The sequence below is a fragment of the Cannabis sativa genome, chromosome 5 (assembly GCF_029168945.1).
Source record: "Cannabis sativa cultivar Pink pepper isolate KNU-18-1 chromosome 5, ASM2916894v1, whole genome shotgun sequence".
NCBI classification, from domain to species: domain Eukaryota; kingdom Viridiplantae; phylum Streptophyta; class Magnoliopsida; order Rosales; family Cannabaceae; genus Cannabis; species Cannabis sativa.
This window is the reverse complement of record NC_083605.1, coordinates 6,363,192-6,507,370: the sequence shown is the minus strand read 5'-3', so window position 1 is coordinate 6,507,370 and position 144,179 is coordinate 6,363,192. Positions and strand designations below refer to the sequence as shown.

The following is a 144,179-nucleotide window of genomic DNA, read 5'->3' as shown; positions in this document are numbered from 1 at the left end:
AATAAAAAAAAATATCAAAAAATACATATTTTTAGACTATATCAAAAATAAGTTTATATGAAAAATATTTAAGTAAAACTCAATATTTTTTTATCATTTTTTTGCCAATTTTTTTTTTTTATTATTTTCTTTTTAGCCCAGAAAACAACCTCAGTCCATATAATTGAAAAATGAGAGATTTTTCTAATTAAATAGAAAAATTAAGCATAAAAACTTAAATTTTTTTAATATTACCCATTTATGGGTAATACCATTAAAAGTTCACCCATATCTATTCTATATAAAGTGTGCCTATATAACCGAATTCTTGGTTTACGAGAAATTCATGGGTGATTTTTTATTATATTAAAAATAAAATGATTTATTATTAAAAATAAAATAGTTTATGAGAAATTCATGGGTCACTTTTTATTTATATATAATAAAATAAATAAAATAAATCTCATTAAATCTAAAAAAATACGATTGGGTTTTTGCTGTTGTACATCAACGATTTTTCTCTTCTTCTTCTCTTCTTCTCTTCTAGAATTACCATTTTCCTATAAAAAACACTCATTAAAAGAAAAAGTTATATTTAGCACATACAGTATAATTAAGAAGCCATAAAATTTATAATTTCGTCTTCTGTTGAATAAAAATAATAGCAACTTAAAGCATTATTATAATTATGTTGCTTTGTACATGCTGCGACAAAAAGAAATGGCCAATCTTATTAATTTCTCCATGTTCTAGCTATTAATGCAAACCAAAAAAAGAAAAGCATTTACTAAAACCCACCAAAACTTATCATAATTAAACCTGAGGCATTAGATGCAAAAAAAAAAAAAAACAAATCAGAGAGTACATTACAGCACTGTTTTTGATCACGTGCTCATAAATTAGAAGCACAATTAAATATATTAGCGAAATAGTGACTAACGTCTAAATTTTAGAGTTGATGAAAAATCTGCAACTGAATGAGGTAAAGACTACTACAATATTTACTTTATAAAACTTTTGTTTCAATATCTTACTATTATTAACACCATTTGATTTGGATGTAGAAAAAATATTTTTGGATTGAGGCGGCAATAAAAATAACTGACACTGTCCAGATTTTTTATTACATGTCATGTGACGCATGTCATAGAAAAATAGATTTGTACAATCGCAATGAAAAAATTATATGTTACAAGCTATCATGCGGCCAGGAAGGATTTCCTACACCACGGTATATTACAAAAACATATGATGTTATTGAAATTAAGTTAAAATAATAATAAAAAAAAAAGATACTAACAATCTTATTATGCATTTTACAATGCTATAGCACATGTTGAACTTGATGACAATACAAAGAGCCTATCTGCTGTCATGTTCGCAGATATTGTGGAAAAAATATTTTCGTGTACTGCTGCCCAACTAATGAAATATACTGCAAAGGTGTAATTTTTAAAAAAATAAAATAGTTTTACATGCCTTTCATAAGTTGATTTTTTTAATTAAATAAGCTATGCACACCATGTCTAATCATTTTAAATGAAAATACATCACGGTTTGCAGGAATACCGCCGCTTTGTCGACACTACCATATTTAATTTATCAATAAAAAAATGGACAATCCAGATATATGCGGACCCGGCTAGAATGAAAAGTGCAAAATACAAAAATTACACTATTGTCTTTATCGAAGCAAATGAAGATTGAAATCCACCAATGACTATCATTAGTTTTCTTATCTACAATTTTTAGACAAATGCTATCTTCAATTATCAATAATTTAGAGATTGATTTTTAATTTTCTTTTTATCTTACACCCATTTAAGTAATGTTTCTTTAAGTATTGGAACATCAATTTTTAATTTATTTTTAGATTAACTTAAAAACATATTTAAATCATCAAGCTTTCTTAAATAATAATATATTGCATTCGATATTCACTTTTAATTGACAACATTATAAACTATAATATTTAGATATACATAATAATAATCTCATCTAATAACTAATAATATTTTTTCTTTAATTTTTAATTGAATCACTTTCAACTATCATAGAAAAAAATTAGCATAAAATTTAGTATATGTGTCTTGCACGTAATTTTCTGTTAATATATATATATATATATATTCTTTTTCGTGGTGGTTGACACCTTAAAATTTAGTATATATCATATATCAAAATACAAATTAAGTTCTTTTACTCGTTTTTTACTTTCTAAAGAAAAAGCAAACAATATATAATAAAACATGATATATAATTGTGGTTGTTGACATGTTTTTGTTTCTTTTACACATTAATACATATTCATACGATCCAGACTTAAGGTTTTGCTCAGATTTTGGAGTTTGCTAAAGAAATATTTTTAATGAGAAAAAAAACAAGTAATTACAATTTTATAAGATGCATTATTTATTAGGAAAGTACAAAGCAAACACGTTATAATTCATGTTTTTCATCAGTTAATTAGAAATCTATTATAGTAACTAAAAAATTAGGACTCTAATCAATAAGGCTAACAACTCTTTTATAAAATCTCCACAGTAAACCCAATAAAAAGAACATTACAGTCTGATTGATCAACTCCTTAACTTTGTGTCTTACCTAACTTTATTATCCGGCTCAAGTTTCCTACATATCATTCGATTATAGCAAATAATCTAATTAATTATATAATATATATAAATATATATATATTCAGCTGAATTGAACTAGTACCGGATCTATGTAATATACTCTTGTAGAGTTGTACATAAATTTTTGTAAACCATCCAACTTGAACAACCCGCCCAAACCAAACAGAGATAACCCGACGAAAAATGCAAACTGAAAAACCCAACAAAAATATAACTCGCCCAATCTTTATATTAGGCGGGTTGAAAATAGTATCAACCTGCCCAATCAACCCGAACTAACACGACCAACCCGATTAAGAGAGTTTTTTTCATGTATATCTGTTTTTTATTATATATAATCTATACATTATATAATTTATATACATATTTATAAAAAATAAAAAGTTCAAACTACTATATTTTTTTATGACGGATGATTTGAACTTTAAATTCAATTTTTATATTTATCTCATTATAACAATAACTAAAATATAACCACTAAATGTGAAAAAAAAAAATAAACATTAGTGTCAGTTTAGACGGGTTAACCTGAGACTAAACTCACGAATTCATTGGGCGGGTTGAAATTTTTTTTTCTTAATTGGGCAGGTTACACTTAGATTTTTGTAACGCGATCTTTACATTGAGTTAAATAAAATGTAACGTAAATCGACCGAACCGACCGACGTACACCCCTACTTTCTTGTACAATTTGCATACCAAAATTACAGTACCACAACAGTCACAAATTCTATACATAAGCATAATACAAATTAAACAAACAGAAAAGCAGATTATAAAAATCACATCTCCCACCAAAATCAGAACTCAAAATCATATAAGCCAGATAAAACAAGCCTTTTCATTAGGCATTTCTCTATTAAAAATATATTAAGACCATTGATATTGGATACGAGTGTTCATCTAATCCAATCCGCACTATTTTGTTTATAGTGTATCCGATCCGCACTAAGTGCAAATTTTATATTTTGGATCCAATCCAATTCGCACAGTAGCTCAAATCTAATCTAATCCAATATGTAAAATTGCGAATTGGATCGGTTATTTTAGATTAGTTATTTTTTAATATTAAATTATTTAATATTTCTGAAAAAAAAAATCACATAAATAACAACAAAATAAAATTAATTATTGTTATTTTATGTCTCCAACAACAAATTAAAATAAATAAAATAATAAATAACAAATTTCAAGGAAGAAAAAAAATGTATATATAAAAAAATGTTTAATTTAGTCTTAAATTGTATGTAGAAACAAATTATATATAACAATGAAATATACATTTGATATATTAAGTTTTGAAATATAATTGTACTATATATATTAGACTTTTAAATAACTATTCTCTTTTCACTAAAATATTATTTGTATATATAATTTTTTTTAATAAATATATGTGGATTGGATTTGATCGGTTACTTTTACATGTCATTCAACATTCAATTCGCACAAATGCAGATTTTGATTTTTTATATCCAATCCAATCCGTACAAGTGTAGATATCCGCACTTTGCAGATTGAATTGGATTGGATGGGTTATGTATTGAGCACCCCTATTAAATAGTTTAAGTGTTAAACACTATATGGTAGTACTTTGTGAGTAATTAGTAATTTTTTTTATATATTTACTAAATTAAAATATTTAAAAGGTAATCCTAAATTATATCAATAGCCATATATATACATATCATTTTTTTTTAGTAGTTGATACCTTAAAATATAGTATATATCATATATCAAAATACAAATTAAGTTCTTCTACTCGTTTTTTACTTTTTAAAGAGAAAGCAAACAATATATAATAAAACATGACATATAATTGTGGTTGTTGACATGTTTTTGTTTCTTTTACACATTAATACATATTCATGCGATCCAGACTTAAGGTTTTGCTCAGATTTTGGAGTTTGCTAAAGAAATTTTTTTAATGAGAAAAAATCAAGTTTATAATAATTTTATAAGATGCATTATTTATTAGGAAAGTACAAAGCAAACACGTTATAATTGATGTTTTTCATTAGTTAAGAAATCTATTATAGTAACTAAAAAATTAGGACTCTAATCAATAAGGCTAACAACTCTTTTTTAAAATCTCCACAGTAAACCCAATAAAAAGAACCTTAAAGTATGATTGATCAACACCTTAATTTTGTGTCTTACCTAACTTTATTATACGGCTCAAGTTTCCAACATATCATTCGATTATAGCAAATAATCTAATTAGTTATATAACATATATAAATATAGAGTAAAATTATGGTAGGACCTAGCAAAATTTACCATCGGTAGAAAACTTTTTTTTTTTTAACCATTAATTTTAGATCTTGTGGTCGTTATTGTGATGTAAGGTGTATACTCTTAATATAGGACTGCTTGTATACAATTAAAACTTTTAAACATATTATAATAATATTTAATAATATATTTATTTTAAAAAATAAAATGATAATAATAATTAAAAAAAATATTAACTTTTAATTTTAATTATTATTTTTTTTTCTAAAGTTAATTTAAATTATTTTTATATAGGTATTTATTTTTTAAAATAATTTTACTTACAAATTTTATTATCAATTTTTTTTCATGCTAATAGTTAACTATAACAAAATTTATTACTTAAGTATTTTTACCATCAATTTGTTTACATACATAGTTCTATCATAATTATATTTTAAATTAATTTATTTAATATTTTTATAAAATTATGTATTAATATTTTTATACATAGTTGTACCATAATTACAAATCGAATCCAAAATTACAATAACCATTTCTCAATCAGCATTGTTCTAAGATCTGTTGTACCAAATCATGTCCATGAACTTTTTTGGCCGTTAAAACTCTCCCTGAACTATTGAGATTGTTAGATTTAAGGACTTTTGTCTAATTTTAGTAAAAAAAAAATCTAACATGGATGAAAGTTCAGGGGGCATGATTTAGTACATGTAAGGACCGTCAGACACCATCTATTTCTCCATTGGAATAATATTGTCCGCTTTGGGCCAAGCCCTCACGGATTTGTTTTTGGGCACCTTCCCAAAAAGCCTCATTCCAATGGAGACAGTGTTCATCCTTATATACCCAAGATCCTTCCCATTTTTAGCCAATGTGGGACTTTGGATGTGCACCCAACAATCCTCCCCTCAAACTAAGGACCACTTTGCCTCCCCTCAGACGATTACAAATCTAAACTTGAATCCCTCGATTCCAACACTCAAGATCCCCTTGAGTAAGCTAGATGAATCCCTTCACCAGCAAGATTTGAAATCCCTTCGAATACAAGAATCCCTCGATTCAACCACTCAAGATCCCCTTGAGTAAGCTAGATGAATCCCTTCACTAGCAAGATTCGAAATCCCTTCGAACCAGATCTAAACCTCCGACGGCTCTAGCAAGCTTCACCTTCTTTTTGTTTGGCAATCCGGGGATACATTCATATGGCTAATTTTGAGATTTGGCTCTGATACCACTTGTAAGGACCGTCGGACACCATCTATTTCTCCGTTGGAATAATATTGTCCGCTTTGGGCCAAGCCCTCACGGATTTGTTTTTGAGCACCTTCCCAAAAGGCCTCATTCTAATGGAGATAGTGTTCATCCTTATATACCCAAGATCCTTCCCATTTCTAGCCAATGTGGGACTTTGGATGTGCACCCAACAGTACATATGAAAGTTTGAGGGGCATGATTTAGTAGATATCGAAGTCTTGGGAACATGGTTTAGTACATAAACAATCACTAAAACAGTAAAATTTAATGAAATTAGACAAAAGTCCTTAAATCTAACAATCGCAATAGTTCAAGAGAATTTTTAACGGCCAAAAAAGTTCAGGGGGCATGATTTGATACATGTCAAAGTTCGGCAACAAAAAATCCTAATTAACCTAATTTTAATACCTTATCCCTGTTATTTTTTCATAAATATAAATTCAAGAGAAAATCCACAATCGAAACAAACAATCACTAGAGTAGGTAATGGGTAGTTACTATTGTCACGTGCGTATTCTAAAACAACTATAATTGCGTGAAATTTATTACTGTTATTTACTTATAAACTACATGCAAGGGATGTTATATTTTAATTTTTTAATTTTTTTAATTGTTCATTATTTTTGTATATTACAATATAAAGATAGTTTTGTGATATTTTTAAATTAACTTTTATTATTGTATTTTAATGCATAATAAATGTATTTAATACAATTATGACATGTTAAAGTATTAAAATAGTTTTAAAAGGTCACTAACAAATCAATTTCGTATTAGTTGTCTCAACAGGAACATAGCCCGTTTATTAAACAAGTTAGACCAGTAAATATTGAAAATTATTGTGCTCTAATAGAATTACCAAACCAACATAATTACAACTCTATAACAAATAATACTAATATTAAAAACATGGATTAGATAATGTTACAACACTGAACGAAATATATACATAAAATATATAAATAGCATATATATAAGAGATGCGAGATCAATCTCAATACAATATACACCACAATTGTAAAATAGGAGAACCACCAAACTTCAAGGTCTTACATCCAAAAGCTTATTTTTCTCTACCACAAACACTTAAGGAAAAGAGAAGAATAGGAATAGCTTTATGGATTTATCAAGCCTAAAATATTTCTAGCAATGTGCTCTCTTGATCAAAACTAGTTGTTCAAAAGTGAACCCAAATACCTCCATTTATAGTGTTTTGAGGGTTCACATATGAAAATTAAAATCCCTTCACCACATGGGTGTTATCTGCACTTTAATTGGCGTTTAATATTAGGATAAAAATATTGGACAAGAGAGCTAGAAACATGCTGAATAATAAATTCATGTACGTTTATGGACGTGATTTCAAAACTTGCTCCAGAGGAAGGAGAACAACTGTAAAATAACATGTCAACAACCATAAACAACAGTTTTCAAAAAATTCAATTCAGTTTTTGTAACTCCTCTCCGAGCTAAATTTTTCTCCAACGTCTCAACACCTATTTTAATGATATAAATGAGTATTGTAATAATTTCTAATAGCTAGAAACTTATGTTAGACTGTAATATAATATGAACGATAAAGCATATATAAACGATATGTAATGCAGAATAAACTGTAAACATATCGAAACTGTATATGCAATAAAAGGATTGAAATACCTCCAGCCATTGATCTTTGAGCTTCAACCCTCACGATAGCTTCAGTATTGGAGTTCAGGCTTTCTCGCTCTCTCAACTCTCTCTAGATGGAATTTTACTGCTTTGAACAGAATGAGTGAAAAGCTCGGGGACCGAGACCCTATATTTATAGGTGAGATACTCCATCAGTATCTGCGCCACATTAATTGTCAAATTTTTTAACAATAAATTTAAGAAATCAAATTAGGTAATGAATATTGAAATCTGACCATACATAGAATATTGCGTAATTAATTTTGTTCAAATTTGATGAACATAAAATATTCATTTATCATAAAATCAATTCTTTATTTTATTCCTCAATTAGAAATACTCTAATAACTTATCTTATTGATTTCATGACCTCGATATGTAAAATTTCACTTAATTACATATACTCAAATATGATCTTTAAGTTACAAAACTATTTTCAAATTTTGTAACCACTCTTCTGTTACAAATCATGTGTATGATTAAACTATAAATTATATAATTTCATCATTAAACATATTTTTTTTTTTTATAAATCAGCAAGTTTATTATTAATCCACAAATCTTTTACAATGAAAGAGCATCTTTTTTTAGCAAAAGATCTCAAGTATTTCTTTTTTTACAATTTTTGAAACCACTCTCTATCTTGTTGACCAATCTTATTTGGCCAATACAATTCTACTCTATGTTTGATACTATTTTTAATTCTTTGACAGTTACATCTCTATTTTCTGTATGATTGTTCCAAACTTGATCATTTCTCACATGCCAAATAGAATAAATAAGGTGAGCAATGACAGCTGCCATAGTCTTCTTTTTAAACTTGCTGATTTTAGCTTTATGTATCCATTTGAGTAGATCAAATAGGTTTGATGATCTGGCACCGCAGGACAACCACACTCTGATCTTCAAAAGACCGTATTGAGAGTGAGGGCACCTGAAAAAAAAAAAAGGTGCTCAATTGACTCATCCTGTTGTGAGCAGAGGCTGCATACCGCATCATTTACAAGGTTGAATCTTTGTAATCTATCTCTGGTTTTAAGTCGATTTTGCATTGCTAACCAGAGAGTGAAACTGTGTTTGGGGATGTTGTACCTCCCCCAAACCTCATTGCACCATGGAACTCTGTAATGGGTGGGGCAAAGCATGTTATAGCCATCAAAAATAGTGTACCTAGTTTGGGAGAATTGTGTTGAGCATCTGTTAAGTTCTTGACTTGATTCTTGGCTGGAACAATTTGTTTCCAATACCAGCTTCTATGACTAGGAGCTTTGTTATCCCACCATTCTTCATCTTTGAGATATACATTGTGAATCTATTTTACCCAAAGGTTATCCTTCTTGTTTGCTAAAGCCCAAACATATTTAAAAAGTGCTGCTGTGTTCCATTCAACAGTCTTTTTGATACCTTACCCCCTGCTGCCCTTGCTTGACAAATACTATCCCAAGCCAATAAACCAGCTCCCTGTATTACATGTTGGCTCTTCCATAGAAAAGCCCTACAAATGGCTTCAATCTCATGGATCACCTTTTTTTGGTAGCTTGAGAATTCGGCACCAATAGGAATGTATTGCTGTGAGAACAGAATTGATGAGCACTGCCCTACTAGCAAAGGAGATATTTCTGGTGCTCCAAGATCGATTTTCTTTGTCAGGATGGTGCATACCTGTCTAGAAATTTTTTTAGTGTAGATGGGACACCTAGGTTTTTAAAAGGTGTCTGCTGCCTTGTAAAACCAGATGCCTCCAGGATCCTCTCAACATCTCAATCTGCCATGTTACTGCAGAAAATTGCAGATTTTGTCTTGTTGGGTTGTAGACCTGATGTGGCTGAGAAAAGCTTCAATCCTTGAAACATAAGGATTATGCTTTTATAATCACCTTTACAAAAGAGTAAAACATCATTCGTAAAGCTAAGGTGATTGAGTTTAATAGCTTCACATCTCTCATGATATGCAAAATCTTTTTTGCGCCCTACTCTGTTCATAATTTGAGTCAAGTACTCCATACCAATGACAAAAAGAAGAGGTCATAAGGGATCACCTTATCGTAATCCTCTCTTAGATTCAAAAAAACCATGTAAAGTTCCATCGAAAAAAAGAGAGAATTTTGGAGTTCGTACACAGTTCATTACAAGGGTGATGAACTTATCTAGAAAAAGTAATCCCCTAAGAACTTCTTCAATGAAATCTCACTCAATTGTGTCATAAGATTTTTGCAGATCAAGTTTGATCATGCAATTAGCCTTAGATGACTTCCTCCCATAATGTCTGACCAAGTCTTGATAGATCATTATGTTATGAGCAATGAACCTTCCTTTGACAAAGCTGCCTTGGTTTTGAGCCACTATATCTGGAAGGATGCCTTTAAGTCTGGAGCAAATGACCTTTGTGGCTGCTTTGTAAATCACATTGCAGCATGCAATTGGTCTAAAATCACATGGAGTATTAGGACATCTGACTTTTGGAATGATAATTAGTGATGTAGAGTTAATTTCCTTAAGTATCTTCCGAGTGTGAAGAAAGGACCTCACTGCATCACAAACATCACCCCCAATTAGGTCCCAATTTTCTTGAAAAAAGTAACTTGAATAGCCATCTGGCCTTGGGGCTTTAGCTCCAAGAATAGCAAGCAATGCTTTCTTAATCTCATCATTTGTAACAGGTGCCAAGAGGGCAGCAGCCTGCTGATTGGAAATAGTAGGCCTTTATTAAGCACATTTGAGATTATTCTCCTTCTATCTATCATTTTTGTTCCAAGTAGTTGCTTATAACAGTCAAGAAATACCTCAATAATCTTGGATGGATCATCAACTCTATTCCCTTGTGTATCCGGAATGGAGAGGATCCTGTTTTGTATCCTTCTGGTTTTGATACTAAAGTGAAAGATTGTAATATTATCATCACCATCCCAAGTCCAATTAGTTTTTGCTTTCTGGTGTAGAAACATTTGATAATTCTTATGCGCCTAGGTAAAACTGTTCCTAGCCTCCAGCTCATCTTTCTATAATTTATGATTAAAATGCTCAAGAAGCAACCTATCTTGACAGATATCTAAAGCTCCCCTTGCATGGATTATTGCTCATTGTAAATCAGAGAATCCTCCACTGTTAATCTTCTTAAAAATATTCTTTAGAGCTTTGAGTTTGGCAATTACCTGGTACATCTTTGTGCCAGGATAATGTTGGTGCCATATGTGCTGCACTTTTTCTGCATAATCTGGATGTGAAATCCACATTTTGAAGTATCAAAATGGCTTTTTCCCATTATGTGAGAAATGATGAAAAGTTAAGAGAGCTGGGGAATGATCAAAGACTCCTTCATTTAAAAATATGGCTTCAGCTCCAAGGAAGCTATCCACCCATTTGGCATTTGCTAGGACTCTATCCAATTACGAATAAATTCAATCTCCACCATGTTGTTTATTGCACCATGTGAAGAATTCGCCACTGAATTTTATGTCTTCCAGTTGACTAAAAAGACACAATCCTTAAAGGCATGAGAATTGTGCTCTTTAATTGAAGTCTCCCATTACTACCCAAGCATCTTGTACAACAATGGATCTTAAATCTTGCCATAATTTCTTCCTACCATCTTCATCATTAAAAGCATAAACAAATGTAACAAGAAAACTCTTACCATCCAAAGTGGAAGCTTGGAGATGTATCCAGTCATTTGATTATGTTGATGAAGAAAGTATTGGGATTCCAAGCTACTACTATTCTCCCTCCTTTATGCCATGAAATATTACTAGTGAAACACCAACCAGGAAAAATATTAGAGTACAAGGCTCTAAGTTTTGAAACCTTGACTCTTGTCTCAAGAAGCCCAACAAGACCAACATTTTGAGAATGAATCAATTGCTTGATCAAACTTTGCTTATGTTGGTTGTTGGCTCCTCAGACATTCTAGGATAAAAGCCTATCCATATTTTAGAGGAGGCTCTCCCGGTCTCCCCCTCCTCCTGTTTTAACATCTTCTGGATTAGTAATCTCCATTTCTTCCCTTTTATCAATAACCTCACTTTTCTCAGGCTGCTCTATCAGGGCTTGGAAGAAATCCCTATGCTGGTGCCCTCTTATTCTTTAGCTTTAGGTTTCCAACCTTTGTTGACTGGTTAAGAACCATCATTACTCACAGTGGTTGTTTCAGTTATCTCTTCTTTCTTGCCTTTAACTATCCACTGTTGTTTTTGTTGTCCTTGTTTCTTCCTGCAATCATCAGTTAAATGTCCCAGCCCATTGCAATTTTTGCAAATGGTGGGCTTCCATTCATACTTGACTCCCACAGTTACAATACAACCATGTTCATCCTCAAAGTCGATATTTCCTGGTAAATCCTGTTGCATAGAGACTTCAATGAGGATTCTAAAGAAATTGAGTTTCTATCGTTGTTTGGTGACTTCATCCACCATTATAAGGTCACCCAACTGACCAACAATCTTAAACAGAGTATTTCAGCCCCAATATTTCAGATCAAGGTTTTCAAGTTGGATCCAAATAGGAACCACTCGAATATCTTCTTTTTTGAAATTTATATCAAGGTCCCATGCCTTCATAATGAGTGGTCTCTTATTGAAGAAGGTATAACCTCCATTAAGAACATTATCCCTATCTTTCATAGTTGAGAACCTAATTAAGAATATACATTAAGAGATTAGGCCAACCTTATCCACTTTCTCTTTCCAAATTCGCCGTGCAAATGCTTCGAGAATCTCCAAAGGTCGATTGGCACCCAAAACGTAACATACAATCGATGAATTCCAATAAGAAACTTCCTCCTCAATATCATCCATTGTTATCTTCACATTTTCTTTTCCAGCATTTTTAAAAGATGAATTCAAACTTCGAACCAAAAATCCAGATCTTAGTATAGGAGGAACAGAGGTATTACCTTGAGAGATGTCCCTACTACACTGCTTATTAGCTTCCAAGAAGTGAGCAAAATCAGATCGTACATCATCCTGGTGTTGCAATTTGTGAAGAGATGAATGAGGTGATAGATCTTGAAATTGTCCAGTATCAAGTTGTGGATCAATTGAGCTATCCTCCTCATCCATGAAATCGATAGGCTCAATTCCAAGGACAACATCCATCGATTTTATTTTCTTGACACCTCCAGAAGAAGATGGACCACACTTCTTTGAAGGCTTGGGATTCTTGGTTACAGATTGCTGCTTCCCATGGATCTTGGACCTCGTTTTTGCCATGGCACCAGCTCGAGCGCTGAGAGAGCAAGAAACAAAGGAAACAGAACTAATCATTAAACACATTAAATATATTAATATCATATTAATCTATAATATGTCTCAACTTGATATTTTAATCTATATTATATTGTAACAAATAATATAATAGTAAACTCGAACACGACCCGAACCCATTTAAGGTAAATCTAAACCTGCTAACTCTCGTGCAGATTTCGAGTTGTGTTATTGAAATCTGTGTTAACTCAAACTTTTAGGTCTCCTTGTTTTGATGATTAATAAATATTTGATTGTTATTTGTTACTAATAATTTGTTGATTTTGTAGCAAAATTAAAAGATTAAATAAATTTTTCCAAGACAAATTAGTATTTTTACCAAACTTCTTAAAGTGACCCAAAATGTATTTAACAAGCATATCAAGAGCAAAATATTCATCAAGGATCAACAACTAAAGACCCTATTCAAAAGAGGTCTTCAAAAGCCCAAAGTCAACAGTCAACCCGAAAGTCAAAGTCAAAGTCAACTCTCAGGAAAAGTCAGCTTTGGATCAAAACATACAAATCAAGCTAGGAAGCTCATCTACATCAAGACTACACACAATCAAATGGTATAAATTTATTTTAGTCTTGTTAAAGTAATTTGCATAGTACACTAGGGTTTATAAGTACAAATTTTGGCTCACTCACTAACTTGTGCGACAAGTTTTCTCACCCGATAGTTCAAAAAAAAAAAATTGATTGACTTTTTGAATCACAATTCATTTAACTAAGAGGAAGAAATTGGAATTTTCAAAATCGAGTAATCGAGTAAAAAGTTGTGCACGTTTTAGTCTAAAGAATTGCATTATTGGCCACTGTTAGCCATCCAGTATTCCGGTTGGAATCTGGAATTCCAGTTGTCATTAATCCAGAATTCCAGTTCACATTCGAAATTCTAGTTCACAACAGATTTCTTCTTGGGATGCGCTAACCGCTATTTTTCACCCCAACACTAAATAAACTCGATTTTCACTCAAAAATTTAAGTTGGCTGAGCATTTATGTCATACACCTAACCTATTCAAGTACGATTAATGAGCTTCCAAGTGTAAAATCCAATAAACATTTTTCGCACACTTTGAGCCAAAATATGTGTTTATTCATCTTTCGTGTGCTTTCTTATCACTTTCCAACCATGGACAACAATAACAGAGCAGGCTTTAGCATATTTTGTAGTCGAATACACAGGAAAAGAAAAAGAAATTTTAGAAGAGATTCCTAAGCCAGAAAAAGAACATGCGCCTAAGGAAAAAATGCCCATTTGGAGGCTTCATGCAGACAGATCATCCACAGATTAACTATCTAGAGCAGGGATAGCCTTGATCACACTTGGGGGCAATAAAGTTTGGTTTTACAACATCAAATAATGAAGCTGAATATAAAGCACTAATTGTTGGATTAAAATTAGCACGAGAAGTAAATGCTGAATACATAGAAATTTGGAGCGACTCCAGTTGGTTGTGAATCATACTCTAGGTGAATACATGGTTCAGGGAGAAAAAATGATGGCTTACTTAAGTAGAATACAATACCTTCTCGCACACTTCAAAGGGTACACCATCAGGCAAATTTTAAGAAAGGAAAATGCAGGTGTAGATGTTCTTGCACGATTAGTAAGCAGTACAGTGACAGATAAATTAAATATAGTACTAATCCAGTTCGTGAAGAACCCAAGCATTACCTGCACAGAAAAAATTGAAATGCTAAATAATACTCTAAACTAGATGGCCCTTATTGCAACCTACCTTAGCAAAGGTGAACTATTGTGTGACAGAAATGAAGCTCTTGTAATTGATGTAGTACTTTATAATTAATTAGCGATTTTTTATATTATTTATTAAATTAAAATATGTAAAATTTTAAGTAAAATTGAACCAATAAAAATATATCAGCTCTTCTGGTGGAGACGTTAAGATATTGCTTAGCTTTTTTTCATTGAAATAACATATTATGTCCATTATTTCAAAAAAAAAAAAAAAAAAAAAGACATCTATGTCCATTATCCAAGCCATACTTATGCATGGTAACAAGCTCAAATCTTATGTTCATGATTTTCGCACAAAGTATGAAAGAAAATATCTCATGATTGATTGATTTTCTTTATTAAATTAAGAAAATTAATAAATAAATAAACAATGCACATGTCTCAAGCTCCCTTCATCTGCATATACATATACATAAGAAATCTAAGTTTACTACCTAATCTAATAAAATTAATGTGTTATTATGATTAATATATTTTAATATATTAACAATTATTAAAGTTAAGAAAATATTATTAGGCATCTTTACATGTCACATAAGAGGTGGTATATTATTATAAGATATTTTAATTTGCTGAAGTTTCTCTGAATTCTTTTTTTATTGAATTAGGAAAACAGATATTAATCAACAAGCAACCATAAAAGAAATATCAAATCTCACACAATTTGATAATTTAAAAGAAATCGAATAAAAAGCTGTTTAAATTGCTCCCGAATTTTATCACTTATATAATTCTACCCCTTATAATATTAGTGTTGTCAAAAATACCCTCTTAACTTTATCAGATAATAAAAATAAGATTTTTGTTAAAGAATAAAATTATTTTGTCCTTTCAACTTTGTCACTTATATGATTATTGGGCTCCTTGCAATACTAGTGTTGTTTATCAATTAATAAAAATTAAGACTTGAATTTTTTTATAAATTGAATTGACAAGGTGACATGCAGTGGACAATAAATTAATTTGTTCATCCATGTAATTACTTATGTGGCTAAAAAATAAAAACGTAATTAAATTTTAAAAGGAAACTTAATAAAAAATGTAATGAAACTAATTTCAAAATAATTTATAGTGAAAATTCTATTTTGATGTAAAAATTATATTTGTAAATTAATCTTTCTAAAAAAGAAAAAAGAAGAAGAATAACTTGAAACTTAAAATTAACTTCATTACAAAAAAAAAAAAAAAAAGGATAATAAAACATAGAACATATATTAGAAATTAAATTAAAATAATTTTTTGTAAATTTTATTTTATTTTAGTTTGCTTAAGAAACTAAATTAAATAATATTATGCTACATCAACAAGATGATTGAGAATTATTACAATATAATATAGGGCCAAGATGCAAAATGGCCCTAAATCTAACAATTAAGTTAATAAATGTCACTTTTTATAAAAAATTAACGACATGTCCATTCTGTTAAAAGTTTGATGATGAAACTACAATTATAACCTTAAATAATTAAGTGTTTAGTATAGTTATTTTGCACAATAGTATATCGTTTTTATGTGCAATAGTATATTAAAAAAAATTGAAAGGTAGTATATTAGTTTAAGACTGTAGTATATTATTTTAATGTGCTACTGTATATAATGAACAAACGACGGAAATTAAAAACTGTGGAATATTAGTTTAAGTTTGATGTATAGTTACATTTTACTAGGAAATATTGTCTTTATGTTCATTAGTATATCATGAAGGAAAGAAAAAGAAAAAAAAAACATGTGGAATATTAAATTAAGTTTTTGGTACATATATTTTTTCCACTATACTGGTGGTATATTAATTTTTTACTATAGTTTATGCTTATGATTGCAGAATATGGTTTTTATATGCTATTGTATATCGTGGAAAAAAAAATTATGTAACAGTGTATTAATTTAAGTTTATGGTATATTCGTATTGGTCTAAGGTATATCGTTTGAATGTGATATGGTACATCGTGAAAGATAAAAAGAAAAAAAAAACTATTAAATATTTTTTTTTTGAATAAAAAAAAACTATTAAATATTTTTTTTTTGAATAAAAAAAAAACTATTAAATATTAGTTTAAGTTTTTAGTATTTTTTTTTATTTTGTACAGTATATCTTTATTATGTACTATGTTATATTAATAAATAAATAGAGTGGTATATTATTTTTATTTGCTATGGTATATCATGAAAGAAAGAGAAAAAAAATTGTGGAAGTTTATTTAAGTTTTTTTTTATATATTTATTTGACTATAAAATTGTTTTAATATATTCATATTACTCTAAGGTATAGTATTTGTATGTTATATTATATAATATGAAGGAAAGAAATAAAAATAAAATTAAAAGAATTGAATACTAGTTTAATGTTCGGTATAGTTATTTTGCACTATGATATATTGTTTTTATGTGTAATAATATACTAAGAAAAATAAAATTGAAAGAAAATATATTAGTTTAATATTGTGGTATATTGTTTTAATGTACTATGGTATATAATGAACATAAGAGAGACAAAACATGAAATATTAGTTTAAGTATGAGGTATAGTTATATTTGATTGAGGTTTATTGAATTTTATGTTCATGGGAAGTATATTGTTTTTTTACCGCGCAAACAGTAGACTAAAATAAAAAAAAAAATGGAATTGAGCTTCATCTATATTACTAAGGGCATTTTAGGAATTTATATTTATAAAAGGCCAATTATTTCATTTCTTTAAAAAAAGGGCATTAACCTTCATCTGTGAGATCTAAGGTCATTTGTTACAATTTCCCTATAATATATGTCTAAAGTTTAGGGGTAACCCTCATATAAATAGTAGGGGATTATTTTTTAGTGGGCAAAATAGTAGGGGTAACCCTCTATTATTATTTCAAATTGAGATGATTACAAGGAATGGTATGGGTCATTTGTTGTTGTTGCACTTAGAAGAAAAAATAAGATAGTATAATAATTACTCCTATCATTTGAGTACAATATTATTATTATTATTATTATTATATAAATGTGTGTTTATGACTCCATTTTTCATAAACAAGCTAGCTAACACAATTGAAGTTGATAACATCATGGATCTCCAACTACCCTCTTTCCCAGTCCTCTTGTCCCTTCTTTTTTCTCTGCTTATTATGGCAGTGACCATACTCATGAAAAGAGCTCGAAACTCAAAACTACCCCCAGGGCCATGGAGACTTCCCTTAGTAGGAAATCTCCACCAGCTTTTATTAGGGTCTTCATCATCATCTTACGAGGTCCTCAGTGACTTAGCCAAAAAACATGGACCCTTCATGTACCTCGAAATCGGACAAGTTCCAACCGTAATAGTGTCATCACCAGAGTACGCTAAAGAGATCATGAGAACCCACGACGTCGTTTTTGCGTCTAGGCCACGGACTCTTGCCGCTCAAATCATTGGATACGATTGTACGGACATCGCATTTGCTCCCTATGGTGATTACTGGAGACAGCTCAGAAAGATTTGTATGCAAGCTCTTTTTAGTCCCAAAAGAGTTCAATCTTTGGAACCCATTAGAGAGAAAGAGGTGTTTAATACGTTACAACATATCATTGCTAATTCCAAACTCAATTTTACTCAAATGGTCACAAATTTGTCTTATAGCATCATATCTCGAGCAGCGTTTGGGGAAAAAAGCAGTGATCATGATGAGTTCATATCGATTGTGGAAGAAGATATAAAGGTAGCTGGAGGGTTTGAATTTGGGGAGTTGTTTCCTTCTTTGAGATTTCTTGATTGGACCAGTAGGCCTAAATATGAAAGCCTCAAACAGAGGTCTTCTAGGATATTGGAAAAGATCATCAAACAACATATGATTAATCAGAATAATGAGAAAAGTGAAGAAGAGCAAGACTTGGTTGATGTTCTTCTCAAGTATCATAACAAAGGAAATCTTGGGTTAACCCTCGACAATATCAAAGGAGTAATCTGGGTAAGTTCATTTTTTTTCTTGGTGGAAAATGGAAATCATATCATATTATTATTATATTATCATATCATATTATTATTATCGGTTTTAAATTTTACTCTTTAAATTATTTTATTTATAAAAGTACTTTTTCAATAAAAATAATAACACTTTTTTTTTTGGTTGTTTTTATGATTTTTTTATAGTTATTAAGGGATTAATTTTTCTTTATTTTTTAGTTATTTTCTTAGCAAAGTATATTTTTGTAATAATATAATATATTTTTAGTACAGTATCTATTTATACAATTATTAGATAAAAGATAAATTATAAATATTAGTATTTGTGTGCAACCTGTTATTAAATAAAGAAATTAGCTTATATATTATTTTTTTAATTTTTTTTTTTTTGAATTTACAGTTTGGGTTTCTAAAGTGGCTGCAGCGCTAATTGCAATAGGAGTTTCTATACGATTTTTTATTGCAATTTAGGTTGCAGCGCTAGTTGCAATAGGGATTTCTATGTAGAATTTCGTAAAAATACAAAAAAAAAACTGTTTTGAAGCGTAAAAATAAAAAAACTCCTTACAAAATTTAGTATTTTTGCGACAAATAATTATTATTTTTTTATATAAGAATGAATAATAAGTTGTGATGTGTTTTAATTTTACAGGACATCTTTGAAGCTGGAAGTGAAACATCAGCTGTAACAGAGGATTGGGCTATGGTAGAATTAATGAGAAATCCAATAATGATGAAAAAGGCTCAAGATGAAGTTAGGGAAGTTTTTGGAAGAAAAGGGTTATTTGAAACATCAATTCATGAGATGAAATACTTAAAATTAATTATTAAAGAAACTCTAAGGTTGCATCCTCCTGCTCCCTTTTTACTTCCAAGGGAAAGTAGTGAAAAATGTGAAATTAATGGCTATGAGATACCTAATGGAACAAGAGTATTGGTAAATGTTTGGGGAATTGGAAGAGATGCTAAGTATTGGAATGAACCTGAAAGTTTTATACCAGAACGGTTTGATGATAGCTCTATTGACTTCAAAGGTAATAATTTTGAGTATATTCCATTTGGTGCTGGAAGGAGAATATGTCCTGGCATAACATTTGGTGTTGTTAGTCTTGAGTATTCTCTTGCTTTAATGTTATACCACTTTGATTGGAAACTTCCTAATGGAATGAAACCTCAAGATTTAGACATGAGTGAGTTATTTGGCATTGCAGTGAGGAGAAAGGATGACTTGTACTTGATTCCTACCATTTATGATCAGTCACCTCTTGCAAACTGAATTACAAAACGGTATAATATGAAAGACTTTATTATGAGAAAATAATAATTTACTTATGTTGGCTTGGCTTGATTACCTTTTAACTTTCACTTGAAGGTTAATTTGAATAAAGAGAAAGTGAAAAATAAAAGAAATGTATTAGTAAGATCATTTTTATTTTATTTTAGGGTTCGTTTAGTGCGTTGTATTACACTGTATTGTATTGTATTGTATTCAATTGTATTTTATGCAATATTTTTTATATAAAACTATAAGTCGTATTAACTTTTATGGGTACCTAAATATATAATATTTTAGTATAAATTATAGTTTAACATAGTACCACTACAAAAAACAACTGTTTTTAGTGACAATTTTTTAGTCGCAACATAAATTTTTTGTGACTAAATGTGACTTTTAGTCACAACAAAATGTTACTCGTGACTAAAATATAGCATTCAATTACAAGTTGTCACTAATTTAGTTTTAGTTACAACAAGTATTGTGACTAAAAATACATTTAGTCACAACAAATTGTAATTTTTGTGACTAATACCTTTAGCCACGAACCTTTTAGTCACAACATAAGAATGATATTTTATCATTAGTCACAATATTTTTACTTTTAGTCACAAATTTTATTGTGACTAAAAGTAATAATTTTTGTAGCATTATATAAAAAAAATGTTGTATAATCCAATTCAATATAATACAATACAATACAATACGACCTAATACGGCGTTCCGAACCCTTAGTGTCAAGCATTTAATTTTCAATTTTATTTTTTCACTCATATGGTAGTAAATTATTTGTAGTCTCCTTTTTCCTTTCTTCCCACCCTCACTTTTTATCAATGATCAAAGGTGTGTAAAGCTACCGTGTACATACGGGAAGGGAGATGTGTCTTCTACTATTCTCTCTATGCATCCAACTTTTATTCTCTTCTTGCTTTTGCTGATCTTTGTTTTGTCCTTCTCCGATCCCCATTCTGTTTCTTTCTCTTGTGTTTGCCCTTCTTTCTATCTGTCTTGTCTCTCGTTTTGTCAGCTTGTGGGGTTTGTTTCTTTTGCTTTGTCTCCCCTGGTGTGGGGACTTGTTTGTTTTATGGTTAGTGCGACTTTTTGTTCCCTTTTTTAGGCCTAGTCATCTACGTTTGTTCTCTTCGTGGTTGGTAGGTTGGTGTGTGTCCGTGAGGATTTTGTCTTTACTGTTATGGTATTTATGTCGATGGATGGGGTTGTTGGCTCTTCGGGTGGTAAGCAGGGTAGATGCCTTCCCATTAATGAGGTTTCTATTTCTCTTGCCCCTGGTGTGGTAACTACTAAGGTCCTCTCAAGGCTTTGCCTTTATGGTAAGATTTTCTCGTACAGATTTTTCACTGCGAAGGATGTGGAGCAAGTTTGCTCTAATTTATTGAAAGTTCGAATTAAAGTAGAGCCAACCGTTAGTACTTCAGCTGGCTATAACACTTTTCGCTTCATTTTGAGAATGGCTTGGCTACTAAACGGGTTTTGGAACATGGTCCGTGGTGCATCAAAGGAGATATGTTGGTGCTCCTATCGTGGTCCTCTTGTTTTGGGGTTAAAGAGTTGTCTTTTAACTCCATACGGTTCTGGGTCCAAATCCATTTTTTACCTCATGACTATTTCTCAAGGACTAATGCCTATAAACCTATTAACTGATTAGTTAGTTAAACGGTTATGTTAGTTAGTAGTTAAATGTAGTTTGTTAAAAATCTGTTAGGCATTTCTTTTGTATCTTGATTTGTACTAAACACTATAAATAAAGAGGTAAAAGCCAACTGGTTTGGTTGAGCTTTCTTGGCATTATTTTCTCTCTTTCTCTTTACTTTTCCTCTGTTTTTCTGGTTTTTACCATCTGGTATGTACCAATTCAACAAGCTTCCATTGCAAAGCTTTACATGGTATTAATCGCCTCTGACCTATGTCTCCCATGGCTTCCCAAGACAACAACTCATCTACTGCTGCTCAACATGATCCTGCTACCGCTACTTCCACTGCTACCGTTGCCCCCCCTCTGCCTCAACAAGTTCAGACATGGATCGCACAAATTTTTTGGCATAAAAATCCCAGGTTGTTCCGACCGTAATCGGACATGATCTTGATGATGTTCTTTTTTTTGGTATTCCACCTCCAAGAACTCTTATCAATGGAGCTCCTAGCCCACAATATCTTCAATGGAACAAACGTGATCAACTTCTCCTCTCTTGGCTCAGATCCTACATGACTGAAGGAATTCTTGCTGCTGTTGCCTCCTACACAACTTCATCTTAGCTATGGTGTGCACTTGAACAATGTTTCACAAGCCAATCTTGTGCCCGATTACTCCAACTAAAAGGTCAATTATCTCATGTTCGTAAGGGCTCTTTATCCATTTCTGATTATGTGGACAAAGTCCAATCACTTTCTGATTGTATTATCACTGCTGCTTCCTCCAATTCTAATCAAGACTTAATACTACAATTGTTGAATGGTTTGGATCCTGAATATGATTCTGTCGTCTCGGGTATCACTTCTCGAAGTGATGATCTAACTATTCAAGAAGTGCAGGCCCTTCTAATGGCTCATGAGAGTCGTCTTGCTCATCAAAACACCCTTACTGATCTGACCTTAAATGTAACGCCCTTACCCTTAGGGACGCCACGTGTGTGCTTTTATAAACTTATTATCACTAATCTATAAATTTTAGAAAAGTGTGGTTTAATTTAAATCTTTAATTAAATTCAAAATAAAGACTTCCATTTTAAAAAGTATTAGGGATCCCTTGTTTATATATAAAAAAAAAAAATTACAATAGATTACATTTCCAAACATAGAAAGGAATTCGATCTTGCTTCCCAGAAGCCAAGACCCCACGGTTGATATGTACATTGCTGGGAGACCTCTGACTCATGACCGAACACAGCTTCTAACTTCCTTACCTGCACCACGAAGTACCCGTGAGTCACAATGACTCAACAAGAAAAGCTACTATATAAAATCATAGAAAGTGCCAGCAAATTTCATTACAATGTAATATATATACCAATAGGTCATACATACTCAAGGCGCATAAATAACTTAATGTCTATGAGAGCACACTTATTACGTAATCAAGTATATTCATAGTTATTTATAATCAACAATCTCTGTGTTTCATACAACCTCCTAAACATTTATCATTATAAATACTCACCTTCAGTGCTTCATAAAACACTCTAATTCACACATTAACCTAACTCCATCATCTTTGTGCTTCATAAAGCACTCTTAATTCACGCATTACCATAATTCCATAATCTCAGTGCTTCATAAAGCACTCTAATTCACGCATTACCATAATTCCATAATCTCAGTGCTTCATAAAGCACTCTAATCTTACATCTCTATAAGCACGAATTCTTACATTTCGTGAGTCACTAAGATTCTACAAGAAAAGAAACTAATTTCTTAAGCAATATAAAAATCCATTCATTCACATTATAACAAAGATATATCCAGTTACAAATCATCACATAATAACATGCTTAAGTCATTTCACAACTTCGTAATCACACAATACTGGTACTTTATAAAGTACCCTTACCACTCGTTAACCACGAGCTACTTATGTCAGTATCGTTGCCCGATACAGCAAACGATAAGTAAGAAACCTATCAGCAGTTTCAGGAGTAATTACTCATAACGGTAATGACCGTATCTTTTACTCGATCATAATCGAGTCACAACGATAATAATCGGTTTATATCATTACCCTCGATTATAATAGAGTCTCAACGATGATAATCGTTTCCTATTATTTCCCTCGATCATAATCGAGTCACAACCAATACATAACGTTAACCTCGATTAAGATTAAATCACAACAACATATACCAAGATTTCAATCTTAATTGATATTGTAACAAACATAATATTTACCTTATACAGTATTTAATACTTTTCTTACCTTAGTTCAGAACTCAAGCGTACGGGCCGACTTGAGTGGAAAATAAGCTAGGCAATCCCGGTCCTATGTCACAACAACCAAAACTTAATAAAAACCTTAATCAAATTTCTGATAATCGACTCGAATTCTCACAATCGAACACACCCTACTTTCCCCCGGATCAAACTAGCTTAACCATCTCTAAAACACCCTGAATTTCACTCCGAAAGACACCCCGAATGAGATCGGACTTGAGGAGAAAAATCCAAAATTTCCCCGAACTGTGAAAAACGGTCGGCTGTTTTTCTGGGTGTCAGAAAAACGGCCTACCTTTATTTCTTGGCAGCCATGAAATTTTCAGGTTTTTCACAACAAAAACCAATCAAACCTCCACCAAACCTGCTCAAACCTTCCAAAACAGTATAATATAGTAAACATGACGTAGCCCAACAACCAATTCATTGCAATATATCAATTTGCTCAAAATCACACTTCAAAGTGAAGAAAACTCAACTTTGGTTTCAACAAACCAAAACCAATTCAAGCAGCCATGGAGACCACTTATAACCATTCCTAACATGCTCAAAAACCTACCCTAAACACACCCCAAACCTAGTTTAAGTCCTGCACCAACAAAGAAGTAAAACCCTACTTCAAAACTAACTAAAAACTAGGATTTTCAATCCAAAAATTGTTGAGAACTTACCTTGATTGCTTCTAGGTTGGACTAAGTTCTACAAGCTGCTTCAATTCAAGTGAAATGGTGAACTTTCAATCCTCTTGCTGGCTGGTCTTGGTTCACACGAAGGGGAGAAGAAGAAGAAACTTAGTTTCTTGCCTTGGAAGCTGTTCCCTTTAAATAAGGTTTCATGCATTTCATTTCATTTCATTTTTTTTTCTTTTCTTACCAGTCCAAAAATAAAAGGGACACTAAAACCGAAAAGCAAAAAGACTAATTTACCCCCAATGAAAAAAATAAATTAACTTTAAAATAACCTAGGGCATTTTTGTAATTTTGCTAATTCCATTAAACCAACATTCTAAAATTTCTAACCTAGTCCGGAATATTCCCAAAATAATTCTTCCATTAACGTCGTGATATTTCTGACAACATCACTAAATTTTCACAATTTTCGGGCCTAAAAAATATTTTATTTCAAAACTGATATCCTCAGTACTCTTATATCCCAATATAATCTCCGTAATTAATAAATTACGCTATTTATTTCATTGAGTAAATTCTCAATAATTACCCTAAGCAAGATCATAATCTTACTTCATTATCAAAATAATTACATATTTAATAAAATATGTCTATTTAAATATTATTTATTTTTCGGGATATGACATTAATGATGCAAGCCAACCTTGCTTATGGATCACAAAAGAATGGTCCATCTTGGCCATTTCAACTTGCTGCCAAAGGCTTTGCACCAGATAATTCCTCTCGATCTTTTGGCCGAGGTAATGGCAGAGGATTCACTTCCAACTCGCGTCTCATTTGTCAACTTTGTTTAAAAAGTGGCCATACAGCAGCTGTATGTCACTATAGATTTGACAAGAATTGGGTTAGTCTTGGTTCACACAAAGGGGAGAAGAAGAAGAAACTTAGTTTCTTGCCTTGGAAGCTATTCCCTTTAAATAAGGTTTCATGCATTTCATTTCATTTCATTTTTTTTTCTTTTCTTACCAGCCCAAAAATAAAAGGGACACTAAAACCTAAAAGCAAAAATACTAATTTACCCCCAATGAAAAAAAAAATAAACTTTAAAATAACCTAGGGCATTTTTGTAATTTTGGTAATTCCATTAAACCGACATTCTAAAATTTCTAACCTAGTCCAGAATATTCCCAAAATAATTCTTCCATTAACGTCATGACATTTCTGACCACATCGCTAAATTTCCATAATTGCTGGGCCTAAAAAATATTTTATTTCGAAATTGATATCCTCGGTACTCACATATCCCAATATAATCTCCGTAATTAATAAATTACGCTATTTATTTCATCGAGTAAATTCTCAATAATTACCCTAAGCAAGATCATAATCTTACTTCCTTACCAAAATAATTACATATTTAATAACATATGTCTATTTAAATATTATTTATTTTTCGGGATATTACAACTATCCCCCCCCCCCTTATAAGAATTTCGTCCTCGAAATTTACCTGAAAAGCTCGGGATACCACTCCCGCATCTGCGACTCTAACTCCCAAGTCGCTTTTTCAACCTTGTTGTTCCACCACAGCACTTCAACTAGTGGAATAATCTTAATCCGCATCACCTTTTCCTTCCTGTACAAAATCTGCACTAGTTGCTCTTCATATGACAGGTCGGTCTGAAGCTCAATGTCTTCATAACTTAAGACAGGAGTTGCATCTGATACATATTTTCGAAGCATCAAGACATGGAATATGTTATGAACCCCAGATAAAGCACGAAGTAGAGCCAACCGATAAGCTACTTGACCTACTTTCTCAAGAATCTCAAACGGACCAATGAACTTGGGACACAACTTTCCTTTCTTCCCGAATCTTTGAATTCCTTTCATTGGAGTCACCCAAAGAAAAACAAAATCCCCAACTTGGAATTCAACATCTCATTGCTTTGGATCTGCGTAGTTTTTTTTTTTTTTGTCTACTTTGTGAAGCAAGTATATGAGCTTGAACCTTTTCAATAGCCTCACTCGCCCTTTGGACAGCCTCAGGTCGAAGATACCTACGTTCACCAGTTTCATCCCAATGAATAGGTGATCGACATTTCCTTCCATAAAGCATCCCATACGGAGCCATGCCAATGGTACTCTGATAATTATTGTTATAAGAAAACTCAATCCGAGGTAGGTACTTGTTTCGAGAACCTTTAAAATCCATTACACATGCCCTCAGCATATCCTCAAGTATCTGGATAGTCCTCTCAGATTGACCATCGGTTTGAGGATGAAAAGCTGTACTAAATTATACCAAACTGGATATGATTAAAATGCCCCTAGATAGAATCATAGAAACTTACTGTTCCTTGACTTGCTGATAAGTTGGTCATCTAATTCATACTTCATAATATCGTCTTTCATACTTAGCAAAAGGGTTTTAACATCGTAATATATATCTCAGTTACTCCCATATGTAAAAAAAAATGACATGATATAAGACTCATTCAAAACCTTCTATTCAATATCCTTATCTCACTGGTACGGTACACAAACTTTATCTTTATATCATAAAATTTCTTTAGACGTAATCAAAAGTCCATTACCGAACCTGTTCCCGAATCATTCTTTGTACCCCTGTAATTCGGAGTCACCCTACTAGACCATTTTTTATTCTTTCCAATAGAGCAAACTACAACGTGATACCAACAAGTTCTCCTATCACGAACTCAATCCGTGCTCTGTTTATATTTCCAGCAAACTTTGGTAAAATCTCTTTCTTGTTATATCTAAACCTCTTCGACCTAAAGCATCCACTATCAATTACTTTCCAAGGGTGCAAGAAAATCTTACATTTATCATCTTCAAATAACCCTGACCATTATTGCGGCTTCATGCTTAAATCCTTCCAAGTGAAGATATGTTTGAGGCCCTTGTGATCAGTATAAATTTTACACTTTTCACCATATAGGTAAGGACACCAAACTTTCAGTGCATGAATAACCACTGTCAATTAATATCATGATTAGAACACTACTATTCACACTCCTTCAACTGTCCGGGTGCGCAACCCTCTTGAACTGTATCAAAACATAATCTAATCCTTATTTATTGGTGTCGCAATAATTCACAATCTTCTCCTCACGGACTGGCAACGTTAGCACTGGTGCAATAGGTAACTTTTATTTCAATTCTTTTCATTTAATTCCACTAAAGACATAGATATCTCTCAACAACTATTCCACGGCATCCTGTTAATTCCAGAAAACCTCTAACATCACTGTAAATTTGAGATTAGCAAAACTCGTATTTCTTATATTTAGCATAAAGCTTATGGTTCCAAGAACATTGCAACACCATCAAAAGATGCATATCATATACCTCCTTTAAGTCGAAAGAAATCACAATATCATTAATAAAGACAGCTACGAAGTCATTGAATATGAAAAGTTATTTTAAAAATGTCCTTCCTTCGAGCCTTCAACTGGTAATAACCAGATCGAAGATCGATCTTAGAGAAGATGGTTCTTTCTTAAAATTAATCAACATAACATCTATCCTTGACAAAGGATACTCGCTCATCACCGTTAATTGGTTTAATCTCCCAGCAGTCAATACTCACTCATATGGTGTCATCCTTCTTCCTCATAAATAAAACCTACTCAAACTAGAAATTTCAAACCTAATATTTCCTGTAACGGAATATTTACCCTTTTCAATCCTACAGTTACCATCCAATTCAGAACTTTGGATACCGATTTTACTCCTAGTATCAATTCAATTCAAAATTAATTTCCCATTTCATCAATAATCTTGGTATCTCTTCCGAAAAGGCATCCAGAAGCCCTTGAGCCACAAAATTGTGTCTCAGTTCCACCTATGTTTCCTTTGCAATATTTGCCACACTAACTGAAAGGTTGGTACATCCATCCCATAATAAACCTTCAGCCTTAAACACCATGATCAATGGATTCTGAGACCTTTGATCCTTGCCTAAGAACACGAAGGTCCTCACCTTCTGATTCCAATGCTACCATCTTTCCTTCCTAATCGACATTTGTACTATATTTTACCAGTCAATCCAATCCTCAATATTACCTCAAATCACCTCAATTTAACTCAACTAAAACAACCAACCACATCCTTTAGCCAATCCAACACTGGACATTTACTTTCATGAATCTCTCTCTTCACATTATTTCCTTTGTGATCTAATCCTTGTACCCTCAACATTAAGGTGGCGTTTGGTTGGAGGTAATGAAATGGAATGGAATGGAAAGGAAACAATTTTCATTCTATTCTTTTGTTTGGTTGCATTTTAAAGTATTGGAATGGCATTCTAATGGAATGCTCTTTCCACCATTTTGGTGGAATGGCTATTCTATTTTAAAAAGAAAGGAATGACCATTCCAATGTAACAAGAAAAAAAAATTAATTATTTTTTTATCAATTTTTTTTATACATTTTAAATTTTATTCCATTCCATTCCTATTCCTATTCCCATTCCTATTCCTATTCTTATATTTTCATTCCTCCCAACCAAACGCCTCCTAAGGGTTAGCTCAATCACCTGAGCATAAAACTAGAAAACTCCTAGGTATTTAGTCATAATATCTACATTCTGAACAATATACCCGTTCCACCTTAAAGCCTTCCTAGCGGCCTTAGTAGCCGCTGCATTTTAACAAAACTTTGCTAATCGGTTCAGCCTAGTGTCATTCTCCATCACTATGCTGCCCGAAATTAACCACACATGTTCTACTACCTTATTACTCAAGTACTCTCTTACTTCATAGCATGCATTTACTCTCGGTCTTATGGTAGTGGAAAATTCATACCCACAACACCTATCCCGAGCTTAGCAGGCTCGCCAGTATTCTTACAGGATCGCTTCAAGTACACCTTCTAGTACACTCGCGACCATTCCTTGTCAAAGTTAGAATCTTTATAACTAAAACTAATTCTAATAAGCATTACCGCACACGCATAAATATACTCAGCAACTTTATATCATATCAAAACTTATCATGCTTCTCTAACAATTTACACATTTCAAATAAGCAGACAATTCAAATAATCAATAAATAATTCACTAATCAGCGAATAATTAGCACTTACTAAACCATGAGTCGAACGAGTCTTCGCAGCCAATGTACATATCAAACCAGTCTTCAGGATCTTTAAACCTTGGTTGCTCTGATACCATGTTGTAATGCCCTGACCCTCAGGGACGCCACGTGTGTGCTTTTATAAACTTATTATCACTAATCTATAAATTTTGGAAAAGTGTGGTTTAATTTAAATCTTTAATTAAATTCAAAATAAAGACTTCCATTTTAAAAACTATTAGGGATCCCCTGTTTATATAAAAAAAAATATTTTTACAATAGATTACATTTCCAAACATAGAAAGGAATTCGATCCTGCTTCCAAGAAGCCAAGACCCCACGGCTGATATGTACATTGCTGGGAGACCTCTGACTCATGGCTGACACGAAGCACCCGTAAGTCACAATGACTCAGCAAGAAAAGCTACTATATAAAATCATAGAAAGTGCCAGCAAATTTCATTACAATGTAATATATATACCAATAGGTCATACATACTCAAGGCGCATAAATAACTTAATGTCTATGAGAGCACACTTATTACGTAATCAAGTATATTCATAGTTATTTATAATCAACAATCTCTGTGTTTCATACAACCTCCTAAACATTTATCATTATAAATACTCACCTTCAGTGCTTCATAAAACACTCTAATTCACACATTAACATAACTCCATAATCTTTGTGCTTCATAAAGCACTCTAATTCATGCATTACCATAATTCCATAATCTCAGTGCTTCATAAAGCACTCTAATCTTACATCTCTATGAGCACGAATTCTTACATTTCGTGAGTCACTAAGATTCTACAAGAAAAGAAACTAATTTCTTAAGCAATATAAAAATCCATTCATTAACATTATAACAAAGATATATCCAGTTACAAATCATCACATAATAACATGCTTAAGTAAGAAACCTATCCGCGGTTTCAGGAGTAATTACTCATAACGGTAATGACCGTATCTTTTACTCGATCATAATCGAGTCACAACGATAATAATCGGTTCATATCATTACCCTCGATTATAATAAAGTCTCAACGATGATAATCGTTTCCTATTATTTCCCTCGATCATAATCGAGTCACAACCAATACATAACGTTAACCTCGATTAAGATTAAATCACAACAACATATACCAAGATTTCAATCTTAATCGATATTGTAACAATCATAATATTAACCTTATACAGTATTTAATACTTTTCTTACCTTTATTCAGAACTCAAGCGTACGGGCCGACTTGAGTGGAAAATAAGCTAGGCAATCCCGGTCCTATGTCACAACAACTAATCAAACCTCCACCAAACCTGCTTAAACCTTCCAAAACAGTATAATATAGTAAACATGACATAGCCCAACAACCAATTCATTGCAATATATCAATTTGCTCAAAATCACACTTCAAAGTGAAGAAAACTCAACTTTGGTTTCAACAAACCAAAACCAATTCAAGCAGCCATGGAGACCACTTAAAACCATTCCCAACATGCTCAAAAACCTACCCTAAACACACCCCAAACCTAGTTTAAGTCCTGCACCAACAAAGAAGTAAAACCCTACTTCAAAACTAACTCAAAACTAGGATTTTCAATCCAAAAATTGTTGAGAACTTACCTTGATTGCTTCAAGGTTGGACTTAAGTTCTACAAGCTGCTTCAGTTCAAGTGAAATGGTGAACTTTCAATCCTCTTGCTGGCTGGTCTTGGTTCACACGAAGGGGAGAAGAAGAAGAAACTTAGTTTCTTGCCTTGGAAGCTGTTCCCTTTAAATAAGGTTTCATGCATTTCATTTCATTTCATTTTTTTTTCTTTTCTTACCAGTCCAAAAATAAAAGGGACACTAAAACCGAAAAGCAAAAAGACTAATTTACCCCCAATGAAAAAAATAAATTAACTTTAAAATAACCTAGGGCATTTTTGTAATTTTGCTAATTCCATTAAACCAACATTCTAAAATTTCTAACCTAGTCCGAAATATTCCCAAAATAATTCTTCCATTAACGTCGTGATATTTCTGACAACATCACTAAATTTCCACAATTTTCGTGCCTAAAAAATATTTTATTTCGAAACTGATATCCTCAGTACTCTTATATCCCAATATAATCTCCGTAATTAATAAATTACGCTATTTATTTCATTGAGTAAATTCTCAATAATTACCCTAAGCAAGATCATAATCTTACTTCATTATCAAAATAATTACATATTTAATAAAATATGTCTATTTAAATATTATTTATTTTTCGGGATATGACATTAATGATGCAAGCCAATCTTGCTTATGGATCACAAAAGAATGGTCCATCTTGGCCATTTCAACCTGCTGCCAAAGGCTTTGCACCAGATAATTCCTCTCGATCTTTTGGCCGAGGTAATGGCAGAGGATTCACTTCGAACTCGCGTCTCATTTGTCAACTTTGTTTAAAAAGTGGCCATACAGCAGCTGTATGTCACTATAGATTTGACAAGAATTGGGTTACCCCCAAACCCAATGCCAACAATCCTCGGGCTCATCTTATTGAAATGGAAACTGATGAAGATTCCACCAGCTACTCACCTCAAGTTCTTCCAGATTTTGGTGATGACTTTGGGTGGTTTGTTGACACCGGAGCTACAAATCATGTCACCAATACTCAAGACAACCTTGACACTGCTATAGTCTATACTGGAAATAACACATTGGCTGTAGGTAATGGTAAGAAATTGGCTATTTCTCATATAGGCTCTACCTCCTTACCCTCTTCCTCTCATGCATCTCTTAATCTAAATTTGGTTCTCACAGTTCCCTCTATTACAAAAAATTTGATAAGTGTTTCTCAATTGACTAACGACAATAAAGTTTTCTTGAATTTCATAAAAATTCTTGTTTTGTCAAGGACAAGACCACTGGCCAGGTTCTGCTGAGAGGGAGGCTTAAAGAAGGTCTATACTTACTTGGAGAGGGTTCTTCAACCTCAAACCTAGCCTTGCAATGCAACCTTGCCTATATGCCATCTGATATGACTAATAATTCTTGTACTTTTTCTACTGATCATAATATCAGTTCTTGTAACAACTTTACAAGTAATAAAAATCCATCTTTTTCTCCTAATATGAATATTTGCACTCTCGCTGCTTTTCATCTATTAGAAAAGATGTAAACTCTTGGCATTGCAAGCTCAGGCACCCTGGTGCTCAAACTTTAGGCAAGTTATTACCTCAGTTGCCACACACTGGCACATTAAAAGACCTAAAATTTTGCAACTCTTGTCAATTAGGTAAAAGCCACACTCTTCCCTTTCCTATTTCACAAAGTTGAGCCAACCAACACCTTGCACTCATTCACACTGATCTCTGGGGTCCATCCCATGATCTTTCTATTGATGGTTATAAGTACCAAGTTCATTTTCTTGATGACTATAGCAGGTACACTTGGATCTTTCCTTTAACTTTAAGATCCCAAGCCTTTGAGGTGTTTATAAAATGGAAAGCATTGGTTGAAAAGCAATTCAATTTGCCCATTAAATCTATACAAGCTGATTGGGGAGGTGAATATAGACCCTTTAAACGATTTCTTGAAGATCAAGGGATACATTTTCAACATTCATGTCCCCACACTCATGAACAAAATGGGAGAGTAGAGAGGAAACATAGACACATTAATGAAACCGGTCTCACATTATTGGCAAAAGCTGGTTTGGGAATGCACTACTGGTGGCATGCCTTTAGTTGTGCTGTTTTCACCATCAACCGGTTACCAACAAGAGTTCTAGATTGGTCATCTCCTCTTGAAACACTATTTCACAATAAGCCCGATTACTCTATCCTCAAGCCATTTGGATGTGCATGCTTTCTACATTTGAGGCCATACAGCAAACATAAGTTGGACTTTAGAACAGAACAATGTCTCTTTTTGGGATATTCATCTCATCACAAAGGCTACACTTGCCAAGCAACAGAGGGAAGAATCTATATAGCTCGCAATGTCATTTTTAATGAAGACAGCTTCCCTAGTGCAAACTTTGCTTCAGCACCATTATCTGATGCATCAAATCAGGTACCTTCTCACACAAATATACCTATTTTTGTTCCTAATATTGGTATACAATCTCACACTAATGCTACTGTTACTTCTGTTCCCGATGTTGGTGCTTCACCTGCTAAGGCTGCTGGTTTAACTACCACTATTGTTGTTGGTGCAACATCTGATCTTACTGCTGGTGCAACATTTGATATTGCTGCTGGTGCACACTCTGCTACTGTTGCTGGTGCAACACCTGGTCCAGCTACTGGTGCACAATCAGCTGCAATTGCTGATAACACTCATAGTAGGCAAGTTGAACCATCACAAATCCCACCAGAAAATACCCCTATACAACATCCAGCAACCACCACAACATGCCCTATCCTTCTAGCATCTGAACCTACTCCCCGATCCAATATTCACCCAATGCAGACTAGATCTAAGAGTGGTATTCACAAACCCAAAGCTTACCTTGGCACAAGACATCCCCTACCCAAATCCCTCTTACCTACTGAACCAAGAAACATAAAAGAAGCTCTCAAAAATCCCAAATGGCTTGCTACTATGACATCAGAATTTTAGGCTCTCAAGAGAAGAGGAACTTGGACATTAGTTCCATACAATCCATCAATGCATGTCATTAATAACAAGTGGGTTCACAGGATAAAGTTGAATGCTGATGGTTCTTTAGACAAATACAAGTCACGGTTAGTTGCTAAAGGGTATCTTCAAACTCTGGGAATTGATTATGAAGATACGTTCAGTCCGATTGTCAAACCAACCACTGTTCGCATTGTCTTAAGCATTGTTGTCTCCTCAAATTGGCCAGTGAAACAACTAGATGTCAGCAATGCTTTTCTCTATGGCAATCTTGAAGAAACAGTGTTTATGAATTAATCGTAAGGGTTTGTAGATCCTGAACATCCAAATCATGTTTGCCATCTTCACAAGGCCTTATACGGATTGAAACAAGCCCCTTGGGCATGGAATGGTCGACTTAAAAGCACATTACTTCAGTGGGGTTTTTAAGCCTCAAGGTCTGATAATAGCCTGTTCATCTATGGCTCGAGCAACTCATAGTATATCTATTGGTGTACGTTGATGATATATTGATCACAGGGCCGAATTCTTCATTAATTTCTCAGCTCATATTTGATCTCAACAGGGAATTTTCACTCAAGGACATGGGTCCTCTTCATTATTTTTTGGGGGTAGAGATATATAGAGATCATACTGGCATGTACCTCACTCAAAGAAAGTACATAACTGACATTCCAACTCGACTTCATATGGAAGGAGCCAAGTCATGTCCTAATCCTACAAGCTCTACAACCAAACTCAGCCTCACTGATGGAGAACCTTTAGAAGATATCACTCTTTACAGAAGTACCCTGGGGGCTTTACAATACCTCAGCCTTACAAGACCCGATGTTGCATACATTATCAATAAACTTAGTCAATTTCTTCATGCACCCACAACCAACCATTGGGAAGCATGTAAACGGCTGCTACGATATCTCAAAGGGACGATAACTAATGGTTTATGGCTCTCACCATCAGATTCGATGACTCTTCATGGCTATAGTGACGCTGATTGGGCGAGTTGTATAGACGATCGACGTTCCACGGGAGGCTATGTCATGTTCTTGGGCAATAATCTGGTATCTTGGTCCGCCAAAAATCAGCAGGTGGTTGCCCGTTCCTCCACTAAAAGTGAATTTTGAGCCTTAGCTAATGCAGCTGCTGAAATCAAGTGGACCACTTCCCTGCTGTCTGAGCTATAGGTCTCGATTATTCAACCCCCTGTTCTTTGGGTTGATAATCAAAGTGCAACCTCACTTACTGCGAATCCTGTGTTACATGCCCGACGCAAGCACATTGAAATAGATCTGTATTTTGTCCGAGATCAAATACTTGCACGACAACTTTCAGTTCGTTATGTCCCTTCATTAGATCAAGTTGTCAATACTTTGACAAAACCATTGTCTACAGATAGATTTTTGTACTTAAAGAACAAACTTCACTTAGCTACTTCCAAGTTTCGTTTGAGGGGGGATATAAACCTATTAACTAATTAGTTAGTTAAACAGTTATGTTAGTTAGTAGTTAAATGTAGTTTGTTAAAAGTATGTTAGGCATTTCTTTTGTATCTTGATCTGTACTAAACACTATCAATAAAGAGGTAAAAGCCAACTGGTTTGGTTGGGCTTTCTTGGCATTATTTTCTCTCTTTCTCTTTACTTTTCCTCTGTTTTTCTAGTTTGTACCATCTGGTATGTACCAATTCAACAAGCTGCCATTGCAAAGCTTTACAATGCCAATGTGTTGGGGGCTCTGGCGGGGAAAGTAGTGTTCATTGATCTTGATGAAGCCAAGCCGCTCACTTGGAAAAATTGGATTCGGGTACAGGTGGAGTTGGATGTTAATAGGCCCTTCTGCTGTGGATGCTTTTTCAAGATTGCCAATGGTGATAATCAGTGGATTCAACTCAAATATGAAAAGCTGGGGATCTTTTGCTATAAATGTGGTATGATTGGCCATCAACGAAAGGAGTGTAGCCTTTCATCTCCGGTCATGGTGCTAAACGATCGGGGCACTCCTTTCCCATTGTTTGGTCCATGGCTTAATACTCGATCGAAATATGCCCACTGCTTTTCTAGCAAGGAAGGAGAATCGGTGAAGAACGGAGGTAACTTTGTGATGGAGAAAGAAAATGAGGAAGTTGTTATTGGAAGAGAGTTGGCGTTGGTAAGTAGGGAACCAGCGTTACCTGAATCAAAGAAGATGGCTACCGCTCCGCCTGTTGTTGATGTCCCAGTTTCTCAAGCAAGGGCCTCGAGATCGATGCGAGGGCGGTCTTTGAGGGGAAGAGGCGGTGGCCAGGTACGGAGGGTGTGGATACCGAAAAGTACCGGGGTGGAGAAAGGGTATTTTTCTGCTGTGGGAGATATTTCCCTTTCATCCAACCTGGGTGTTGAAAAAGGGTCTAAGCACTTTCCTTCTAAAGATTGCAATTTGAAACGGATTGGTCATGAAGGTAATAGGGTCAACTCTTTGACCAGATTTGGTGGCGAGCTGGTGAAGGGGACTAATGAGCCGTTGCATGGTGTAGAAATTAGTGATGTTAATGGGTCCATTTCTGGGACACGTGTTGGACATCTTGGGCCGAGGAGAGGGCTAGCTGCTACTAAGGCCCATGTTGCTATTGGTAACATTGATGATGTGGGTGGGACCGTGTCACGTGACAAGGTGAGAACAAATGGGCCGAACACTGAGTTGGGATTTACTAGCTTTGATGGGCCTTTGGATGGGACTCATGGGCATGTGCATGGGGTTGGGCCGGGTATCAAGGATGTAAGGATTTTGGGGCAGAGGGGGTCTATTACTGGGCCGATGCCACTTGACCATTCGCGTGTGAAGTCAATGGCCACTTTTTGGTCACTCTTTAGATAGTGAAGGTGGATCTAAGATGTCCGTTATTGGTCAAGATCAGTATGATAATCTTGATGAGAGGAGGGCATTCTCCAAAAATTTTCAAGCACAAGAAGGCTATATTCAAGACTAAAAGCTTTTGCTTCGCAGGGGCCAATTAAAAGGAAAGTGGAGCATCTTGACATTGGCGTTCAACCAACCTCAGGAACTAATGAAAGAACTACCCCGGTGAAAAAGAGAAAGATTGATGTCAAGTCCCACTCGTTGAAAATTGTGCCTAAATGGACTATGAGAAGAATGAAATGTGTAGTCCGTAATTTTCCTCGGGGCGTTGGTCCAAGGAGTAATGAGCTGAATGTGTCCAGTGATCATGTTGTTTCTGATGAGTCGGACGAGCCGTCGATTGATGATGAGAGCATTCCAGTGTCCACAAACAATTTTTTTTGCGGGATGCTCCCATCATGTAGACAAAGCTATCTCGGCTGGACAATCTAAGCCACTCACGACCTGGAAGACGAGAGCTAGGCTGACTAATATTGCTATCCCTAAGAAGATCCATCTCCATATTGAGGATATGGGTTCTCCTGTGGGTACTACAGGTGATGAGAATCCCCCTGTGGAGGAGGTTGACAGCCCTCTTCCAAAGGGGCCATGAGAGGCATTGCTTGGAACTGTAGAGGGTTGGGGCAGACCTCTACAGTTCTGGAAGTTAAAGCCCTGGTTTGGTCTTGCTCGCCCGATTTCATTTTCATCTTCGAACTCAAGAGCGATCCAACTCAATGGGTACGTTCCCTGAAAAGATTACACTTTTACTTTCATATTATTATTCCTGCGGTTGGTGGTGCAGGTGGTCTTCTGTTAGCCTTGAAGGCTGGTTTTATGTTTCAGACCGTTGGTATCTCGAAAAATCATATCTCTGGATTTGTGTACTCGGACCCTGAGCGTCACCCCTGGATGTTGTCTTGTGTCTATGGCCCCCCGTATTTTCATGAAAAGAAGAGTTTCTTGTCAAAAATTATGGAGCTTGGGATAAAATTTGGGGGGCCTTGGTTGATTTTGGGAGATGTGAACTTTGTGCTGAATAACTCGGAGACAAGTGGCTCGAGAGGGAGGGACTAGTTCTTGCCTTTTATTTCGGAGTTAACTAATAGATTTGGTCTTATTGATCTGCCAATTAAAGGGGATTGCCTTACGTGGGATAACCATTGCGAGGGCGAAGCCCATGTCAAATCGGCTCTTGACAAGGCATTGGTCAATGGGAATTGGCTTTCTCTGTTTCCAAAGGTTGTTGTCAAGTCTTACCACATGTTCAATTCAGACCACTGGCCCCTTTGTATCAGCACCTTTAACCAGGATGCTAAACCAGCTCGGCCTTTTAGGTTTGAGGCCTGGTGTACCAGGGACCCTCGTAGTAGCTTGATTGTGGAAAATGCCTGGGGCTCTTTGTCCCATAGGTGGGCCCCGACTAGAATTTTCAAGAAAGTTTAGGCTACTCGCCTTGCTCTTAGTAAGTGGAGTAGAAGCCAATACGGTAATCTTGATAACCACATTGATCAGCTGGAAGGCCATCTCAATTTCCTTAAAGGCCTCCCAACTGGGTCGAGGATTTGGGCTGAGGAATTGGAAACCAGGAAATCCCTTAACAAGGCCTTACGTCGTAAGGCCCTCTACTGGAAACAAAGATCCCGGGTGTCTTGGATCAAAGATGGCAATAAATGCTTGAAGTTCTTTTTCACCACGGCAACTATCAAAAGTAGAAGAAATGAGATTAAGGCTATCTTGAACAAAGAAGGGGTGTGGCTGAGTAGCAGAAGAGAAATTGGTAACGAATTCTCGGAGTTTCAGGGACTCATTTTCAAAAACCCAGTCTTTGGGCCTTTAAAGTGCTTGGACCACCTGATTTCTGACCACCTTTCACTCCAGGAGCAAAGGGATTTGGTAATCATTCCAAACTCTGAAAAAATCATACATACTCTCTTCTCTATGGGTAGTCTTAAAGCCCCTGGTCCTGATGGTATGCCAGTGTTGTTCTTTAAACATTATTGGAATTTGGTTGGCAACGACTTTTGTGAATCTGTGGAGGAGTTCTTCACTACTAGAACCATGCACAGAGGCATCAATGAAACTAATGTTATCTTCATTCCTTAGGTGCCTAACCCGAAGAAAGTCTCTAGTTTAGGCCTATTTCCCTCTGTAATGTGGTCTATAAGGTCATCTCTAAGATCATTGCTAATTGAGTTCGTTTGGTGCTTCCCAGACTTATTTGCCCAACTCAGGCGGCTTTTGTCCCAGGCCGAAGCATCAACGATAATAATGTTCTGGTCCAGGAGATTATTCATTCGTTTAAAAGAAAGAAGGTTAAAGAGGGCCTATCCGCCATCAAGATTGATCTGGTCAAAGCTTATGACAAGGTCAGTTGGAGTTTTATCGATCACGTGCTCAGTAGTTTCAAGGTCCCGGATGTATTCTGGAAGTGGGTTTCTCAATGCATTACTACTACTACCTTTAACATCCACCTTAATGGAGGTAAGGTCAGCAGTCTGGTTCCGGAGTGTGGATTACGGCAAGGGGACCCGCTGTCTCCGTACCTCTTCATTTGGGCTGATGACATTCTCTCACGAATTCTCGAGAAGGCCTTTGATATGGGAGATATTCAAGGTATCAGGTTGAGTAGAGAGGGCCGTAGATTGTCTCATCTTTTCTTTGCTGATGATCTTATTCTTGTGGGAAGAGCGGCGATCAAGGAGGCCAAAGGCGTTTGGAGTGCCTTGACAAATTCTGTGGTTGGTCTGGCCAAAGTGTTAATAAGCTCAAAACCTCGATATTCTTCAGTAACAACACCAGTGAGGGGATGAAAAGAGGTATTATGCAGGAGTTGGGGCTTAACTTGGCTAGCAGGAATATTAATTACTTGGGGCTCTCGCTGTTTAGATCTAAGAACAAGGATGCGGATTTCAATTTTATCCTTGACAACCTTGTCTCGAAACTGCATGGTTGGAATTTGCAGCTGCTTTCTAAAGCTGGTCGCGCCACGCTTATTAATTCTGTTGGGCTGGCAATGCGGTGTATAAAATGCAAACTACCAAGCTCTCTACGAAACTTGCTTCAAGAATTGATGGTATGATTAGGGACTTTTGGTGGGGATGTGAGCAAGGCAATCGAGGCCTATATTTAAAGGCTTGGGACCATCTTTGCCTTCCCAAATCGAGAGGCGGCCTTGGTTTCCGTAAGACCATGGAATTAAACCAGGCGTTACTGGAAAAGTGGGGTTGGGCCGTCCTTACTGAGGACCAATCGATGTGCTGTAGGGTGCTGAGAGCCAAATGTCTAAAAAATAAGTCGTTTTTGGAAGCTACCTATAGTAACTCAGATTCTTGGTTCTGGAAAAACGTGGTTAAATCTCTAGCTATCCTCAGGAAAGGGGCTTGTAAGCTTGTCTCAAATGGAGAAGATACGAATGTGTGGACGGACTCGTGGGTGGTGCATGGAAAAGAGTTCTATCCGAGACCTAGTACTTCTTGTCCTGGAAGGGTGGTGAGGGTGGCAGATCTGATTACAAGCGAGGGGGAGTGGGACATCTCCAAACTCTTGATCCAGTTTGACTCAGAAACAATTGCTAGTATCCTGAAAGGGGGACATCCTTCCGGCCAGGGGAGAGATAAGTGGATTTGAGCAAAGGAAGCAAGCGGTAAATTCACTACTAAGTCGGCTTATCTTCTTCTAGCATATGAGAGGGCCCCCACCTGTGTAGTGGCGTCAGCACTGTGGAACAAACTCTGGAACTCCAAAATTATAGAAAGACATAAAATCCTTTAGTGGGGTATCCTTTCAAATGCTTTACATGTCTGCGGTATCCTGGCTAGGAGAATCCCTATTGAAGATGTGGCTTGCCCTTTCTGTGGGGAGGCTGAGGAATCAATAGAACACTTGTTCCTCTATTTCAACTTTGCTTACCATCTTTGGAGGTCCTCCCCTTAGGGGTTGTACCCGATCCATGACTCGGGAGGACGGGTCTGGGATTGGGTTAAATTTCTTTGGAACTTGAAGTCGGATGGGGTGGACACAAACAAGTTGTTCCTTTACGCCTCAATCATCATGGACACTATATGGAAAGCTCGTAATGAGAAGGTATATAATGTGCAACCTAGTAACTTTGCCACTTCCATTGACACTATTTATCATTATTATACAGATTATGCTTTCTGCTTATTCCCTCCAACGTTACATGTGGCTCCTCCGGTTTGGACCCCTCCGCCTGAGGATTGGATCAAAGTCAACTGTGATGTCAAGGTTGGGGGTGACTCCATGTGTGCTGCTGCTCTGACAAGGGATCACACAGGAGCTGTTCTATGGGCTGCTGTGACCATGGTCAGCTTCAGTGACTCGTTGATTGGTGAGGCAGCTGCGTGTCGGCTTGCTCTAGAATCGGCTAAGATCGAGAATCACAACTATGTTTTGGTGGAGAGTGATTCAGAATTGGTTATCAAGGCACTCAAAGGAATTCACTCTATTTGGAATATTGATAATTATGTATTTTCTTGTAATCAACACTCTAAAAACTTTTTATCTTGTAATTTTTTGTTTATTCCTCGCTTGTGTAATTTTGCTGCCCATAATGTGGCTAAATGGGCGTTCGCCCAGAATTTAACAGGTATTGTGGATTCGTCCGCAATTCCTGAGGCTATCCTGTGTAACGACCTGTTGGAAATTATTTTACCAGGATCTTAGATCTACTCACAAGTATGTTGATTAACACCCTAAATATGAACTTTCTAAAACGATAAATTAAACACATATAAAGTTTAAGAAACCTTACATTGGGTGCAGCGGAATATAATGACTCCTTCCGTTCAGATATCTAGCCCTTGATTCCTTTCTGTAGCAGAGCATTATCAATATCTGAACCTGGATCTCTTTCTCTGAATCCTTGATGCTGAATCTCCTTTGCTGATGATCTTTCTTCACGATCTTCCTCACTATGATTGAGGTATCACTTGATGTGTGTGGGCACTACTCTAATCACTAAGGATTTCGAAATTCTAAGGAAGAAGAGAGAGAGTGGTCAGCTAAAGATAGGGAGAGAGAAGGCTCAGTTTTTCTGATTCAGAAAGTGTCAGGAAAAAGTCTTATTTTTCTGAAGCCTTCACTATCTATTTATAGCATTCCACTAGGGTTAGATTTGAATTATATGGCATTAAAATAATGAAAAAATCAATTTAAAATACCTACAAAGGTGGCCGGCCATACACTTAGTGGATTGGGCCTTGCTTTTTGCAATTTTGCAATTTTAACACCTTTTGTATCTGATTTTCTCAAAAATGCCAATTTCCTAATTCAACCATTTAAATGCCAATTCTAACTATTTAATAACTATAAATAATTATTAAATAATATTGCCATTTATCATATTTATTAATTGAACCATACAAAGTATCATAATTAACAAATATGCCTCTATAAACTCTTTCTTTACAATTTCGCCCTTACTTAGTGAAAAATTCACAAATAGACATAGTCTAATTTGAGAATTATAATTGATTAATCAAAACCAATTACATGAGTCTTACAAGCAATATTATCTCAACTAGTCGGGGGACCATGGGTCTATATAACCGAGCTTCCAATAAGTAGATCAAGAATTTAGCACTAAAATTCACTAACTTATTAATTCTTCGTTGAATCCACGCATAGAACTTAGAATTGCACTCTCAGTATATAGAATGCTCTATATGTTCCACCATATAGACACATCATTAGTTATCCATTGTTATAATCCTAATGTGATCAATGATCCTCTATATGAATGATCTACACTGTAAAGGGATTAAATTACCGTTACACCCTACAATGTATTTATTCCTTAAAACACTTGACCCCGTATAAATGATATTTCAACTTATGTGAAATGAGTACTCCACCATTTATGTTCGTTTGGTCAAGCTCGAAGGAGATCATCCTTTGCTTACTATTCGCCAGATAGAAGCTATAGATTCCATGTTTATGATAGCGCTCCCACTCAATTGCACTACCGTGTTCCCAAAATGTACGTATCACCCTGACCTAAAAGTAGGCTTAACTAACAAATCAAAGAACACGAATAGCCTTTCAAGATTGAGCCTAATCATAACAGGATTAAGATCATTTGATCTAGGATCAACTAGGCGATATTGACTTGAATAGATATTACGGTAAGTTTAATAAATCTAAGTCAAAGTTCAATATCGGTCCCTTCCGATGCATACTCCATGCATCCAACCTGAGCTTTACTTTAACTAATGCTCTGGAAAGAACATAGTATTTCTCCAAATACAAGTAAACTCTGTTGTAGATTATCATATCAGTAAAACCCTATGTCTGATAAATCTAGGAAACTTTATTCACATAGTCATGTTTACTTTCCAATGTGTTGACGGCACAATAAACAGGATCAAGTATGTGAAAAGGGTTTCAGATGAATTTATACATTATGTACATATAATCATGAAATAAATCATGTGAACCATGCAACATTAAATGTTATTTCTGATCTATATTAATAAGTAAATCTGATTATATTGAAATGAGTTTTATTTAGGGCATAAAACCCAACACGACCATGAGGTCAAATTTTACTATTTATATATTACGCTTTTCCTTTCAAAAAAAAAATCTTTTATTTGCATCTACTGCCAATATAAATACATAAAAGTTTGAGAAAATTTTGTCATTCTCCACTCTAAAAGTTCTTGGAAAATTTTATTGTTCCAATATACTTATTAAAATTAAACACTTCATATTTGAAAAGCCTATAATTATGCACTTCATGTTTCTTCCAACCTCCATGCTAGGTATTTTATTCCAAATCCAGTTTGCAACAGATGTAGAGTTTTAACTAAAATATTGACTCATGTTTTGCTAAATTGTTCTTGAATAAAGAAAGATTAGAAAAGGTCATTTTGAAAAATTGTATATTTGTAAATGCCAATATATTTATTAAAGTCTAATAATTAAAAATTTACTATAGCGGAACACAGATTTGTAGTAACGAAATAAAAATAACTGTGCATGATGTAAAAACTTAACACAAGAGAATTATACATGGTATTAGTATTCTTTTGAACACTACTAGTCTACGGGGTCACGTCTAGAAAATAAAATCAATTAATAAAATCTCAAAAAAATTAAAAACATAATTGACTTAAACTAGTTTAGACTCCCTCTAAAGCTTTTGTAGCAATTCTTTGTAATTCACATTGCCAATCTAATTTTTTAACACCACCCATCATCAAACTTCCTTCGTCTTTGATGTGTGTGTACTTACTTCGTCTTAAAGTAAAGCTTGAACAAGTTTTCTCCCGAAAATCCTTCTCTTGTTCATTCAAGTTCTTCAACTAATTCTATGAACACTTGAAGAACAATGAAATAAACACTAAAACCTAGCTAAACACTCTAGGTTTTTACAAAAGAAACTCTTTCCTCATTAGAAAGAAAATATGAAAAATGAATCTAGAAGATGTGAATTTATTTGGCTACTCTCTATGTCCTATTTATAACATATAAAAACCCTAGAGATATCCACAACACGTTTTTACAACCATGTAAAAGCTTCCTAAAAAAATCCCTAATTTGGAGTGACAAGTTCGCAATCTGTAATGTCACATCAGGTCAAAACAATAAACTTTCCAAATAAGTCAAAGTTCACGATTTGTACTTTATTTCCTTACATGAAAGGGTTAAAAAAATCTGCTATATTCGTAGCAAAACCGAACAGATCAATTATTACAAATTTAGTGACAATTATTCTAAAAATAGACTAATTAGGCAATCTTTCCATAAAGAGAATTCCTTCTCTTTTATGAAAAGTTTCCTAAACAAAAATTAATAGCTATAAAACGAGAAACACACAAGAAAATAATATTTAATTTACATTAAATATTATTAATTAAATAATATTTTGAGAGCTAAAATTTCTAAAAAAAATGACCTAACAATCTCCTTCTTTGACACTTTAGATAATCAAAATATTTTTTAATTTTCAAGTACCTACAAAATTGTAAAGACCGCTTAAATTTAATATGTTGAGTTATTAAATAATTAGGGTTTATTCATAAGATTTAATTATTATTTGAAATATACATGTTGTGGAGGTTTATTTAAAAGTTTAATACATATATATAATAATGCTATATGTAAATTTCTCGTTTTCTGTGATTGTGTTCGGTAGCAGTGGAAAGTGACGTTGAGCCATTAGAGAGTCACGCTTTGTATGATTTAGAATGTCAATAGTAGGGTAATATTGTTAGGCGTTGGAGATATCGGAGATTTTTCGGGAGTGGTAGATGACTAAGCTACCCTTGAGTTATTTAAAACTCTGGTTTAAATTAAAAAGGGCAAATAGGTCTTTTTAATTGTCATCATTTGGCTTTTAGTGGACTCTAAAAGCTGATTTCATTTATTAGAAATAATATTAGTTAATTAAAAGAAAAAGAAGAAAGAAAGGTTAAATAGAAAAACCCTAGAAGCATCATATCACTCTCTACTTCTCTCTCTCTTTCGTGCCACCCAAAACCAGCAAGGGAAGGAGAATTTCTTGCTGCAATTAAAGAGTTTTCAGTCAAAAATAGGAGATTCAATCCAAGGTATAAAGCTCAGCCTTCTTCTTTATGGTTTTCTTTAGCTTAAGATAGGTTAATTGCATGATTTTTAGTGATTCGTGGTTCTGTAGTGTGAAGCTAGTTTGGGTTTGAATTCTGGGGTTAGGATAGGTTTATTTTAGTTGATTTTGTGCTGAGATAGCTAATTGTGCTAAGGATTACTCAACTTGAAGTTAGAGAGCTTAAGTTGGCTCTCTAATGGTGTTTTAATTTTTGGGTTATATGATGTATTTTGTTGATTGAATTTGATTTATTATAATGTACACAGGTGTTCTGGAAGGCTTCATTGAATTTGGGGTTGAATTGTGGTGTGGGGGTCGATTTGGGAATGGTTTGGTACTGGTTGCAACAAGGGATTTGTGGTTGATCGTAGTATAAAGTTTCATCAACTAGTGAATAAAGTCTATGAAAAAATAGGTGTTGATCGAAATTTGTATGAAATTGAAATAACTCATAAGGTGGCAGGTGAAACATTCAACAAGATGGCACCAAGTAAGATTTGTGGTGATTCTGATGTGGAGGATCTATTGAAGAAGTTGTACAAAGTTAAAGAAGTGATTCATTTATATGTGTGCGTAAAAAAGAATAATGGTAAAGGAAAGACAAAGTTTGTCAATGATGATGATGGTGATGGTAATGAACTCACTGGTAATGATGTTGAATTTGATTGTGATGATGATGTTTTTGATGATGGAAGCTTTTACGATAATTATTTTGGGTGTCATATAATAGATCAAGTTTCGAATGATCCAAGTTATGTCCCGAATGAAGATATACCTCATAGTGGTGAAGGCATCATTGGTTCAAATCCCACACCAGATGATATTGTACATGAGAGCGGTAACACTGAACTTCAGGAATGTGATAAAGTAGTTGAAGAAAATAATAATGTAATTGAGAATGACATTGTAGTCGGAGGAGGTCAAATAATCCCTTATCAACATTATGATATGTTTATGGGAAATGTTGCACAATGTAATAGAGAAACAAGTCAAGATAGTGGCAGACATGATGAATCGAACTTGAAAGCGGGTCGTCACTTTGTGAGTAAGGATGAATTGAGTTATTATCTTAGCATCATTGCCATTAATGGGAGATTTGAAATGCAAACAACCAAATTAAACAAGTCTATAAAGAAGGTTCATTGTGTCAGTTAAAATTGCTTATGGAGAGTGCGTGCTACAAAGATGAAAGATTCACATTTCTTTGTCATTCGACAATACCATAGTCTTCACAGTTGCTCATTAATGAACCAAAATGCCAATCATAGACAAGCATCCAGTCGCATTATTGGTTCTCATGTACAGGGACACTTTAAGAATAGTAAGGACCCACTTAACCTAAGAAGCCTTGCAGGATTCATGCGTGAGGAAATGAAAGTTCAAGTCAGTTATTGGAAAGCATGGAAAGGACAATAATGGGCTCAAAATCTGATTAGAGGAACAACTAAAGAAAATTTTGCATTGCTCCCTTCGTATTGTCACATGTTGAAGCAGGAAAATCCAGGTACAGTTACCCACATAGATCTTGATTTAGAAAATAAATTCAAGTATTTTTTTATGGCTTTAGGTGTGGCCATAAGAGGGTTCACTTACATGAGAAAAGTAATTGGTATAGATGCAGCTTGGATCAAGACTAAGCATAAAAGTGTGCTATTAGTAGCAACTACATAAGATAGTGAATACCATAGTTACCCCCATTGCATGGGGTTTGGTTGACAGTGAGAATAAAACTTCATGGACATGGTTCTTAGAGAAGTTGAAGGACTTGATACCTGATAGCTCAGACTTATATTTTGTTTCTGATAGACATCAAAGTATTGAACATGCAGTTTGTCGTGTTTATGTTATGGCTTCTCATGGGGCATGTTATTGCCATGTAAAGAAAAATATAAAACACCATTTCAAAAGTGCTGCTGGGACTAAATTGTATAAGAAAGCTGCAATAGCGTACCGTATCAAAGAGTTTAATAAACACTTCGACCAACTTTGCAAAACATATCCACGTGTCGCTAAGTATCTTGGGAATGATGTCAAGATCAGAAAGTGGTCTAGAGCACATTTTGTTGGTAACCGATATGAAGTCATGATCACTAACATAGTTGAGTCAGTGAACAATATGATGCGAAAGGCCAGAGAGTATCCAATTATTGCTATGATTGATTTTATCATTAGCACAATGGGACAATGGTTTTTTGAACGTCAGCGGTAAGCATGTGTAGTTACAACTCCATTAACACCAAAGAGGGAAGAAATATTACGCAAGAGATGGGATGAAGCCAATTCATTGATAACTCTCCCGTTAAATGAGAATTAGTACAATGTGATGTGTGGAGAACTCGATGCAATAGTAAATTTAAGGTCAAAGAGTTGCACGTGCAAAATTTTGATATTGAGAATAAACAAAATATAGATAACAATAATAATAATAACTATATTAAAATTATGCAAATTACTTGTTGGTTATTTTCTATAGTCTTTTCTCCTCCAGCTCCAGAAAATTGTGCAGCTATAGGTCGAAAAATACGAGTCAAATCATCCAATTTTGTTAATAGTGTCTCATGCCTCACTCTATTCAAGTAAGCATGGTCAGAGATAGCTGTCATTATTGTCTCGTATCATTCTTTATTTACACGTTTAATCTCCTCATATCTTGACTTGTGCAGCTTTTCTTGGTCAACTATCAAACACTTCACTTACTCTAACAAGTCATTTCGAGCATCATAAGAAGAGGGAGGTTGTGAGGAGGGATGCAAGTGTGATTGTTGAGAAATTTGAGTGAATTGGGGAGGCTCCACATCATTAGTTGGAGGTTCAAAATTTGAAGATGGAGGCTCCACATGTGGTGCGACACACTGTTGATTATGTAAAATGACATTACCCACTAAAAATGAAGAAATCTGATCTATTTTGTCATCTTCATTATCCTCATAGCTACCAAGTCTTTCATAAAACAATTATGCCTTCTCCTTTGAGGTTGAAGCTAATGTAGGTCGTACAAAAAACTAATACACAAAGAAAATGAACTAACATAAGTTTCTTGATCATATTTTTTTAATACAATACAATAAATAAGTTTGCATGTGGATAAATGTACCTCAATATTATTTTCTATTACTTCTGATAATCTTGTAACTGTGACATTTTTATGTTTATCATTGATTTTCCAACCAAGCCATCGAGGAATATGATTTCCTGGGACTCTTTGTCCTACCATTTCACCCAACTTTGGCATTGCTTCGCAAATCCATATCTATAAAAGAAAAATTCATAGCAAAATTATATCTCAAAATACAATAAAAATATCTAAAAATAAATAAACTAAATTATAATCATAATCACATTTCTTACCAAAAATATCCAAGGACAACTAAAGAGGTTCCACTTAATATCCTTCTCACTTGGATTATTCTTCATATCTTTTTTTGTGATTTACTGTATTATTTTCTCATATGCCAGCTTTCCCCAATAATAATTGTCAAATATTGGTAGATTGTCCACTAGTTGTAGCCATTCAAGATATATTACTGAAGAAGGACTTGGCATTATTAGAAATGCATTAAGCAAATAGATAAAGCACAACTTCACTCGGTCTCTAGTCTTTGCTTCTCTAGATATGTTATCTAGAGCATTGGCAACATCTGTTATTTTAATAGACATCGTGTTCTTGAAGTACTTTTCTTTTAACTTGTTCTTATAAGAAACAAGCTCCATTTCTTCAGGTGTTGGGCTACCATCAGTGTACAATCCAGATACTATTGCAAACTCTTGGAGAGAAAATCTCACAGATTTTCCATTAATCAAAAACCATAACTCATGCCTCTTTTAGCAATCTACCCTCCTCAAAACTATCTGGTTTACTAAGGTGCCAGGAAAAAGCCCTTTAGTATCGAGGTCTAAGAGACGACCCAATTGGGAGTAATGTTTAAAAACATCTTGGTCAGACTTTGTGAGCCAATTCTTTATTTGGACTATTACACTTAGCGGGGATTTGATGGTAACTTTAGATTTTCCAGCTGTATTAGTAGTTTTGGCACGAGGAATACATGGAAGCTCTATTGTTAATATAGTTTTGGGCATCTGCAATAATAATGTGTGAAATAGGTTTAGGATTTAGGGTTTAGGGTTTAGTGAATAAAAAATATATAAACGATAAGAACACAAATATAAAAAGTATAAAAAGAATTACAAATTTAACTAAATGAATAAGGTCACACGTGGTATGAAAATAGATAGTGCGACCATGTGCGACCCTATGCGACCGTGTGCGACCTTAGAGGTCGTTTATGGTTGTTCAGAGAAAATTCAAGTTACATAGTGTAAATTTAAGGTCGTTCATAGTCGTTCAGAGCAAATTAAAGTTCTTTAAAATTGGTTGAAGAACATAAAAGACCATTATGGTCACATAGTGTAATTCAAGATCGTTTATGGTCGTTTAGATCAAATTCAACTTCTTTAAAATTTGTTAAAGACCATAAAAGACCATGATGGTCGCATAATATAAATTCAAGGTCGTTTATGGTCGTTCATAGCAAATTCAAGTTCTTTAAAATTAGTTGAAGAACATAAAAGACTATTATGGTCGCATAGTGTAAATTCAAGGTCGTTTATGGTCGTTCAGATCAAATTCAAGCTCTTTAAAATTGGTTGAAGACCATAAAAGACCATGATGGTCACTTAATGTAAATTCAATGTCGTTTATGGTCGTTCAGATTAAATTTAAGTTCTTTAAAATTGGTTGAAGACCGTAAAAGACCATGATGGTCGCATAATGTAAGTTCAAGGTCGTTGATGATCGTTCTATGCAAATTCAAGTTCTTTAAATAGTTGAAAAACATAAAAGACCATGATGGTCGCATAATGTAAATTTAAGGTTGTTTATGGTCGTTCAGAGAAAATTCAAGTTCTTTAAAGCTAGTTAAAGAACATAAAAGACCATGATGGTCGCATAGTGTAAATTTAAGGTCGTTTATAGTTATTTAGAGCAAATTCAAGGTTTTTTTATCCATAAATTACAAAAATCAAAATTATAACCCAAAAGACTGTAATAAAATATATATGTTACCTGTTCATGTTCATTGGGTGGTGTGAGTATTGTGGTTGATGCATCACTTGTTGATTCCATTATAACTCTGAATGATTAGTTATTGCAATAAGAGATTGAGAGAAGAGAAATATTAACGGCTAAAACTGAAAAAAAAAAAAAATTAAAGAAAAGAAACAAAATGAGAAGAGACAAGGAAATTATCAGGGTTTACCTTTGTTAGAATGAATCTCAAATTCTTTTGTTTATGACTGCCACCACTTGCCACCATTCATAAATAATGGGTGGTCTTTTTGGTCTTACCAGCAAGAAGAAGAAAAAGGATGAGAAGAGGAAGAGAAGAAGAAGAATGATTCACTTGTGAGTATTTATGGTCTTTTTAGTCTTATTCGCAAGAAGGAGTGACTTGGCTGAGGAGAAGAGGAGAAGAAGAAGAACAACAAGAAAGAAGAGGCTGTAAAAAAAAAATTAGAAATAGTATTTTGTTTTACGAAGTTGTAATTAATTTTGTTTAATATTAAATTATTTTTTTAAATGGTAAGTGTAAAATAAAAATAATAATAATAATAAAAAAAAATTCTATTTTGCTAATTTCAATTTGTCAAATGTATTTTGACAAATTTTATAACAAAAGAACCACCTTATCTCTTTCTCTTCTGTTCTCTTCTCTTTACTGAAACTTGAAACTGAGAAAACCAACCGACCAGCCTCGCACCCTCCAACAATGGCTGCCCTCGTTCAACTCCCTTACGACGCCACAGTCAAGCTCGCTCTCGCCTCTCTCGAGCGCAATCTCTTACCCGACGCCGTCATTCGAAGACTTACCCGCCTCCTCTTGGCCGCTCGTCTTCGCTCCGGCTACAAATCATCCGCCCATCTCCAACTCTCCGACCTTCTTCGATTCATTCAATGTAAAAAACCATAATCCACCGCCTTTCATGATGATTGCTCTTCTTTCTTCGATCATTTCATTTTATTATTGTGTTTTGTTTCTCATTGTTCTTTTACATAATATTTATATATAATTTACAGCTCTGAAGGAGATGCCAATAGCGATCAAGACTGATGAGCCTAAAGCCCAGCATTATGAGTTACCCACTTCCTTCTTCAACCTCGTTCTAGGGCAAAATTTTAAGTACAGGTACGTACACTACAGAGAGAGTACTCTGTTTCTCTTTTTCTTCTTTTTTGGAAAAAAAAAAATTGAATTTGAGTTTGTTTATTAATTACTATTATTATTGCTAACTGGGTTTCAAAGATTATTTTTGGAAAATTTAATTTGAGTAAAAGTGAAGTACATTGGAGGAAGCTGAGAAGACAATGATACTTTGATTTATTATTATTATTGGAAAATTAAATTTGAGTTTTTGATTGTTCTTTCTTTCTGGGTTTTGAGAATCATTGTGTATAGTTTGGTGTTACTTCGAGGAAGAAAACAAGTTGGGTACTTTGGAGGAAAGCTTAGAAATGCTTTGATTTATCATCATTGAAAAATTAAATTTGAGGTTTTGATTGTTTATCTATTTTTCTGGGTCTTAAGAATTATTTATTGTGTATAGCTTTGAGACCAAAAATAGAGTGCATTGGAGGAAGCTGAGAAGACAATGATACTTTGATTTATTATTATATTACTTATTGGAGAATTAAATTTGAACTTTTGCTTATTTTTTCCTTTTTGGGTTTTTGGGAATTATTGTGTGTAGCTGTTGTTACTTTGAGAAAAGTTCAAGTACTTTAGAGGAAGCAGAGAAGGCAATGTTGGAAATGTACTGTGAAAAGTCAAAGCTTGAAGATGGTCAAACTGTTCTGGATGTTGGGTGTGGATGGGGATCACTTTCTTTGTACATTGCTCAGAAGTATAAGAATTGTAAGGTCACTGGGATTTGTAACTCTTCTACTCAGAAAGATCACATTGACCAGCGTTGTAGGTAAGAATATAATTTATGAGTTTTGAAGTCTTAGGATTTTCATTTGATTGGTTGACTTTGAAGAGCTTAGGGGTTTATTTTGTGACCTTTTTGTAGAGAGCTTGAGGTTGAGAATGTGGAAATCATTGTGGCTGATATTAGCACATTTGAAATGGAAAGATCTTTTGATAGAATATATTCCATTGAAATGTTTGAGGTATGTACATGAATAACTTTGACCAAACTAACTGTAACTGTATTCGAATGAGAGTTCATAATTGAATAGAGGTATTTGGTATAATTTTTTATTCGTAACACTTAAAAACATCAACTTTAACCACAATAACGACACGATAACTAGATCCCTAATTTGTTTGATACAAAATACACATCTTTATGTGTAATTAATCTCATACACATGAGACATGACTATACATATAATTTTCCTATTTTATAACTTATTATAATTTAGAGATGCTTTCTATTTTATAACTGGGGAAGTTGAAACTATTTTTTAAAAATAAAATAAAATAGTAGTATATTTTATATAGTGTATTTGTATATTGAGGTATCATGCTTCATTGCTTTGTGCTATATATGATAGTATTGGATTTGTTTGAAGTATTGGGTTAATGGGATTATTACAGCATATGAAGAATTATAAGGAGCTTTTAAAGAAAATATCAGGGTGGATGAAGGAGGATGCTCTTCTATTTGTTCATCATTTCTGTCATAAAACATTTGCTTATCATTTTGAGGTATAAATTAATACCCTTTTTTTCTTCTTCTTATAATTATTTGGTTTGTGCTAGTTTTGTTAATTTGATTATATTAAGTACTGTTTTATGGCATAATTTAGGATGTAAATGAAGATGATTGGATTACAAGGTACTTCTTCACTGGAGGTACTATGCCTTCAGCAAATCTATTATTGTATTTCCAGGTAAATTTTGCTATCAAATCTCTCTTTTCTTAATTCAAGTTGAGATGGTTTTCGTTATATATATTGCTAATGCATCTATATTATAACCTACCAAATTTGAGCTATGATCATATATGTATATATTTTTAGTACTTTCATAATCTCAAACTTTCATTTCTTACTACATTGAGATGCTAATGCCACACACCCTACCGAATTTGAGCTAACATCAGATTAGTTTGGGGTAGTAAATAGCCATTTTGTATAATTATTTTGCATAATAACCTCATTTTTATATTTCTTTGCGAAATAGATTTTGAAAAACATTCCATACCCTATTTCAAACATCGATTTTGCAAGGCAGCATTGGAAATAATGAAAAATTTCTCTAGTGACTAATAAAGTTTGTACTCTATAATTTCAAACTTCCATTACTTATTGCATGCTAATATTGTTAAATGGGTTCATTCAATATCAAATATTACTAATTAATGTTACACCCTTTCAAGTTTTTGATAGCATTTTCTTGCAGGATGATGTTTCTGTTATTGATCATTGGCTTGTGAATGGGAAGCATTACGCACAGACAAGGTAAGAATAATGCATAATAATGATTTGTGTATGTGGTGTCGAGCCATACTAGGACGAGTCAGGCCAAAAAAAGAACTATTTAAAATGAGTAATGTTAGACACACATAAATTACACTTTTTATACACAATGATGGTGTATTTAACTTTAACCAAATATAATTTTTAGAATAGACGATTTCACTGCCCAACACTGTCATATTGCTATTCGTAAAATTAGTATCGGTTTCTACATATTTTAATTTAATAACTAATATAATAGCAAATACTCGTAGTATATCGTGGTAACATGAGACATTATTTATTGGTGCAGTGAAGAGTGGCTGAAAAGAATGGATAAGAATGTAAGGTTGATAAAGCCAATAATGGAATCAACTTATGGAAAGGAGAATGCTGTTAAGTGGACTGTTTATTGGAGAACATTTTTCATTGCAGTTGCTGAACTATTTGGATATAACAATGGTGAAGAGTGGATGGTTGCTCTTTTTCTCTTCAAAAAGAAGTAAAAAAAAATCAATTCAACTTCTGAATTCCTCCTATGCCATTTTAAGTTTGAGCTTCTCATTTCATTGAGTTTAAGGACACTACTTGTAAATTTCGTCTCTGAGAAATAAAATGGGTGTTTGGAAAATAGATAGTGTCATAACACACTCGATATCTTGTCAAAAATTTGGTATTTCTCTCTAACCATATAAATATTTTACTTTGAAAATACTTGAACAACCCCATCAAAATGGTAAGATGTATAGGGTTGTAATTTTATGATGCATAGAAAATGTTCTTACTAAATGAATACAAATATGTATCAAAATTATTAAAATTAAAAAAAAAAAAAAAATTCATCAATCGGTCATGATCGAACAGAAAACAGAACAAAACAACAGAGAAAAAAAAAATATATACACACATTGAAAACTCAAATAATTAAGAGAGAGATAAAAAATAAATCTGATGTCAATTGTTAGATATTATATGAAAATAATAAAATATTTAAAAAAAGAAAAGAGAATGAGTTAGTGTCGGTATTCAGACTTTCAAGCTTTTGTTGTTTATACATAATGAATGAGGAGTTCGGGGACCGGTCCAATATTTATAGGTGAGATACTTTATCACTATGTACAACATTAATTGTCAGAATATTTAATAATTAATTCGAGAAATCAAATAAAAAAAAATTGGTGAATCGAAATTGACCATATATAGAATATTTATGTTTATCAAGTAATTGATTTGGAATCAATTATAATGAATATTTCATATTTGTACATGTAAAATCAATTTATAATTGGGAAATTTGACAATATATGCTTAAAAATAAATAGTACACTAAAACTATGCTAGCATTTTTTACATTATGCAAACTATACTTAAAACATTTTTCCCTTACAATTTTACCCCTAAAACAAATAAAAAATATTCATAACACTTTCTCTCTCTCTCTATCTCTCGGATTTCTCTCTCTCTCTCTCTCTCTCTCTCTCTCTCTAGAATACACACATTGCCACCACTGGAGCTAGTGTTCGGCCGCCTTACTTAAAGGGAACTTGAAACCCAACCAAAGCTCTAAGAAAGTCATTCCTTTAAACAATAATGGGTATGTAATTTCTTTAGTAATTATTGTTTGATTTAGATGTATTTATGTTGAAAGTAATAGATCTACACATATCCGTGGTTTTTATGTACCCTTTTGACACCCTTTGTCAATGAAACACGAAATGCAGCAAGTCTGCGAGTTTACTGGTTTTTTTGCAATTTTAGCGATATTTTTCGACATGGTTAGCGACATTTAGCGATTACTAGCTGACAAGAGGTTAGGGATGACATTTAACGACATGTATCGACATGTCGCGACACAAGTCGCGACACATAGAATCATTGTGTTATATTGTGGATATTTTTATTTTTCTCAACAAGTTCGCGACGTTTGTCGACATACTTTTTTTTGTAATTGGTTCGTGATAAGTAGCGATAGGTTCGCGATATCTTGCGACATCTTGGTTTGTTATAATTTGTGGTCATTTTGGTTTGCAGATTCAAATGTGTTTGTAGTTGTACTATATGATGGGGCTTGGGCAGTTGAAGGTTTCAACTGGATATTCAATAATCCAAAAAGTAAGATGTTAATGTTTGAGGTTGACACTACTTTAGAAAAGATGAATGATATTTTGTATGAAGAGTTGGATATAGACCCTATTGTGTATGAACTGAAAATAGAGGTGTGTTATATGTACATGAAAGGCAATATGATACCGCCAGAAGTTTTAGTGAAAGATAGTCAAGTAAGATTGTTCTTAAGAATGAAGGCAAAAATGAGTGTGGAGAACTTGTTGCCATTGTTTGTGACTAAGGTTAAAAGGCATGCGCTTTTGGGGCCTACTCCGCCAACTGTCCTCCCAAGAAGTGTTGTTGGGAGTTTTGTCCCAGAAACAGATCCAGCCGTAGAGATGAATGAGCAGGCCCCTACTAATATAGATGAGGATAATAGGGTTGACTATGGATTTGACCAGTTCAATGAGTTTGATGGTGCATTTTACAACAATGATCCTATAGTAGATTTGAACAAGGATGGTGATGCGGAGTTGGAAGTTCATGAACCTATAGAGGTACCTTCTTTAAGGTTAGAACTACCTCCACCATCTCCACCACGTCCAAGGGAGCAAAGGAAAGGCCAAGAAAGAAGAACCCCTCGGAGTGAAAATCACGAAACACTGTGCACCGGTAAGAGCGCCTGTGTTCTCCTCGTAGTACTGTACCATCTGATTTTGAAGTTTGTACAAAATTCAAACCTATTGTGTGGACAAGGGAAGACATAGAGGAAAATAATGTTTATACAACTTCTTTTACTGGTACACATTCAGGGGAAATATATGTTGGCAAGCTGTATACAAATAAGACTGAATTGAAAAATGTGGTTGGAAGGTTTGCATTGAAAATGAATTTTGAGTTCATGGTGAAGAAGTCTGAGACCGATGTTTTTTATGCAACTTGGAGGGGTTCAGATTGCAAATGGAGAGTGAGGGGGAGGAAGAGGGCACGTGGTGACATGTTTGAGGTTACTGTATTCCACAACGAACACACATGTAGCCTGGATTCTAGACATGCTGATAACCGTCAAGCAGCACCGTGGGTTGTTGGCCACCTCATTAAGAACAAGTTCAAATCAGATGGAACTAAGTACAAAGCTAAAGACATACAAAGGGATATGTTTCAGGAGTATGGGATCAAGATGAGCTATGAGAAGGCTTGGAGGTGCCGAGAGAAGGGACTTATGTATTCGAGGGGTACGCCAGCAGCAGCTTATAGTCAGTTACCTGGTTACTTTTACGTGCTGGAACAGAAGAATCCAGGTACTATTACAGACATTATCACAGAGGATAACAGGTTCAAGTACTGTTTCTGGTCACTGGCTGCTTGTAGGAGGGGATTTAAGTTTTGTCGTCCTGTGATTAGTATCGACGGCACGTTCTTGAAGACAAGGTTTGGGGGCACAATGCTAGTTGCTGTAGCGTACGATGCAAATAACCAATTGTTTCCGATTGCCTTTGCAATTGTTGACAGCGAGAATCATGACTCTTGGAAGTATTTCTTGCAGAAGTTAAAGGAAGCGATTGGGGAGGTTGAAAACTTAGTGTTTGTATCGGATAGGCATCAAAGCATTGAACATGCTGTCGAGGTTATTTTCCCCGAAGCATGCCACTGTGCATGCTACAAACATATTTCTATGAATGTAAACAAGTTCAAGACTGATGTATGTAACACGCAAATATGGTTGGCCGCTTACGCATGGTCGAAGAGGGAATGTGATAGACATTTGCAGGTGCTCCGACAGATGGATCCTCCCATCGCTGCTTATGTTGACAATATAGGATTAGAAAAATGGGCTCGTCCTTATTGTCTAGGAGACAGGTACAACATCATGACAAACAACGCTGCAGAAAGCCTTAACAACGTGACTGAAGAATTCCGGGCATATCCAATAACTACTCTAGTTGAGTTCATAAGGTTCACACTACAAAATTGGTTTGCTAACCGTCTCGAGAAGGCAAGTAAGTGTGTTACCCCTTTGGCAACTCATTTTGAGGAAGATTTGATAAAGCAACACGAGGATGGTAGACGTAGAAGTGTCCTACGTAACGGTGCACAATTGTTTAATGTTGGAAGAGGTGCTGACGGTTCTGACTTTGAAAAAGGCGGAGATGTGAACTTAGTTGAGAGAACATGCACTTGCGGCATGTTCCAATTGTTGAAAATTCCTTGTCCCCATGCATGTGCCGCAGCGCTTACTCAGAATGTCAGTGTCTACGCTCTGTCATCCCCCTATTACACAAAGGAGACGTGGAAGAATACTTACGATGCAACAATTAATGTTGTGGGCGAGGAGGATGAATGGGTGCTTCCAGAACACATGCAGAACATGAGAATCGGTGTACCAGTGGAGAAGAAACCTGTAGGTCGTCCAAGAAAGAGCAATGCAGGAAGACTATGGACTAACCGATTTCCATCGAACGGTCAAAAAGTCAAGGAACCACGCAAATGTTCAAACTGTGGCGCATTGGGACACAACAAAGCTACTTGCAAGGCCAGGGTTTGAGCAGCATTTTCGTTTTTAAATTGCATGCATTATTATTATTATGGTTTATGACATGTTACTTGTATTTTTTTTATGTATGACTATGTTTTATCGACATTATTTTCTGTGTATGTGGTTGTTTACTCTCACTATCTCAGATTTTTGTATATAATTGTGTATTTCACGACATTTAGCGATATGTAGCGACACTTTCACGATATGTTTGGAAATTTATTTTATTCTGGACAAGGTCCTGAAATTGCGACTTTCCACGACTACACTAGCGACATGTCGTGATATAGGAAGAACTTTTATTAATTCTGGAAAAATTAAAAAATAGCGACTTTCCACGACTACACTAGCGACATGTTGCGATATAGGAAGAACATTTATTAATTCTGGAAAAATTTAAAAACTGCGACTTTCCACGATTACACTAGCGACATGGTGCGATGTACGAAGAACTTTTATCAATTCTGGAAAAATTTAAAAATAGCGACGTTTCACGATTACTTTAGCGACATTTTGCGACATTAATGGAACTTTTATTTATTCAGTGAAAAGTCGATATCTAGCGACGTTTAACGATTACATTTGCGACATGAAGCGACATGTAGCCTTGCAATATTTGCATAGAGATCCAGGCTTCACCTCTTTACCATTTAAATAACCTAACTTGCAGCGACGGTAGCCTTCGGGGAACCCTGGTGGTGGAGCCGGCCATACACCTGTTTTGTTATTTTTTTTTTCAAGTTTTAGAAACCTCCACTCGTTCATAAGCCGTTCATCTTCAAAACGTTTCATGTCGTCAAGCACTTTTTGCATTTGAGGCGTAATTTCCCCACAATCAGGCTCCTGCTTGATCTCTTCAGGAGTAAGAATCGGGTATTTGCCCTTGTTCCTTCTAGTAGACATTGCTAAGAGAATTATCTTGTAGGGGTAAAAATTAAGAAAATATGTAACTTATGAGATAGACAATCGGCTTTTATAGAGAAAACTAGTAGTTGGGAAGGTGGGATAATAAATGTAAAAATTGAATTACACAATTGTACACATGTTTGTCATGCCCAAAGCAATCTGGGCAATTTTCGCGACATGTCACGACACAGGGCGACATGTTATCGACATAGTGAAGTAGTTGGTTAGGCGGGATAATAAATGTCACACATTAATTACCATTTAATGTGGAAACGTCTTTCGTATCGACGTTTCGCGACATAATTGCGACATGTTGACGACATCAACTGAAGTGTCAGAACATGATTTTACTATCGACATTTTAACGACATGTTCGCGGTGCTTTAGCGACATGAAACCAAACACTCAGAAACTAAATTTTTTCGACATTACACGACATGTTAACGATTTTGTAGCGACATGTAAGTAAAAATTTTAAAATTGAACACTTTTCCATATATAAAAACTGTACAGTACTAAAAACAACTATGCCACTATGTTTGTACAATTGTAATGGAGTTCTTAAAATACAAAAAAATTAGAACCCTTTTAAATTATATTTCACCAAGTTAAGTTCTGATAAAACAAGTTTACACACCACCGATCTCTGAACATTCTCATGCTATCGTCTGTAATGTTGTCCAAGGACCGATTCAGCATTAGGTGTTCGATGTACTCAAGTGCATACACCCCGCAATCACCACTGAAAAATTAACAACAAACACATTTAGAGACTGAACTGCATTTAAAGAGTAATGGCAAATGAAATAATAATATACTATATTAACAATTACCTTGTTTTACTTTGGGGAACCACCTCACTTGGCATGCGTCTAGCATGCATTAATCTGAGTTGGCTACTGTCCCCTAAATCCACATTCAGAATGTTGTTGTTCACTTGATCATAATAGCCAGTAGACCTCAGCAGATGTAGAAACAACTCAGTCCAAGGTAGCATGATGGCATCAAACTGTGCGTCGGTGGTGCATGATAAATCATTATCGTACACCCGAATCTGCCACATATCAATATCTACCTCAACAGCAACCCAATGTTTTTGATGATCGAAGTACAGGACGAAGTATATGAAGTTCAAATCCTTCCAACATGGCATGTAACGGCTCTCCATACCCAGATAGTACTGGTTCACTGCATCTGGCCATTCGAACGTACTTTTGTCACCAGTCTGGCAGCTCCAAATGCCTATGAGGAATTGTGGAAGTGTTGTGTCCAAAATCACACCTGGGTGAGGGTACAACTCTGGAAAATGATGGCGTCTCCTCCTCATCAAGTGTGATATGGCATATATGTGCTGCATAAAAAAAAGAGAAGATTAATCAATGTCGTAAATAAAGTCGCGAAACGTCGCGAACAATGTCGTTAGATAAATTTGCCGAATGTCGCGACAATGTCGCGACATGTTAAACAGAACGTACAAAAAAGTGACCATGTCGCGAGAATGTCGTGACAATGTCGCGACATGTCGACAAATAAAACAGAAAGAAAAAACTTCTGTATCAGCAACAATGTCGCGACATTGTCGCTCACACATCGACAATAAAATATATGTTGCAAAAAAAAATCAAAAATACTAATTAATGATTAAATACTTACATCATCGTGAAGCCACTCCGACCTAAGAAACAAAGTTGTGAAGAACTTGACATCGCCAACACCGGTGTGCACATTCCTAGGTCGGGCATTGGGAATGTCTCCAATCAACCACCTCTTGAACGTACGAAGCAATCTACGGTCTGCTGGTCTCTCCGGGTCTACGTTCTCTGGAAGAACTCGCCTCTTTTTCTTTTCCGCAGTGTAGTCGTTCAAGTACTTTGGCGGCTTCCTCTTCCTCACAAATGGCACATTTTCTGGGGGTCCAGGTAGAAGTAGGACTTCGTCCTGTGATTGTGTATCCCCAATGGCCGTGATAATTGCTTCCAATGGAGTTGACGGTGCCTCGTTATCATCTGCTTCCCAATCTTCTGGGAAGACATCTTCGTTATCACTCGCCTCTTGTTCCTCATTTTGCGGTGCAGGTGTGGGCTCTCCAGGTGTGGGCGCTCCTTTTACCATAGCCATCAACTCGTCCATCTTAGCCAGTAGAGTCTCCTTCAGATCTTTCTGACTCTCTGTGAAGGACCGCCTCATACTGAGATGGCTATTTACTAACCCCGTCTTTGCCAAAATGACGGCTTCCTGCTGGGACTCAAGCTTCTCCAGCCGGGCCTCAATGCTATCCAACCTCTTTACAAGGTCAGTGTCCACAGTTGTACTGGTTGGAGCAGAAGGACCTGCTGAAGTAGATGGCTCGTGTACTTCAGGTGCCGATGGTGGTGGAACTAAATTTGCCTTTGTCACGGCCTCGTTGATGGTCTTCGCTTGAGTTTCAAACACAGACTCCTGTGTACCATCAACGTCCACCGTTTATTCTACGTCCATCTCAAAGCAAAGAGGGGCTTTACCCTCATTAATACTCTTGAAGTATGCATGTTCACTGGGCCGGGGAAACAAGCACTTCTTCACCACCAACTGAAACAAAAAAGAAAACACAGAATAATTAAAAACTGTGAAAAGAAGTCAAAAATTATGATAATTGCAAAAAGCAGCACAATGTCGCTACATGTCGATAACATGTCGCGACATATGTCGCGATAAGCGATGCAGTAATTTCTTTTGCGACATCGCATAATGTCGCTAACACATCGCGAACAATGTCGCGAATGTTCATTTTCAATAAATTTAAATAAAATACTGAACAGTAAAGAAACATACCCGACTGTTGAATAACAAAGGCAATGCTCGGTTGCCTTGACATCTTGTTTCCGCCGGCCCTCAAGTGTTTTCCACCAACATTCTGGGGAACTTGGTCCCGTTGCAGTGGGCATACTTCTTCCCCAACTTCTCAATTGCTTCGTATGCCCAGTACTGAAAGGCAGGTACATAGCCACTAACAGTGTACTTTGCCTCATGAGCAATCTTCTTCCCCTTCTTCTTGTCAACATTATCCTTGTAATGTTGCATATTCTTTCCTAATGTCTCCATCAGCTTACGAAAAGCGCGCTCGCCCCACGGATACTTAAAGAAGAATTCGAGATCGTTAACAAACTTCAACATCTCAGGCCAAACTTTGACATTGCCCTCCTTTGATACTAATACACCTTCAATGAAAGCGATCAGTCGAAGCTTGTAGGCATCATCTTTATCTTCGCACCTCTCAAGTTGGAGCATAAGGGAGTCCAACTGAACAGAACTCTTCCCTTCAAAATAAGTCCGAACTAGATGGTCGTTGGACTTGGCGTGTATTTCCTCGTCTGTAGGGGCACTACCCATAGGTAAGCCAGTAATGAGTCCAAACTCTATCCGTCCGAATCTCATGTCATTTCTCCCTACATGAAACCAAACCTCATCCTCCTTTTCTGTGTCCACTTTCATTTTTCGTAAGAGGAGGCTGTGGACCAACGCGCCGGAGAAAGTCAACTCTCCAGCTTCCCAAAAGTGTCCGAAAGGACTAGCCTTCACTGTCTCAACCAAATCCATCTCAGTAAACTTGGCCTTGATATATCTGAACCTATCTGTACCCCGATAGGTAAGACGTCCCGTGAAATGAGAGGAAATTGGAAGTTTAAGTTCAGGAGCCATCTGCAAAATTGTCAACAAATTTGTTAGAAGTATGTCGCGAAACATGTCGCCGTATGTCGCTATACATCGCTAAACATAATCCTAATCAAATCGCCAAATACGTCGCTAATGAATCGCTAAACAGAAAAAGGAGGATGAAAAACTAGTCCTATGTATAACTGTTATATATCGCTAATATATCGCAAACATGTCGCCAAACACACATACAAGTCGATAAAAATCATGAAACCTACGTACTAAATGCAATATCGCTAATTATGTCGCTAGTATATCGCCAACACGTCGTGAAAACCACGGTTATCAGAAAATCCCCAACTTTTCTAGACGATATCGCGTTATGTCGTGAACATAGTCGCGATACGTCGCAAATTTTACAAAAAACCAGAAAATATACCAAAACAATGAAATTCAAACGAAATCAAACAAATTGAACATAAACTAACTACATTACTTTAAAATGAAGCACAAACAATTAAAAAGTAATGAAACAACAAAAAAGTTTAGAAAAATACCTTTTTTTTATGGTTTTGGATCTGGGTTTCGTTTGGGGGTGTCGCGAATGGGGGTTTCTCGATCTCGTCTCCGGTGCTAGCGATATCCTCTGTTGGTCGTCTGGGGTTTCACGATTTCTTCTTCGAAGAGTTCGCGATGTCGTCTGAGATGGGTTTCACGATTTCCTCTGGATGCTGGGGTCGGGTGGTGAGAGCGTGGTCCGTCAGTGGAGAAGAAATGGGGTGGGTGTCGTGGGTGGTCCGGTGAGTGAGGGGTGGTCCGTGAGGTGGTCCGGTGAGTGGGGTGAGGGCTGTCTGGTTTGCGTGAGAGAGAGAGAGAGAGAGAGAGAGAGAGAGAGAGAGAGAGAGAGAGAGAGAGAGAGAGAGAGAGAGAGAGAGAGAGAGAGAGAGAGAGAGAGAGAGAGAGAGAGAGAGAGAGAGAGAGAGAGAGAGAGAGAGAGAGAAAACTGAGAGTTAGAGGGAGAGTGAAAGTTTGAAATGGGGAGAGTAAAGTTGGGATTAAAATTAATTGGAGAGTATTTTTTTATTTTTTTTTACCTAGTATATTAAAACAATATATGCTATTTTTAAGCATATATTGTCAAATTTCCCTTATAATTTTGTATATAAAAATATTCTAATATTCTCTCACTTGGTCATCATTTAGATTTAGCACGTAAACTCAATGTTCTTCATTATATAATAAACACATGAATCATAACAATAGATCCTCATTGTATGCCAAGTATTACCTTCTATGTATTTTGATATATTCATTATATAACAATGTACTTTATGTGACAATATCCTTAAGCGAATAAACCTTAAGCCTTATGTTTATTCTGCTCCTCTAAAATTTTTTATAATATAAAATTAAGATACGCATAAATATGAGTTTCATTAATAATTTTAGTTGTACAACCAAAAATTGCATAAGGGGTAATCGGATCCCATATTTGTTTTACGATCCTTAAATTTGTGTTGCGGCATGCCTATAGTCAAGGATATATATGCGATCTCCCAATTAAGTATTGCATGCTTAATGACCACTTATCACGTCTCTTTATGGCTAAATATTTAATGTCGATATGCTAGCTTCGACCAGTACTCTTATAATTCTTAGCCAGAAATATTATTGCTAAATTTGTCGCAAAATTTTCTTAATGGCCTGAAAATATAATTCTAAACTCTAGGACTAGTATGAAACTCTATAATACACCATACGAGATGTATTCTCAAAATAATAAATGTATCTTTCTATAATAGAAATAACAATTAAGGTTCTCCATGATACAACATACTGGTAATCTTAAGGACGTAATCAAATGTTGATTTATATGGATCAACATAGCCAGTGAAATTAGAATCTAAATAGTTAACTATATTTCTAGAGTGTCAGTTCATCTCAATAAAGTATGTATGTATGCATGTAATCTTTAGTATCTTAAAGGATAGATACTTCATCACTTTGTATGAAATTATAAAGTGGTCTTAACTTAAGTTATTTTGATACTACTTAGCATTCTTGAAAAAAATGTAGTGAAGTCTTATGCAAACTCTTAGGAATATATTAGCCTTTTAAAAATAGAAGCAAATGAATGTTCTTAATTTATTCTCATTTCAAATCATTTTACAGATACTGGTTTGAGTTAAATTTATCACACATAAAGATAAGTAACATAAGATGAATAATATATAATTTTATTTGATCAGAGATGTTGTGACTATTCTCTAATTAACTAAAATTGTATATATCATTTATGTTCTTTATCTCAAAAATTATAATTTGAGATATGAATTATTTTACCTTAAATAAGAAACTTTTATCATCACTTACAGGTAATATATTGTGTACAAACAAATACAACTCCCACTGACCTTCTAGTATATTTAATTAATCCATAATTCTTTCAAAACTAAAAGAAAAGATAACATAATGAAAATACAAATTGTGAGATGTTTATTTTAATCTATAGGTAACTCTTTAAGCTTGCATATATTCACCACTACCAAAGGAAAATCTTATGGTTGTATGTATCTTTCTCCTCTAGTTCACTGTTTCGGAATTAAAATGAGCAACAAAGTCAAAGATTACTATAATAAAATCTTTTATAAAGACAAGTGAGACTAATTCTCCTTGTAATTGATTCCTTCTTCAAGATGAACCTCTTTGCAATGAGTCTTGTTTTATATCTTTATGTTTCTCTATGTTGCCTAGTGAGTATTTATTTGTGAAAAGCTTTGCGTAATGTTCTCCACCCCCATTAGGAAACTTTACTGAAAATAGAATTCATTGCTCTTTAGGATATTTATTTCTTTATTCATGGAAAATTGTACCACAATTTTAATTCTTTACATTCCACATTTTAATTTGTGTCACAAACTATTGTTGTAGTTGAACACTTATTGTACATAATGTAATCACTAAAACTTATTGATTTTGTTGTTCTAATAAGTCATCTTAAGGATGAATCAACAAACTCTCTTAAAGAATAAATGATTCAACATGTATGTTGTTTAGCAATTTGTAAGCAACTACTAAAGAATCTGATCTATTAGAATGTTATCAATGACATGTGGATTTTCAATTATTAACTGTGGATTCTCAATAACTATTAAACTTAAGGGTTGTTGTGAATCATAGTCAATCTAATACTTGAGGTGAAAGTTTAAAAATATGAATGATATTTTTCAAAAATTATGTTCCTAGATTGATCACTCCCATTAATCAAGTCAATTCTTATGTGACAGTCAGTAGTCTCGTGATCCGTAAGGGGAAATACCGGGTAAGTTGTGCAATCCCATTTCGCCTAGGGAAGGTCAAGTGTGATGATTTTGAGACTGTGTAGATATGAGACTACACAGTTGAAGATGACTTATATGAATTGATTGGTACTACCTATATCAACAAGGTGCATTTTGTTTTCTGGTAGCCCATCACGAAAGAACTTCACAATTAAGCACGCTTAACCTAAGATAATTTTAAGATGGGTGACCTCCTGGGAAGTTTTCTCAGAAAGCGTGCGAGTGAGGAGAAAGAACCCTGGAAATACTTGTGTTGGTTTGTAGGACCAGTCATCATTCTATAAAGCTGCCAAAGTGGCGTACTCCTGTATAAGAGCCATGATTCCGTGGGGGAAGGCCCAATGGAGGCTTGAAGCGAGGGTGTTACAAATGGTATCAAAGCCTTGACCTAGCCGAAAGTGTGGTTGACGAGGACGTCAGACCCTGTAAGGGGGATGATTGTGATAGTTAGTAGTCCCGTGATCCGTAAGGAGAATATCGGGTAAGTTGTGCAATCCCACATTGCTTGGAGAAAATCAAGTGTGATGATTTTGAGACTGTAAAGGTTTGAGACTACACAATTGAAGATGGCTTAAGTGAATTGATTAGTACTACCTATATCAACAAGGTGCATCTTATTTCTGGTAGTCCATCACGAAAGAACTCCACAGTTAAGCGTGCTTGACCTGGAGTAATTTTAAGATGGGTGACCTCCTGGGATGTTTTTCTAAGAAGCGTACGAGTGAGGACAAAGTACGCTGAAAATACTCGTGTTGGTGTGTAGGGCCAGTTGTTAGTCCAGGAAGCATCCAAAGTGATCTACTCGTGTATAAGAGCCATAAATCTGTGGGGGAGTGCCCAATTGAGGCTTGAAGCGAGGATGTTACATCTTAATTCCACAATTTTATTGTCGTGAGGTGGATAATAAAACATGTAACCCTTCGACCTTATAGCATTTATGATGAAATGCTTATTTATGGTAATTGGGCCTGGTTTTGTCCTTTGACAATTGTACTCTTAACTGTACACGGGTGTTTTTAAAATGTGTACATGTCATAAGTTCGGTTTCCAACCTTATCACAACTCAAAGTATGTTTGAGAAACAACTATGGTTAGAACACAATTCGATATGCACATTACATTGACGAGTATCAACCGACACAAATTTAGGAAAGTATGGAGTTTGCTATGCAGGCTCCACCCTATGTCCAACAAAGCTTAGTTTCTTAAACCTGTCACACACCATTATTTGGGTGTACCAGACATATATATTGGGCAATGAACCCGTGCTTTTTAAGAAACTTTACAAATAGACTGGAGTTTATCCATCCTCACGAATTTTAGTGTAGTATTCTCCATCTATATTTGATCTCATTATCTTAATATGAAAATTGCATTATTTCTCTACTTAAGATTTAAATGTCTTTGAAACATATAAAATTTTAGTTTTGTAAAGATATAATTTATGTGAGTAATCTTTAATAAATGAGATGAAATTTTTTGTGAAATATGAGTCCATATTTACAAATGTTAATTGATTTGTAATATGATTTTTAATATGACATAATTCCAATGTGCACCATTTTAGCTTGCTGGTATACTTTTACTTTTTTTTTTTGAATAATAAAGTTGCTTTATTAACCAATAACTTCAGCTAGTAAACAAGGTAGCAAATCAGTTGGAACATCCTCCAAACTGAAACGACGATCAAAAAATAATACAGCAGCCTCAGCAAAGTTATGGGCCACTACATTAGCGGATCGTTTAACAAAAGAGAAAGTAACATTACCAATAGAGTTAATCAAAGATTTACAGTCATGAATAACTAAACCAAACAAAAAAAGCATTTTTAAGGCACTACGAATCGCCTGAATCGCACCAAGGCAGTCGGACTCCAAGTGAACATTTTGCCATTGTATTGCTTTAATCCAACTGAGAGCTTCCTTGAGTCCTATGACTTCGGCAAGAGAAGGATCAACTGAGCTATGAGAGAAGGAGGTTCTAGGCTCAATAAGCATTCATTTATAATCTCGAGCCACCATGCCTATGTCAAAACTACGACTGCCATCGAACAAAGCCGCATCCACATTAATGCAGTCCATACAAGCTCTAAATAAAGTCAGTAAAATTAAGTGTAATGAGTATCTCCATAATCTTTGGTGCCCTAATATAGATAAATTCTTATTAATAACACCATTTCTTATTGCCAGGTTAAATATGCATATATTTATGAGTGACATTATTTTTTAAATTAATGTAGTAAAGACCTTTAAATATTTTTATAAATCAAGTTTCTAAAGGAACATGGAGAATGAAGGTCTTCGATAATTTTAAGACAAAACTACTACTATATTGCTTGTTCCTTAAATTTCTAAATGTGAGAACTCATCTTGTTTGTGGATAAGATTTACTCACAGTTACTGATTTCTTTAGGTTTATTTGTAAACCTTGCAAGAAGTTATGAATGTGGAATAACAATCTAAAATAATCCACTATCTGTTAATAATCACATCAACTATATTAGAATGAAGTCATACAAAATAAATTAAGAATTTATTAGTGGTAATGAAGTGTGATTTATTTTTCTTAATTGTATAGTAAAAATTTGTATCAGAATCAATTTTTGAAGTTTCTACTAGTATTGTAGAAATTTATGAACAGTGATGTATGGTGAATAAAATTACATATTCAATAATGTAAAGCTTTGGAATTTAACTAAATCATATTTTTACCAATGTATAAATATGCTTAAATATGAAATAGTTAAACAAAAAAATACATGTGGGCTACATTTTTAATTTAACAAGATTAATTTTACATTATGATAAATTTTACTAAATATTTTATGAAAAACTTAAAGTTTAATATTTCTATCTCAATAAAATGTGTAAAATATTTAATTATTTTATAAAGGTTTCAAAATTTTATACTTTATAATAAAATTATTAAATTAAATCCACACAATTTTCTGTGGGGTAAATTAAGAAAATTTAATTTAATATATTATTCTAATTAATTATATAAATATAATAAAATCCTATGAGGTAAAATTATTATGTCCACATAATTAATTACAATTCATGTTCATTATGTGATCCTGATTCACTTTATATATAATTTTATATAATTAAGGATGTTGTGGCTACTCTCTAATTATTTAAACTTATACGTTTCACTAGACACTAAATGTTATCCGTATTTCCAATAAAGGACACGTGGAATCCAGATTAGCATCAAAGGCCCACTAGTGGGTCTCCAAAGAAGATAAAGTGGGTCAAGCCCAATTTATCCAAGAACATACCTCAGCTTCATAACCAGAAGACCTTCTGCCAGTGACAGCTCGTTTCTAGAGGAAGACCCAGTACCGTGATGCCGGAAGAGTCAAGCAGCGTGTTCCTAGAAGACCAGTCCAGTTTTTCTTTTTATTCCTGCGCACAGATAAGAAAATAACTGCTTCTCAAATCTCGGAAGAAGATCGTATCAAGCTAAAAGGAAAAATTTCCTAAAATAGAGATCAAGCAATTAATTCGCGATTAATTGTCCACAATTATAGGACACAGTTTTGACTAATTCAGTTGTATCTCTTTTGCCTAGTCAGCAAATCATCCTCTCTTGGGCTGGATTTCACGAGACAACCCAAATTAAGTAATTCAGTTTAAACTCACTAATAGAGGGAAAATAGAAACTAAATGTAATTCTCTAAATACTGTAAATACCCGATAAATCCTACGGATCAAGGGTTGAATTCTCTTTCAACACTAGCTCAGAAAAACTTGAGAACTTATGGTCATTGTATTTCCAAAAGCTTTTCTAGCTCAAACTTACATGATAATATTGACTCGTGGATTAAGGCTAGTTAATGCCCCAACCACATAAAAACTTTTTGTATCTTTCTTACTCTTTCTCTTTTAATTATTTATTTCTTCAGTTTTGATTATTTATAATTAGTTTTCTAAAAATTTCGGTAAATATTTTGGTACTTTCATTGAGAACTGAAAGAAGCAGTGATACCATCTAGTGATTACGTTCAAGTAATCATGATACTCACCCGAACAAAATTTGGTCTTTACATTAATGGTCCTAGCACCAAAGCAAGAAACCTTGGTGATCCACATGAGGTGACCAGTCGCTATAAAGATCACCATGATGAAGATCGGAATCGAGATGATCCCTTAACTGAAGATGCGAAATCTTGAGAGAGTAGTTATGACGACACTGAAGATAATTCTCAGGATACACTCAAAGATACACCTGGAGACAATCCTTAAAACAAAATTGTTGGTGACGATGTTAGGGAGAAGAATCAAACCCTGTGATCATTATGGCTAAACAACTTCAATTAGCAGAAAACAGATTGACTCGTCAAGATTAATTTAACGAGATACTGCTCACAAAGATGACTAGAATGGAAGCTATGATGACCGCCCTAATCAAAGGGACTCTTGGCGTTCAAACTCCTCCAACAACTGATGCTCCTGAAAGGGTAGATTCAAAAGATCTTGAAACCTCAGGTCTTCGCAAAGATAAAGGGAAAGGGATAATTGTTGAAACTTCAAAGAACACTCCTTCAACCAAGCAGCAAAAGAAGTCCAAAACTGTTGACGAACCTTAATAGAAGAAGAAAGCAAACCATGCTTAACTAGACTAATTCTAGAGGCATAGTCGCATATAAAAATAAGGCTGATACCGGAGTTCGGAAGCTAGAGTCCCGAAAGGGCAAAAATCATCCAAGTGATTCCAGTAATCAAGATGATCATGTTGATGAGGTGTATCCAGTATCAGATGGCAATAGTGGAAGTCTCTCCACAAATGATCTTAAAAGAAGATTGAACGAGAAAAACAAAGAGCCAAAGCAGAAAAAGTTAGATCCCATAAGAACAATCTGAGAAATCATATCAATGATCGCGTTCGTAGAAGAGAATCTTCAAGTGACAAGACTCAACGCTTGGAATGCAAAGTCGAGGAGTTGATGAAAATCACAGAGAAGATCTCTAGAAAGCAAAACGACACTTTATCAGACTCTAAAGAAGAAGATACAGAGCCGTGCGTGAAAAGAATCATTGATGCGCCATTTTTGGAGCACTTCAGAATGTCATAGATGGAACTATACAAGGGAAGGACAGACCTCAAGGACCACCTATCCAAGTGTTGGTATTATATTTATCCAGGATCTTAGATCTATTTGCAAGTATGTTGATTTAACAACCTAATATTGAACTTCTAAAACGATGAACTAAACACATAAAAGTTAAGAATAACTTACAGTGATTGCAGCGGAATTTATGTCTCCTTCCACTCAGATCTCTAACCCTTGATTCCTGTCTGTAGCAGAGTATAATCAAGATCTGAGCCCGAAAGTTCTTCAGTTGGATGTGATCCTTCACAGTCTTCCAAACTATGATGAGATACTGAATGATGTGAGTGGGCACTTCTCTCTCACTAGGGAATTTCGAAATCTCTCTTTGTTTTTCTCTCTTAATTTCGTGTGATACACTTTGCAAAGCAAAGTTTTCTCAAGCAAACACATGCATACAAAGAGAGGAGAGGGGCTGCTATAAATAGGAAAAGAGAAGACCACAACTTTCCAAATAAACACTTTCCTCTTTTACAGTGTAATAGAATAACTGCCTTATTTAGTGTGATTCACCACTTTCCTATTTAGGCTAGGCTTTGATTAGCAATTAAATGACAAATTAAATTAAAAAATAATAATTGGGAAAAGGCAATGATGTGGCCGGCCATGGTGTGAATGGGCCTCACATTGATTTTGCAGTTTCCTCAATTTTATTTCTATTTCTCCAAAAATGCCATTTTTCCAATTCTAATCATTTAAATGCCAAAACCAATTATTTAATAACTAAAATAGATTATTAAATAATATTTCCATTTAAAATTAATTATTAATTCAGACATGCAAAGTCTCATAATTAATAATTAAACCTAGAAACCCTCTTATTTACGATTTCATCCCTAAACTGTGAGAATTCACAAATTAGACATAGTCTAACTTTTAGAATTATAATTGATTAATCATAAATCAATTATAGAGTCCTACAAACAGTATAATCTCAACTAGAATGGGGACCATGGATCTATATTCTGAGCTTCCAATAAGTTGAACCGATTTACCAAGTAAATCCCTAACTTATTAATTCCTCGTTGAATCCACTCTTAGAACTTGGAATTGCACTCTCAGACTTATATAGAGCATATCATATGTTTCACGATATCAATATGCTATCTCATTTAACCATTGTTATAATCTTAATGTGATTTAGAGATCCTCTATATAGATGATTTACATCGAGACGGGACCAATTTACCGTTTACACCCCTCAATGTATTTTGCCCATTTGAACACTTAGTTACCTGTAAATGATGTTTTAGTGATCTAATATATAGTCACTGAAACAAGAGCTCATCCATTTACTTCTATTTAACTAAGCTCAAAAGGAATCATCACTTTACTTCTATACACCAGTAGAAGCTATAGATTTCCATATTTATGTTTAGCACTCCCTATTCAGTTATGCTATCATGTTCCCAAAATATATGTATTATCCTGATTCAAAGCAGGCTTTAACTAATAAATCAAAGAACAAGAATAGCACTTCTGAGATTGAGCCTAAGCATATCAGGATTTAGATTCTCTTAATCTAAGATCAACTTCTGATATTGACTTGGAAAGATACAACGGTAAGTTTACAATATCTTTAACCAAGTTCAATATCGGTCCAGTCCAATGCATACTCCATGCATTCGAAACCAGTATACTTTGCCAAGGTTCTGGAAAGAACATAACACTTACTCTAAGTGTAAGTATACTTCATCGCTGATTATCACATCAGTGTAAATCCAAAACACTGATGAACAGGGACCAAATCTTTTGAATCATATAATCACAATCACATTCCACTGTATTGACGATACTGTAATTGTGAATAACTATATGTTCTGGATTTAACTGATTTTGTGCATATATCAAGTATATGTATTAAACCATAAACATGTAACATATATGTAAACATACTTCACTTCTAAATTGATAACTAATCAGATTGTAATGAGTTTTATTTAGGGCATAAAACCCAACACCAAGTACAACCGCATTATGCAAGTCGCCAAGGACAGTGACGATGCAAAGTGTTTAACATTAAGCAAGTCCGCAGAAGGCTGGTGGAAGAGGTTGTCTCCGGGATTGATCCAAAATTGTAGAGATCTACAGGAGATGTTTAAAAAGAAATTTGTAGTAGTAAAGGCCTTTCACCTAGAAGCCAGTTACCTGACCAATGTCAAGCAACAACCAGGAGAAAGCCTGAAGAAATACATCCAACACATGATGGATGTTGCTACTAAAACTAAGGTTACTGATGACATGAAAATGGCAGCCTTAACATTGGGACTAGCTACTGGATCTTTGTTGTGGGGATATCTCCAGTGCAAGAGAGCAGACACTTTAACTGATTTCTTGACAAGAGCTCAGGGATTCATAAATTTAGAAGAAGATTATACTCAAGCATACAAAGTACTTCCATCACCTTCTACCGATGTAACAAATGCCCAAACTTCGCAGATGACGGCTCCATCCATTTACCCTATAGCAACTACCTTTATAACTCTTATGGTTTACGGACCAAGTGTTTCTGTGCAGCCAGCTGCACAGCTAGTTTTTTGGGTTTAGAGCTGGACAAACTGGATATAGTGCCGTTCCCAGACAAACGAACCAAAAAGCGGAAGCTCCAGAGTCTAACATAACCTTGCCACAGAGTAAAAGGAGTTTAAAGGGTCCAAACCGGAGTGATTCTACAAAGAAGGAAAAGACCCAAAAGTCAAGATACATTGAATATACAAGTCTTGTAGATACTCGAGAGAATGTGTATAAGGCAACATGTAACATGGTCCATTACAAGAAGCCTTCGCCAATGTACAAGGGCAGAAGAGAGAAAAGATCCAAACAAGAGATGTGAATACCACGGTGATATTGGACACACCACAAATGAATGTAACTATTTGAAGGATGAAATCGAAGGACTAGTATGAAATGGACATCTATCTAATTGGGTAAGAATTCTAGTCATTTATTCTGGATAGGGGGTTGCACATGGATAAGTTTTCATTTCAGGACAACATGGAGCCATAAATCCTCCTCAGCGAGTAGGTCATCCACAAGCTCTTGGAATCCAAGCTCCAAATGCACAAGCCTTTCAGGGGGCACAAATTGCTCTATCAACAAGAATTGTTATAGCTCATCATGCTCTGACAAAGTCACATCAAGGACCTCAAATCGCTTCTTTCAAGGTTCTAGCTTGGGGTCCTCATCAATCTTTAGTCGCATGATCTCATCCTGGTAAATGGAGAGACTGAGAATCAACGACTAGGATTGGTCTTATTTTGGGTTTTGGTGATTTTCCTTTGGAAGGAGCTTAGCTGTGAGCTCACCATTGACGATGGTGACATCATGGGCAATGGGGGCGCATGAACCAGGGCTAAGACGTCGGGCTCAATTACAGGATGGGGTCTAATTGTACTTCTTGAATTCTTCCTTCTTCCATGAGAGAACCAAGCTCACATTTTACCACACCGAGAGAGACAAGAGAGGTTCTAGAACGAGATAGAAAGGGGGTCAGAATTGGGGTGTCCTGGTTCTAGGGACTTTTGAGGGTGGAGATCTTATTTCTCCGATCTTCTTCAATGGGAACGACCAACAGTGGCCGAACAAAATGGTAGTGCCTTCGCACATAAAGGTAGAGGGGTTAAGGGAACAAGAAAAAAATGAACAGGGAAAGAGAATGGGAGAGCGACTGAGAGAAATGGGAATTAGGGTTTTTAAATTGTAGGGCTCCTAAAATAAGGTTTTTTCTTTTTTAAAATTTTAATTTAATTTTATTTATTAATTAAAATTTTAATGTTTAACAAATTTATACATTTTTTTTATTTTATTTTTAAATATTTATCTAAGTTGGTCAATTAAATTGTGTCACGTGTACATTGTGTTCATGTGGATAATAATATATACGCATGGATAGCCAGCTTGGCACTTAGCTGCCATAGATAGATGAAAATTGCTAAATGCTAATGGAATATGGGTTTTAGAGGTTTTGCCGCTAAAATTTGAATTTTCAGAGTTAATTACTAACGAAATGAAAGTATTAGGAGTTTAGCTCCAATTTACTATTATAATTCTTTTACATGTTTAAAGTATATATCTACGGACAACTTTTTTTCAAATACTACAATAACTTTAGCCTAACTTTTAGGCTCTCTTTAAATAAATTCTAATTGACTAAAAAATTTAAAGTTAATGAAGTGGTCCAATTGAGCAAAAAAAAAAAAAATAATAAAAAATATATAAACACCATTGGAGATGCCTAACAAGCCACCTCTTATCTCTTTTCTCTTCTCTTCACTGAAACTAGAAACTGAGAAAGCCGACCCGCCTCGCTCCCTCCAACAATGGCTGCCCTCGTTCAACTCCCTTACGAAGCCACAGTCAAGCTTGCCCTCGCCTCTCTAGAGCGCAATCACTTACCGGACGTCGTCATTCGAAGACTAACCCGCCTCCTCTTGGCCGCTCGTCTTCGCTCCGGCTACAAACCCTCCGTCCATCTCCAACTCTCCGACCTTCTTCGATTCATTAACTGTAAAAAACCATAATCCACCGCCTTTCATGATGATTGCTCTTCTTTCTTCGATCATTTCATTTTATTATTGTGTTTTGTTTCTCATTGTTCTTTTACATAAGAATTATATATAATTTACAGCTCTGAAGGAGATGCCAATAGCGATCAAGACTGATGAGCCTAAAGCCCAGCATTATGAGTTACCCACTTCCTTCTTCAACCTCGTTCTAGGGCAAAATTTTAAGTACAGGTACGTACACTATTAGGGGTGTTCGCGGTGAGGGTGGTGCGGTTTTTAACCATTTTTTCAAACCAACCTGCACATGCGGTTTTTCCAATTTTCCAAACCGCACCCGCACCGCGATACTAAAAAACCTCAAAAACTGCACCGCAAAAAATGATGCGGTGCGGTGCGGTTTATGCGGTTTGAACGATCACAATTTTTTTTTTTTGAAATCATCATAAAATAAGTAAAGTATCATTAATATAATTATTCCAAAACACTTGAGAAAATACAACAAACTTGAGACTAATAAAAGTTATAACAACAACAATAAGTCAATAATCTTTTTAAAATTTCAACAATACACCTAAATCAAAATAACAAACTTGAAACTAATTAAGTTCCAACAACAATATAAATGTACAACTAACATACTTACATCAATAGATTAAAAATAAAAGAAACACAAACTTCCAACTTTAAATTTTAATACACATGTATGGGCTTGGGTTTGTTGCTAAGAAGAGAGGGTTTGTGAAGAGTTATGGATTTTGCCCTAAGATTTATAGGCTTGGGTTGGGCTCATATGTATGGGCTTAATAAAATAAATATAAAAATTGAAATTTTAAAAGATGCGGTGCGGTGCGGTTTGAATCGCGGTTTAATAATTTAAAACCGCAAACCGCACCGCACCGCGCGGTTTGGGAAAAATTCAAACTGCAACCGTACCGCGAAGAATTTCAAATCGCATTTTTTTTGCGGTGCGGGCGGTTTGAGCGGTTTGAGCGGTTTGATGTACACCCCTATACACTACAGAGAGAGTACTCTATTTTTCTTTTTCTTTTTGGGAAAAAAATTGACTGAGTTTGTTTATTAATTATTATTACTATTGCTTACTATTTGGAGAATTATATTATATTTGAACTTTTGATTATTTTTTTTTATTCAATTAAATATCTGATTCTATATAATAATTTTTATAGAATATTAACAAATAAGAATGCTCTTTGGAATTATCGTAGTTTTTGTTATTTGAGTAAAAGTGGAGTATTGAAGAATGCTGGCAATGATACTTTGAGTTTTTTTATTATTTTTTCTTTTTGGGGTTTTGGGAATTATTGTGTGTAGTTGTTGTTACTTTGAGAAAAGTTCAAGTACATTAGAGGAAGCAGAGAAGGCAATGCTGGAAATGTACTGTGAAAAGTCAAAGCTTGAAGATGGTCAAACTGTTCTTGATGTTGGGTGTGGATGGGGATCACTTTCTTTGTACATTGCTCAAAAGTATAAGAATTGTAAGGTCACTGGGATTTGTAACTCTTCTACTCAGAAAGATCATATTGACCAGCGTTGTAGGTAATAATATAATTTATGAGTTTTCAAGTCTTAGGATTAATTTTATTTGATTAATTGACTTTGAAGAGCTTAGGGGTTTATTTTGTGACTTTTTTGTAGAGAGCTTGGGGTTGAGAATGTGGAGATCATTGTGGCTAATATTAGCACATTTGAAGTGGAAAGATCTTTTGATAGAATATATTCCATTGGAATGTTTGAGGTGTGTAACATAAAAAACTTTGACTTCGACCAAACTAACTATATTCGAATTGGGAGTTTATTAGAATAGAGGTTTTTTTTTTTTATTATTTTTTATTTTTAATGAATAATATTTTATTTATAATAATAAAAACATCCACTACACAATAACGACAAAGACTAGATCTTAATATTATTCTAAAATATATTTGGTGCCTCACAAAATAGTTTGATACATTGATTTATTCAGAAAAATTAAGATTAATGGTGCAGAATTAAATGAATGAAATTTTAAAATAATTAACCAAATTAACAATGATAAGATTAATAACAAGAACAATAATTAAAAATAAAAAACAGGGACAAAAAGAGTGATAAAAACTAGAAATCACTAAATGCAGAAAATAAAGAAATCAATACCAAGATATATACTGGTTCAAGTCCGATAGATTGATGTGATCTATGACTCTACTCCAGTTCTGGAACAACACTAAGATTCTTTTTTATTGGTTGGGAAAGAATAGGTACGCGTACAGTCGATACGAGATTCTGTTGAGTTCTCTCAAAGTATTTCAACTCTCACACTTTCACCCACGAATCTTCTTCATCTATAGAAGGTTCTTCTTACAAAACCCAAACACAATCTCTCTCTTTTCTCTGCGCCTTTCTCTCTACCTCTCAATATTCTCTCTCTCTCTCTCTCTCTCTCTCTCTCTCTCTCTCTCTCTCTCTCTCTCTCAAAATCTCAATCTCATCTGAACAGAGTTCTCTTGCTCCTAATTTTTGGTCATGTTTCTAAAGGTTGAGTCAAGGTGGTATTTAGGGGTGTTCATTGGATCACATCTAATGGATTTGGACCCAACCGATCCAATCAAATTATTTATTGGATATTAAATTTTATCATCCGATCCGATCCAATCGAATTGTGTCATCCGATCCGATCCGATCCAATAGATGTATTGGATTGGATTGGTTCCAACCATTTGATGCATTAACTGGTTTTCTATTAGATTGAATTGGATCCATCTAATCTATTTTAGTTATTATTTAAGTTGATTTCATTAAAAAGAAAAAAATATATAAAAAAAAAAGTAAAAAACATATCTTAAAACTTAATTCTCATGATCTCATAATAATTAGTTTCGTTCAACCTAATTCTCATGATCTCATAATAAAACCACTAATAAAATAAAATTTATTCAATATGCATTAACACTTTTATTAGCGTTTAGGAAGATGATAATTAATATTTTAGATCTAAGGTTTTTTATTTTTAATCTCATGTGTTAAATGTATATTAAATCAATTAATATATATTTTTAAATAAAATATATTAAATATATAAATTTATAAATGTATTTTAAAAAATATATAAATATAACTGGATGAGCATTAGATGATAATTGGATCGGTTTGGTTGGTTATCCATTGAATTGGATGTCCCATCGAACAACCGATCCGATCCGATTAGATTTTTAAAATTTACATCCAATCTGATCCAACTGTGATTGGATACCCGATTCTATTGAATCGGTTGGGATTGAATCGGTCGGATGTAATTAGATTAGATGACTTTCTTCACACACCTAGTGGTATTTATAGCCTTAGGATCAAGATCCTAAAATCAGTGGCTGCACAAAACGAGGTTGTAAGTTAGTTAGAAATAACTAACTTAACCAACTTCTCATTTAGCAAAGTCTCCATGTCAACGTAAGTATCGGGGCCTTCGGGATCATGAACGAGCTTCCGGACCCACGGACCAAAGGCACTTACTGTAGACGCTTTCGGATAGGATATAAGTTCACTGAAGTCGACTATCCAGGACTACCAATCTAGGAGGGATAACTAGCTAGCTAGAACTCATTTTCAGGGAAGGGCTAGCTATCTTGAAGACTGCACCCGAAGTGGACATGATAGTCATTCGGGAACTCTCTTTCGGACCCGACTATCATTCCACAAGACTCCTTTGGGACCGCGAGTAAACTGACGAATGCGAAGACCTTTTCATTTGGAGAAACTATACCATAAATTCCACTTAGTTACTTCAAATTAAAAGAATGACGATGATGAAGAAAGAATGCAATTATCATTGGTTGGTGTTCCAAGAATCTCAGTGTACTAACTTTTGAGATTTATCAAGTTCAAGCAATGTTTGAACTTATTTAAGGCTAAGACCTTAGTCCCAACATCAGCAGGATTATCTTCAGCACTGACCTTCTCTAAATCAACCAGCCCCTCTTCTATCTTCTCTCTAATCCAGTAGAGTCTTATATCCATGTGTTTGCTCTTTTCATGATAAACTGAATTTTTACAAGATGAATGGATGACTGACTATCCAAATACACAGTTACTCCTCCTTTGGTTTGTTTCAACTTATAAAGTATTCCCCGAAGCTACAACACTTCTTTAAAAGCTTTCGTAATCGCCATAAATTCTACTTCCATGGTGGAAAGAGCAACCACAGACTGTAACTGAGCCTTCTAGCATATATAGTTCCAGTTTGTCAAGAACATATATGAAGTGGTTGATTTTCTGGTATCTCTATTTGATGGGTAGTCTGCGTCCACGAACCCTTTCAACTCCAATTCTCCTTTTTCTTTCTCATAGGTTAGACCATAATCCCATGTTCCCTTCAGATATCTCAATAACCATTTAAGGGCTTTCCAATGTTCCATGCCCAAATTTAACATGAACCTACTTAGGATGCTTAAAGGGTGAGTTATGTCCGCTCTCGGCTCACCATCACATACAATAAGCATCCAAGAACCACTGCATAGGGTACATCTTTCATCTCTTCTTTCTCTTTCGTATTGTTAGGACATTGTTCTTTTGACAAAATGAACTATTACCCTAAAGGAACGGATGTACTCTTTGCATATTCCATGTTGAAAATCTGAATAATCTTCTTGATGTACTTGGACTGCTTCAAACTAATAGTCCCTTCCTTCCAATTCCGTGAGACTTCGATACCAAGTATCTTTTGAACTGGCCCAAGCTCTTTCATCTTGAATTCTCTCTTGAGCTTGGCTTTAATACTTTCATTAATTTATCTTTGCTCATGATGAGCATATCATCCACATAGAGCAATAAGAACACAGTTGTATATTGCTCCATATTCTTAAAATAAAGGCAGTGATCGTATGGAGATCGTTTGAACTTGATTTGATGCATGTATGTATCAAATCCTTTATTGCATTGTCTTGGGGACTGTTTTAAAACATACATAGATCTGTTAAGCTTACACACTAATCAACTCCTTTTCCTTCCACCTGAAAGCTGGGTGGTTGCTTCATATAGATCTCTTCATCCAAGAATCCATTTAGAAAAGCAGTCTTAACATCAAGCTGTTCAACTTCAAACTCCAAATGTGCTGTCAGGGACAATATCAGCCTTATCATCTTGTACTTTACCACAGGTGAGAAGATTTCAATATAGTTTATACCTTCCACCTGAGTAAAACCCTTAGCCACTAACATGGCTTTGAATCTCACATGTTCATTCTCATTGATTCCCTCTTTCACCTTGAAAATCTTCTTGTTTTCTGGCTTCGGCATACCTTCCATCTCCTCATCCATGCCCTGGAGCCATTTAGACTTGTTTCCACCAAAAATTGCCTCTTCATAACTTGTGCGCTCTTCAATTTCAGTTTGTTGAACAACTGGCAGTGCAAATGCTATTATGTCTACTTTCACAAATCTTACTGGAGAATAAATCATTTTTCGAGTTCTATCACGAGCCAACTGATAACCTTCTAGACCTATCTGTCCGAACCCTTTCGGCACTTCTGTTTGGTCTTTGTTATCTTGTTCTTTCGGCTCCATAATGGCTTTCATCTGCGCATTGTCTTCCAGTTTCACACTATCTTCTGCCTGTGAACCTTATTCTGAGAGCTTAGTTTCGTAGTCCACTTCTACGCTTGCGGTGTCTTTGTTTCCTATTTTCCCTGTAACACACGGAGACACACTACCTTTCTTGGAGGTCAAGTGAGCATATTCTAACTCATTAAAAACAACATTTCTAGCAATAATAACTTTTGGTTTACCGTTCTTAGAAAAATAGATTCTACACCCCTTGGCTCCTAAGGGATAACCTAGAAAAATTCTACTCACGGACCTAGGTTCCAGCTTGTCAATAGATTGATGTACATATGTAGTACACTTAGATGGTCTTAAATGCGTTAGGTTGGGGTTTCTATTGTACCACATCTCATAAGGTGTCTTAAGGTCTATAACTCTATTTGGGCTCCTGTTAACAAGGTAGGTTGCGATTGACAAGACTTCCCCTTAAAATGGTTTTTCTAACCCAGAACTAAACATTAAACATCTAACTTTGTTCAACAAGGTTCGATTCATTTTTTTAGGAACACCATTGTGCTCTGAGGTCTTCACTATGGTTCTATGTCTTGTGATGCCAAATTCTTAACACATCTTGTCAAATTCAGAGTTAACAAACTCCAACCTATTATCAGTCCTAAGGTTCTTAATTTTAAGATCAGTTTGATTTTCCACCTGAGTTTTCCAATTTCTAAATTGTTCCAAACACTCATCCTTAGTGGTTAACAAGTAGGTCCAAAAACAACGACATAATCATCAACTATTGAAAGAAAGTATTACTTACCGGAGTGAGTAGGCACCCTGTATGGCCCCCAAAGATTAGTGTGCACATACTCAAGTATCTTTTTAGTTGTGTGCCTTGCCAAAGTGAACTTCAACTTATGTTGTTTCCCAAAAACACAAGCTTCACAAAATGGTAAGGCAAAAGAATTTAAATTTTTAATTATACCTTGTTTGTGTAGTTCTTTGAGGCCTTGTTCACTGATATGCCCAAGTCTGTAATGCCACAATTTCATATTCGATACTAGTCCTTTCACCATACTTGCTTCTCCAGCTGGGACAGTCTCTCCTTGGAGAACATATAAACCATTGATCTTTTCACCTTTCATCACTACCAAAGAACCTTTGGTGATCCTTAGGCTTCCGTGCATGGACTTGTATCTGTATCTTTTGTCCTCGAGCGCACCTAGGGATATGAAATTTTGTCTAAGGTCCGGGATGTGCCTTACATTCGTCAGCACCTTAATTTTGCCATCATACTGTTTGATGGCCACCTTCCCAGTTCCAATGACCCTGCACAAATGATCATTACCCATAAGAACTTTACCTCCATCAACTGATTTATAATCAAAAAATGACTCTCGGTTTAGACAAATGTGATAAGTGCATCTGGAATCGAGAATCCACTCCCTGTTCATTGAAGATTCTGAGATGGAGAATAATTCTCCATCTGTGGAGCAGTCGTCTCTATCTTCTACGATTGCTGTAGAATCCGTCCCATGGTCCTGAAAGTCCTTCCTATCTCCATTGTGAGATTTATTAAAGCCTTGTTGTTCCTTGTACTTCTTGCAAAATCTTTGCAAGTTTAAGACTTTCCACAGAAGTAACACTTCCTTGTGTCCTTCTCTCTGGACTTTGATCTTGATTGAGAGTGCTGGTGTTTATTCTTCGATCTCATTTTCTTGGGTGATCTTTCTCTTGCCAAATACACTTCTTCTTTCTTGGATTCCTTCTCCAATTGTAATTTAAAATCTTCCGACTTAAGTGCGGTAAGAACATCTTTCAATGTAATAATGTCTCTGCCATACTTGATGGCTGCCTTGACTTCTTAATACGCGATTGGAAGTGATCTCAATAGAATGATGGCCTGACTTTCCTCATCAACCTTGTGGTTTATATTAGCCAATCCTACAATAATCTCATTAAATCTATCAATATTTTCATCTAAAGAAAGGGAAAAAATCATTCTAAAACTGTATAATCTTTCTAGTAAATTGATCTTACTAGCAATTGATAGTTTTAAGTATAATTCTTCCAGTTTATCCCAGACTCCTTTCGTTGTCTTCTCTGCGATGAGTTTCCTTCGAACACTGTTTGATAGATACATGATGATCGTGTAGTAAGCCATCTCAATAGAATGATGGCCTGACTTTCCTCATCAACCTTGTGGTTTATATTAGCCAATCCTACAATAATCTCATTAAATCTATCAATATTTTCATCTAAAGAAAGGGAAAAAATCATTCTAAACTGTATAATCTTTCTAGTAAATTGATCTTACTAGCAATTGATAGTTTTAAGTATAATTCTTCCAGTTTATCCCAGACTCCTTTCGTTGTCTTCTCTGCGATGAGTTTCCTTCGAACACTGTTTGATAGATACATGATGATCGTGTAGTAAGCCATCTCAATAGAATGATGGCCTGACTTTCCTCATCAACCTTGTGGTTTATATTAGCCAATCCTACAATAATCTCATTAAATCTATCAATATTTTCATCTAAAGAAAGGGAAAAAATCATTCTAAAACTGTATAATCTTTCTAGTAAATTGATCTTACTAGCAATTGATAGTTTTAAGTATAATTCTTCCAGTTTATCCCAGACTCCTTTCGTTGTCTTCTCTGCGATGAGTTTCCTTCGCACACTGTTTGATAGATACATGATGATCGTGTAGTAAGCCATCTCCTCCTTTTCTACTTTTTCTGCTGGTTTCTTTTCTACCAATAACTTCTCGTCTCCAAGAACCTTGGAAACTTTTGGTGCACAAGCATCCCCTTCAGACTTTCTCTCCATATAGCAAAGTCCCCAATTCCATCAAATTTTTCCAATTCGAATCTCGCCACTGATGACTTTCAAGTTTCTTTAAGATTGCAGCGAAAAGAACCTCGATTCTACGTTCTTGATTGATTACCAAGCTCTAATTTGTGGGAAAATAAAAACTAATTGTTCAGAATCAAATCAATGAAACTTTAAAATAATCAACCAAATTAGCAATGACAAGATTATCAACAAGAACAATTATCGGAGATAAAAAACAGGGACAAACAGAGTGATAAAAACTAGAAAACACTAAATGCAGAAAATAAAAAAATCAACACCAAGATATATACTGGTTCATGTCTGGTAGATCGATGTGATTTATGGCTCTACTCCAGTTCTGGAACACCACCGTGATTTTTCTTTATTGATTGAGCAAGAATAGGTACAATACAATCGAGACGAGATTTCCTGTTGAGTTCTCACAAAGTGTTTCAACTCTCACACTTTTACCCAAGAATCTTCTTCATCTATAGAAGATTCTTCTTACAAAATCCAAACCCTATCTCTCTTTTCTTTGCACCTCTCTCTCTACCTCTCAATCTTCTTTCTCTATCTCTCTCTCTCTCTCTCTCTCTCTCTCTCTCTCTCTCTCTCTCTCTCTCTCTCTCTCTCTCTCTCTCTCTCTCTCTCTCAATCTCATCTTAATAGAGTTCTCCAACTCCTAATTTCCAGTCATGTTTCTAAAGGTTAAGTCAATGTGGTATTTATAGCCTTAGGATCAAGATCCTAAAGTCGGTGGCTGCACGAAATGAGATTGTTAAGTTAGCTAGAAATAACTAACTTAATCAACTCCTCATTTAACGAAGTCTCCATGTCAACACAAGTACTGGGGCCTTTGGGATCATGAATGAGTTTCCGGACTCACGGACGAAAGGCACTTACTGAAGACGCTTCCGGATAGGATGTAAGTTCACTGAAGTCGACTATTCGGAACTACCAATTTAGGAGGGATAACTAGCCAGCTAGAACTCCTTTCCAGGGAAGGGCTAGCTATCCTGAAGACTAAACCCGGAGTGGACATGATAGTCATCTGGGAACTCCCTTCTGGACCCAACTATCATTCCACAAGACTCATTTTGGGACTACGATAAAACTGACGAATGCAGAAACTTTTTCATTTAGAAGAATTATACCACAACATCTTTATGTGTAATTAATCTCACACATGAGACATGCCAATACATACAATTTTCCTAATTTAAAGGTGAATCTCTGTTTAAACTAGCCAACTGAAAAAAAAAAAGAATTATTTTTTATAGTGTATTCATTTATCGAGGTTTTATTATACTATGATTTGTGCTATATATGATAGTAATGTGATTATTACAGCATATGAAGAATTATAAGGAGCTTCTGAAGAAAATATCAGGGTGGATGAAGAAGGATGCTCTTCTATTTGTTCAGCATTTCTGTCATAAAACATTTGCTTATCATTTTGAGGTATAAATTAAGAGGAGTGCTAAGAGCATCTTTAATGGAGTGTTGAAAATATGGTATATTGTTATATTTTACCACACTTAAAGAAAAATTATTATTTTAATGGTATTTTAAAAAGTGTGTTAACTTTAGCACATGCTAAAAATTGTATAAAATTTAACACAAAATATAGCTGTGTGCTAAATTTAGTCCACGATAAATATTATTTTTCTATTTACTATAATATTTACTAAAATTTACATTCTTTATTAACTATATTACCATTAATTAAATAATAAAGGAATAAAAAATAATAATTTTTGTACATTTGTAATAAAATATTAAATGACCATTAATATAATCAAATATTTTTTGGGATAATTACATGAAACACTATTTTCTATAAAAAAAAAGTATATTTTTCGGTTTAAATATTTTTTTTTTTTTTACATTTTTACAGTTTTCTATATAATCAACACGAAAACAACAAAAAAAAGTACATAAAAGTAATAAAAAATAACATTTAAACAACAACAAAAAATAACGCACAGATAACAAAAATACAACATAAAAGACCGTATTTTCTGTAAATAAAATTATAAAAATCGTAACAATGTTTAAAATTCCATACAACCGTATTTTTGTAATTTTTTTTTTGTTATTTTTGTATATTTGTGAAATAATCCCCCCCCTTTTTTTTTCTTATTTTACATCATTTGCATTGGAGCACAATTGCAATAGTGGGCCAAATTTAGCACAAACTCATTTTTTGTGCCAAATTTAGTACAAATTTTAGATCTTTCTATTAGAGATGGTCTAAGAAAATTCTCTTCTATACTCTCTTTAGTTTGATAACAAGTGTTATTTTTTTGAGAAAAATTAATTTAACTTAATAATTAGATATGATATTAATATTTTATTACAATTATGTCATTCTATACATTATACATGTATTTTTTCTATTTATTTTTAATATTTACTCAAGTATAGGTAAGAAATTTATTTGAATAATTCATTTTCATTTTTCATACAAAGTATAATGTTGTAGATATATTATTTGTTTTTACATGATTTACAAATATTTTTATTCTTTTTTTTTTTCATTTTTTTCTTAACCACTTTTTCTTTTATCATTTCATGTGTATGATCATACGATTATTTGCACAAATTTTTATCTTTATTTGAATGTTAAAAAATTTCTGTTACCTTCACACAAAATATTCCTTACACTATACAATATATAGGTACCTTGGAGGGGACTACCAAAGGAGAAAATGAAAATTGTTTAAAGAATTAAGGAAAGAAATATATCTTGATAATTACAAAAGAACAAAAAAATTAAATTAATAATAAAGCTAATTACTATTTAACATTCCCTGCAAACTCAACGGGCAAGGAAGAATGTTGAGTTTGGTTTGAAGTTCTTAAAAACAAGAAGTGACAAAAGGCTTGGGGAGGCAGTCAACCACCTAATCAGAAGATGGAGTAAAGGATAGAGATAAGATGCCATAGTTGACTCATTCACGAACAAAATGGTAGTCAATCTCGACATGCCCTGTCCAGGCATGAAGGACTGGGTTAGAGCCAAAATGCAAATTGCTCGTGTCATCACAATGCATAGTTGGTGCACCAAGGGGAGAGATATTGAGCTCCCTAAGAAGAGACTCAAGCCAAGAAACTTTAGAAGCACCATTGGCTAACTCCAGATATTCAGACTCGTCGCATTCGGTGTTGGAGCAAGAAATGACCTTTTGTTTGGAAGATAAACAAGAGATGAGGTTCATGTCAAAGAATATACAATATGGTAGTGCTATGATGATCAACCAGACAAGATGTTCAATCTACATTAGTAAAATAGTGCAATGGAACGATTTATATGGCTAAATAACAAGGCAAAGATGAGCAGTATCTTTGAGGTATCTTAAGATATGCTTGGTTGTTTGGAGATGAGTGGTGGTAGGAGCATGCATAAATTGACATTTTTTTGTTCACGGGAAAGGAGATATCAAGCCTTGTAAACATGCAATATTGGAGAGCTCCAACCAATCTTCTATATTCAATTGCATCTTGTAAGGGATCGCCATCATGTATACAAAGGGGAGCAAGAGAAAGAAGAGTGCTAACCGGCTTAGACTCAAGGAGACCCGTCTTGGTGAGGAGATCTCAAATGTATTTTGTTTGAGAGAGATGAAGACCAGAAAGAGATTGTGCAACCTGAATACCAAGAAAAAAAGTAATGATCCCAAATCTTTGACTGCAACGTGAGAGTTTAGATACAGTAACATGGCAACAATGGTAGTGGAACATGAACCAGTAACTATAATATCATCCACATATATGAGCACAATGAGCATAATAAAGCCAGACCAATATACAAACATGGAACAGTCAACCTTAGAAGCAATGAAACCCTAATGAAGAAGAGTTGTACTGAGTTTGATGAACCAAGTGTGAGGCTATTGTTTGAAGCCATAAAGAGACTTCAACAATTTACAAACACGAGTCGATTGATTCGGATCAACAAATCCTTGTGGTTGTGTCATATAAACAGTTTCTTCTAAGTTACCAAGAAGAAATGCATTTTGAATGTCCAACTGTTTAATGATACACTTGGAAGAGATAGCCCAAGGAAGTACTAGTCGAATGGTGCTGGATTTAAATTTAATACCAGGTTGTAGGTCTCATGAAAGTCATGGCCCAAAGTTTGATGGTACCCTTTAACCACCAGGCGGGCTTTGTATCAATAAACCAAACCATCAACACTAAGTTTGAGATTATACACCCATTTACACCCAATTATTTTAGCATTAGGCGGAGGTGGAACAAGAATCCAAGTTTTTTGAGAGATGAGAGCAACAAATTTAGTTTTCATGGCATTGTTCCACTGAAGATAATCGCTGGCCTCTTTGAAAGATGATGGCTCGACGGGAGTACTTACAACAACAGAGTAAAACAGATTCGACTTGTGGATGTCGGACTTAGCACGAGTTATCATAGGATGTACATTTAAGGGGCAATGGTATGTTCATGAGGACAATGCAAATCACCTACTAAGGGAAGAGAGGGAGGAGAATCATGAGAAGATGAAGAGGAAGATCTAGGAGAATGACTAGAAGGAGAAGGAATGGAAATTGCAGACAAAGGTGTAGAAGAATGGATCGGAGAGGAGAGAACTATAGGTGGAGGACTAGATGGGGTAGGAGGAGTAAAAGATGGACTAGAAGAGGGAAATGATAATGGTACAAGGAGCAATAGGAGGTGGAGAGGATGAAGAAATGGATTGAAAAGAAAATGTAGTTTTGTTGAAAACAATATGACGGGTGGCATGAAGATGGTTAGAGGTAGGATGAAGACATAGATACCCTTTATGTTGGCTGTTATATCCCCAAAAAATACAAGAATAATAGCAAAATTGAAGTTTGTGAGCATTGTAAAGATGAAATGGAGAACAACCAAAAATTTTAAAAAATATATATCATAATTGGGGATTTTGTCTGAGAGAACATGGTAGGGGCTGCGGGAATGTAAAGCACGAGTAGGAAGCCTAGTTATCAAGTAAACAACTGTAGAAAAAGCATATGGCCAGAAATGAAGAAGCATATGGCATGGGCTAAGAGAGTGAGTCCTGTGTCAACCACGTGATGATTTTTGCACTCAACCCGACAATTTTTTTGAGGTGTGTGAGGACACGAAAGTTCATGGAGGATGCCATGTTTACAAAAAAAGTTAGAGAGAGAACAATATTCACTGCCCCAATCAATTCAACCCATTATAATTTCAGAAGTAAACTGAGTAAGAATCATTATTTTAAAAGTGAGAAAATCTTGGAAAACGTCATCCTTAGGTTTAAGTAGGTAAACCCAAGTAAAACGAGTATAATAATCTATAGGTTAATTAGGATTTTTTTCTCCCCGAACTTTGACATGTACTAAATTATACCCCCTGAACTTTTTTTGCCGTTAAAAATTTCCCGTGAACTATTAAGATTGTTAGATTTAAGGACTTTTGTCTAATTTTAGTAAAAAAATTCTAACATGGATGAAAGTTCAGGGAGTATGATTTAGTACATATCAAAGTTTGAGGGGCATGACTTGGTAGATATCAAAGTCTAGGGAGCATGGTTTAGTACATAAACAATCACTGAAATAGTAAACTTGAATGAAATTAGACAAAAGTCCTTAAATTTAACAATCTCAATAGTTCAGAGGGGGATTTTTAACGGCCAAAAAAGTTCAGGGAGCTTGATTCGGTACATGTCAAAGTTCGGGGGGGGGGGTGGGGGGAAATCCTAATTAGCCTAATCTAAAAATAAAGAAAAATATCGAACACTAGTGACAGCAGTAACTGGGGAAGGACCCCAAAGATCTAAATGTATTAATTCAAAGAGTTGTGAAGTCTGAGATACATAGATAGAAAAAGGTAATCTATGGGACTTGTCCAGTTGACAAGAAGAGAAAAAAGTATTACATTTGTTCTTAGAAAAAGCTAGAAACATTACATAGAGACGCATATTGAGAAACAACATCCGTAGAGAGATGACCTAAACGAGAGTGCCACACTATTGGAAAAGATTTGGTGGTAAGTATAAGTTTAGGTGAAGATGAGTCTGAAGGGGGTTGAGATGTGCAGACGAAGATGGAAGTGAAACACAATAGATGCCATTGTCAAGAAGACACGTGAGGAGAATTTTGTGGATGTCCTGGTGCTTAACAAAAAAGGAAGAGGGATAAAACTCAACATAAGCATGGTTTTCATGACATAATTTCAAAACACTTAGTACTTTTTTGAAAAGAAAAGGAAAGTGATAAACTTGACAAAGTTTAAGAGGAGAAGAAGTAGATAGATATGCATTGCCCACATGAGAAATAGAGAGAGACTTACCATTACCCGCAGTAATTTTATCACCACCATGAAACTGTTGAAGGGATTCCAACAAGCTTAAATTCGAAGGAAAATGATGGGAGGCTCCCAAATCCATATACCACACATGGTTTGTAAGAGTGGAGGTAGGGGACAAAGGAGGAGGGGTTTGACGTGTGAGAAAAGCATTGAAAGGGTTTTAGTGTGGTGGAGGAGATTGGTATTGAAGATTAGTGTGATGATAACAGGTATTAGTAGTGTGACCAAGTTTGTAGCAAATTTGGCATTTGGGTTTATAAGGAGGTCGAGTGTGGACCAGAGAGAGGAAGATCGTGGTGGTGGAAAAAATAGTGGATGAGGTTGATGAAATTGATGGGTGAAGGGTGAATTTGGATGGTTCTGGTGCGAGTAAGAATGATTCGGGCAGAAGTTATCTTGGATTTGGGAAGTTATAAATTGGCTAGGTTGGCTTGAAGGGAGCTAAGTTGGGTTGCAGTATGTTGTCTATTCAAACTGACATTATATAGATGAGTAACAAAGAATGAACCTCTTCAATAGAAGTTTCATAGGTTAAGCTTGAATAGGAGACACAAAGGCATTATACTTAGATCCTATTCCATTGAATAGGTAAATGTGATGGTCTTGAAGAGACACAGGGCCTCCAATAGAGGCAAGAACATTGTATAACAATTTTAATTTTTGTAAATAAGCCAAGGCAGACATCCCTTCTTTCTTAAGATTTTGCAAAGTGGTTTGTACCTCCAACTTTTGAGCGAAGGAAGCAGTAGTATATGTTTGCTCGAGTGATAGCCAAATTTGTGCAGTAGTGCTAAACCCAACAATTTGGCCTAGCATGATATCAAATAGAGAGGCGTAGAGCCACCCCTTGATCAACCAGTTGTATGTCAATGTAACCTTCAAGGACATTTGCAATTATAATGTTCTACACTTTCATCTACCACACCAGATAGTTGGAGCCATCAAGCTTAACGACGATGGTTTGGTTGACAGAAGGGAAGCCAGAGGAAAAATGTTCGATGACTAAGGAAGACGAAGGTGGGAGGGTAGGTGGTGTATGAGACGACTGTGTATTAATAGGTAGGTTATTTTGGTTTTGAGGGTTTTGTGTTTGGTTATCCCCTGAAGAATGGGTAGACCCACCACTTATTTCAGATGTCATATTGTACCGTTGGCTCTGATGCCATGACAAAGGGAATGCTAAAAATATTCTATTCCCTTCACACAAAATAATCCTTACACAGTACAATATGTAGGACCCCTTGAGCATACTAACAAAGAAGAAAATGGCAACTGTCTAAGTAGATCGAAATCGATATATGTTGATAATTACAAAGGGAAAAACACTAAATTAATAATAAAGCTAATTAACATTATTCTTTTTTTTTTCTTCCATAAGTTTTATTTTCCCATACAAAATTTTTTCCCACCAACCACGTCCAATACCATATCCAAAAGTATTTTTTTTTTCACTCTCTAGTCTCAATATAATTTGCTTTTTTTTTATTATTAATATTAATTAATCTTTATTTCTTCTTCATTAACGTTCCATTACATTTTTCTTTAAAAAATATTTTATTTCTGTTAACCAACTATTTATAAAATGGTATCTTACCTAATAAAATTAGTATTGCATATATAAATTATTATTTGATGAGTATATATTAAATAAAATTAATACCAAAAAAAAAAAAATTCCTAATAAAATGATAAATGAATTTGAAAGAAAATAAATAACGTTAACTATTTATTGTGAAAAATGTGTGATATTGTTTTTGTCCCACTACCTAAAGCAATAAACAAAATAAATTAGCTTAAAAATTTACTATGCTAAATATATATTAGAGAAGAAAAAAAAGCACAATACATGAATGGCATAATTGTAATAAAATATTAATATCATACATATTTAATTATTAAGTTAATAAATCTTACTCAAAAATAACACTTGTTATCCAATTAGAGAGAGTGTAAAGAAGAGCATCTAACATTTTGGAGAATGTTTGATGATGTGGATAGCTTAAGTAGCAAAATATAAAGATAATATACTATTAAAGAGAAAAAAAATGATATTCTTGAAAAAACATTGTTATTGGGTATCAACAGTGCCTAGCACATCTAGATATGTCGTTTTGCGATTGAACAACGATACTTAATTGGCTTAATAGCGAAGAGAGTGTTAGATACCACTAGTGCCTTATAGCATTTGAAAAGTATCAAAAACCTCCAAATCCCTTAAAAATATTATATTTTATTTTCTCTTTTTCATATTATTTTTAGCACTTTTTATTTTAAAATGTTTTAATAGTAAACACTTTTAACAATTATTAAAATAATACTATATTATTTTTATTATTATATATATTAAATAATTAAATTTTCTATGTTATAATAAAATAATAATAAAGAACATGAAAACAGAGAAGATATAAAAGATGTTACTGTTAGGCGTTTTCTCTTGGAGTTTTTTGTCACTCCAATTTAATAGATGTTAAAAATATATTTATATTTTTTTCATTGGAGATGCTCTTAAAACTCCTCATAATTTAATACCCTTTTTTTCTTTTTATAATTACAGTTTTGGATTGTGCTAGTTTTGTTAATTTGATTAAGTTAAAGTACTGTTTTATGGCATAACTTAGGATGTAAATGAAGATGATTGGATTACAAGGTACTTCTTCACTGGAGGTACTATGCCTTCAGCAAATCTATTATTGTATTTCCAGGTAAATTTTGCTATCAAATATCTCTTTTCTTAATTCAAGTTGAGATGGTTTTCGTTATATATATTGCTAATGCATCTATATTATAACCTACCAAATTTGAGCTATGATCATATATATCATATATGTATATATTTTTCGTACTTTCATAATCTCAAACTTTCATTTCTTACTACATTGAGATGCTAATGCCACAAACCCTACCGAATTTGAGGGTTGTAAATAGCCATTTTGTATAATTATTTTGCATAATAATCTCATTTTTATAATTCTTTGAGAAATAGATTTTCAAAGACATATTCGATACCCTATTTCAAACATCGTTTTTGCAAGGCAGCATATCGGAAAAAATGAAAAATTTCTCTAGTGACTAATGAAGTTTGTATAATCTATAATTTCAAACTTCCATTACTTATTGCATGCGAATATTGTTAAGATGGGTTCATTCAATATCAAATATTACTAATTAATATCAAATATTACTAATTAATGTTACACCCTTTCAAGTATTTGATAGCATTTTCTTGCAGGATGATGTTTCTGTTATTGATCATTGGCTTGTGAATGGGAAGCATTACGCACAGACAAGGTAAGAATAATGCATAATAATGGTTTGCGTATGTGGGGCAACAAAAACAAACTATTTAAATTGAGTAATGTTAGACACACACATAAATTACACTTTTTATACAAGTTGGCTGTGTAAAAAGAGAATGGGCTAAAGGAGCATTTTCTAACCTAGAATCACGAAGATGTCGACTTTGCACTATGCCCGATCTCAAGATTGCTTCGAATGATGTGTATTTAACTTTAACCACAAATAATTTTAAGGATAGACATTCACTTTTGTTTGTATGTTTATGTTAGAATTTGGGGATAAGATGAATGAGGTTCCATCTCAAAACTAATTGGCAATGGGAGGAGTAGCCCATTCATCTTATATATGACAATTTATTTCCACACATTAGCAATGTGAGACTTACTCTAATACACCCTCCTCACGTTTGGGGTCTGGAAAGTGCGGGTATAACGAACGACCTTTAAGAGACCACAGGGCCGAACGTCACATTTGAAAGAATCCCACAAGGCCAAATATCGAGAAATTTGTGGGTGTACACGTCGAGAAATTTGTGGATTTTTGAAACAGGTCAAAGACCGAACATTGAAAACTGGCACACATAGGCCGGAAGGTCCCAAATGGAGGTTAAAAGGGAGATAGTGAAAGTATCTATTTGGACCAGCAGCACTTTGGCTCACAACGGATCACAAATATCTTTTTGAACCAATGGCACTTTGGGCTCATAATGGATCACAAGTGGCTCTTTCTTCAGGGCTCAACACATCATTAAAATCATCTAAAACTATCCAAGGAATAGTAATTCCCTTAGCTAGCTCTTTTAAATCTTGCCATAATGGTTCCCTCCCTATGACTTGTTAAAATCGTAGACAAAGGTAATCAAGAACGTATTACCTCTACCTCTAGCTTTAACCTCTTAGTGAATCATTTGACTAGAGTAATAACGAATATTGATTTAGAACATATTCAATGTGACAGTCAGTAGTCCCGTGATCCGTAAGGGGAAATACCGGGTAAGCTGTGCAATCCCACACCGCCTGGGAAAGGTCAAGTGGGATGATTCTGAGACTGTGTAGGTATGGGACTACACAGTTGAAGAGGGCTTAAATGGATTGATTGGTACTACCTATATCAACAAGGTGCATCTTGTTTTTCGGTAGCCCATCTCGAAAGAACTCCACAGTTAAGCGAGCTTGACTTGGGAGTAATTTCAGGATGGGTGACCTCCTGGGAAGTTTTCCCAGGAAGCGTGTGAGTGAGGACAAAGCACGCTGGAAACGCTCGTGTTGGTCTGTAGGGCCAGTCATCAATCCATGAAGCAGCAAGAGTGACGTACCCGTGTATAAGAGCCATTATTCCGTGGGTGTAAGGACCCAATGGAGGCTTGAAGCGGGGACGTTACATTCAAATTCCAACTAATCAAGATACGACCACCTTTATGCCAAGCACTATTGGTATAAAAACACCAATCTCAGAACATCCTAAGGTATAAGGACCCCAAATTTTGAGGCCTTACCCTTGTTTCCAAGAGACCCACAAGCCCCACTCTCATTTTCCCAGTCATTCTTTTAACTTCCATTTTCTTTTTAGACTTGTTGAGCCCTCAGACGTTCCAATTCATGATTCTATCCATTCACTAATGGAGGATCTCCCCCTCCACTAGTGTTATCTTCCCTCCCTTGTTCTGCCATAATTTCCATGACTGTTGAGCTTTCCCCAGCTTCACCAAGCACGTCAAAATTATTAGTAACCACAGTAGGAACTAGATAAAACTTAGGGACTTTCCCCCCTTTCTTGACCACTCGAAAACCATCTTTATCTGGTGGAATTTCTATCTTTGGTGCTTTCCCCTATTTCTTCAATTCTCATTCAGCTTTGGTTGAAGGCTTCACTACATTCCTCTTTCAACATTCTTCAGTTTCGTGTCCCTATCCTTTACAATAGGAACATAAAATTGGCTTCCATTCAAAGTGTAAAGTAATAGTTTGTTCCTCATCCCATTTATCGAAAAACTTTATCCGCTCAGGAAACTCTTGGGCCAATTCTACTTCAATCATAACTCTTGCAAAGTTTAGTCTCACCTTATTTTTTGTGAAATCATCCAACATCAATGGTTTTTCAACTTGTCTGATGATCTTAAATAAAACACGTTCACTCTAATACTTGAAATTCAAATCATGAATTTAAACTCAAATTGGAGCAACCAACCCACTCTTTTCTTAAAATCCACCAAGGGGTCCCAAGCCTTCATAACTACTGGTTTCTTATCAAAGAAAATGAAACCATTAGATAGTATATTGTTTTTTATTTCCTCATTTAAAAGTCTAACAATAAACACCCCATAAGTAATCAGCCCCACCTTATCTACCTTCTCTTTCCAAAGTCTTTGAACAAACCCTTCAAAAACCCCCCCATTGGAAGATTAGATCCTAGAACGTAGCACATCATTACTAAGTTCCAAAATTGGATCTCTTCCTCAATATCTTCTATCTCAATTTTGACAATATTTCCTTTCTTCCTATCCTCTACTAAGGACTTCTCAAATTTGTCATCCAAATTCTGAAACACATTTTAATATCTGAGAATAGGGGGAAGGAATTTTACCTAAGTTGATAGCTTGCTCGCATCTCTTTGTTGCACTGAGAAAATAAGAGAAATCCTTCTTGATCTCTTCTTACTTTTGAATCAGTCTAAGAGATGAACGAGGAGAAAGTATATTCTCATGTGCATTATTCATGTTTTCATCTTCTGAGTCTGGATATGAGAAGTCAATCAGAGCCCCTCCAAGTAACTCCTCCATGGATTTCATCTTCTTCCCCCACAGTGAGGTATGCCCTTCTTTTTCACTATTAGAGCGGCAGCATACCTTGGTCTCCCTTTCTTCCTCGCGCCACCTTGTACCATAGTTCTAGTTAAAAGCTGAGAGAGAAACAAAGAGGAGAGAGACACTTTTTGAGTGTCATAATTATTACTCCTTAAAAATATACATTAATTTATAATATTTTATTTTAGTCTAATTATTACTTGTACACTTTCATACCAACTTATATTTCTACCTTGGTCACTATAATAGTATATGTATTAGTGAAGAGAAATATAGTTAGTCAGAGTTAGTTAGTGAGTTTGTTACACTTACAGCTGGTGTCAGCTACTCTAATTATTTTTCAGTTATATTGTAATCTTGCTTTTCTGTCTATATATAATGAATATCAAGAGCTGTGTTACTTAACACACAAGCTCATCTTCATTCTCTTTTCTCAACTTGGTATCAGAGTTTCTTGGTTCTTTTTTTTCGTTTCTTTCTCGATATTAATCTTGAAGTTTTCATCCATGGCATCTTCTTCAGCTGCTGGTTTCAGACCTGAGGCTTCATCTTCTTCTACAACATTGAATCTACCTTCTGCTACTGCTGCTCAAGTGATTCCAAATCACATAGTTCCCCTTAATCTTCGTCTTGATCGGAGTAACTATCTGTATTGGCAATGTCAGGTGTTGTCCACAGTTCGTGCTCATCAATTGGAAGAATTTCTCACTGGTGCACGCGCAAGACCTCCAGCTACCATTATTGATCCCTCAGATGAATCACGATCCATTCCAAATCCAGAATTGGTCGACTGGTTAAGCCTTGATCAATTTCTCATGAGTTGGTTATTCAACTCCATCTCCGAAAGAATGCTTGGACATGTTACTAGATGTGCTTCCTCTACTAAACTCTGGAATGTTCTCATTCAACATTTTACAAACACTTATCGAGCACAAATTCTACACCTTCGTGGATTACTTCAATCGACAAAGAAAGGATCAACCACAATTGAGGAGTACATTCTCAAGATGCGTTGTCTTGGAGACGCATCAATGGCTGCTGGCCAACAAATAACAGATGATGAGCTTATCTTGTACATTCTTGGCAGTCTTGGCAATGAGTATGACCTTGCTATAGTCACTCTCACCTCCAAAGAATCAGTCACTTTGCAAGATGTTCAATTCTTACTTCAAACTCAGGAAATGAGAATCGATCAACAAACATCGATTGCAACCTTGGATATTCATAATCCAACTGCAAATTATGCAGCTGCAAACAAGAAAAACCCCTCCTCTACATCCACCAATGGTCCTAATAGTCGTGGATGTCGTAGTTCCACCAGAGGATAAGGAGGTCGAAACCTTAACAATCGTGCTGCTAATTGCCCAATTTGTCAAGTGTGTGGTCGTGTTGGACACACAGCACTCAAGTGCTATCACAGGTTTGACCTGAGCTATCAAGGTGAAAACAACTCTGCCTCTACTGAAAACCCCACAGATGACCCTATAGCATTGCGTACTACTGCTTCAACAGTTGTTGATCCACAGTGGTTTCTTGATAGTGGAGCTTCACACCATATAGTGTCCAATGCACAAAGTCTCACAGACAAAGTTGACTACAAAGGCAAAGGCAAACTTACTGTAGGTAATGGTGCTTCTCTTCCTATTTTTGTTATTGGCAATTCTTGCATTTTGTCATCTAAACCTTTTGTTAACGCGGATTTTCTTTAACCAAAATTTGAGTCTGAATGGTAAACTTGCACAAAAAAATAAAGACGGTAAAGAAAAGGAAAATATGAACACATAGGATTTTTTACGTGGTTTTGGCAGTTAAAATTCTACATAGTCCACGAGTCAATCTTATTAGATTTCTGATAGTTTTTCAGGGACTTTTTCTCTTATCATTTTTTATCCCCCCTTTTTTAGTCTAACTTGCCTCTATTTATAGTCACATAGTAGGCAGCTAATTAGAGGGTTGACTGATATTTATATAATGATTATCCCCTAAAATCATAGGGTCTGATTACATATCACGTTAAATAAATGCGGTTATTATTTGAATATCACACAGCTGTGAATAGCCCGCTTTTACTAGGTCAAAATAAACGTGTATTAAATACGCTGTAAACCGTATCATTTTGGAAGGTCTCGCTGGGAATAGAGCAAATAGCGAGCTAGAGCTTTATCATATTTCTTTCCAAGGTTGATAATGTAAATCTTATCGCTTTTACTATGGAAGCTTAATACCTGATCTGACAATCGCAGCTTTTGGTGAGGAGGTGATCTTTAGCATGAGCATATCTTCCTATGGCAAGGTGGCCACCTCGCTGTCAGTTGCTTCGGTTCACCCGTCTGACATACTTAGCTTGTATACTGTAAATTATACGCTAAGTGTTTTCACGGTTGTTATATCCTCTCCACGTAACAAGGTTAGTGCCTCGTCTTGTACACCTGAAGTTACATGGTTTCTCGTTAATGCACAAGGCGACAATTTGTATATCTTTATCTTCTAGAAGACTATTCTGTCACTCGAGTTATAAACACACTCTGTTAGTTATGTTTTTAACGAGTTATTCCTCTTCAAATGTAATTATAATTACATGTCTGGATTTATATTTTTCCCAGCTTGACATGTATCTTTCTCTGATGTGCTAGCCAAATTTCGGGTATAATCATTGCCCCTTAAAAAAAATTAATAAAAAAGTACTTTTTAATGATTACAAAGGGTATTTTTGTCATAATCCCTTTTGAAAAAATGCAAGTCCTCTGATTTTGGCAGTTTTGCGGTTTCGAGGTACATCAGCATTAAATAACTATCTTTTCCACTTCTACTTCGAATTCTGTCCATAGGATCAAAAATTTCTTTGATCCAACGAAACTGGTGTCAAGAGTATAAAGTAAGAAAAAGGAACCACCTTTGCACTATTTCCTCCATTTTAGAAATTTTGAGAAACTCTTAAGCTTCTTTGTTAGGAAATAGCATTGAGTTTTTGCATGCCATCCCTGTCCTTGATATTTTCTCTACGAGTTTTCTCCGACTTCATCTTCTCGAAGAGATCCTCATTGCATTCAAAAATTCGTAGGAAGAGTTGTCTATCGCCTCAAATCCTGACTTTGAACAGTAAGTAGCTTTTCTTCTTGATATCTTATATGCTTGTTATATTGCATTTCTGAGTTTAATTGCTGCATCATTTGTTTGTATCGTTGCCATCTCATTTGGTTTTAGTAATTTTTAGGGTTGAACTATATTTGGGTTAACATTAGGGTTCAAGCAATACGTAGGTTTTTTCAGAACCTTCAACTTACCATCATCAGGTTTGATAAAATTCTTTCCAGGGATTAGGATTGCTTTCTTCTTGCAGCAATGTCCCAACCTGGTTCAGAAATTTATCGTCCAGAAGATTTAGAATTTGAGTTTCCTACAGAATCAGTCGTCCCTTATAAACCCAACCCTTCAAAACCCACATCCGAATTAGAGTTAAATGATGCTAGGGTTAGGGAACATTTAGTAAGAGCCTATTAGGAAGATAATGCTAGTTGCCACAGGCGCTTCTTGCAAGAAATCACCGAAGGCAAACGTTGTTTCTTGCGAGATATAGCTTCGCCAGAACCTCCTAGTGTGTCCTTTATTCCTTTCGCTAAACCTTTATTTTTACCCAAAGTCACGATTGCTTTTGAACCAGGTGACTAGGACTTTGAAATAATGTCTCCCAAGCCACGTACATCAGAGACTCCCCAAGATCCTAGCGTCACCTTTGACACCGAGTTAATAGAATCGAAGGTGCGAACTATCTCAGGCTACATAGGTGATATACTGAAGACATATGGAATCGAACTAGGGTGACTATGCCAAGTTAGGTCAGTGCGAGAGGGTGAGTTTAGTTGTTACCCCTGCGCGTCTTACAGGCGAGACCCTTGAGGGAGCCAGTGGTGAGACCAGTATCAGTGGCTCGACTGGCATAGGTGCCTAGAGTCTCGAACACATTAGTGCAGGGGCCATACTCCCTCTTCGTGACTACTTTAAGAATTACATATACCACCTTGGGGTTGCCCCATTCCAACTGAATCCTATCTCTTACAGAATTCTTGCTAGTTTGAAGGTCTTGTATAAAATTATGAAATGGGAGTGCCCTACACCAGTAGATCTCTACTCTGTTAAGGCTGTTCCAGCGACAAAAAATGTCGCAGGGGGCTTTTATTATCTCAGTACACACTATAGCGAGTTTAAAATTATTGTAGACCTGCTAAACAAAGTATCTTTCAAAGACGACTTCTTTTGGACAACTGGCCTCTCCCCAATCGGCACAACCTCCTTCCGAAAAATACGTAAGTGATTGTTTTCTTTAGGCTCGGTTATATTGTTCCATGTCTTTCCATTCTATGTTTTGTGACCAAGGTTTTTATTTTTTATAGCCCTCTCAAAAAGATCCGTCCCTACTCCCGAGATGGTCAACCGGTACAAGCTCCTGCTGACCCTTCCTCATGGCCTTAGGTCGTGTGACTTTCTTCTAAACGAGGCCAATCTGAGATCCGTGGGCCTTCTTATTGACAAGGATTACACTTGTAATTATAAATTTCCCAAGTATTCTTCTTGGCAACAGGTTCCTGTTCTGAAGGAGGATAAAGCCTGAGATCGCATGGCTTGAGCACTATACCCTCAAAACACATACCCTTGGGAAGCCGGTGAAGGAGCATCCCGAGATAATCAATGTGGTTGGTCACCCACAATACTTAGGGCTGATCGTAACACATTAGTTACCTTCAAAGATAGCCGCCTTAATTTTTATATTTGGAATTCCCTTCTCATAGATTGTATTGCTCATAGATTTGATAGCTGGTACCCTAGATTCCACGTCCACATTACTGTAACAAGTCATATTATGGTATAGCCGAGCTATATGGTACCATGACAGATAGGGAAAGCCATATCGATGTGAGCTGGGATTTAGAGCCAATCGAACCCTTTGATATATTCAAGATTACAGGTTGTATGGATTTTAGTGGATACTACGGTCCTTCTACCCCTTCTTTTAGTGATAGCTTGCCTTCTAGTGGCTTTGGTAAATTCCTTAGGTGGAAAATCGTACTCCTCTTTTCCTTTTCATTTGCCTTTCAATAATTGTAACAATTCCTTTTGCCTTGCAGACATGCGTTTCGAGGATCTCATGGATCGGAAAGGGAAGAAAAGGGTAGCTGACTCAGGGGCCCCTGCAGAGGACGAGGTGGTGCCTTCTAAAAGGCCAAAGAAAACCACTACCTACAAAAAGAAGATAGTATCCAAGCCCATCAACCTCGAGATCTCTGAATCCGAGACCCATGAATGGGCTCCTCCTCCGGTTGATCCCAACACCAAAGCACCTCCTCCTGAAATAACTCATGCCTCTGCCTCCTCGAGCTAGGCCATTGAAGCTTTGTTGGCCACAGCAGGGAAGGCTGGTTCTGAATTTGCCTAGTTGTTTGGGTCTACCTGCTGGCGCCAACTCAAGGCTCTCCTTCCCCATGATGGGATCTAATTAATCTCGGGAATCCAGAAGATACGCTTTCGAGGAACTTGCACCATACCCTCATGGTAAGTTTGTTGTATTATTTTTCCTTTCCCTGTTTTTTATATTCATTTGCTCGTAATTCTCCAGGCTTCTTTCCTTTCTTTTACCTCCCATCATGAATCCTGGAGCGGCTCAAATACCTAGAGGGTGAGGTCTAAAAATCTCTAGCTCAACGCGAGGTCTTGACTCACCAATGGAACGACACTTAGCAGGAGAATATCCGTCTCAAACAGGAAGCTGAGAAGTTGAAGAAAAGTCTTGAAAAAGCCGAGAAGGCCACAAAGACCAAGATTGACGAGTGCAACGAACTTAAGAAGGCACTCGCAGAGAAAGAGGTCGAACTTAAAGAGAATGAGGTGGAACTCGAAGGGAAAGAGGTCGAAACCGTAAAGCGATGCAACAAGGTCGGCCTTCGTACCGTTTATCGAGCCTTGATGGCAAATCCTAACATGGTCACAAGCTTCTTGGAGGAAGACGAGAAGGAAGTTTTGGCTTATTGCGAGAAGGTCGGGATGGAGGAGGAAGAGGCTGAAGCAATGGTAGAAGAAGATACATCCAAGTCTCCTACTATGTAGGCTTGGTTTTTATATATCTCTTTCTTCATCATCGTTTTTTTTTGTAAGGTAATGGCCTTAGGACCGAGACAATGGTTTGCCCCTTGCGGTACCATTTTAAAGACAAATTTGCGAAGTTGGATGGCAAACTTTACTTTTTATTTTATCTTTTGATGCCTCGTACTTTTATGTTTGAACTTCAATATGGAGTCGTATGCTTGTGTTTCATTCACAAATTAAACAATCATATTTTGATCATGCACAAATTATTTTAGGGGTTTCCATCGCTCGCATATCTCTTTTGCGTTGAGTAGTTAATGGCCTACTTTACGCACGAGCTGTTCATCATCAACCATGTTCTCAATTCGCGAGCAGTCATTGATTCTGCCTCGCACTAGTCAGTTATGATCTGTTTCAAGCATACTTGAATATATTTTCAATGACCTTGAAACTTTGTATATATATTTTAGTTGCTTACACGGATAGAGTAATTCTTTATCCATGTGTTAGGTTTAAGTACTTTTCCCAAGACACCTTGATGTCTCGTTTAATACTTTCCTTTACTGCGAGCTTTTAGTATTCAGCTTCACGCGAGTTATGAGTTATATCTCATTTATAACTTTTGATTTCCCTTTCCCGTCAGATAGGTTTTTAATCAAAAATTACAGTTTTTTGATCCCTTTCTCGTCAGAAAGGTTTGATCAGGAAGTTATAACGATTCGACCCCTTTCTCGTCAAAAAGGTTTGGTCAGGAAGTTATAACAGTTTGACCCCTTTTTTGCCAAAAAGGTTTGGTCAAAAACCTTTATAAAATTCAAAAAAAAAAATTATTTTTAAAGTGGTGGGTTTGTATTATATCATGTATTTCTAGATAAATTCCGGTTAATCATACATATATGCCCCTCAAGTAATTTTAAGGGGTCATGTTTTATAATTACTTGTCGAAAGAGATGATTACTTTATTCACAACTGAAGTTCAAAATATTACCTCAGCAATGCGGTATAAAATCATTAATTTTCCATCGATTTAATCTCATAAGAACTTTCCCAGTTTAATTGTTTATTTTATCAATCTTCCAGAAGCATCTGGTTTTGATAAAATGGGTTTTGATGCTCAAGGTCAATCCCTAACATATTCCCACAATTATTTCGATATCCAGGATCAATCCTTGCCATTCCCCAGGTTCCAGGTGAATTGATCTTGGTTTCAGTCGTTTGTCCTAACTGCCACTGGTTGACGACCGACTTTTCTGTGTTGCAACTCTATATGGCAGCCATTGCGAGCCGGTATTTGAATACTTTGCAATACTTTTACGTAATTGCTTGACCAGACTTAATGCCCCTTGTCCCACTTTTCTTGCAACATGTTCTCCTCTAGAGATAAACGAAGTATTCTTTCCTCCTACAAAGGAAGGTTATGGTCCCTGGTCGCTTGGGTTACTGGGTAGATTGGGCTGGTCTTGGACATTTTTCTGCCCCCTTACATATTGCCAGAAGTGTCTGTTGGGTTTTGTGTCCTAAATAAAACCCATTACAATCTGATTAGTTATCAATTTGAGAGATTTGAAATGATTTATGTTAACATGTATTTTTCATGTTTATGGTTTAATATATATATATATTTAATATATGCACAAAATCAGTTAAGTCCAGAACATATATTTATTCACAATTACAGTATTGTCAACACAGTGGAATGTGATTGTGATTATATGATTCAAAAGACTAAGTCCCTGTTTCATCAGTATTTTGGATTTACACTGATGTCATAATCAGCGATAAAGTATACTTACACTTGGAGTAAGTGTTATGTTCTTTCCAGGACATTGGTAAAGTATACTAGTTTCGAATGTATGGAGTACACATTGGACTGGACCGATATTGAACTTGGTCAAGATATTATAAACTTACCGTTGTATCTTTGCAAGTCAATATCACTAGTTGATCTTAGATTAAAAGAATCTAAATCCAGATATGCTTAGGCTCAATCTCAGGAGTACTATTCATGTTCTTTGATTTATTAGTTAAGCCTACTTTTGGGTTAGGGTGATACGTATATTTTGGGAACATGATAGTATAACTGAGTGGGAGCGCTAAACATAAATATGGAATCTATAGCTTCTACTGGTGTATAGAAGTCAAGTGATGATTCCCTTCGAGCTTAGCTAAATAGAAGTAAATGGATGAGCTCTTGTTTCAGTGACTATATCTTAGATCACTAAAACATCATTTACAGGTAGCTAAGTGTTTTAAGGGGCCAAATACATTGAGGGGTGAAAAACGGTAAATTTATCCTATCTTGATGTAAATCATCTATATAGAGGATCTTTGATCACATTAAGATTATAACGATGGTTAAATGAGATAGCGTATCTATATCGTGGAACATATAGAACGCTCTATATAAGTCTGAGAGTGCAATTCCAAGTTCTAAGAGTGGATTCAACAAGGAATTAATAAGTTAGGGAATTTACTTCGTAAATTCCGTTCGGCTTATTGGAAGCTCAGTAATATAGATCCATGGTCCCCATTCTAGTTGAGACCATATTGCTTGTAAGACTTAATAATTGATTTATGATTAATCAATTATAATTCTAAAATTACACTATGTATAATTTGTGAATTTTCACTAAGTAGGGGTGAAATTGTAAAGAAAAGAGATTCTAGGTTTATTTATTAATTAAGAGACTTTATATGTCTAATTAATAACTATGTTAAATGACAATATTATTTAATAATCTATTTTCGTTATTAAATAATTAGTTTTGGCATTTAAATAGTTAGAATTGGAAAATTGACATTTTTGAGAAAATAGAAATAAAAAATTGTGAAAACTGCAAAATCCAAGTGAGGCCCATTAACACCATAGGCCGGCCACTTGTGCAAGCATTTTCCAATTATTATTTTCATTATTTTAATGCTAATTAATTACTAACCTAAACCTAGCAGTTGTCTATAAATAGAAAGTGATGGCTCACACCATATTAAGCAGTTAAGCAATTATTCAGTTATTCAGAAAACTGCCTTTTTCAGAAATTTGAGCCATCCCTTTTCTCTCTATAGCCGAACCCTATATCTCTTCTCTTCCTCTTTCAATTTCGAGATACCCTAGTGAAAAGAGTGGTGCCCACACACAGCAAGTGGTACCTCTATCATAGTTTGGAAGATCGTGAAGGATCCAAATCCAAGAGAAGGACATTCGGACTCAGATCTTGATAATACTCTGCAACAGAAAGGATATAAGGGTTAGAGATCTGAGTGGAAGGAGACATATTATTCCGCTGCAACCAATGTAAGGTTTTCTTAACTTTATATGTGTTTATTATCGTTTTAGAAAGTTCATATTTAGGATGTTAAATAACATACTTGTGAGTAGATTTAAGATCCTGGTAAAATAAATTCCAACAGTGTCCTCACGCTATGAGACCTTCTATATCATCTTTCAACTAACGATATTCTTCTATATTATGCCCAATACCTCCATGGTATTCACATCATTTAGTTAGGTCCCTTTTACGTCTCGCGTGCTTCATAGGCTTCGGTTCACTAAAAACGATCTCCTGTTCATGCGCGGTTCCTGAGTTCCATTAAGCTCAGTTTAGTTAGTATAAATGGGTACGTATTTGTCGTGTTTCTTCTATTTCTTATCTTTGGACGACCTCTTAGAGTCATCTTTCCTCTTTGACCCTGAAGCTTCCGACTCGAATTCTTCAATAGAATCGCATCCCAATTGTTTTCCCGGCTCCCCGACTTGATGCCTCCTGAACATATTCTCCAACTCGTCTATTCGCAAATGGATTGAATCCCTTTGCTTTGGACCAAGTTATTGACGAAGATCAAGTTTTTTCTGGTTCAAGCGTTCTCGTAGGTCCAATTGGCCATAAAGGCTGGCGGATCTTGCTCCACTCATAGACTGTATTTTGCCTTTTTGATCATCGCTGTGACGAGTATTCTCTTCTCCTTGCATTGATCGAATATGAGTTACCGTGCGCCTCATGGTAGCACTCGCCTCTTCACGTCCTGCTCTTCTTCCTAAGGTTTGGTTCGTCTCGTTCCTCCTATTGGGATTTGTGCAAGCTCCTTTCCTATGAGCTTGGAGAGAAGGTTGGCAATCCCTGAATGAGGACCCAGGCATCCCAGGCTGTTCCCTAGATGTCCCTTATTCCTGTGGGGAACTTCCGGTTTCTTGGTTCCTGGTTGATCATATGGCATCTCACCTTCAAGTTATCCCCCACCTTCCTCAGGTTGTCTCTCCTGAGCGTTCTGGGGATACTTTTGGGTTGCCTCTTGCCCCCTGGTTTGCGAGTTACGAGGTTTGCCTCGTGGTTCTCTTTCTCCATGGTCAGGTTGATTTTGGGAGCTATACCCCTATGCCGCCCTGGTTGTAGCTACCTCACGTTCTAATTCAGCATTACGCCAATTTGCTTCCTCCAATCGATGCCTGAGATGACAATTTTCTAATTCAAAGATTGATATGTACCTTATTGGATCATAGGCGCCATCCTCGTCAACTAGATTAAGAAGAGAGGACAGTTGCTTATCTTAGGCCCTTCAAGTCTGCTTCCCAAATCCTGGGTTTTCCCAGAGCTTGTGGCCTATTCAAATGATAGGTCATATGATCCTTGGGGACTCATTGGCTCTTTTCCAGGACGATGAGTGGCTCCTTCATAAGGATTATTTTCTTCATTGTCAGCCATAAGAAGAATATTATTTTTTATGTAAGGAGGATTTTGTTTGAGCTTTTTCACGAAATCTCTCAATGAAAGCACCAAACTGTTAACGTAGATCTTCGTTAATCAAAATCTGAGTCTGAATGGTAAACATTCACAAAAAAATAAAGACGGTAAAGAAAAGGAAAATATAAACACACATGATTTTTTACGTGGTTTTGCAGTTAAAATTCTACATAGTCCACGAGTCAATCTTATTAGATTTCTGATGGTTTTTCAGGGATTTTTTCTCTTATCATTTTTTCATCCCCTCTTTTTTAGTCTAACTTGCCTCTATTTATAGTCACATAGTAGGCAATTAATTACAGGGTTGACTGATATTTTTACAACGATTATCCCCTGAAATCATGGGGTCTGATTACATATCACGTTAAATAAATGCGGTTATTATTTGAATATCACACAACTGTGAATAGCCTGCTTTTACTGGGTCAAAATAAACGTGTATTAAATACGTTGTAAACCGTATCGTTTTGGAAGGTCTCGCTGGGAATAGAGCAAATAGCGAGCTGGAGCTTGTCATACTTCTTTCCAAGGTTGATAATGCAAATCTCTTCGCTTTTACTATGGAAACTTAATACCTTATCTGACAATTGCAGCTTTTAGTGACGAGGTGATCTTTAACATGAGCATGTCTTCCTATGGCGAGGTGGCCACCTCGCTGTCAGTTGCTTTGGTTCACCCCTCTGTCATACGTAGCTTGTATACTGTAAATTATACGCTAAGTGTTTTCACGGTTATTATATCCTCTCCACATAACAAGGTTAGTGCCTCGTCTTGTACACCTGAAGTTACATGATTTCTCGTTAATGCACAAGGCGACACTTTGTATATCTTTATCTCCCAGAAGACTATTTAGTCATCTGAGTTATAAAACACTCTATCAATTATGTTTTTAATGAGTTATTCCTCTTCAAATGTAATTATAATTATGTGTCTAGATTTATACTTTCCCAGCTTGACATGTGTTTTCCTCTGATGTGCTAGCCGAATTTCGGGTTAACACCTTTGTTCTTGACCAAAGTGTTGCATGTTCCTACAATTCAAAAAAATCTACTCAGTATATCTCAATTCATTCTTGACAATAATGTTGTAATCTTGTTTGATGCAAATGTCTGCTTTGTTATTGATAAGATTTCGAGGCAAGTCCTTTTGGAGGGAAGCCTTAATCAAGGACTCTACCAGCTTTCTTTACCATCTTCTCAGCATCATCAACATGTTGCCTCTGCTTTAGTCACTTATATTTTGCATACACCATTAGTGAATTTTAGTACCACTAAACCCTGTAATAAATCTACTTGTACTCCCAGTACTTCTTCTATTAATAACTATAAAGAATCCAATCGAATTGTTGTAATGCGGCACAATCGATTAGGACATCCCTCTTTTGTAATTCTTGGAAAAGTCTTACAAACAATGAATAAAAAGTTTTCTCAATCTGCCTTATCCTTTTGTGATGCTTGTCAATATGGTAAAAATCATCTTATGCATTTTAGTAGTTCATCTCTCGAAACTACTCAACCATTCCAACTTATACATTCAGACCTTTGGGGTCCTTCTCCATATCCTACACTTGAAGGATATCGATATTATATATTGTTTGTAGATGCCTTTACTAAATATAGTTGGATCTATCCTCTGAAAACCAAAATAGAAGCCTTTCCCACATTTCTGACCTATAAAACCTTTGTGGAAAAACAATTTGACACCAAGATTTAGGGCCTGCAAACAGACTGGGGGAGAATACAGAAAATTAGAACCTATGTTGCAAAAGTTAGGCATTCTCTTTAGACACCCTTGTCCACATACTCACCAGCAACAAGGAAGAGTTGAAAGAAAACATAGGCATGTCACTGAAATGGGGTTAACCATGTTGGCTCAAGCTAAGATGCCACTAAATTTTTGGTGGGATTCCTTTGTCTCTGCTGTATATCTAATCAATAGACTTCCCACCTTAGTCAATGCATACAAATCACCATTTGAGAGCCTCTATAACTCCATACCAGAATATAATTTTTTGAAAACATTTGGAAATGCATGTTTTCCTTTTCTCATGCCCTACAATCAACACAAGTTTCAGTTTAAAACATCTAAGTGTGTTTTTCTTGGATATAGTCCATTTCACAAAGGCTATAGGTGTCTTCATTCCTCTGGTAGAATTTACATTGCTAGAAATGTCAATTTCAATGAACATGAATTTCCATACTCCACTTTATTCTCATCCAAGCCAACTGTTTCCTCTTACAATAATAACCTTGCTCCTGCATATGTAATTCCCTCTATATTAGATTATATTGATATACCAAATATTCAGTTTGGTTCCATATCCCATAGCATAGCATATTCTCCACCAGATATTCCACATATCTCCTCCTCTTTTTCCAACATTGATCCCATTTCAGATGAAAATCATCTCTCTCAGTCTCCCATTGATAACTCAGCTTCCAATTCATCCTCTTCATCCAGTGAAACCATATTACTTGCTGTACACATACCTGTTCTTCCTCCCCTTTTGCCTCAGGGACACCCTATGCAAACCAGATCTAAATCTGGTGTCTATAAATCTAAGGTATATCTTGTTGCAGCTTCTAAACAGAAATTATATGAAGAACCAAAAATAGTAAAACAGGCCTTGAGTTTGCCTCATTGGAAGAAAGTAATGGACACTAAAAATGTTGCATTAAAGAGGAAAAAGGCATGGATACTTGTTCCTCCTACACTAGATATGAACATACTGTCAAATAAATGGGTGTATAGGACAAAGTACAATAAAGATGGATCACTTGACAAGTTTAAAGAAAGGTTAGTAGTGAGGGGTTTTGAACAAGCATAAGGTTTGGATTTCACCACGACTTTCAGTCCTGTCATAAAGGCTGCTACAATCAGATTGGTGTTTACTCTGGCAGTCACCTATGATTGAGATATCCAACAAATTGATGTCAACAATACTTTTCTAAATGGTGAGTTACAAGAAGAAGTGTTTATTCAACAACCCCTAGGCTATGAAGACCCTGAAAAAACCAGATTATGTGTGTAAATTAAATAAATCACTCCATGGTTTAAAACAAGCTCCTTGGGCCTGGTTTGATACTCTCAAGACCACTCTTATTAGTTGGGGTTTCAAAGCTTCTATCTTCGATACCTCTCTGTTTTTTCAATATCAGCAAGGATGTCTATTATTGGTTCTAGATTAATTAGATGATCTCTTAATCACAGGTGGAGATACAGCAGCCATATCAAGATTAATTGAAGCTCTAAACAACAAGTTTGCTCTCAAATCCCTTGGATCAGTAAGTTACTTTTTAGGATTTAAAGCTTACGAAAATTCTTCTGGTTTATATTTGACACAATCCATGTATGTTGCTGACTTATTGGATAGAACACAATTTGAAGATGCAAAAGAGTGTTCTACTCCCATGATTCTAGTCAACAATTTAGCTCTCAATGGCAGTCCACCATTTGAAAAACCAGAACTGTACAAAAGCACCATAGGAGCTCTTCAGTATTTGACTCTAACCATACCAGACCTTGCTTATTCAGTTAACAAGCTCAGTCAATACCTTAAAGCCCCAACTACTAATCACTAGAATGCCTACAAAAGAATTCTCAGATACATCAAAGGCACTCCTCACATTGGTCTTCATTTCAAACCCATTTACACTTGAAGCCTATTCGGATGCTGATTGGGCCTCTAGTTTGGATGATAGAAAATCTACCAGTGGATTCTACATTTTTCTAGGGGGTAATCTTATTAATTGGAGTTCCAGGAAACAAAAAGCAGTGGCTCGATCCAACACAGAGTTTGAGTATCAAGCCCTTGCTTCAGCAGCTACTGAACTAGTCTAGATGCACTCTTTACTCACTGAACTTGGCATCAAGTTGCACAAAACACCTCCAGTATTATGGTGTGACAATCACAGTGCTCAAGCCTTGGCCTTGAATCCAGTTTTTCATACAAGGACAAAGCATATAGAGCTCAATGTGCACTACCTCAGAAAGCAAGTTGTAGAGAACAAGCTTGAAATTTGCTACATCCCCACTCAAGATCAAACAGCAGACCTATTTACTAAGCCATTATCTTCTCCAAGGTTTCAGTTTTTATGTAACAAGCTGAATTTGGAACACTCCAAATACAGCTTAAGGGGGGGGGGGGGGAATAGTGAAGAGAAATATAGTTAGTTAGAGTTAGTTATTTTAGGTTTAGCTGTAGTGAGTTTGTTACACTTACAGTTGGTGTCAGCTACTCTAACTATTTTTCAGTTATATTGTAATCTTACTTTTCTGTCTATATATAATGAATATCAAGAGTTGTGTTAGTTAACACACAAGCTCATCTTCATTCTCTTTTCTTAACTATATGAGAAATGTTGAAGGCAACTAGGCATCATTACTGTTGAACATCTTATATTATTTCTACATATTTTAATTTAATAATTAATATAATAGCAAATACTCATTGTGTATCTAGTAACACGCAAAAAATTTTAGTGCAGTGAAGAGTGGCTAAAAAGAATGGATAAGAATGTAAGGTCGATAAAGCCAATAATGGAATCAACTTATGGAAAGGAGAATGCTGTTAAGTGGACTGTTTATTGGAGAACATTTTTCATTGCAATTGCTGAACTATTTGGATATAACAATGGTGAAGAGTGGATGGTTGCTCTTTTCATCTTCAAAAAGAAGTAAAAAAAAAAATCAATCCAACTTCTAAAGCCCCCCCTATGAGAAATAAAATGGGTGTTTGGAAAATAAATAGTGTTGAAGATAATTTTCGTGACATACTCAATATCTTGTCAAAAATTTGATGCTTCTCACTAATGATATAAACTATTTTATTTTGAAAAATAGTTAGTTGAACAACCCTATCAAAATGGTAAAGATGTGTAAGGTTGCAATTTTATGTTTGAGTATGATTGCTAGATAATTTGAACTTGATTATTATTTAAGAGTTAATTTAAAAATTGTTAAAATATGACAAAATCAACTATGAATTGATTTGAAGATGTCAAAAATTTAATCAAGAATATTAGTAAATTTACCCACATAAAGCGAGAGGGGCAGATGCCCCTGAAAAAAAATCTCAAAATAAAAATATATGTATATTTAATTAAGGTTTTTTTTTTTTCATTTTTACACTTTAAAGCAGGTTTTTTTTTTTTTTTTGCATTTTTACGGAATTCAACATAGAATCCCTATTGCAACTAGCGCTGTAACCTAAATCGCAACAAAAAATCGTATAGAAACTCTTATTGCAACTAGCGCTGCAACCACTTTAGAAACCCCATATACTTTTCTATATGGGGTAATTCCCCTTTAATTAATTATTTGTATATATTTTAAGGTAAAAGATGTTTTAAAGCTGATTGGTAATAGATTTTTTTTTGAGACATGATAAATTTCTCAAAATGTGGTAACAATCTCTCAAAATGTACCTGTCAATCTCCTAATGAATCAAAGTTCTATTTTTTTATTTCATATTTATTAATCTCTAAACAATTATATATATTTATATATATTAAGTTAAAATTACGTGTATGGCACACTTTATATTTGTAAGTAATTATTATAATTATTAAATATTATAATAAATAATATTATTTTGATGAAAATATGTTTGATATAAAAATCCTTAGAGAAATAATAATTTGAATAAAACTTAAATGAAAATACTATGTAATAAAGTTTTAAGAGAAAAAAATGTTAGCAAAATTTATTAAAATGATAAATTTGATGGTACTTAATGATTAGTGTAAACCAACAAGAATTCCAAAGTTGAGATAATAATTTGTCCCATTAACAATTGAGAATTAAAAATGATCTTCATTAAAATAACATGAACCAATATGAAATGAATTTAAGTATTAAGATGTTTTTTTTTTTTTTTGTTTTTTTTGGCTAAATCAACAATTGAGAATTAGGATGCACTCTGGTTGCACATTGGTGAATGTTTTAGATGAGGCAACTCGAGATCTTATTCTGGAAGTTGGTGTGATTCATTTTGATAAAAATCCAGTTGTTCTTAGGCCATTGACAATTGATCTTGACTCGGTTAGAATGATTAATTCTGTACCGGTTTGGATTCAGTTAAATGGGTTGGGTTTTGCAATATTGGGGCAAGAATAATCTTAGTGCTTTAGTTAGCGCAATTGGCAAACCTATCATGATTGACAAGGTGATTCAAGAGCGATCAATGGTGAAATTTACCCGAGTCCTTGTGGAAATTGAGATTTTGGATGCTCCTCCCAAATCTATTTCTTTCATCAATGAAAAGAAACAGCTGGTGGAACAAACAATTGAATATGAATGGCTCCCTTCGAAGTGTTCAGCTTGTGCTAATTTAGGACACACGGTTGCAAACTGCAATAAAGAGAAGAAGGTTGTTTGGAAGAAGAAACCAGTTGTTGAAAATGAGACAAAAGTGGCAAAGAAAAATGATCAACACTCAGGGGACATTCCAGGGAAGGATAAAGAGCTAGAAAATAGGTCTGTTGCTGATACATTAGCTACTGATCTGGTTTTGAAAGATGGTCAGAAGGGAAAAATAGAGAGGGGAACAGTTTGTAATGCTGCTAGTGGTAATCGGATTACACCAAAATGTATTGCTTCGAGGTAGACTGATTCTAATGTGGCTAAGGAAGATCCAAAGGTGATGAATTCTAGTAATGGCTATGCTGTTTTGCAAGATACAACAGCTGATAAGGTGTTGTTTCCTAACTCAGATCTATTGTTTAATGAAAGCAAATAACATGATTGGATGGAATGTTAAAGGCATGAATAAGATAGACAAACAAAAAGCTATTCCTAATGTTTGTAGGTTGAATAAAATTGGCTTTGGTGCTTTGTTTGAGACTAAAGTAAAACATGAAAAAGTTCATGATATGATGATAGATAACTTTCTGAATTGGAACTGTTATTCTAGCATTGTTATTTCTGGTAGAATATTGATTATATGGCAGGCTAAGTTTGTTCAGGTAGATATTATAAGTGAAAATGCTCAAATGGTGCATTGCAAAGTGAAATTTTGTGGGCAAAAATAGGCCTTTATAGTCACGGCAGTTTATGGTAGTAATTTAATGGAGAATCGTAAAAGTCTTTGGGATAATCTTGCTAGCATTGGGATGCTGAATGAGCCTTGGATTATTTTTGGTGACTTTAACGCTTTGTTCAGTTTTCATAACAAATGTGGTGGAAGACCAATTCAGAACAATGACATTGTGGATGCTCAATCTTGGCTCGCCCTGGGTTGAGGAATTTAAAAGCTCGGGTTCGTTCTTTACTTGGACTAATAAGCATGAGGTGGGGGATAGAATCTATTCCAAGCTAGATAGAGTTTTTATTAATGATATCTAGCTGAATGATTTTCCTAACTTAGATGCTTGCTTTAAATGGAAGGTAATTTCGTATCACTGCCTTTGTTTAATTCAAAATGATGTGCATCGTAATATAGGGATAAAACCCTTTCGTTTTGGGAATCATTGGCCTTCTTATACAGGGTATGATCAGACTGTTATGGAACAATAGAATAAAAAGGTGGCTAGTTGTGGTCTTGATAGTTTAATGCAGAGACTTTTTAGAGTTAAACATGCTTTAAAAATCTTCAATAAACATGAAGTGGGGGATGTTGCAAGAGACTATAGGAAGGCTAAAGAGATTTATTGGGAAATCCAGGAGAAGCTGCCTTGAATCCGAATGACAGCTTGTTACAACATGCTATTTCGGAAAAGCAGCAGGTATTTTTGGCGGCTAAGGACAGATTTGAGCATAATCTTAGACAACAAAGCAAGGTTAATTAGATCAAGTTTAGTGATGAGAATACTAGTTATTTTCATGTTGTTATGAGAAAAGAAGACTTGAAAACAGGATCACCACTTTCATGGAGGGGGACACTATTATTGATGACTTTGAGGAAGTGGTTAAACACTTTGTCAAGCATTTTGAAAACTTTATGGGCAGTAAAAGTTCAGCTACTAGCTTGATAGATGAGGCATGTATAAAGCACGGTAATTGTCTAGATTTGGAGCAACAAGTCAACTTGATTAAGCCTTTTAATAAGGGGGATGTCAAGAAAGCTCTTTTCAACATTCACTCTTCCAAGAGCCCAAATTTGGATGGTTTTGGGTCTGGTTTTTATAAGGATTTATGGAGTAAAATTGGTAATGATGTCTCTACAGTGGTCTTGGATTTCTTTGCTAATGGCAAGTTGCCTAAAACCTTGAACGAGACTGTTATTCTTTGGTTCCCAAAGTAGCTAACCCTACTTTTAACTAAGGATTATAGAACCATTGCCTGTTGTAACACAGTCTACAAATGCATCTCAAAGATGATCTGTTCTAGACTTTCAGAAGTGCTCCCCACTATTGTCAGTGATAACCAAGGTGCGTTCATTAAGAATAGATTGCTGGCCCACAACATCATGATTTTTCAAGACCTTCTAAAGGGTTACACTAGAAAGAATGTCTCAGTTATGTACATTATGAAAATTGACCTTAGCAAGGCTTACAATACGGTTGACTGGGAGTTTGTGGAAGACTTACTTAGGATGCTTTTCTTTCCTTCTAGATTTATCATGTGGATAATGACTTGTCCGAAGGGAACCACTTACCATTTGCTAATAAATGGTAGAATCCAAGGTAGCTTCAAAGGGAAAAATGGTCTTCGTCAAGGAGATCCTATGTCCCCGTTACTCTTTGTTTTGATTATGGATTACCTCAAGAGACTGCTGAGCTTTTATTTTGGTAAAAAAGGTTATGGCTTCCATCATTTATGTAAGCATCTTCGCTTGACTAACTTGTGTTTTGCTGATGACTTAGTTAGCTTTTGCAAAGGAACTTTAACTCGGTGAGGCTTACTCATGAAGCTTTCAATAAGTTTTGCAATGCCACAGGTTAGTCTGCTAATACCTCAAAGTCTCACATATACTTTGGAGGGGTTAGTGAAGAAGTCAAATCCAAGATCCTTGACTTAGTCCAAATTGAAGAAGGTTGCTTTCCTCTCAAATACCTTGGGGTTAATCTTCGGCCAACCAAATGGAAGGTTTAAGACTGTGGAGTTATCTTGGATAAATTAAACAAGAACCTTAATTGCTAGGCTAGTAGAAATCTGTCCTTTGGTGGCTGTGCTCAATTGATTCACTCGGTGCTGCTTGGAATAAGGAACTTCTAGTATATTCATCATTCCTTCATAGATAACGGCTGCTATTGACAAGAGTTGTCGGGAATTTCTTCGGGGATCAACTGGGAATAGGAGTCAGCTTCATCGAGCTTCTTGGGAAAAAGTTTGTCTCCCTAAAAACCTTGGAGGAATTGGGTTCCGAGAAGGAAAAAAAGTGGAATAAGGCTCTTTTGGCTAAATTTTTTGGGCTCTTGCTAGTAAACAGGATTGCCTATGGGTCAAATGGATTAACTCAATTTATCTGAGAGAGAATGACATCTGGAACTACCCAAAGAAAGTGGATGTTAGCTGGTATTTTAAGAAGATTCCGAGCCTTCGTGACACTATGGATGAATCTAGGCTTTGTCTTGCGGTGAAAGGGAACAAACTCAGCGCCAAAAAGTTTTATAACTTGCTTGTAGAGGTGGACACGGCTGTATATGCTAGTGCTGTTTGGGACAAGCTTATTGTGCCTAAACACAGGTTCTTGTATTGGCAGATATCTAACACCCAACTGCTCACTTGTGATTTCTAAACTCGGATCATGACCATCTCGAGTACTTTATGCCATGTTTGTGAGGTTGAGTTAGAAACTCATGATCATCTGCTTATTAATTGTTCCTATGCTAAACAGGTTTTTGTTGCAACCAACTCTTGGCTTGGAGAGTATCAATGCCATATGTCGATTGATGATATGTTGGAAAGATGCAGAAATACGGCAAAGGATCTCCAAAGAATCACAAATGCAGTCTTGGCAGCCACGTTGTATAATCTTTGGAAGAATAGGAATATATGCATTTCTTATTTGTATTGTACTGCTCCTAGGTGTTTGAGCTTGAATAATAAGAAAGTGATTCGTTTTAGAATCTTGAACAAGGGTCCTTTTAAAGATTGCCAAAAGAACAATTATTTACTCAATGTAATTAATAGGCGGTAGTGGAGTGGTGTGTGGCTACTGCCTGTAGCAGCTGCAGCCGTTGGTGGCGTTGTGGCTTGTGCCTTTGTTAGTTCTTGCTTGTTTTTGAATAAAGTTTCCTCTTTTTAAAAAAAAAAAAAAATTACAATTTTTAGATTGATGAAGACAATTTCAACGAGGAGCAAAAATAGTTAACTAATCTTTAATTTTATAATTATTATTACATTTTAAATTATTTTTTATTCAATTTTTCATTTTTTTTAAAAAATAAATAATTTGAACCAATCTAAAACTGACACACTAATTTGATACTTAAAGGTATTGAAAATTAAGATTAAGTATAAAATTAACTCTAATTAGAAGTCATTCTTACTTTTTTTTATTATTAATTAAATTTATGCGTGTTATAATTTTAAACTATTAGGAGTTTTGTTACAAATATTTCAATTATTTAGTTCAAAAAATTAATTGTTCAAAGATACTTACTTAGTAACAAATTATATAAAATTAAATAATAATTAGGCTAATTTGCAATTTTTCTCCTTGAACTTTGACATGTACTAAATCATGCCCCCTAAACTTTTTTGGCCGTTGAAAATTCCCCCTAAACTATTAAGATTGTTAAATTTAAGGACTTTTATCTAATTTTAGTAAAAAAATTCTAACATGGATGAAAGTTCAGAGGACATGATTTAATACATATAAAAATTTGAGGGGTATGATTTGATAGATATCAAAGTTTGGGGAGCATGACTTAGTACCTGAAACAGTAAAATTGAATGAAATTAGACAAAAGTCCTTAAATTTAACAATCTCAATAGTTCAGGGGGAATTTTTAACGGCCAAAAAAGTTCAGGGGACATGATTTGGTATATGTCAAAGTTCAGGGGGAAAAATTACTAATTAGCCTAATAATTATTAGTAATTTAATTAAGTTTTTATATGAAAATAAAATATTAGATTACAAATTATGTATTATTTTTTTAATTTTTAAATTAATCACAACTATTTAAGATCTAACAACTAAAAATAAATGTAACCATAATGATTATATTTGATATAATTATTGAAACCTTCTCCATATATAGTAATACAAATATTTATCAATTTTCTCCACACCACAAACTTAGCTAATGGTCTAGCAAAACAACAACCAGATTATCCTACACGCCCTTTATTATTTATTTTTTTTTTTTCAATAAATACTACTATTTCCACACACTTAACTTATTACAAATATTCACACTTACATATGGATTATTGGCAACTTTAAAACAATTGTTTTTAATAGTGTTGACTTTGACTTTCATCGTAACTCAGTCACAGATAATCAATATTCTTTCCATTCAATAATCCCACAAATTGAAAATAAAAAGTACCCTTTATATCATTTATTTATACACACATAATTTAACTATACTACTGTCTTTTTTTTAAGGGTGCGTTTGAAAAGTCACTATGTAATTGGATTTGTGTGTAATTAGAGGTAATTACACAATTTGGCATGTTTATCTGACCATGTAATTACACTGTAACTGTGTAATTGGAAGTAATTGAGGGTTTCCAATTACACTCTCCAATTCTCATGGCCCCCCATGAGAATTGAATATAATTAAACTGTGTAATTGCTAAAAACTTTCCATATTAAATATTAGCTACTAAAAATATTATTTTTTCATGTAATTACTAACTATTTTGCCAAACAAGCTATTAGGAATTCATATGCAATTACCACCTCATATCCAAACACACATTGTATTTTAAAATATAGTATAATTACTATACTGTATAATTACCACCGTAGTAATTACCCTACCTAATAATTACAGAGTTACTTCCAAACGCACCCCAAAAACAAAAATGTAACACTATTGATAATTATTGGGTTTCCGATGTTATGTCTTATTCCATAGATAGAAAATAAAAGTGATATATCCAACAAAGAAGTTAGCATTATTGCTAATTTGATTCAGCAGACTGAAAATGAGACCAATATTCCTTGACCAACTTTCCAAATTGTGAATTTTCTTTCTTCATTAACTTCATTGGCTCATCATACTCCACTATTTTTCCTGAAACCATAATAAAATAATTAGTTGAACAAATTTTGTAATATATAATTTTTGCCAATCAAAAACTCAATTAACCATCATATTTTGGCTTTACTACCATCACTCATGGCAAGAACCATATTGCAATCCATGACAGTTGGTATCCTATGAGCAACAGTTATGACAGTACAGTTTGCAAATTCAGTTCTGATAATCTTTTGTAGGATCATATCAGTTGCATTGTCTATGGAAGCAGTTGCCTCATCAAGAACCAATATTTGACTTCTCCTTAGTAAAGCTCTTCCCAAACAGAACAATTGTCTTTGTCCCATACTCCAATTTGATCCATCATCCACAACTGAAAAACAACATGTATATGTTTATATATTTATATTATATTCACAACCAAAACACTACTAATAATTTAAAAACAAAACAAAAATGTTGTCATTAATTATTACCTAATGAGTCCAAACCCTTTTCTTTGTCTTTAATAGCTTCTTTAAGTTGACACTTTCCAAGAACCTTGAAAATCAAACAAAGGACATACAACTTTTCCTATCAAATGATTATAAAAGAGACCTTTTGATTTTTAAATTTGATTTAACAATGAACTAGCAAGCACTATTTAGAGAAGAATTTCAATGAAACATCTCACAAGGTTGCTATAAATTAAACCAACTTCTATAAATTAACTTCTATTTATAGACTTCAAGATACAAGAAAAATAACTTGAGAAATGTTACTGATGAAACAAATGGAGTAACTAATTACAACAGTAAGAACGTAACTAAGGGTTTTTTAAAACAACTACTCTATCAACAATAAACTCGAAAATAGTCGAAATGAACTAAGTTTATGAGAAGAGAAAAACTAAAATTATGAAAGAAAAGTTCAAACAAGGAGTCTTTTTGTAATGATTTAAAGAGTGTCCAAACTAGTATTATAAGATTGTGTTTGAATATAACTGAGACATGAGAATTCGAGAGTTTAACCGAGATTCCTTAGTTACCAACGGTTACATTGTAAGTGTAATTATATGGTTAAACAAACATGACAAATTATCAGGATTCAAAACTGTATAAACCTTACTTTTAGTAGTACTAACAAAGTATAGATTGTATAGTTAACTTACCTCCAATATTTCATGGTCAGAATGTTGAGATAAGGGGTCCAAATTGTATCTAACAGTACCATTAAAGAGAGTAGGATCTTGTGGAATCACTCCAAAACGAGACCTTAGATCATGAAGTCCAATAGTTGAGATGTCAATGCCATCAACAACAATCTTTCCTCCACTTGGCTCTACTAAACGAAATAAAGCTCCAATAAGAGTAGACTTTCCACTGCCAGTTCTACCAACTATCCCAATCTTATGCCCTCCTTTAAATCTGCAACTAATCCCATCAACAACAAATGGGGAGTTGGCTCTATATCTTATCTGTTCTTCCAAATCAAAACATCTTTATCAGCATTGCATACTACTCACCCTTTTCTTTTTTCATTAAATTTTCAAAACGAACAAAAACTTACCTGCAAATCATGTATCTCTATGGCACCAACATTAGGCCAATTGGATGGGGGGCGATTTTCGTCGATCACTTCAGATGCTTCACTTGGTATGCACATGTATTGGTTTAGCCTTTCTACTGAAATCATGTAATTTGTTAGAGTACAATGGCTTTGAATAGAATATACAAGGGAATTGTTCAATGAGAAGCCATAAGATAGTGCCATTCCAATAAATCCTGCAATCAACACATATCCATATCAGTTTTTGTTTGTGTAACTTTCTCTTTTTTAACTTCAAAGATGGTAAAAGGGGATGTAAGTTTTTTCAATAGTAACCTGAGCTAAAAGTTTTAGGGGGGAAAATGACCATGCAAAATGCTGCTGAAGTAAGAATTACTGCACTGAGTATTTCTAACCGTTCGATTAGCCATTCATTTGTTGCAAAGATGTGAAGAAATGGGCTAGTGTTCATGTCAACAAGTTCTAGATTCTTTGCAAAGAAGCGTTCTTCCTCTTCGAAGGATCTAATCGTCGAGACTCCAGCTAAAGACTCGGCAAGATGGTTTGCTACCAATGACTTGGTTGTACCATTGATCCTCATTAATTCTTTAGCAGTGGAAATGTAATATCTCTATTGATTGAAGAGTACAATTTTCATATGAGAAAAATAAATGCATCATAAAATAAGGAGAAAATTTATGACATTATATTACCTGTAATTTGATAGCAAAATAAATTGTTGGTAGTGAGACAATTAAGATTTGCCAAGTGATAACAGCTAATACTAAAAGATTAGCAGTAAAAGTAATGCAGGCACCAACAGTGAAGAGTAAGCTAAATGAGACATCCAAATCCACTATGCTCAAATCAGATGAAACCTTCATAAAATCAAAAAAACACAAAACAAATTATTTATTTTCATGAACAAGATTTACCTATGTCTAAAGACTAAAGAGTGTCTGTTGTTGTAGATGCATACCCGACTAAGGATCCTTCCAAAAGGCGTGGAGTCGAAAAAGGAAATTGGTGATCGAAAGAGGGAGGTAAGTAGTTGTGAAAATAGAGATTTTGATGACTCAATACTTAAGTAAACCATAGCAAAGGATCTGAAAAGTAATACTACTATTGAGCCAATTCCAATCAACAAGTAAACCACTATTAACTTCAATGTGCTGACATGAGAATTGTCAACATTGGCAGCCATCCATGAGTTTTGCAAGATCTGTCCAATCACAAATGTAAGGTGGAAGAAGATGAATAAGAAGAAGAACAAGTATCCTTTGTTCTGGTTTAGATATTTTTTAAGTGTCTTAAATCCTGTGTTCCCTATATCTCTTTCTTCTTCCTTAATCAACTGATCTCCTGTTGATACTTGATCTTGATTCTCTCTAAAACTCTTCTTCATAACCTTGTTAGATGTTCCAAGTTTCTTTGTGGTATTTACATAAGCAAGACTTTCAGAACCAGCAGTCTCTTTGTGTGCATTCACAAGGTCTTGAAAATCTTTGCTTTTTAGCAATAATTCATTGTAAGGAGCTGATTCTAAAATTTTCCCATCAGACATCAACTGAGAACAAATTCAATACTATCATCAGATTGAAAGAAAATTGAGATAATTAAAATAAAATATATGATCATTAAAACACTAACCATAACAGAATCAAATGCAGGCAAGAAATCAACTTGATGTGTCACAAGGAGGACTACTTTATCTGCAAGTGCTTCCATAACATATTCCTACAAACAAGTTTTAGGCATTAAAAACAAGAGTGACAATGCTGAAATTATTAAAGGAAATGTATGATTGATTACATTAAACAAGCTTGTGGCTGTATGTGCATCAACAGCACTGAATGGATCATCCAACAGATATATATCTGCATTTTGATAAAGAGCACGAGCAAGTTGGATCCGTTGCTTCTGACCGCCACTCAAATTTACTCCTCTCTCACCGATTTCAGTTTTGTCTCCATGAGGAAGCAACTCAAAGTCCTTTACTAGTGAACATCTCTCAAGTGTTTCTATGTACCTTTGATTCTCCAAAGTGGAGCCAAATAAGATATTGTCTTGTATTGTTCCTGTTTGGATCCATGCTGTTTGAGAAACATAGCCAATCTTCCCAAAAACTTGAATCTGAAAATTCAAATAAAATCTATGTGAATCAAAGCATAGTGCTCAACACTAAAAGTATAGTAAGTAAACTTACATTTCCTTGAACAGTTGGAACTTCACCAAGAATGGCTGCTAAAAGGCTTGATTTCCCCGAGCCAACCTCTCCACATATAGCCACCTTTTCGCCAGGACTAACCTGTAAATTTATGTTTCTTAAATTTGGCTTTGATCTATTCTTCTCCCATGAAAAATCTGCTGAACTGATCACAATGGCTTTCTCCACACTCCTCGTGTCAAGCCTTTGTTTAACTCTCGCGGTCTGCAACTCTGGAGACTCTAGGAAGTTTAGTATTCGTGCAAAAGCAACCTTTGCTTGAATCACCACACCGATAACTTCAGGTATAGCTTTAACGGGGTCCTGAAGAAGGCGTAGAGTTGCTATGAAAGTGAAAACATTGTTGGCATGCATTGGAACTTTGAGAAAATAGCATGCTCCAAATGTTACAACTGAGACAAAAACAGGTGATGACCAAACAATAATAGTATTATAACATTTTCGAAACTGCAATGCCAATAACCATTTAAGCTCCACCTTCCTCAAACTTTGTATCACATTCTTGAAGTGAGTTTCCCATGCATAAAGTTTCAAAACTTTCATATTCACAATAGCCTTAGAGAGAGCATTCAGCCTTTTATCTTGAGCCTTCATAAGCTTTGTTTGGAACTTGTGTTCTAACTTAGCAAGTGGGGCATTGCAAATCATGGACAAGATTATCGCCACCAAGGCTGCCATCGAGGCCAATCCAACCGCTTGAAAAAGAATTAGCAACGCCAGACAGAGTTGGAGACTAGTTGTCCAAGTTTGATGAAACCAAAATGGGAATTCTCCAATCCTATAGGCATCAACAGTAACATAATTCATAATCTCACCACTAGAATGAATCAACCTAGCAGCATTAGATAATCTAAGCTGCTTCTTGTAAATGAGAGCAGTGAGCAAAGATCTCACTTTTACACCAATTATTCTGCTTCTGAAGTACCATTGTCTTTGTGAGACAGATTCAAGACATTTTGAAAAGAAGAGAATTATGACCAATACATAACCTTCATATTTAAAGCTCCCTTTCCCTTCAAAAACCAAAATGAAGGCATTAAGAAGCAAAGGACCAGCAGAAAGAGTCAAAATCTTTAGTAAAGCAAAGAACCCAGATACCAAAATCTCTTTCCAGTGGCAAAACATGATTATCTTCCACATTGATGGCTTAGAAGAATGGTCTTTTTGCTTGTTAAGTTTCTCCAAGAACATCAAGTAACAATTTCTAGCTCTTTCTGCCTCTCTCAGTTTCGGTATATCTTCATTCTCAAGAGTTTTCTTCCTACCCTTTTTCATCATTGAACTTAGCCACCAAAATGATAACTTGCTGAAAAAACCTGCATTGGCAAATGGGGTAACCGAATCATGATCATCATTAGCCTCACCATCTTCTTGACAGTTCTTGTAAGTACATATGAGTAAAAGAACTGCTATTGGAAGAGATAAAACATCTAAAACTATCATAATCGTCACTTTTTTGATCGAAATGGCCACGAACAAAGACATTGCACAAGCAAATCCAGCAGACAAAGTGGCAAGAATAGATAACAGCTGAACCAGTGATCTTACAAGCTGTTTCACCTTGAGACTTACTGTCAATCCCACAAATAACCAAGTAAAGCCTTGAAATAAGGCTACAAGGCATCGATTCAAAGGCATAGCTGTACTTATTTGCCTTAGCTTCTCTTGTAAAATCCATAAGCCAAAACACAAGTAGGACAATCCAATACCGCTGCTTAATACAGCTGACATCATCTGCAGAACCGAAAAGCCTTGAAATCGAGGCATAACATGAGCCGGTATTGATGATGATGATGGTCTTTTAATCATGGTGATCAAAAGCAGGAGTAAAAGAATAACATCTAAACAGATCATCAAACCATCTTTGGAGCATGAAGAAGTATGACTCAGAAACTCAAATGGTGATGAACTACCAGAATGATCATCACAAAACTTAGTCCACATATCTTCTCTCTTCATCATCTTTCTTCTTCTTTTTCTTTATTATTTTCTGTTTGACAAAAATAAATTATTTTCATTATACTTTTCAATGCTCAAACTATGAATGACTTAACTTCAAAAGTAAATAAAAGAAAGTTCATATAACAATTCTATGAAACTCTTTAAACCTTATAATCCTATTAAGTCTAAGGCTCAAGTCAACAATCCAAAACTCAAAATTTGAACCAAAAACATAATTTCATAACTTACATTGGTGATTTCATAAATGTTGAAGATATTATTGAAATGAAAAAAAAAAAAAAAAACTATGTTTTCAACTAACCAGAGATCTTATGAGCAGTCAACTAGTCCAAATTAAGTCTCTGCTGTGTCATGTGTGGTTGTCTTTCTCAATTTCCAAAGTCTAACAAAACCAACAATACATACAATACAAATACAACTATATTAATCCACCAATATTAATTATCCAAATCCCATAATACATGTATTTCTTTTTCTAAAAAAAAAATGATGTGTAGCTTTTTATTCCTGTAGATTTTGTTTTTCATCTTATTGCAATAGTTTTGATTTTGGCGAATCTATGTCTTTTTCCATGTGGACTGGACATGGGTTCATCAGACTTTGTTGTTACTTTTTAATGTACTATCACTATCTTATTGCAATTCATGATATGACATATATAAGCATTAGTAGTGATTTAAAATAATTGATGTAAAAGAAAAACTTCTTAACACTATTGATACTTTTTTAGTACCAATATAAGTTTTTTTTTTCTTCTTTTTTTTTTTGAAAATAATGAACAAATTCATTAAAAATATAATAACGTCATATAGGCTAATTATGAATACTATATGTTAGAATGTGGGAATAAGATGAATGAGGTTCTATCTCAAAACCAATTGGCAATAGGAGGAGTAGCACATTCATCTTATATATTACAATTTATTTCCACACATTAGCAATATGAGACTAACTCTTAATACACCCTCCTCACGTTTGGGCCTGAAAAGTGTGGGTATAACGAACGACCTTTAAGAGACCACAGGACCAAACGTGACATTTGAAAGAATCCCAGCCAAATATCGAGAAATTTGTGAGTGTACACGTCGGGAAATTTGTGGATTTTAAAACAGGTCAAAGACCCCAACACTGGAAATTGGCACACATTAGCCGAAAGGTCCCAAATAGAGGTTAAAGGGGAGACGGAAGTATCTGTTTGGACCGGCAGCACTTTGGCTCACAACGGATCACAAATGGCTTTTTTTGGACCAGTGGCAATTTGGGCTCACAACGGATCACAAGTGGCTCTGATACTATGTTAAAATGTGGGAATAAGATGAATGAGGTTCCATCTCAAAACCAATTAGCAATGGGAGGAGTAGCCCATTCATCTTATATATTACAATTTATTTTCACGCATTAGCAATGTGGGACTAACTCTTAATACTATACATCTCATAATCATCAAATAAATACTATAATTGACATGATTATCAAAATAATACTATACATCCAAAAAAATATGGATACTCATATCTAGCCAAAAAAGTTGTTTATCCATCCGAAGAGCGTGGACAATTAATCTATGAGCAACACAGATTAAGGACACTCTTGGAAATCTAAATAGCAAACTTGTAAAAACTCTAACAATGATCTTTAAATCATTAGAGTAGGAAATTCTGATAGTAAAACAATCACAAATTTAAGATCTTGGTAACAGACTGCAATCCAATGTCATCAAATTCAATATATATGTTCTTATAAAAATATATATATACGTGTAATAAATATTTAGACACAAATTGTAATTAATATAGAATTTTATTTAGATTAGGATTATGGAAATTCTAAGACTTTTCCTTTGTAAGAGCTGAGAAGTATGACGGAATATAACTTCAGTTAATACAATTTTTTTGTGACTAGTTTAAAATTATATTAAAATAATAATTTAATTTTTATTGAAATATACATTGTAAAATTTTTTAATAATATTTATTTATTTATTATGATTATTATTTTATTTTTTCTTCGCTAATGTATATTTTATTTATTTGCAGTTAAAATTTTTTCTTCGGGGAAGTCAATTCTCATGAGCACAACCTTCTCACCTACATGCTGATTAGACCATCTCTGGCCAGTCTAGAATTGTTCGTTGCTAGGGTTTTGTTTCTTGTTTAGAGAGTGTTTATGAAGGTGTTGTGATTTCTTTCCATTCTTTTTTTGAGGATGTCTCCGAGTGGGGCTGCTGTTAGATCTTTTAGGTTCTTGTTATCCGTCTTTTCGGGTGTATGTCTTCAACATGTTATACGAAATGGTAATATCGTAGCATGGTGTTTATAATATGCACTACAGATAGAAAACAAGGTTTTTGGGTTGGAAGAAATTCTTCCTTGTTTAACAATCAATGTATTGTTTGACTCTCAGCAATAAAATTAGTTATTATATTAAAAAAATGATAATTTAATTTTAATAGCAGAATTTTATGATTTCCCAAACTATGATAGAATTTTTGCTCCTTAAATTATTTTTTTATAAGAAATTCCCCTCAAATTTTGTAAACAATTATAAATTTTCTCCTTCGGTTACATTTCATTCATATTTATAAATAAATTATTGATAGAAGACTTTGGTACATTGTAATTGGAGAGTTCAAGCAAAAAATAATAATATAGATAATAATTTAACGATAAAATTTGGAACTATATATATCTTATAATTTTAGAGTTAAATGTTTAAAGGTCATTATATTTTTTATTTTATTTAGCTTAAGTCACATAAATAACTTTTCATACTACAATTTACTCATAGATCGTGGTCATATCTTTAAATTATCTTAAAAAATAAACGAAATGCAAATAAAAGAAGAAATTTAAAATCTCTCTATCTATCTATATATCTATGAGAAATGTTAAAGGGCACCAGTGGTGCCTAGCACCCTCTTATGTGTCAATATCGCTATTGGTCCAATTAAGTATCGAGTCTCATATAACTTTTAGGGAGTATCGTTAGTCAATCGCAACGTGACATGTGGAGAAGGTGCTAGGCACCACTGGTGCCTAATAGCAATGCTCTATATCTATATAATCCTGTTGTTAAGTAGGATGATGTGGCGCTCTAATATTTCTTCTTTTTACATTATCATTTTTCTCCATTTCTTGATTTTTAATTACTTTTGTTCTTCATTTTTGCTTTTTTAATTTAAAAATATAGTGAAAAACAGTTCAATTAATGCTACATTTTTATTTTTATTCAATTACAAAATAAATAATTTATATTGATATATAATCTATGTAACTGCACTCCAATAAATAATCGTAACTTTGATGCATTATACAATTGTAACTTTCAACATTACAAAACTTAATTGCTATATTTTAATTAAAAAAGGAGTATAACATGGTCAAAAAAAATTATAATACAACTAGCTTAGTAACTGACTTTAATAACATGGAATATATATCATCATATAACTTTAGCAATTACCACAAAAAAAAATAATAATTACTAATAGCAACAAAAAATAATTAATTATAGCAACAATTTTTATTTATTTTAGGATCAGTTTCAAAACTAATAACAATAACAGTGACCTTTCAAAATAAAAATTAATAATAATGATAATTATGACACGAATAATAATGATAATAATTAGTTGCAACAAATCTTAATTAATTTCTACCATCCCAATCGCCCAACAAAGCTTCTATCCCTAATATAAGAGCATTGCTATTAGGCTTTAGTGGTGCCTAGCACTTTCTCGATATGTCGCGTTGCGATTAGCTAGCGATACTCCCTAAAAGCTATTATATTAAACTATATGGGACCCGATATTTAGTTAAACTAATAGTGATATTGACACATAGAAGAGTGCTAGGCACTACGGGTGCCCTTTAGCATTTCTCCTATAAGGCTCACTTTTTTTACTCACACTAATTCAAAGTGTGGGTAGTGAGTTTTATTTTATTTTTTATTTGTTTTTTTTTAAAAAAAAAAAAAAAGGTTATTGATTCGTTGAAAGTGTGGGTAGTAAGATTAGAATGACTTTATGAATCAATTATCAAGAGGGTTGAGACAATTATTGATCATTATAAAAAATTTTGCTCTAATTAGTATCAATAGTGACGTGAGACTAATTACATAACGATCATTGTTAACGACTACTCCTGTTTTACTTTGAGGTTTGTCTCTCTTTCTTACCTTATGATTTATTTGTAATATTTTTTTTATTTATGAGAAGGTTTTGAATGATAAGAGTGAAATTTTCAGGCATCGAATCCATTTGTAAAGATTCAATGATTGGAGTTTATAATGTGTCCATGTTGATTAAACTCAATATGTATAAGACATGTAGTCCATTGAGGAAAATATTCTCCTCTCTCCCATGTTGTATATCACAAATATTATAAATATACTCATCCAATCAAATTTGGATGTAATTATTATTATTATTATTATTATTATTATTATTATTATTATTATTATTATAGGTAATGAATCACTACATTTTTTTAGTAATAAACTTTCTTATTAAATAATTTCAAAAAAAAAAAAAAATCTTATTTAAAAATCATTTTTTATTTTAGTGATTTTCTATAACAAAAATATCAAACACTTTAATAAGAAATAAATATAAAATTTATATAATAAAAATTATGTATAAATACTAACAAAAATATTAACTAATAAACAATATTTATTCAAATACAATTATACGCAATTAAAATAAAAATGGTTTCTTTTCAATTTTTTAAAATTAATAATAATAATAATAATAATAATAATAATAATAATAATAATAATAATAATAATAATAATAATAATAATAAATTTTAAACTCACATACTAATCAAAATATAGCTAAAAGCATATTCTACTATACATCTTTACAAAATACTTTTCTTAGAGAAAAAAAATCTAAATAATTTTCTCTAATTATAAATTGAAAAGAGTGAAATAACATATTCTCTTTTTAGTCTTATATTTTCTCTAATTCATAAAAATTTTTTCTAAATTTTCTATTTAATAATAATCAGAACATGATGTAACAATCCTATAATATATAGTAATATTATTATTATGACCGCGCAACCATATTTTAAGAGGAATTTTATATAAAAAAAATAAGAAATAAAACTCTACAAGTATATAAAAATTCTATTTATTTTGATTGAAAAGATATATTAAAAGATTTATGTGATGTAGTGCCCCAAATATAATCTCTAGGGATGCACATTTTCTTTACAGGGACCTGCTTTTAATGGAGCGAAAATTCCCCGTCTAAATAAGGAATGCGGTGGGGATAGAGATTACTTTTTATCCCCGAATATTAAACGGGACAGGAACAAGGATCACACTCCTTGCTCCGATGGAGTCCCATTTAGTATTTTATCTTATATTTCTAGTAATATTTTATAATTTATAATTTATGTTTGTATTTTTTTAGTATATTAGTATCTTTTTTATGAATTTTAAGTTGTGTTTTGGATAATAATTAATTTATTGAATAATAATTAATGTGTAATATTTTAATTTTTATGTAGTTTAATATTTTTGTACATTAAAAATTTTATTATAAACTTTATTTTTTTATTAGAGAATTTCCCGCCCCATTTTTAATGGAGAATAAGCGGAGATGGGAATTAAAATCCTTAACGGAGATGGGAACGAGAGGAATCAAGATCTTTTGTTAAAAATTAGTGTCTTATACTGTGTTAAATCAATCAAAGGTTGACACATCAATTAATATAATTTATATTAAATATATTAACTATTTTGTTGACTCAATTAAAGATTTAATTTTTTTTATAAATAAACAATTAGTTGACGTGTCAAATTTTGATTAGTTTAACACAGTATGAGACACTTCTTTCTAACAAGAGATCTTGATTCGAACGAGAGAGTATTCTCCACCAATTCTCCACCCCATGTGCCTCCCTAATTATACCTTAATTACTTTTATGATTAAAAATGAGCATTGTTATTGGGCACCAGTGGTGCCTAGCACTCTTAAAACGTATCGTCTTACGATTTGCTAGGAATCCTCCCTAAAATTTATTATATTAAAGACCCAATACTAAATTATACTAATAACAATATTAACACGTAAGAGGGTGCTTGGCACCAGAGGTGCTTTTTAGCAATTCTCATTAAGAGCAAAAATTAATGATAATATATGTGATGTAGTAGTGGCCCGCCAAATATTCTATTATATATCTTGATTTCATTAATTAATGATATAATATATTGGCGGTCGCAGATTTTTGTTTTGTTCAGAAAAAACAGAATTACTTGTACTTGTACATGTTGGTAATATGCAACCTCGATGTTACGTTAAACTTGGCACCTTTATAAATTATAGCAAAATTCATGGATAAATCCCAATCTATTTCTGAAGAATTTTTAAAATATTTTAAAAAAATTTGAAAAATTAAAAAAAAAATATTTAAAAACAGGATTTAAATGACAAGTTGGACTTACATTTTTTTATTTTATTTTATAAGCTTGTAAAATATATTATTTAAATATAACTTATTTTTATATTGTAAATTATTTCGAATTTTTTAAAATTTTACAAAATATTTAAATAACTATAACGTACATAATTATAAAAAAATTAGACTAAAAAATTTTTTAGAATGACGAAACATATAAGAGGATGTAAGGAGTGCATTGTAGAATAATACCCTAGCTAGAGTATTATTATGGGACATCAAGGTGCCTATTATATCTATGAGATGACATATTATTATTGGTTGACAGTTTTTATGATCTTTGTTAAAGTAAAATAAATGGGATCCTAATTTATCTACTAGCATATTACACCTTGTGCTAAGCAACATGAGTGTCATTTAACATTTCTCTAAATTAAATATACGAAAATGAACTTGTATTGTTGGGCAGGTTGGTAATGCAACCAGGGTTATTTCCTTAGACATTTTATTTGTTTTGGCATTCACAAAACTTCTTACTCAATTTTTTTAACATAATAAATTTATTAATATATTTAATGAATATAATATAGGGTGTTTATACAATGTACCCTTTAAAATTGGTGCACCGATACATTTCTTACTGTTTTAACGTAAAAAAAAAAATTTAAGGTCGAGTAAAAAGTTATAACACGTTGAAAATTGAGTTCAAACAGTCTATTGCACGACCATAAAAAAAGACTAAAAATTTTTTCTTGATGCCTAAACAGATTTAAGTGCATCAGTGCACTCCTTTTAGGAAACGCACCATAAAATTTTCCTATAATATATAGTATTAACAAATATAGAAAAATTGTATAGTGCACCCCCTTAAAAATAGTGTATCGATGCACCTCTATCTATTTCATATCTAGAAGAATTTTTTAGTCTAATTTTGATAGTTATTTAAGACATACTGTAAAATTTGATAAAATTTAACATGCCAAAAATAAGGTTCAAACAGTTTGTTACAAGCGTGACTCTTTAATTTTCTACTCGTGTGAAATAAACTATATAAACACTGCTTTTTTTTATTGTAAATTATTATGAATTTCTCAACATTTTTTAGTATGTCTTAGATAATTATAACGTACACGCTCATAAAAAAATTAGACTAATTTTTTTTGGATGCCAAAACTGTAAAAAATATATAGGTGCACTCTTTTTTACGACATTATAGAAGCATCCACAAATATATATATATAAATATAGAATTTTATTAATATGTTTTCTTTCACAATTTTTGTATTATAATAAATTTATTTATATTATATTATAACAGATTTACTTATATATAAGGGATATTGGCGGCTTGAATTTTACAGTTTGTAACACTTAACCACAAAAATCGAAATTTTGGCGGCCAAACTACCTAAACTCTGGTTCCATTTTGCTCTGCACACCTCCGTCCAAAAATCACAATTAAATGCCACGGTGGACTGTCCACGTGTATACACTTGTACACGTGGAAAGTTATTAGTGGTCCACGAAATATTAGTTTTAAGAAATAATTATAAATATTTAAAAAATAATTAATATTTTTTTTCTTCTTCTTCTTCTTTTTTTCTTCCTTTTTCTTCTTCATCTTTTTTTTTTTCTTTCTTTTTGTCCGTTTTTTTTTTTCCAAAAATCAAACCCAATCCTCCAAATTCAATTTCCCATCATGGGTTTCTGTCTTCTCCTTGATCGTTAGCTTAGAAAAACCCAAATCCCCATCAATACCTAAACCCACTTCATTTTTCGAACTCGAATCCCCAATCAACGCCAAAACCGCATCAATCTTGGAAAAATCGAAAATCGAACACCTTTCTTCGTTCAAACTCCTACCAAAGGTACCGCTATTGACCACACAATGGGAGGAGCAATACATATAAGTCTCCTGGAGATCATAGACCTTGTACTCCTTGAGTGAGATACGATAACGACTCTTACGACGAGGTCGATCGGAAGGGAGGGGTTTGAAGCAAAGAGGGTTGCCGCAGAGGTTAGCGAGAGCTCGCTCAGTAACAATGTCGTTGTAGTCGGAGCGGGAGATGAGAGAGCCAATTGTGGAAAGCTGGTTCTAATTGGCATCAAACCCAATCCTCCAAATTCAATTTCCCATCACTGATTAAGGCGAGAAGTGTTGAAGGACCAGTTGTTGTTGTGGCCATCGGTGGACTTGAAGTAACAAGTTGAGTGGAACTTGGAGAAGTACCAGAGGCCACAGCGGAGGTTGGCGAGGAGAGGGAGTTCCGGCCATAGCTGGGAGATCTCCCCCACAAAGGTTGAGTCTTCGTAAATGGACCTCAGTGCGTTGTAAATGGTGTTGGGGGGTTTGATTTCTGGAAAAAAAATGAAGAAGAAGAAAGAAGAAAAAAAAAGAAAAGAAAATAAGAAAAGAAAAAAAAAAGTAAAAAAAATATTTTTAATTTTTTTTTCTGATTTTTTAATTTTTTTAATATTTATAATTATTTTTTAAAACTAATATTATGTGGACCACTAATAACTTGCCACATGTACAAGTGTGTACACGTGGACAATCTACCGTGGCACTTAACTGTAATTTTTGGACGGAGGTGTGCAGAGCAAAACGGAACCAGGGTTTAGGTAGTTTAGCCGCCAAAATTTCGATTTTTGTGGTTAAGTGTTACAAATCGTAAAGTTCAGGTGGTTTAGCCGCCAATATCCCTATATATAAATACAAAAAGAAATTTTAATACTTAGTTATCAAGGGTGGGTGTGTGAGGTTCCGTTTCTCTCTCCATGGGGTGGAAGAAAAAGAAAACTCTGAAGCCCTATATTAAGGTCATCAGCTATGTGTGCCACTTCCGATACTCACTCTGTTGGTTTCAAAGTTCCCTTAGAACTAGAACACTGTGGAGAATACGAGCCAAACAGATAATTTTCATGATACCCATTTCGTGCTTAGGGTTGATTTAGGGATTCTGACGGAAAGAGATCTAAAATTTGGGGTTAGATCTTAGGTTGCGGAGGTAGAAGAAGTTGATCTCCAATCTTCTGCAAAGAATACCTAGAGAAAATTCAAGGCGAACCAGGTTAGAACTCCATCCACTAAACTTGAATTTACTGAACCATTAAAACATGGTGATCAATTCATTGCCAAAATAAATGTGGAAGAGGTAGCTGTGGAATGTGGGAGAACTCTGTCATTTGTATTGATTTAGGTGTGAATCCCCCCTCTCGTGTGTTTGAATGATTCATTAAAATAATATGGGGCAATTTAAGGGTGGCTCATATTTTAAAAATGCATTTAAGCTTTACTTTAGTAAGCTTTCGAGATGAGGCAACACAGGATTTAGTGTTGGAAACAGCGGTAACTTATTTTGACAAGAAACATGTGGTTATTCGACCATGGACCAGTGATCTTGATTCAGTCAGGTTGGTGTGTTATGTACATGTTTGGATCTGATTAAATTGATTGGGATTGCAATATTGGGACATGAATAGTTGTTGTCGAGTGAATTTCGCAACACCAATTTTATATGATATTATTAATAACAGAAAGAAATCTATATGAAGAACAAGTGAGAGTATTCAACCTAGAGTGGCGAGTACTCAAACTGGGAATGAGAAATGATTAACAGAAAACTGGAAATAACAATGAGACAAAGGATTATAGTGGTTCAGTCAAAACACGGTCTGCTTAGTCCACTGTAGCAAGAGTTTCGTAGGTGCCATTTCACGGTGGATCATCCCTTTATATACAAAGCAGGTGTCCGATCAGTTATACAAGAACTGCATTCATTGTCAATCCGTTTTTACACATTGAATTACAATTATTAAACTAAACAACGTTAACATTAATAAATGAACGGCAGTTACTAAGTTCATCAACGTATGCGTCTTCCGAATCTGCGAGTTGACTGTTCATATTCTGATGTTAAACTCGCAGGTTTATCATTATGTTTAGGATGTCTGCGTCCTTAGATAGTCGCCTTTTATGGACATCGCATGACAAGCTGATAGAACCTAGACATGCGAGTCTATATTGGTTTACCAAGGCTGCGGGGTTCTTAGGACCAACTCGCATTTATAGAAAGTCAGTCTCCTGGTTTATACACGGACATGGGGAGGATACTCGCACATAATTCGATATATGCGAGCTACTCTCTTGTCTCGAATGCGATTAGACTTTGGCCATGCTCGCTACCTCTCGCTGATTCTATCTTAAGCGAGGTTTAAAACTTCGAGGAGTCCCTCATGGACATCTCAGCTTTCATTGGAAATCTGAGTATACGTGTCCTCTAAATAGGGGTCTGGTCTCGAGTTTCTAGGTGAGAGAAATCTCACTATAACAATAGTCTTAGTGCTCTTGTGAGTACGTTAGGCAAGCCTATTATGATTAACAAGGTTACTCGAGATAGAACGATGATCATATATGCTCAAGTTTTATTTGAAGTTGAGATTTTGGATAAACCTCCTAAACATATTGGCTACATTAATGAATTGGATCAATTGGTGGAACAACTAGTAGAGTATGAATGGCTGCCTATAAACTATGAAACGTGTGATGTTCTTCGTCATAATGTGAGCACTTGAGCTAAAGATAAGGGGAAGGTTTGGGTTAAAAAGTCTAAAACTAATTAAGGGAAAGATAAAACTATGGAGAATATTTCTCAACCTATTTATGACATTGTGGCTACTACTGTTAATGCTACTACTATGATTGAGGCTGTTATTATGGTTAACGCTGCTACAACAAATATAGTTGAGACTATAAAGCCATAATAGGTGTCTCAAAACTAGATGATTGAGTAGAAAAGAGACATTGGGTACTCTGATCACACCAAGGAAAATTGGTAACAAAAAAGTTAAGGGTTTAGGGGTGTCAGCTTCAACGAGTAACACTTATGAAGCACTCTAAGAGTTTGTTGTCGATCCATATGCGGTTCATTCTATTAATCATGATGGGATGGAGTGGTGCACCATTTTGTGTTGAAGTGTTAGGGGTATGAACAATGTCAATAAGCAAAGGTCTATTTTGGATCTTTGTAGAACGAATAAGATTAGTTTTGGTGCCTTATTAGAAACCAAAGTCAGAGGTGATAAATTTTAGTTTAATTTTGTTTCTGTTTTTATATTCTATTGCTAGTAAAAATTAAAAGTTGGATTTCTCTTCAAATACCAATTATATTAGAAATAATAGTTTTATTAGGAAAAACTAAAAATTGGAAATTCAGTTTTGCTATGTTTCTAATATGATGGAATTCTTCGTACATGAGTAAGAGGTTAACTTTGACTGAGTGTCTTAAGATTTACTTGGATATTTATTGATTGAATATAACTTTCAGAGTTATAAATTTTGATTTTTTAGCAGCTACTATTTTGATGGCTGACTTATTCATAAAATTGTTTTTATTTTGCTACTAATATTCTCAAATGAGCTGTGCCTAAAAGGCTCGTTAATAACCGTGTATATCTTATCAAGTAATAGCCTGTATAATCAGCATAAATTATAAATATTCATTACAATTTATGTTTTATATTATATTAGGAAAGTATGTAGTATCTATATTAATTGCAATTCACATAGCAAATTAAGAGTAATTATTTTAATTGTAATTTACTTTGCAAATGCATTTGACTGCTACTAATATTTCAAATGAGTTGTCTCAAAGGGCTCATTAATAGCAATGTAAACCATAATAGCTAATAGTCTATATAATCAACATTAATTATAAATATTCATTACTAATTATGTTTTATATTATATAAGGAAAACCTATAGTATCTACTCTAATTGAAATACACATTGGCGAATTAATCGTAATTTACTTTAATTGTAATTCATGTTTGAATTGCTACTAATATTTCAAATGAGCTGTGTGTCAAAGGCTCATTAATAGCAGTGTATATCATATCAAATAATAGTCAATATAATCAACATTAATTATAAATATTTATTACTAATAATATCTATATTATATTAGGAAAGTCTCTAGTATCTACATTAATTGTAATTCACATAGCAAATTAATGCTAATTCCACCAATGACTCAAATGAGCTGTGTTTTAAAAGTCTTATGGTTTGTGTGTTAGTTTATAATAGAAAGTGTTTGCTTGATATTTTAAAATATAGAACTCTTCCTTTATTTCTAAGTTATTTTTTACTTTCTAAATCAAAATAGAGTCTCATTATGATGACTTTTCTGAAACCATCAAGCTCCATTCTCAAGAGTTGGTTGTCATATCTGCAACAAATAGTGAAACTGAATCTATTCCAGTAGTGTTACCCAATATTGTGTATGGAAAACTCCTAACTGACAAACCCTTTAATCCTCAATCATGCAGAAACTTCTTTTGAGGATTGTGGAGGAAACAACCAGGAATAACGATGGAGGAAGCTACTGATGGTATGTTTCTCATAAGTTTTCAATCAGAATTTGTTAAACAAAGGATTATTAGAGGTCAACCATGGCATTATTTGGGTCATTATCTGTAATACCCGGAATTAAGAAAAGGATTAGCAAAACCCTAACTAGATAATTATGAGTAATTGATGGAATTATATTATTATATAGTTCAATATATGTGATTTTATATGAATTATAATATGTTAAAGACCCCGTTGGTGAGTCAGGGGCATTTTGGTAATTATGACCCAAGAAGGGTAAATTGATGAAATTAATTTAATTACGTGCTTAATAGAACTATATTATTATATAGTATACATGTGTTGTTTTTTTAGGTGTGTTCTGATAGGTTGGCGCGGTATAGTCACAACTGAGAATTTCGGGTCGAACCGGGTTCGGGCCCGAAGTGCAAATTGAATTGATTATTTGGCATTTTATTTGAGATGTGATAATCTGAAATTTATTTGGATATAATTGATTGTGAAATGGCAATTATGCCCTTGGAAATGCTTATGTATGTTTTTTTAGCCCTAAGGGCAAAATAGTCATTTGACCATAATTGAGTTATATTGAATTTAATGGATTTTGAGGGAAAATGAATTGTATTTTCTGGTTTTTCATTTCTCTCACCCTCTCCCTCTCTTACTCTCTTGAATTGCAACTTGGAATTTTGAGGAAAAGCTTGGGATTTTGAGGCTTGATGCTTGGAATTTGCTTGAATTGGCTTTGATTTTGGAAATTAGGTAGTTTCTTGCTGAATTAATTGAAACTAAATGTTGAATTCTTGCTGAAATTTTAGGGTAAAAAGCATGTTCTTAAGTTTTAAATATTCTTGTTGCATGATGAGTGAATTGGTGCTAATTCTTGGTTGAATAGAGTTTGAATTGTTGAGTGCTTTGATGCTGAGGTTATATGGTGCTTCTAGGTTGGAATTTTATGTGTAAAGTAATGTTTTCTTGGTTGGAAAACTGTTTGAATAGTTGAAGAGAGAGCTCTTGTTCTTGAACTTGAGTTTTGCTTAGTTTAAGCATGATGTTTGTTGTGTTGGCTCAATCTGAATTTTGGGATTTTGATGCATGTAATGTATTAATTGAGTATCTATTATGTGCTAATTATAATCCTATATGTTAATTTGTGAATTGGTTGTGAAATTGCAATGAAAAGATTGAGTTTTGGGCTGAAAATTCGAAAAGGGGCTGCTGGTTTTCTGGGTTCTTTTTGGGTTCTGCACCCAGATGCCACGACATGCTCTGGAGCATGTCGCGGCCCGCTCCTTTGAGTGGACCTGGGAATTTGTCCCAGGTGCCGCGGCATGGTCTGGGCATGCCGCGGCCCGCCCTCGTGTTTTTGGGCAGTTTTGAGCTGATTTTCGAAAGTTCGTAACTTTTGATTCCGAACTTCGATTTGGGAGTTCTTTATATCGTTGGAAAGCTCGTTCCGAGCTCTGTATGATTATCTGAATTGTAAATGCCATGCTTAAATTTTATTGAGTTGAAAAGCAGGGGTTAACCCTAAGTGTGAATTATCCCGGATTTGTGTGACTAGGATTACCGGTACCTGATCAGGAGCACCCGGGGATTCGGAATCTCCTTCTATTGCTGGACATCAGGTAAGACAATAGTTTGCACGTAGAGTATGCGCAGTGGCGCTTATGTTGAATATGATATATGTGAGTTATTATAATCGGGATTAGGGTTATTACCCTAATAAGAACGGTTTGTTAGCCTAGGGTTATTACCCTAGTGAAATATGTGTATAAATGCTATGCCATGTTGGATAAATGTATATATTGAGATTATGAATTATCCACTTAAGGCATAATTAAGCTAGACTCGGTAAGCTGGTACCTTAAGTTAATTTTAATGCGGTCTAGGGTTATTACCCTAGAATATTAGGAGTCCAGTGAAAGCATGAGTTAGGGCTAACGCTCTTAGTAAATGTTATCTGAGTATATAGAAGTGTATTGTATGAGTGGTTACTTAGTATGTAAGTTAGGGTTATTACCCTAAGATTATATATGTTGTAGTAAATGTTGAATACACGCATGTATGTTAAAAGTTATGTGTATGAGACATAACTGGGTTAGACCTGGTATATATCACCAAGATAAACCATTGAAAGAACGTAATGTATGGATTATGTATATATAAGAATAGGGTTATGCAAGCAAGGCATAACCAGGTTAGGCTCGGAAATCAAAACTGAGGTAAACCCTACTAAGGCCTTATTGTATATAGACGTGTGAGAGCAACACGTAGGTCTACGCCACTTAGACATAAATAGGCATGTGAGCGTAACATGCAGGTCTACAGTAGATAGACCAATGGTGCAGTGGGCACCATTAGTTATGTGTTATACATATTGAGATTAAGGGTTATGCGTTGAAGGCATAATCAAGTTGGACTCAGTAATCAGAACCGAGATGAACTATTCTAGGGCCTTATTGTAATTAGACGTGTGAGAGCAACACGTAGGTCTACGCCACGTAGATATAAATAGATGTGTGAGCGCAACACATAGGTCTACGCCATGTAGACATAAATAGGCATGTGAGTGTGACATGCAAGTCTGTGACACACAGACATATATGAATGGCATCATTGTTTAAATAGTATGATGAGCATATTATTATTATTATTATGTTATATACTGTCTTGATGGGCTTGGGTCACGGGTGCTCTACTGTGCAGGAAAGGGTAAGGCATTAGCTGATCAACCATGAGTTTCAGGAGCAGGGCAAGGAATGTACATGTTCAAGCCATATCAGACCAAGCGGGTTAAGGGTCTATCAGTGATGAACTTTTGAATTATATTTTGCCATTTAGGTCGGCTAGAGAAAAATGACTTGTAATAAAGTTTATAAATATTTTTGGGATCCCAACTTTTCAAAAGTTTAAATATATTACAAGTTTTATTTTCACTCCGTTTAATTTAAAAAGTTTAAATTCTCCGCTATTTTTTTTATATAGTAATCCCGAATTAGGGGATTAGGATTCCATAAGTATATTGGGTAGCGTGCCTAATTATTTAGGGCGTTACATTATCTGTTGCTTGTTAAGTCATCTAGGATTAATTAGGTTTTAGTGGAGAATTTTAAGAATATTTCTTTTTGGATCCAAGTTCATGGTATTCCTATAAATAACATTAATGAAACTTTGGGGTCAAAAATTGGAATGATAATAAGAGTTTTTGCTGAATATGATGTTGAAAACTCAAGAACTTTTATGCGAATTAGAGTATTGTGGGATATAAATCGTCCTTTATTATGGGGAATTTTATTTGAGGGGGATGACCAACTATCTAATATGTGGATCTCTTTTAAATATGAGAGGCTGAATACTTTTTGCAAGTTTTGTGGTCTATTGGATCATGTTCATACTAAGTGTGTAGCGCTATTGGAGGAGAGTGAGGCAGGAACTCGACCAATCTTACAGTACGATGATAAGATCAAAACAACTGGTTTAAATCATATGTTTTCTCCAGTTCGCTCCTCAACTATTGGAGGACCTATACATAAATCAGTGACTCAAATGGCTAAGGATGCTGCCCTAAAGAAAGCTAGGAGTGCAGTGTTGGGATTAACCACTAAGAGGCAGAAAATCTTAATATCTGGTAATTGCTGTTTTTTGGTAGATATGATCTGAGATGAGAGATATGTACAATTTTATTTTTTTTTTGTATTGTTCTTTGACTTCGCCATTAGAAAAAAATTGAGTCTCGACCTCTATTTTTTTTAAAAAAAAGAAAAAATATCAAAGCTCTTAGTTTTGGTTATAGTTTAGGTTTTTTTTATAAGTAACTTTTAAGAACTTTTAGAAAAAAAAAAAGAGAGAAGAGAAGAAGAGAGAAGTAAATGATAATTTTTTTGTTTTGTTTAAAAGGAATGACAGTGTTTTTAACAAATAATTATATATATAAAAAAATAAATAAGAAAATAATATTTAATGGACATAAAATAAAATAATAACACATATTAAAAAAAATAACTCTACATAAAGTTGTTTTTAATACTTCTAGTGAATGATTCTTATAATATTAATAAGATTTTTAATTAGAAAAAAAATAATAACAAGTGAAATATGTCTATATGGTACAACCAAAAAACTACTATTAATAGAACAATGAAAAGTCGTTATAGATGTGGATTATTAGACATAGAAATTATACCTTATATAGCCAATTACAATGACAGTGGATGGGTTATTGCATATCTTCGAGCTTTTTTTTTTTTTTTTTTGGTTCTTAGTCCTGAAAATTAGATTTTAATGTAACGGGACTAAAGATGGAAATTGCGCGGTTAATGTACGGGGAATGCAATCCCCGCCCCCATCCCCGTCTAATAACCAACGGATTCGGGGTATGGAAATGCTCATCGGTTATGGAAAACCCATTGGGTGTCCATTGAGGTAAAATGAAAAAAAAATAATTTAAAATAATTGAAAAAAATAAATTAAACTAATATTCTCACAAATATTTATTATGAATTCATAATTCATAGAAGATAAAAGATAAACCTACCTAAAAAAACATAACCTAGTAGAAAATAAAAACTAAATATGTCTCAAAGTTTGAATAAAAAAACAAAAAAAATCATAACCAAGTATAGGATCATAGTCTCATACCTCTCAAGCCTCCCAACAAATTAAAAAGTAAACAAAGATGAAATTAAGAATCGAGAAGAAAATATCTTTACACATGTAATCCACAATGATCATCAGTTTACTATCGTCATTAGATCTTCATAATTTAAGCATATGATATATAATTTTGATTATCAATCATATATATACTATATATATGTTAAGAATAAATAGAAAATTATGTGTATCTATATCGTGGTCGGATATGGTACGGATAGTATTATCCCCGTCCCCGTCCCATCCCCGCTTTGGGTATTGAAATTGTTCCCCACCACCGCCCCATTAACCACCAAGACGGAGAATCCCCACCCTATTAGGGGCGGGTCCCCACGATCACCCATCCCCGCGATATAAATTTACATCTCTAAAAGGGACCAAAATATCGAAATATATAAATCAATTATGGAGATATATATAGCTATATAAATAAAGTTTTTGGTAGGGCAAGTGGAAAAGTTATAATATATTTTTATGAGGGTGTACATTATTAAAGATATTATAAGTTTTCAGAATAATATATGGTACTGAAAATATACTTCAAAATTATAATTTTCATGCTTAGTTTATTTTGGTATTTTTAGTATATGAATAGGTTACAATCTAATTGTTTTTTTAATGTGTATTTTGTGGTATAAATATTTAAGTTTATCTTTCGGTTATAAATAAATATTTCAGTTTAATTTTTGGCGATAATAATACATAAGTTATAATTTTGAAACTTTTGTAAGTGTTTAGCTATTAAGTGAAGTAAATTGGTCTAGGTCATGAATTTTTTTTTTTTTTAAAAAAAAAATCAATTTAAATATACCAATAAAAAATGACACCTAGATAATATATCATATTTTTAAATATATATTTTAAATTTAAGGTTTTTTTTTTAAAAAAAAATCCCTAAAAACACATTCAATTATATCTGCCCACAAGTACACAACTAAACATACCTTTCACGTATTCATCAATCATTGTAAAAGCATTAGCACATTAAAGAGATTTTCAATAGGATCCTACAAATTACAAAATATATATTAACTTTAATAA

General features: G+C 34.4%; 5 protein-coding genes across 8 annotated transcripts; 4 read left to right on the top strand and 1 right to left on the bottom strand.

The window, feature by feature from the left end:
• Positions 1-17,783: 17,783 nt before the first annotated feature.
• LOC115717427 (cytochrome P450 71D11) lies at positions 17,784-20,110 on the top strand. Its single transcript, XM_030646413.2, has 2 exons — positions 17,784-18,704; positions 19,353-20,110. The coding sequence occupies exons 1-2, from the start codon at positions 17,826-17,828 to the stop codon at positions 19,974-19,976; spliced, it is 1,503 nt and encodes a 500-aa protein (XP_030502273.2). The 5' UTR covers positions 17,784-17,825; the 3' UTR covers positions 19,977-20,110.
• A 31,287-nt stretch (positions 20,111-51,397) lies between these two features.
• LOC115717104 ((S)-coclaurine N-methyltransferase) lies at positions 51,398-54,818 on the top strand. The gene is made up of 8 exons (XM_030646047.2): positions 51,398-51,681; positions 51,803-51,911; positions 52,474-52,698; positions 52,795-52,894; positions 53,325-53,435; positions 53,537-53,620; positions 54,132-54,190; positions 54,501-54,818. The coding sequence occupies exons 1-8, from the start codon at positions 51,495-51,497 to the stop codon at positions 54,691-54,693; spliced, it is 1,068 nt and encodes a 355-aa protein (XP_030501907.2). The 5' UTR covers positions 51,398-51,494; the 3' UTR covers positions 54,694-54,818.
• A 959-nt stretch (positions 54,819-55,777) lies between these two features.
• Positions 55,778-58,778, top strand: LOC133038120 (uncharacterized). Its single transcript, XM_061116171.1, has 3 exons — positions 55,778-55,781; positions 56,219-56,905; positions 57,046-58,778. The coding sequence occupies exons 1-3, from the start codon at positions 55,778-55,780 to the stop codon at positions 58,776-58,778; spliced, it is 2,424 nt and encodes an 807-aa protein (XP_060972154.1).
• A 16,960-nt stretch (positions 58,779-75,738) lies between these two features.
• Positions 75,739-112,726, top strand: LOC115716261 ((S)-coclaurine N-methyltransferase). 4 transcript variants are annotated; one of them, XM_061115330.1, is made up of 8 exons: positions 75,739-76,268; positions 76,390-76,498; positions 77,600-77,824; positions 77,924-78,023; positions 85,985-86,095; positions 93,592-93,675; positions 94,203-94,261; positions 112,375-112,726. In XM_061115330.1, the coding sequence occupies exons 1-8, from the start codon at positions 76,082-76,084 to the stop codon at positions 112,565-112,567; spliced, it is 1,068 nt and encodes a 355-aa protein (XP_060971313.1). In that variant the 5' UTR covers positions 75,739-76,081; the 3' UTR covers positions 112,568-112,726. The 4 variants fall into 4 exon arrangements, with proteins under 4 accessions (XP_060971313.1, XP_060971316.1, XP_060971314.1 ...); XM_061115333.1 differs by lacking the exon at positions 112,375-112,726 and adding an exon at positions 102,197-102,263; XM_061115331.1 differs by lacking the exon at positions 85,985-86,095.
• Positions 112,727-119,686: 6,960 nt separating this feature from the next.
• LOC115716260 (ABC transporter C family member 10) lies at positions 119,687-126,185 on the bottom strand. The gene is made up of 12 exons (XM_030645018.2): positions 126,001-126,185; positions 123,717-125,727; positions 123,323-123,643; positions 123,161-123,247; positions 122,490-123,077; positions 122,224-122,388; positions 121,847-122,141; positions 121,532-121,746; positions 121,134-121,439; positions 120,460-120,523; positions 120,117-120,356; positions 119,687-120,019 (listed from the first exon to the last, which is right to left on the bottom strand). Exons 2-12 carry the CDS (start codon positions 125,697-125,699, stop codon positions 119,907-119,909), a joined length of 4,377 nt encoding a protein of 1,458 aa, XP_030500878.2. The 5' UTR covers positions 125,700-125,727; positions 126,001-126,185; the 3' UTR covers positions 119,687-119,906.
• Between the last annotated feature and the right edge of the window lie 17,994 nt (positions 126,186-144,179).

Coding starts and splice junctions, on each gene's coding strand:
- LOC115717427 (XM_030646413.2), top strand. CDS start 17,826: ATGGATCTCCAACTACCCTCTTTCCCAGTCCTCTTGTCCCTTCTTTTT. Junction 18,705..19,352: donor ATATCAAAGGAGTAATCTGG/GTAAGTTCATTT, acceptor TTAATTTTACAG/GACATCTTTGAAGCTGGAAG.
- LOC115717104 (XM_030646047.2), top strand. CDS start 51,495: ATGGCTGCCCTCGTTCAACTCCCTTACGACGCCACAGTCAAGCTCGCT. Junction 51,682..51,802: donor CCTTCTTCGATTCATTCAAT/GTAAAAAACCAT, acceptor TATAATTTACAG/CTCTGAAGGAGATGCCAATA. Junction 52,699..52,794: donor CACATTGACCAGCGTTGTAG/GTAAGAATATAA, acceptor ACCTTTTTGTAG/AGAGCTTGAGGTTGAGAATG.
- LOC133038120 (XM_061116171.1), top strand. Junction 56,906..57,045: donor TCACGAAACACTGTGCACCG/GTAAGAGCGCCT, acceptor GTACACATTCAG/GGGAAATATATGTTGGCAAG.
- LOC115716261 (XM_061115330.1), top strand. CDS start 76,082: ATGGCTGCCCTCGTTCAACTCCCTTACGAAGCCACAGTCAAGCTTGCC. Junction 93,676..94,202: donor ATCTATTATTGTATTTCCAG/GTAAATTTTGCT, acceptor ATTTTCTTGCAG/GATGATGTTTCTGTTATTGA. Junction 94,262..112,374: donor AAGCATTACGCACAGACAAG/GTAAGAATAATG, acceptor ATTTTAGTGCAG/TGAAGAGTGGCTAAAAAGAA.
- LOC115716260 (XM_030645018.2), bottom strand. CDS start 125,699: ATGATGAAGAGAGAAGATATGTGGACTAAGTTTTGTGATGATCATTCT. Junction 122,142..122,223: donor ATTTTGCTATCAAATTACAG/GTAATATAATGT, acceptor TTCAATCAATAG/AGATATTACATTTCCACTGC. Junction 120,357..120,459: donor AAAGGGTTTGGACTCATTAG/GTAATAATTAAT, acceptor GTTGTTTTTCAG/TTGTGGATGATGGATCAAAT.